Consider the following 138971-nt stretch of genomic DNA (forward strand, 5'->3'; position numbering starts at 1 on the left):
TGCTTGATCTCCCCAGAATACCTGCCCTGCCACTGCCAGCCCCCATGCAGCAGTTGGGAGTGATAAATTAAAGATGACCCTCTAATACTTAGATTCTATACATGGAAAATTGTAACAAATTTATAAATGTTCCATGTATACAGTTAAATTACTGGGGAGTAGTCTGAAATTCAGGTCATCTTAAATACTAGCAAATACAATAGGAGGCCTCATTGTATAGGAATTTCTGCATTGTCACTAGGGGCAGTTAAATTGTTTTGACTATACTGGTATAGGGTTGTGGGTGCTGAGTGTTAGGAGAAGGAGGAGCATGGCAAGATTGGGAAATGAGTGTAGCTCAATGCTAACAACTTTCCTGATGTTGCCCCCAGTCTTATGATACTGAGGATTTCCTTAAAGCTCCAGCTCCTGGAGTCCTTTGAGAATATTGGCTTTGATTTAAAGAAAAAAAGAAAAAAAAAAGTCTCTGGCCCAGGTTGTAGAGAAAAGCTTGACAATCTGACCCAAGTGATTGTAAAGGCTCAACAGGGAGAATTGATAAAGAAAACCAAGCCCTTTAAAAACCCCTTACGATTTTTTTTTCAAGGCTTGCCTTGTGTGCGCGATTGCTGATGGTGATACTGGTTGAATCTCTTACGGCCCTAAAATCACTGACATAATATTCCTTCCAGTTTTGCCTTTTGTTTCACTAGTTATATATTTTAATATAAAATCACAATTTTGTCCCTTTTCTTGCCAGTTATTGAACATTTATATATTCTTCCATTTTAGAAGGACGTTTCTTCCCTGAGTTTCTAACACCAAAATGAAATTTCCTTAGAGCCTGGGTATTTCCCCACCCTTTAGCTGCTGCTTCTTGTAACAGGCAAGTTACTCAGTTCTTGCTCCCAGAAGGGAGATGGGGTAAGACAGCCTCAACTTCAGTGAATGCTTTTCCTCTTGATGCATCATTGTTCCACACCAGTTAAAATGCAGACCTTTGCTGAGTAAAGTGATCAGCCCCATATTTAATAACATGAAAGCTGTTTCTAACACTGCTGTTTCTGCAAGCAACTGTGGTACGTGCTCTGTGACACACTGGACAAGGTTTGGCTGCTAAAGGCAAAGCTGTGTCCTTCACTGTGGCTACCCAGCCCCATATTTCCTTGTCCCAACTAATGCCCTCACCACAGACTAGCCCAACTCCTAACCACAACCCTTATGTGCCAATACCTTACCCTTCCTCCACTGCTGCCCCCTCCCCTCCAACTGTCATCGACTTAGGCAGTTCATAAAATCCTAAATAAAGTTTGTTAAATCATTGGACAAAATCTCAATATACATATACATTTCCCTTATTGTTGGAGGAAAACATGTTTTTTATGTAGCAAGTATTAAGCATGGAGGAGAAGACATCATCAAGAGCTTATGGACATTCACAAAAGACCAGCTGTCCTGCAAGGTAGGAGGACAAAGAATGAACTGGACAGGGCACATCAAGAAAAGCAACAGGAAAATGCAGATTTTGGAAGCTGAGGTGGAGGATATCAGACCTTGACATGGACCAAGGCAAGGATGGGAAGATAACATAAAAAATTATCTGGAAGGGATAGGCAAAGGGTGTACAAGGTGGAAGGAGATGGAAGGCTTTAGATAAGGCAGTTATAGGCCCTCAAGGACTGTGATACCAAAGAGAGACAGAGAGTACATTTTAAAATAAACCTATTAAACAACTGCTTGTTTAATTTTAAACTAACTGAATGAAAATAAACCCCCCCCACAAGGAATAACGAAGTATTGCAATGTATTTTTATATGTACATATAGATGTTTAAGCACATTTGGAGAGAGAAACCCACATGCATGCAAACTTATAAACACATTTAGTTTAAGATGGAAACTTTCTAATCTAGTTAGTACATACCTAACAAAAGAAATAACGTAGAAGTGTTAATACCTCATGCATTTGTATAGCAAAATAGTTGTATGCAGTTAGGACATTTCTAAATAAGGTTTATATATTTAGAGCACAAAGGCTGCAAAGTATTCTCAACAGAAGGGGAAAAAAAGCTGGGGACCCACTGCTTGGTTCAGGACAGACCTGTCCTTCAGCCGCCTCTGAGATATCCAAGGTTCCCCGGCATAAGACACTCTGCTGCGCTGTTACACGCACAAAGGACAGCACCCCAACTGCTGCAGAAGTCCACATCACTCCTCCCAAATTCCTACTATGCAGACATGACCCTTGAACCCCAGGCTGGAGGGAGCACAGCACAACCAAAAGACAATGCCCAAGGCCCCAAGGGGAGTCCCAGGAAGAGATGAAGCACAATGGGTACCAGCTCGTTTCATCAGGAAGACAGGCACTGCCCTGGAGAGGTGGCTCTGTGCTCTGGTGTCTACTCTTGCCTTGGCTGTTTTTTCTGCATGCTCAATAACTCGTGATTGAATTCCAGTGTGTACCCTCCTTACCATCTCGGTCTTTAGGGTTCATATAACCTCCTGAGTGCGACGAAGAATCTACCCCATCCCAAAGTTGTCTGAATTTGGCTTCCTCTCCCAGCCATGGGGTCTGGTCCTTTCTTTCATTAACAAGCCTTCTGCAAGCTGGGATGTCCCTGGTGATGCATTCCTAGACTGTGACCAAGTTCTTAGCGAGAGATTCTCAACTCTGAATTTACTCCCACCATCCTCCCCTGAGGACAGTTGCCAGCTATGAAGTGTTTCATAGTATCATAGTTGTTAGGAGTTGGAAGGGACCTTACAGACCATCAGGGTCAGCCTCCCCTGCAGTTGGGCGGGAAAGACGGCTGGGATCAGATGTCCCCAGCAAGATGGGCATCAAGACACTTTTTGAAGATTGCAAGGGTCGGTGACTGTGTCACCTCTGGGGGGAGTCTGTTCCAAACCCTTGATATTTGACTAGGAAAGAAGTTTTTCCTTATCAGTTCTCTCTTTAACCTATACTAGGCAGTCGTGATGTCAGGAAACAGCTACCCAGTTGCCTTCTGAGGGCAAACAGGTTTGTCCAAGAGTCAAACTTCAAGAAGAAATAAGAGACAAATACAGCTGCCTTTGTTTATTTCATTTATTTGAATACTGATGCATACAAATATAGCTAGAAACATGCCATAAAAGCTTTAGGTATCTCTGCTATAGATTCACTTCATACAAATTATTTAGAGCAACAACTACATGAATAATGCTCTGTGTAAAATGTGGAAACCTTGTCCTGCCTCTGATAATGATCATTTCAGCACATCTTCCTGTTGGGCACATTCCTCTTTTTGATGTGACAGTGCTGTCCAAGCAACTAGGATCTCCTGTCCTCATGGTTCCCTTTGGTAATAGATCATCTGCAGAGAGCTGGGGATCATGCTACAGAATGCCTCAGAAAGGTGACTAATGCTATTTGCTGTTAATATCTGAATATACTGTACTATCAATGGTTAATATAAGCACTGTATTAATACTGAACTGTGCAGCATAACTAATATACAATTGCTACCGGTTGCCTTACAGGATTATTAAGTATATAGTAGTTATTATCTTCTCTTCCTATTGCTCAAGCTCAAAGCAACCACCTCATAATTATACCAGTGCAGTGGGGGTGTGCCCTGGCACCGGCCACCTCATAATTATACCGGTCCAGTGGGGATGCACCCTGGCACCGCCCACCTCATAAATTATACCAGTGCAGTGGGGGTGTGCCCTGGCACCGGCCACCTCATAATTATACCGGTCCAGTTGGGATGCACCCTGGCACCAGCCACCTCATAATTATACTGGTGCAGTGGGGATGCACCCTGGCACCGCCCACCTCTTATCCATGCTAATACAATGGGGGACACTCCCTGGTGCCGCACCATAGGCCACTGCTGTGTTCACGAGACTATCCACCTGCAGTGCCTGGCTTCAAGTCATCCTCTGCTCTGGCTGTCCTGTGGGGCTTGGTACAGACCCAGTGGCGCAGTGTGGAGCACCCTGTAGAGCCAACAAAGTCGTGGCTCAGGTAGGCACAGTTCCCGTCTGCCTGCACTCTGAACCTGTAAAACAGATACCGCCATGAAAGTCGCTTTCAGCAGGCAGGGCAGCTGCTTCACACAGGCACCCAGACATGCTGCCCACAAGCGGTACTCCTGTCTCCAGACACCATCTCTGCCCCATGATGCTCTGTGATAGGAGGGGGTGGCTTGTGCCTCCTTTGTGGGACTAGGGAGGATTGTAGGGCACAGGAGAGAGCTAGAGAACCAGCTCTGCAGACCAGCCTTGCTTGCCATCCCTGACCCCCAGCCTTCAGGCACCTGTGAGAGGCTGAGACCAGTCACCATTGTGCCCAGTGGAGGGCTCCACAGACAAGTGACTGGGCCCAGTCCCCTCCCTCCCCCTGAAGGATCCTTATGGGGCAGTGAAAAGCCTACGCCCTTCTTACTACATCAAGATGAGGGATTCCTCCAAAGACCCCTGGGGGCAGTGACAAGGCTCAGCCCAGTCTATCCATCCCCACTGAGCCACCTGCCCTGTTACTGGAGGCAGGTGACAGGGTCTTTCATGCCAAGAACTCAGACCCTCAATGAGTCAGACAGGTCATGGCTGCAGGCAGCTGCACCAGCTATGGCACACAATATCTCCACATCCCACCCTGGAAGTGGTGGCGGGCAGCCAGGCTCCTTGCACAGAAATAGCAGGCTGCTACTCAGACACTGTTCCCAACTACAGTCCTCCTCCAACAGCACCTGTGCTCCCTGCACAGCACATCACAGGCAGGATCCTAACCCAGTTGTTCCTGAGGGGGGAGAGAGGCAGGAGCTGATGAAAACTGGCAGGGGGAACCTGTCTTGCTTCGCCTGATCAAAGAATCCCCCATGGGAGTGTAACCTCCACCAGCCAGTGTGCTAAGCCATGTATCTCAGGGATGTTGCCTTCCACTGGTCCAGCTCCAGGGCAAGGAGCTGCCTCTTTGGAGCTCGACTCCCAGCTGCAGAGCCACAGGGGCCACCTTCCCAGCACAGAAGGGAAAGGACTCACAACAGGCTGCTGAACTCTGTGCTGGTCACCCAGGTCCAGAGCTCGTCCTGCTCTCTCCTCAGGCCGATCCAGTACTCAGCCTGCCCCTTGTAGCGCATGATGAAATTCTTTATTGGAGAAGAGGGAAATATATATTAATTCCCACCCTTGGATCATGCATGTAGTTACATAGGCCACAGTAGATCTGGATTACATTCTGCCTTGGGTCAGCACTAGCAGTCATGCACTAATCTATCTATCTTTTTCATGGCAAGGGTCGGGTCATCTGATTTTGTCATCACTCATTGTGGAGGAAGGCCTGTGGCAGGTGTGACACCCCTTCAGTCTCCTAGTGGAAGAGGAATAAGTAGGTGGAACTGCAATGCTTTTACTCAGAGCTATTTGTCATGTTATACACAGGCCTGGGTGACATTTTCTTGGGTGAAAAAAATATCTATTCATCAGTAAATGCAGATTCATCTGGATATGCAAAAGCATTTCAGTCAGGGGAAAAAAAATCTAGAAATGCTGTGCTTCAACGTTTTTAAAATGAGTTGGTTCGATTTGTGGGTTTACAATACTCGGTTTCATTTTTTAAATGTATTTTGATGTTAATGAAAAGCTCACAGACTAAGGAAATGGGACATGCAACCTTTTATTTGACTGAAAACTTTTACTACTTGTTGGTTTACCATTTTTTGAAAATTTCGTCTTAGCTCGATTCCAAGTAATATTTTTTCCACCTTGGGGGAAAAAAAACCCTGCAGCACGCTTATAGGCTTGGCAGTGCTACACTTGCTAGCATCACGGCCTAAAGGGCCTTGGGGGTCATGACTGACCACAAGAAGAACATAAGCCACCAACGTGATGTCACAGCTGGTAAAGCGAGCAAAACTCTGGCTTGCATCCACTGATGCTTCTCAAGCAAATCCTGGGATGTCATCCTCCTGCTGTACTCAGCCTTGGTGAGGCCACAGCTGGAGTACTGCATCCAATTCTGGGCTCCACAATTTAAAAAGGATGTAGAAGAGCTTGGCAGAGTCCAGAGGAGAGCCACACGCATGATCAGAGGGCAGGAGAACAGGCCTTATGATGAGAGGCTGAGAGCCATGGGACTCTTCAGCCTGGAAAATCGCAGGCTCAGGGTGACCTGGTGGCCACCTATAAGTATATAATGGATGTTCACCAGGATCTCGGGGAACGCCTGTTCACCAGAGCACCCCAAAGGATGACAAGGTCAAATGGTCATGAACTCTTCCAAGACCATTTCAGGCTGGACGTAAGGAAAAATTTCTTTGCTGTACGAGCCCCCAAGGCCTGGAATAGACCACCTCCAGAGGTGGTGCAAGCACCTACTCTGGACTCTTTTAAGAAACATCTGAACACCTATCTTGCTGGGATCCTTTGACCTTAGCTGACTTCCTGCCCTGGGGCAGGGGGCTGGACTCAATGATCTTCCAAGGTCCCTTCCAGCCCTAATGTCTATGAAAATATTTTGGTGCTAAAAATGGACTGAAAAACTGGTTACTTCAACAGGTCTTGCTCTGTTGGTACTACTGCAATAACTGACAAAAGTGTTAGTATGTACTGGGGGGGAGGAGAATCGATCCTGCTGTTTTAGGGTCTCTTACTTTTGCTGATTTTCATAAGATCCCATTCCCCTTCTAACTGAAGAAAGGGGCCTTAGGGGTAAAGCCAATAAAGGACTGTGACACCTGGATGGAATCCAGTGTCCTGAGTTAGTCACCCAGGTTCTCTGTACAGGGCCTGGGGGAGTACTTGGCACCTCAAAGTGGGATCTAAACACACAGCATGCCATCCAGAGCACTGGGGCTGGGGTGCCCCTTGTGAAGCTGAGCAGGGCTCACTCTTTGAAAGCAAGGCAGGTTGTACCTGCTGTTGATATTACGGCATATGTCCAGGAGGTCTCTGACCAATGTTTGATTCCTTCTTCTGCCTGAGGGATCAACCCATATGTTCTACCTTCCAGGAGCTATGCTCTAACTGGAAGATCTTAAGGTATTCTGGGTGGGGGAGGGGACTCCTATTGAGCCCATGCCATTACATAGAATAAAAATTTAAGATTAATTGGGTGAGAGAGCAACTCAGAGTACAATTCTGTTGCCTATGGGGAAAGTATTCAGCTAGGAGTGGAAAGATCCATGCCCCAGTCCAGGATCCAAGGACTGTTTATGAATTTTATCCAGTGACTAATTAATATAAACAGTGGCTTGTTTTATACAGGCCCTGTCAGATTAGATGATCACAGCTGGCCCTTAAAATCTGTAAATTACAGTAGGTTTTATGCAAACACATGTGAAGGGCCTGTGCTTGCCCCAAAGAACTAACAATCTAATTAACTGTAATCCATTAAGTATTTACATCTCCTTGGCATTGTAATGGACAGGATCAAAGCTTATTTTTAACTTTTTATAATAAGGACAGAGTTTGTGTTCCAGCTTTGTTCCCTTGATCTATCAGAGACCACACCTTGCCTGAAAATTGCTGTGGCTGGCAGAGACATCTTTGGTTGAATTATATCCCAAGGGAGAGAGGGGATTCAATGCTAGAATTCACTTCTGTGGGGCCACTCCTCCCTTCTCACTGTGCAAGGCAAGCAGCAAGGACTTAGCTCCATACAGAACAAACACCAGTTATGACGGGCTTGGCAGATACTGCGAAGCTGAGTTTCTCTCTTACCATCTCCTTCTGGGTGTCAATCCTGGCCAGAGAGGCACCAAGTGAAGAGCAGGCGCTCTGACTGGAGTCCCAGCTCTTTTTATCATCTGAGAAATAATAGCATTTCCCTTGGTATTCAATCCAGTCATCTGAGCAAGGCATGACAAAGGAGTTGTATTTCTTTCCTGAAAGGGGAGAGCAGCACATGATAAGAGTAGCACACATCCTTAGAGGGCGCAAGGAAAAAGGGAGCAAAGCCAGGAAATGCTATTGTAAACCAGTGCTGTTCAGCTGGTGGCCTGCAGGTCACATGCAACCCCAGGGGGTTAATCTGCAGTCCCTGGGCTTCCAACCTGGGTGCTGTTCCCTGCATCACTCTCCTGCTACTTGCCGCACTCCTGCAGGTAAAACAGGGCAATGAAGCCCATGGAGCTCGCAATGAGCAGAATATGGGGACCTGAGAACACTATGCAGCTTATAGTGCGGCATCAGGACGGAGTGTGGGGTTGCTCATGCGGTGCAGCATGGGATGCCTGCCATGCAGCATAGCCTGCGGCTGGCATTTGGCTGGGGGCTCCTGTGCCCCTTTGCAACTCAGAAGTTGGACAGTTCTGTCGTAAATCAATGACCACTGCCTCTCACTAGCAGCCTCAGGGCTGCATTGCCACCTTGTACAGGGCTAAACAGTGAGCCCCTCCTGCAGTAGGGGGGAGAAGTTGGTTCCAAACACCTGTTTGGATCTGGCCATAACAACAAGGGTTAAGGGCACAGTTTTGATTAAAAACTTCTGCAATGAAAAAATGGTGTTTTCAATCAACCAAGAATGTTCATGAAAAGCATCTGTGGCCCACCCACACTGGGGATTTGTCAGAAAGCTCAAAAAATTGCTTCCTTCCCCCAGATTTTGGTTGAAAATTATTATTGTCATCAAGCTAATTTAAAAATATCCTGGTGGGGTTTTTGACAAAACAAAACGATTATTCACTGGGGAAAGAATCCCAAATGGCTCTATTAGGAAGATTACACTCACCAGAAAGAAGGCCAATTACAATTGTCAAGGCTACTATGACTCCCAGGAAGCCTATCCGTTCATAAACAAGTGGTAATTTGCATTTAGGCAAGGAAGCTGAGGAGAGAAAGAGGGTCATGATGAGGGTACCAGGGAACCAGTCAGAGAAGGATGACAGAATTTTATCTGTATTCTAATATAATAAAAGCCTTACCACTTCCATCTGTCTGTCCGCAACTGTCCGGGCCAAATGCGCATGCAGGGTACTGTGTGGGAAGCAGGCACGGGGAGGGTGCACGCGTGGGAAGTAGGCTGCCACAAGGGCAGCAGGCAGGGAGCTGCAGGCAGCACCCGCCAAATGCACCACACAGCCACAGGGCAGGGCACGTTCCCGGTGCATGCTCCCCGCGTGGAACCATGCAGCCACGGCTCCCACCCCTCCCTGTGTGCCATTCCCCCCTCCCCACCCCCGGGCGTGCAGGGGGTGTCGGGCACATGGCCACAGGGTGTTATGTAGGGAAGGGGCACATGGAGCACTAGCAGTGCCCGCCGCCTGTAGCATGCAGGGCAGGACATGCCGCTCACACCTGTTCCTTGCGCGGCACCCTAACCACCCCATGCAGGAAGCACTCACTGGCTGCAGGCCATGAAGGAGGTGTGGAATGGGGAGGCGGGGGGCCATGCAGCTGCAGGCAGCCCCGAGGGGGCGGGCAGAGGGGCCCAGGCAGTGCCCGCAGGCTGCAGCATGTGGCCACAGGGTGGGGCGAGCCCGCCACGCCCACTCCTGGTGTGGCTGCATGCTACACACCCCCACATACCCTCTGCCACCTCCCCATGTACTGATGTGCCACACCCCCCATGTGCCCTGTGTCACACCCTTGAGCTGCTCCCCATACCATGCCCCACCCTGCAGCTGCATGCCACCCCCACCCCCAAGAAGCTGCGTGCCATGCCCCTCACATGTGCCCTGCACCACACCCCAGGGCCACTCCCCATGCCACATAGCTGTTGAGCGCTCCCTGCACCATGGCTGCTCCCTGTGCCACACCCCATGGCTGCACGCTACCCCACCCCCATGCTCCTTTGGGCCATGCTCCCTCACGTGCAGAGCGGTGGGGAGCAGGATGGGAACCAGAGCAACAGTGGGAGGTGAGGAGCAGGGCAGGACCCACAGCAGCAGCACGGGGCTAGGGGAGCAGGGCAAGATCTGGAGTGGCAATGCGAGAGGGAGGGAGCGGGGCTGGACCCAGAGTGATGGTGGGAGGGCATGGGGCCTGACCCTGGTCTCCATCCCCAGCCCCCCACCCCCATCATTCATGATGGACATTTTGGTAGCATTAGCTATAACTCCCTGCAGAGCTGAGGAAGGGACTGTGATTCAGAGGAGATGGCAGCATCTTGTTGCTGAGGGGTTTTATCTACCACTGTATATACTAGTGGCTATTAGCACAGGTCTAAGTGAGTGCAATTTAGAAAGCACCAAGTTTCTCTCCATCACTAGCTGTTTTTACACAGGCTGCTAGCTACAGGGCTGTAGGCCACAGCCCTTTAGTGGTTTCTATGGCTTGGAAGATTAGACTAGACATAGGGTGCTTAACTCCTTGGCCATGGGTCAGATCCAGCCTGCGGAGGCCTATCATTAGCCCCGAGGGACTCCCCACTGCCAGATTTCCAAGCCCTGTGCAGCTGGACTGGCCCCAGCTGGGCTGTTCCCATGCAGCTGCATTGAACCCTGGCCCTGTTCAGCTTGATTGGGCCCCAGATCCATGCAGCTGGATTGGGCTTCAGATAGGCTGTTTCTATGTACCTGGATCAGGTTCTGGATGGGCCAGCAGTGTGCCATATCAGGCCCACAGACTGGATTTGGGCCATGGACTGACCTGACACCGCTCATCCAGCCTGTGAAGCGATAAGGTTGGGCACGACTGGACTAGATAATCCCACTGACCTGTTCTGGTCTGACCCACTCTGAACGTAACCCTCCACCCAGCCAGGCGGGGCCAGTGCTGGTTAGAACCCGGGCCCTATTATATTATTCCTGGCAGTGATAAATGAGAAGAGTGGAAAAAGTTCCAAAGATCATTTATGAAGAGCAGTTTCACTAGCTTCATTAAAAACAGATCTTAATTAAAATGTTGCAAACACTCAAGTGGATGCTCTTGGATCAGTTTGCAATGGATTTCTGCTCTTCAGTTTTATATCTCTGTTTCGTAGGGGCAAGCTAAATTTCTACCAGCCACTTCTAAACTCAAACCTGAGTCAACATGTACTGCTGCAAAGACCAAACATCTTTCCAGCTAATGGAAGAAGCAGAGCTCCTGCCTGTAAACAAGCCCTGGATTGGTTCTAAAACTGGTACCCAGCAAGGACTGTGGCACTGAGAAGATGAACCATGCTGGCTTGTAAATGTAGCTGCTTTGATCTGGAAAAGCAGAGACCCCATGAAGATGGGTAACTTGACAGTCACTCTTCAGGGAAGAGTACTAATCCCAGATAAATGGCAAGAGTAAATATAAAGCAAGAGGAGCACAGACATTTAACAGCATTTTAGGTATGAGGTCACACCAGTGTGCTACTGGTATGGAAAGGACCAGTTCAATGTGCAACTGCACAGCAGATCCCCCTGCAGTGACCAGGAAGAAGTTTCTCCCTCTCCATTCACACCCTTGGACACATGGCCCCATTTGTCTAGTTTGTGCCTGGGCAATACCTGGATTTTCTCCTTGCTCCACGTCTGTTGTGTCATTCTGCTGTGCGAACAGGGGTTCACTCCCAGATGGCTGCTCTCCATTCCCATCCCTGCTGCTCTCTGTGTTTCCATTCCAATGCTGGGAAGACTTTAAGAGGCATTTCTCCTTGGAGGGGGTCCCTTCTCCCCCCATCTCTACATACTCAAGCTGACACATGGGCACTCTAAAGGTGACACAGGGACCTAGGACAGGAAGGATGCACAGAACTCTCCTCTCCCTGGTCAGCTCTAGGGTGGTTGCAGCAGCCGTCCACAGATTTAGAGGGTCAAGGCAGACAGGACTCCTGTGGCCAAGGCTGTTGTGCAAGGCACGTGTTCAGCCAGCTGCCCCGATCACGTCCACGCTGCTCTCTGCTTCTAGCTGCAAGCCAAAAGTCAGCAGTCAAGTCAGGTAAAAAGATGACAACCCCTATTTCCCCCAGACATACGTACCTAAGCAGAGATGCTGTCACATATCCCCACTGCTGCAATGGCAGAATCCAAGGGTCTTGTACTCACCCTACACAAGTGGAAACAAGGGCAGAGCAGGGCAGAATCAGGCTCACTGTGCCACCTCCAAGTGGAAGGAGTGGCTCTCAGACCTGCCTTTTTTATGTCCAGGACCCCCACCCTGCCATGACAGTGCTCATCTCAATCACAGTGTAAAGTCTTCTAGCCCTATGCATCTTTCCCACTTGGCTGCTCTGGGCTTCCCCTTCAACAGGAAGGGGGGAGGGAGATTTTAAGCCTTGGACTAGTGTTTGGTGCACTTTGCTAAGGAGTGAGATGCAGGTTCAACCTCCATCTAGGTGAGGGGGAGTCTAGAACCTGTCTTCTGTTTCCTGAGCATGTGCTTTGGCCACTCAGCTGCAAAGCTGGGAAGGCTACCCCCTCCTCTGTCTCCCAGTTTTCCTCTGAGGTCATCTGGTGTTCAATGTGGTAGAAAAACCTACAAAGGACAAAGGGACAGGTGGGTACAGCCAGGGAATTTATGCCCTTACCTCCAACCAGCAGCATGATGGGAGGTGGGGGGCAGATACTGGTTGACAGAAGCAAAGGAAAGCGACTCAGATCCCAGGAGAGGATCCTCTAACTCCCTGGGAAACGTACCAAACCCAGCAGTCCCAGAAACTAGCACAACTAGAGCTGGGGCGGTGTGGCTGCCAGACTCCATTTTCCAGCAGCCCCAGCAATGGCAGCAGCTCCTTCCAGCTGCTGCTGGACCCAGCCCCGCTACCCGGGCACCCTGGCTTGTCTGCTCCGCACCCACTACCAGGGCTAGGACCCGCATGGGCAGGGTGTGTGTGGCTGGGATGGGGCTGCAGGAGTGGGAGGGGAAGGCGGCCCTGGGAATTGTGAAAGTGTGGGGCTAGGACCTGGGGCAAATTCCCTGCAACCTGGGGCGAATTCCCTGTTGCACAGGCACAGACGGTGGGGAGTGGATTGCAGCTCTGTCCCAACCCCAGATGTAGCCCTGGTCCTGTGCTGTCACTGCTCCACGATCCAGGCCCTGCCCGTCCAACCCACCCCTGGATGTGGCTCCCAGCCCACCCGTGGCCCCGTGCTGCCTGGCCGCGGGCCTTGCCTGCGCTGCTCCTGGCCAGTGTCCATGGATCTGGAGCCGGCCCCCCTGGAGACCCGGGGACCATGGGGTGGTGACAGCAGAGGGCCAGGCCCAGGGCAGAGCGCAACCTGCCCCCCCTGCAGAACCGGCACTCGGCGCAGGGGCCTGCGGGGAGCGGACTGCGGCTCTTGCCCGGCCTTGGGCTATCGCCGTCCTGCGATCCCAATCCCAGCCGCCGCACGCCCCATCCCCGCTGCCTGCGGGGCACTCCCGGAGTTTTAGTGAGCTGCAGCAGGCTGACTCAGCAACCTCCCCAAACTCCCAAAGTGACCCTCCAGCCAAAATAATGGCCCACGCGCGGTTAGGGTCACAAACTGACAGGCCACGGAGCAAGAACACCCGCGGCTCCACAGGCGCTAGCGGCGTCACGGGATCACTCGGGGGGGGGGCCGGAAACGGCCCGCGCCAGCAGAGCGGGGCTTCTCAGCCTCGTGCTTCCCCGGCCCCTCCGCCCCGCGGGCAGGGCAAGGCTGCAGGGAGCCCCGGGGCCCCACGCACCCGCGCACCCGCCCGCGGGGCTGCCTGCAAAAGGGAGGCTGTGGGGCAGGAGCGGGCCCGGCCCTGCCCCGGAGCACAGGTGTTTAGAAGCTTAAATTCTCTCCGCACCTGCAGGGGCGTCCCCAGCCCGGCCTGTCCCGCGCCGGCGCAGCTCTCCCGGCTGGAAGTCGCTCCCGCTGCCGGCTGCGTGCAAACGGGCGCCCCGGGGCTGTAGCGGGAGTCACGCCCGGGTGTCTCCTCTCGCGATGCTGCGCGCTCCCGCCGCAGCGAGACCCGCGCCCCCGGCGGTGGCGTGAGGCGGGCGGGCCGGGCCGCCTGTGCTGGGTGCTGTTGCTGGGTGAGCGGGTGCCGTTGTGTGCGAGCGCGCAGGAGCGGAGAGAACTGCGACTCCCGCCTCCGCCTCCCTCCCAGCGCGCGCGTGAGCCGTGCCGGGAGAGCGGGGGCGTGCTTGGCGGGGCGGGCGGCAGTGTCGCTGGGGTGGCCGAACAGAGAACCAGGGGCCAGACCAATCCCCCGTTTGGCGTCAGGAAGGAGTTTTATCCCGTGGTCAGATTTGTATGGACTGGGCAGCCGTCTTCCCCTGCAGCAAGACACGGCCCTCTGCCTGGGATCTCTTGGGTGTATCGGCCTTTCACAGGAGCAGCAGGTTGGCTGCTCTGGTCCCCCTGGTTTTCCTGTGCCACGTTAGGGTGTTGTGTCAGGGTGATGGTAGTTTTAGATGGTTAGCGAGGAGTTAGTTAGGGTACTTCTGGAGAGGCTGGACGTGTTCAAGTCCGCTGGTCCGGACGATCTTCACCCTAGGGTTCTACAGGAACTGGCCGAGGTCATTGCGGGACCCCTGGCGCGGCTCTATGAGCACTCGTGGAGCTCTGGTGAGGTGCCGGAGGACTGGAAGAGGGCCAGTGTGGTCCCTATCTTCAAAAAGGGAAAAAAAGAGGACCCGGGAAATTACAGGCCAGTTAGTCTTACCTCAATCCCGGGTAAGCTCTTTGAAAAAATTATCCTGGCACACATCCAGGAGGGCCTTGCGGGGGAATGCATGCTCAGGGGCAACCAACATGGGTTCATCAGGGGCAGGTCTTGTCAGACCAACCTGGTGGCCTTTTACGATCAGGTCACCAAATCATTAGACGCAGGAGTTGCTGTGGATGTAGTCTTTCTGGACTTCCGGAAGGCTTTCGACACTGTCTCTCACCCTGTCCTCATCAAAAAGCTGGGAGACTGGTGTCGATGCCCACACAGTCAAATGGGTCGCCAACTGGTTGGAGGGCCGCACCCAGAGGGTGGTAGTGGATGGGTTCTTCTCGACCTGGAAGGATGTGGGCAGTGGGGTTCCGCAGGGCTCGGTCCTCGGGCCCGCACTGTTCAACATCTTCATCAGTGACTTGGATGACGGGGTAGAAAGCACTCTGTTCAAGTTTGCTGATGACACTAAGATGTGGGGGGATGTGGGTGCACTAGAAGGGTGCAATAGGCTACAAGCTGACCTTGACAGGTTGCAACGGTGGGCGGATGAGAATAGGATGGGGTTTAACACTGATAAGTGCAAGGTGTTGCACATGGGGAGGAAGAACCGGCACCACACTTACAGGTTGGGGAACTCCCCTCTTGCCAGCACGGAGACGGAAAAGGATCTTGGAGTCGTCATTGACTCCACGATGAACATGGGCCGGCAGTGTGGGGAGACAGTCAAGAAGGCCAACCGTACCCTGTCATGCATCCACAGATGCATCTCGAGCAGGTCCAAGGAGGTGATCCTCCCCCTCTATGCGGCACTGGTCAGGCCGCAGCTGGAGTACTGCGTCCACTTCTGGGCGCCGCACTTCAAGAGGGACGTGGACGATATGGAAAGAGTCCAGAGGAGGGCCACTCGTATGATCAGGGGTCAGCAGGGCAGGCCTTATGAGGAGAGGCTACGGGCCCTGAACCTGTTTAGCCTCCACAAGAGAAGGTTAAGGGGGGACCTTGTGGCCTGCTACAAACTGGTCAGGGGGGATCAGCAGGTATTGGGGGAGTCCCTGTTCCCCCGTGCGCTGCCAGGAGTGACCAGGAATAACGGTCACAAGCTGGCGGAGGGTAGGTTTAGATTAGATATTAGGAGGTGCTACTTCACAGTCAGGGCGGCTAGGGCCTGGAACCGGCTTCCAGGGGAAGTGGTGCAGGCTCCTAGCCTAGGGATTTTTAAAAGGAAGTTAGATGAGCACCTTGCCGGGGTCATCTGACCCCGGTGCTCTTTCCTGCCAAGGCAGGGGGTCGGACTAGATGATCTTCCTAGGTCCCTTCCGACTCTAGCTACTATGAAACTATGAAACCTCTTGGCGAAACTGGCCAATTGTGGCCTTGGGTCCACCATGATCTGCTGGCTGGGAAATTGGCTCCGTGGCCAGACCCAGAGGGTGGTAATCGATGGAAGTCAATCGTCATGGTGCCCTGTAACCAGTGGGGTCCCCTACGGCTCTGTCCTTGGGCCCATATTGTTCAACATCTTCATTAATGATGTGGACATTGGAGTCAGAAGCAGACTGGCCAAGTTTGCCAATGACACCAAACTTTGGGGCAAAGCATCCACACCAGAAGACAGGAGGGCGATTCAGGCTGACCTGGACAGGCTCAGCAAATGGGCGGACGAGAACCTGATGGTTTTTAACACTGAAAAATGCAAGGTTTTCTACCTTGGGTGGAAAAACCTGCAGCATCCTTATAGGCTCGGCAGTACTACGTTGGATAGCACTATGGAAGAAAGAGACTTGGGGGTTATAATTGACCACAAAATGAACATGAGCCTGCTTGCAGCTAGTACAGCGACCAAAATGCTGGCTTGCATCCATAGATGCTTTTCAAGCAAATCCCGGGACGTCATTCTCCCCTTGTACTCGGCCTTGGTGAGGCCACAGCTGGAGTACTGCGTCCAGTTTTGGGCTCCACAATTCAAAAAGGATGTGGAGAAGCTTGAGAGAGTCCAGAGGAGAGTCACGCGCATGATCAGAGGTCAGGAAAACAGATCTTATGATGACAGGCTGAGAGCCATGGAGCTCCTTAGCCTGGAAAAGCGCAGGCTCAGGGGTGATTTGATGGCCACCTATAAGTTTATCAGGGGTGACCAGCAGTATCTGGGGAAACGTTTGTTCACCAGGGCGCCCCAAGAGATGATGAGGTTGAATGGTTATAAACTACAAGATCATTTCAGGCTGGACATAAGGAAAAATTTATTTCCTGTCCGAGCCCCCCGAGGTCTGGAACAGCCTGCCATCGGAGGTGGTTCAAGCACCTAGATTGAACACCTTCAAGAGCAAATTGGATGCTTATCTTGCTGGGATCCTATGACCCTAACTGACTTCCTGCCCTAATGTCTATGAAATCTATGAAACTCTCAATTTTATTCTGACTTCCTTTCTGGAAACACTTACATGGTTTCATTATTTGGGTTTTATTTTCTGACAACAAAAAGAGAAGGGGCCTTGAGATCTATGCCTCAGCAGCTAGGGTTTGGCAGAGCTCCACTACATTACTTGAAAGCTGAGCCTGCCAGAGAAAGCAGACTGCCTTCCACAGAGTGAACAGTCTGAGCTCACGTATTTTCCTGTCTTGCTGCAGTCCTGATGGCTGGCAATTAATTTTTAGGAAAACAAAAGCTGAGGCTCCCCCAGCATCACAGCTTGAGGACTAGGGCTTTAAGGCAAACACTGTGCATGTTCCAATATAATGGTGAGAATGTGTATGTTGCATCCAAGTTTGATCAATGTTGTTGTTTTTTAACCAATCAGATTTTTTTTATTTTCGGGATTTTTTTTTTTATTTCAATTAAAATATTTGTTTCCCATTAAGAACAGATTTGTTTAAAATGAAATCTGAATGTAGTCATATGTTAGGGCCCCAGCTTACATGGTTAAATCCTCTTTCACTCTACATGCCAAAATGTGCATCTGCAGTTCTTGTTATGGAGTGTGTTTATGCATCACCCACCCTAAGCTATGAAGCCAGTCGTGAATTTTAGCTGGACAAAACCCATGACTAGAGCATATTAGAAGAGCCCACTATGCCGGCAGTCGGCAACCTTTTCGAGGTGCAGGGATTGATTGGCTTGCCCAAAGTGGGCCAGTGCTACTACTGCTTATCCCACAGCTGCAATGCAGTGCAGGCGAAGCTCTCTGTGGCTGGAAGGACACTTGAGCCCCCCTGGTCCGTGGGCTGTCAGTTGCCAACACTTGTGTTATGTTATTAGATAGTGTGAGAGGCTCCCATCATGCTATGAGGTTAAAAAGTGGAGGGCCTTTTGTTTTCCTCCTCTTCCTCAATTTTTCTTCTGCCAGAGACACGAACAGGGTGATTCTGTTTTGTCAGAGGAGGGGAACAGAATCCCAAAGTGAACAAAAAGGACTCAAAGAGCAGGGGGTGGAGGTTGTGGGGGTTTTTTAAGGGCATTTTTTCATGTCCCAAGCCAAATCAATTCCAAATCCATGAGTCATTCAAGAACCACATGTGGCCCAGCTAATGGCAAGCATCCTACACCTCTGCCTGGGGCTTCAGATGCTTCCAAATCCTTTGGCGGGCATCCTACGTGCAGGCCCAAGCCCGGAGGCTTGAGGTTCATATGGCCTTAATTTCGCTTGTCCTTAGCTGTATGGCTGCAGGAGCAAGTTAGGGAGTCTCCCATTTCCATAAAGTCGGTGTATAGCCAAGATCTTCCTACTGGAAGTGAAAGTGGGAGGCTAACTATTCATTACCTGGGGCAGGGTACTACTCCCTGCTAAGACAGTGGTTTTCCCCTGCCAGTAGGAAACCCACCTGTTACCTGTCAGCTCCATGTTCTTGGGGGAACCCTGATACAGGACACAGACTGTCTGACTCACAAAGACTCGTCCCCCCCCCCCCAACCTAAACAGAAAACCTGAAGCAGGGACTTCAGTAAATTCTGGGATCAACGAAGCAGGGGAGTACTGCATGATAAGGAAGCTATGTTCCCAATGCTAATCGACCCTTACACCCAGCTCAGCATTTATCAGACCAGTTCTAATCTGGATTTACAAAGGACTCTCCCCTTCCCCCCCCCCAAGCAAAAGTAAGTTTATTGGGCATCTCAGACCGTTCATTCCCCGGTCCCACTATGGGAAGCCTATGTAAACTTAATTGGCTAAAACTCGGTTGCCGTGTTAGGGAAATGCTGAGGCAATAGACCGAGTCAGAGAGGGTATGGGCAACATTTGAACAATGGCACAGGGTTCATCACAACGTCCAGCCCGTTGAAGCCCTGACCACAAGTATTGTCATACTTTTCCCGAGACGACTGGTGGAAGTCCTCTCCACAACAGGTTATGAACACTCCAATGATTGCCTTAAGTCTGTCAAAAAACTATAGTAAGATCTAAAAAGTCATGCTAAGCTGAGGCTTGTTCACAGCAAGCAAAAATACAAAAACCCCTTGTCAATTAAAAGGGTGTTTCTAAAAACACCAAGAGAGATATCTGCTATCCATAAAAATGTCAAGCTGGCTCCAAGCAGGTGTTTTACTGAGTATAAATCAAGTTCCTGGGATGTTCCACTCAGATAACCCCTTGTCAATGGAGAGGTTGTTTCTGAAAACACCAAGAAAGATATCTGCTATACATAAAAATGTCAAAACAATTTGATTTACAATATTGACAATGCTTGAAAGAAACTAAACTGAGGGTATAAAATCTGTAAAAAGAAGCAGCAGTGGGGTGCTGACACCACTCACTTTCTTCTGGAGAGGCTGCAGGAGGCAGATCATTTCCCTTCAAGGATCGTGCTGAAAACTTTAGCCTGTCAGCTTTGCAACCTGAGTGCCTTGGACTGGTGAGATCCCAGCTCTCTCTCTCTTTTCTCTTTTCTCTCTCTAAGCATAGATTTCTAAACTTGAACTGTATTAGTTAAGCTTGAGCTAAGTTTCCCCAAATACTTAGTGAAACCAGGGTATACTGTGACTGTTTGTGTTTGTTTTTTCTTTGCATGTATATCACTACTAGTGTCAATATATATATTTCATCTACTTAGCAATAAATAACTTTTATAGTCAAACTGGTGGTAACTGGGTATATTTCACCTTCTTTACTTCTCTTTTCCCCACTTGCTCTGTAGCAATGCCCCTCTTACCTAAGCTAAAGATCCCTGTGAAGCCCAGAAATACTGTGGGGTCTGCTCATCAAAAAAACTAAAAGATTGGGATGTGCTGAGTTTGAAATGCATAAGGGGATCAGCTTGTTCAGGCTGATTGACCCAGTTTGGCTCAGACGTGCCCTAATGAACTGAATGCTGGCCCATGAGGGTGTCATCTGGACACCCGGCCGCATTCAGAGGTATTCTGTTTAACTGTGTGCTTGTGTCTGACTGCAGTTTATTGTTGCTCTGATGAACTGATTGGGTGTCAGCCTGTCCATGCTGATCAACCCAGCCAGGTCAGGCGTGTCACATTAGTGTGTGTGTGTGTGTGTGTGTGTGTGTGTGTGAGAGAGATTTGGGGACTGGAGAAACCCAGCTGCACTGAACTGAGTCCTGCAAGATAGCTCCAGTGGGGGTGAGGGCTTGCAGAAGGGAGAGATACAGCTCCGTATAGAAACACAACTAACAAAAGCAGCACATTGATAGAATTACCAAGACCCTAGCCCTAATAAATGAGCACACCCCAAAGTAGCGGGCAAATCTGGTAACACACCTCAGTCGTAATGGTATGTCCCCTGCCAGGTAAATATGTTAATCCAAAGCCCAAGCCATGCATGATCCCCTCTCTCCAACCAGGAGAGTGCAAAGCCCCTCACTCCACTGCCCTCCCATCCCTGGCTTTGCAGGTACCCTCAGCACCTCTGGCCCTCCCTTTCCACCTGGGAGGAGTTTTGTGATGGCAGCAGCTCCAGAGCAGCCCTGTCCAGCCTCCCCAAATCACCCTAGGGATTGACCCAACCACTGCTCCAGCCCCCGCTCCCTGACTACCTCTGCACCTCCTGCAGGTCACGACTAGAGGCTCTTCTCCAGGAAGGCCAGTCTCCACCAGCCATGTGACAGCACTCAGCCTAGGCTACACTTGGCATTTCAGTGCAAACCTGGTTGGTACAAGACATTTGCTGGGACGAGCAGACAGCCAGGTCTGACTGCTCGCATAGGTTCCTGGCTGTATTACAGGACCTTCACCTTATCCAGGAGGTGCACAGCCCCACTAGGGGTAATGCCTTGCTGGACCTGGTCCTGGCCGGGGGGATGACCTGGTGAGGGGACTGCAGGTCCTTGACCACCTGGGTAATAGCGATCATCACCTGCTGGATTTCACTATCCAACACAGGGTGTCAAAGGCTTACACCAAGGTTAATGCCCTTGACTTCAGAAGGGCCAACTTCAGTGAGCTTAGGAGACTAGTGGGGGAGGCACTGAGGGTCCAGAAGGCAGAAGAGATGGGAGTCCATGAGGGATGGTCATACTTTCAGGGTGCGATCCTCCAGGCCCAAAGGGTAACAGTCCCTGAGAGAAGCAAGGGGGGTAAGAGTGCTCAGAAACTCCCTTGGCTCAGCAAGGGCATTCAGCAATGCCTGAGGACTAAAAGGGGAGCGTACGACCAGTGGAAGGGAGGAGCCCGGGAAGGTAAGAGGGCTATTAGGAAGGCCAAGGCAGACATGGAGCTCAGGCTAGCGTCCAGGATTAAGGACAACAAAAAGTCCTTTTTCAAGTACGTTGGGAGCAAGAAGAGGGCACCAGGCAATGTAGTGCCCCTGCAAGACACAAACAGTAATCTTGTGGCTACGCCAGACAAGAAAGCTGATATTTTTAACAGTTTCTTTGCCTCTGTTTTCTTGAACAGGGACGAGGACATCCCATCTACCAGAGGTAGGGACAATCTTGGGGATAGCTCTGTCAGGCCTTCAGTCAGCGCAGATGTAGTTAGGGATCTTCTGGAAGGGCTAGACATTTTTAAATCTGCAGGTCCAGATGCCCTCCACCCAAGGGTGTTGAGGGAGCTGCCAGGGGTCATCGCGAAGCCCTTGGCCCAGCTATATGATCATTCATGGTCATCTGGCCAGGTGCTGGGATTGGAAACTGGCTAATGTCCCAATTTTCAGGAAAGGGAGGAAGGAGGACGCAGGTAACTATTGGCCCATAAGCCTCACCTTGGTGCTCGGGAAGTTCCTGGAGAGAATCATCAAGGAGCACATCTGTGGGGGGTCAGCAGGGGAGATCGTGCTCAGGGGCAGTCAGCACGGGTTCATCAAAGACAGGTCCTGCCTGACCAACCTGGTTGCCTTTTATGACCAGGTGACTAAATCCTTGGATGATGGTGTCACCATGGACATAGTTTTTCTAGACTTTAAGAAGGCCTTTGACACTGTCTCTCACCCCATCCTCATCAATAAATTAGATGACTGTGGCATTGTTGCCTGCGCAGTTGGATGGGTAAAAAATTGGCTGACAGGGCACACCCAGAGAGTAGTGGTGGACGGGCTGTACTCAACCTGGCGAGATGTGAGCAGTGGGGTAACCCAGGGCTCGGTCCTCGGGCCTGCACTGTTTAACACCTCCATCAGTGACTTGGACAAGGGGGTGGAAAGCACACTGTCCAAGTTTGCTGATGACGCTAAGATGTGGGGCGAGGTGGACACACTTGAAGGGAGAGAGAGGCTGCAAATAGATTTAGACAGACTACAAAAGTGGGCAGATGAGAATAGGATGGGGTTCAACATAGATAAAAGCAGGGTGCTGCACCTTGGGAGAAGGAATCCACAGCATACATACAGGCTGGGGAGTTCCCCTCTTGAAAGCACAGAGGCAGAACAGGATCTTGGAGTCATTATTGGCTCCAAGATGAACATGAGCCGCCACTGCCAGACCGCGGCCAGCAAGGCCAGCCATACCTTGTCATGCATGCAAAGATGCATCTCAAACCAGCCCAGAGAGGTGATACTCCCCCTCTACACCAGTGGTCCCCAAAGTGGGGGGCGCGCAAGACGATCCGTTGGGGTGCAGGAAGAAAATATTAGAACTTCTATTTTTATAAATATACATATATTGGGGGTGCGTGCTCAAAATTTTTTTACTGATGGGGTGCCCAAATATAAATATACATATATTGGGGGTGCGTGCCCAAAAATGTTTTACTGATAGGGGTGTGCAATCAAAAAAGTTTGGAGACCACTGCTCTACATGACATTGGTCAGGCCGCAGCTGGAGTACTGCGTCCAGTACTAGGCACCACACTTCAAGAGGGATGTGGCCAGCCTGGAGAGGGTCCAGAGGAGGCCACTGGCATGATCAGGGGGCAGCAGGACAGGCCCTGTGAGGAGAGGCTATGGGACCTGAACCTGTTCAGCCTCAGCGAGAGGAAGCTGAGGGGGGACATGGTGGCTGCCTACAAACTCATCGGAGATCAACAGCAAATAGGTAGAGCCCTTTTCTCCCCAGCACCACCTGGGGTGATGAGGAACAATGGTAATAAGCTGATGGAGAATAGGTTTAGGTTAGAAATCAGAAGGCAATATTTTACAGTTTGGGTGGCCAAAATCTGGAACCAGCTTCCCAGGGAAGTGGTCCTCACGCCTACCTTGGGCAAATTCAAGAGGAGGCTGGATGATCACCTGTCTGGGGTCTTGTGAACCCAGCATTCATTCCTGCCTGTGGCAGGGAGTCAGGGTAGATGATCTGTTCAGGTCCTTCCTGCCCCTAGCTACTATGAAACTATGAGCCAACTTTTATTTTTGCCAGGGGGTTGCTAAGATGATGGACATATGTAAAGTTTTACGTATTTCAGATAACAGCCCTCTTCCAGAGAGGGGGCAGGGTCCTCAGGCTCCCACATACTTGGTTCCTCTGACATGAGGACTCCTTGCAGCAAGCACAGCACTGTCCCCTCCGTATGTCAGGCAGGATCCAGTCTGCAGCTGGGAGCAGAGTGGCCCTGCAGCCCTCTCAATAAGTCTTGTGACATGTACTAGCACTTGATGCTTTCCAATCCTTTTTGTGCACAACGGGAAGTGCCCGGAAGGGCTCCTCAGGAGACCCAGAGTGAGGGCGGTTTGTGCCAGGGTGAGAGGTCTGCACTGCCACGATTGGTTTTCTTTGCAGATCTAGTTGCATGAAACCATTTCCTTCTGAATTTAGCTCACAGCCCCTCCCTACCCAAGATGATTTCCTGATGTTCTCCCTTCTCTGGTGGCGGCAGAGCCAGCTGTTCAGAGAAACTGATAAACAGCCAAGAAAAATGCCAGCTTTGTTCTCCAGCAAAGATCTTAGGGGGCATCACTTCAGCAGGGATGGAGCAGGGGCATGGATGGATGAGTATGGGGATGATGCAGAGGGAAAGGAGGCTTCAGGGAGTGACAGCATCACAGGCTTGCTGACCTCCTGGGTTTCCTGCCTTTGTGTGCAGCTGTCACTGACCCTAGCTCCTTCCCCCCCTCACCCTGAGCCACTTAGCCCAGAAACCAGCAGGAGGTTGGGCTGCCTGACTGTGGGACTGAGTGCAGCAGCCCTGTTTCACGCACAGAGCTCTGTGAACTAAGAAGGGGACTCTGGATTGCAAGTGCTCAGATCTTAATTAGCAGAGCCATGTGCTCGGTGCTGCTGCTTGCAGCTGTGGGGTGCAGCATGTGCTCAGAGATAATGCAAAATTTTCCAAGGACATGGAGCTTGCTGGTGTCACCCTTCAAATCATCCCCTCTACAACTTGTCTTCCAGCCTTCAGGCACCTGCAGGCTGTGTCGCCTGTATCAGAGGCCCCAGGCATGGTGGCGTTTCTGAAGGTCCAAGCCAGTTTGCTACATTGCCATATCATACCATATAGTAATGGAGCATGTTGCTATGTCGCCATAGGGTGATATGTAGACGCGCCTGCTGGAAGGCAGAGAAAGAAATGAACCCACGTGCCCACCTCAGGCACTGACCCAAGCTGAAGTTCACTGGCAGCAGAGGAAAAATCCCCTCTTCTCCGGACCTCAGTGCAACTGGATGGGTCTCTATGCAGCTTGCTTTCAGGGGATCACGGTTTCTTCCAGCATGTGAATCCTTTATGTGATGCTGATGGAGTCTGCTTTTCCAGGGATCTCTGCTTCCATGCAGGGGTTCCCAGGCGGCTGCTGTGGTACAGACTGAGAGGTGCATTTTTTGGCTGCCGCTTGAGAGACAAGGCTGTGAATTCTTCCATACATGATCATCACTATAGTGGGCCACAAAGGTTTTGAGGAGCACTGGAGACAGTTTCAGTAAAAAGTCTTTAAAGAAGAGGAAGTCGTGTGAGCAGAACACACAGAGAATCAAGAAAGCAGACAAGAAACAAGCCCTCTCTGATCATCACACAGAACTATTAGCAACAAAAACTAATCCAAATTCAAATGTATCCTGTAAATCTCAAGATGTGAAACTTCTTAGCATAGGTGGATGGCATCTGGTTAACGTGATAATTTTCACAGTTTACCATGTGCTCACACATGGGACTAAATATCTTTCAAAGGAAAAGCAAGGCTACATTTGTGCGTAGTCATCTGAATGGAGTTGCTGAAATCTACTACCTGCTGTAAGTGGGGTTGGCTTATTAAACAAAGATAATTTGATTAAAGTTGCTTATTCAGGGGTTCTCTTAGAGCAGCCTAGTTGAATTTATGAATAAAAGTTGTAGGCCCCAATTCTGTAAAGACCAATGCAATAGCTTAAGTTTGTGCCCTAACAGCTGTTCTTCTATAGAAAATAGAGGACTTTGCAAGATCAAGGCTTCCTACATAATATTACTCTCAGTAAACCCCAAAGATCTGCTCCATTGGGATCTTCTTGGAGTAACTGGGGGCACTGTATAGTAACTCTTACACCCTCCTTATTCTTTGTAAGTCTTCAACATAGGGAGAGACTGATCTAATGCTTCATATGGGTTTTCCTACACTTGCTGGGTTTGATGATTCTGAAAGTTCTCCTCTAAATCCTATGTTTTTACAAAGTTTAGGGAACAGCTATGGGGGGAACACCCCCTCCAACCCAATGGGCTGCTTTGTGCTCCTCAGGTTTCTGGTCCGTGTCAGTCCACGTCCAGTAGATGGTGCCAGCACATCATCTTCCATCTGGGAGGACTGGCGTTCTCCTTTGTTTCAGCCAATGTTTTTGGAATTAACTACATCAGGAACAAAAATCCTCCAGTTCTCTGAACAGGCTTCGGAAGAGTGGGTGTGCTTGGCCCACTCTCAACCCCACCCCGAGAAATGTGTAGCCTTCAAACAATTCAGACACCCCAGCAAGTAGTTGTTTCAGTGGCTGATAATACTTCACTTTGCAAGGCCCAGCATTCCCAGCATAGGGCTTCCATGTCTCCCATGGGCTGTCTTCAGCTAAGTTCACATGACAGGCTCCTGCAAAGTCTTAGAGGGGCTTTTGGCAATATCCTATTTCACTTTATGCACCCAAATGGCAGGTTTCCAGCCATGGAACGGCCATTTGTGGCACTTTAAGTCCATTTTGTGGGCCTATTCCACACGCATTGTGAACACACAAGCATTCACAAAAGCTGCTGAGCGTGTACAGCAGGTTGTGTGCTGGACTGGCAGGCATGTGACTTTGTATGGGTGCAAGTCACAAAATACTGCCTAGCAAGAGCCCAGCCAGGATGAAGTCTATTTGGCTACTGCATATTAGTTGAAAGAAGAGGAATTTCAATGTTGTTGCTGGAGAGCCAAGTGGTTAGCACCCTTGCTGACAGCAGTGATTCTCAACCAGGTGCTGTGGCACCCTAGGGTGCCTCGAGATCCTTTCAAGGATGCTGTGGAGTGCCATGCAATGTTAGAACTGCTAGGTGGCAAACATCATTCACCAGATAGACCCAGAGATTTCAAATAGGAATCCAGCATAGTGTTAAAAGCATTTTGACCTGTTGTGGGCTTGCTGAATGCTTTGTAACAGAAGAATTGCTCTACTATCTACATACATGCATCCAAAGGGGCAAAAACCTTCTTAGTTCTCTCTGTTGTACAGTATCTTGTGAATATTAAATGCACAGTTCAGTGGTTCAGCTCCAAGGGCAGAGCTGGAGGGAGTCTGGAGTAAGGCCTAGTGTCTGGGGCCGGGTGGTTAGAGCACTGTGCTAAGAAGAGAAGTTCAGGTTCACATCCACGCTGCCATCCACACTGCATAAAGGAGGCTAGGTCTTCTTCTTCCTGAATGACCTGAATAGTGGACTTTGCTAAAACACAGGAGACTCCCTCTCATTTTTGCTGGGACTCCCATTCAGGTGCACACATGCAGAGCTTTGTACCTGCCCAACTAGAGGGTAGACTATTGCACAAGGTCTTTGTCCATAGTGCCAAAATAGCAGTTGTGCTGTTGGAAAACTGCCATTGGGGGCCATAAAGTGACATGGGATTATGCCCTCTGTGTCCCTAAGCAGATTTTCCAATGTCTGTTAGGGCTTGTGCTGTGGCGGTGACTTTCCACGTAGTCCTGAAGGCAGGCACTGGGTTTCTGTCCCATGAGGTGTTTCTGATGCATGACAAGGCTGGCAGAAGCTGGGCCATCACTCCACGGTTCCCTGTCGTATGCAGGGTCTCTCCTGCCCTGTGGGCCCAGAGGGGATATTAGCATCAATCTTTCATCTTGGGAAAACATCTGCATGTGACAAGGCTGAAGCTTGTCCCCAGTTCCTTCCTTGTGGTGCTGCTGCCTTTGTCAAAGGCCATTATTTTAAATTCATCAGACTGCTGCCTTGGCAGTGCGTATGACCTGTCTGGATGTGTCTGCTCATTACTATGTATTTATCAGTATATTTATCAGTGAAGTGGAAGGACTTAAAGTAACAAGAAACAATGGCATAGACCAGGGGTGCTGAACCTCTGGCCTGTGGGCCAGATCTGGCCCTTGGAGCTGTATCTTCTGGTCCGCTGAGCTCCTCACAGTCCCAAAACTTTGGCATCATGGGATCAGTGGCAGCATTAATTGCTACTCCCCTACTGCCAAATTTCCAGACCAGTGGGGATCTCCATAGGCTAGATAGCATATTCCTGCCATGCCACATAGGGCATGCGGTAGGCATGAGCCCTGATCTGAGCATGTGGGGTTGGGAGGTGGCACAGGGCCTGATGCAGGCATGTGGGGACAAACCCCATGTGCCAGTCCCATGACTGGTCAGTCCACAGGCTGGTCTTGTTCCATTCATCTAGCCCAGGAGGTCAAAAGGTTGAATACCACTGGCATAGATAAAACAGCAGGGTGGGTAAAAATCACTCCGGAAGAGAGACAGTAAAAAGGTCCACAGAAGGAGAGTCTGCTATAGGACCCCAGGATCAGACTTGAACATGCGTAAATATTATGGGACCGGTGTACGATTTGATGTGTTAGGTATCGCATAGAAAGCAGATCCTACCAGTGGTGGCCAGGCACAGCTATTCTTGGACATGATGGCTGACAAATTCTGCCATCATCCAGTCACTGAATCAGTCTGAGTCAATGCTCATTTTGGATCTGTTTTGAGAAAATAGAAAGGATTTCAGAGAACAGCTGGTTATTGGAAATCAGGGCCTGTACCAGTTCATTTTAAACTGATTGACAAAAAATAGGTCTATACCCGAGGGCCTGGGCTTCAGCAGGACAAACCTGGAAAAATTAAGGGAATTAATGAGGTTAACTGGATTTAAAATCTCAAGGATTTGAGTGGAAGAAAAGACATGTAATTACTTGATATCAAAAGTGCAAATATTATCTGGAACTTCTGTACCAAGCACGAAGGAGGAAAACTGATAGGAAAATGTCTACCTGGATAAATAAGCAATTCAAAGAGGCTATTCAAAGTACGCAGACAACCTCCAAGAAATGAAGAAGGGAGTGAGCAGTGAAGAAGGCCATGTCTCAAAGCTCAGGCACTGCAGAAAATCAAGTGAAAATGGCTAAAAGCCTGGCTTAGTTCGACCTTGTAGAGAAAATGATAATGAAGAGCAGAAGATTCTTCAGACACATAAAGAGAATAAAGAGGGAAGAAGTGGGGCAGAGATCAAGAAGTAGCTTGGGATGGCCCTTGGAATGGTTTTGACCTGTGGGCATTGTCTGTACTACCCTGGGGTTCTTGAAGTGACTTGCATGTCTAGTGTAGATTACAGGGAGTTCAAGAATTTGGTTGTGCAAATCAGGAAAGTAAGGCCCAGAGTTTATGATGCCCCTTTATGGATTAGGTTGTCCTCCTTTGCTCGCCATTCATTTGAGCTCTGAATAAGATTAAAGTATTGGTTACGTTGTATTTGTATTGTATTTAATTATATATTGTATTTAATTAAGGATTTAATTTGATTGCATTTAATCCTTTAATACTGTGCTTCAGGGCTTCCACTGGTTGCCTTCAGGAGCCAGGAAGATTTTTTTTTTACATTGAATTCATAAATTGATTTTTCAGCTTTTTTGCTACTCTCCTTCTCCCTCTCCCAAAACAGTAGAGAGTGGCCAAGACGAGAGAGGGAGAAACTAACAAAGGGAAGACTTGAGGGGAGGCTCAGAGGAAGTGTCTTGTCAGGGACAGCTGTGGGCTGTGGATCTGTTTCTCTGGGGGAGAGGGCTGGGACCTCTCTTTCTTCCCCAACACACACCAAAATGCCCCTTGTGAACCCTATTCATCAAATAACATGCAATCTCCAGCTAACTCATCTCCCAGCTTGGATCATTATGAGCCAGTACGGGTGCCAAGTAGGTGGAGCCTTAGGGCCCTGGCCTCTCTCGGGAAGAGGGCTGTCACCTGAAATGCGTAAAACTTTCCACATGTCCATCATCTTAGGACCCCCCACCATGCCAACAAAAATAAAAGTCAGCGCTTATATGAGCCAGGACCCCAGGTGCCGTAAATTGGTGGAGTCTCATTGACGCCAGTGCAGCACTGCTGATTTCCGCCACTGGAACATCTGGCCCTATGTTCCTCCCTCCACACACCCGTAAACATTATTCATTGAATGCCACCTGCAATCCCCAGCTGCTCTGGTGGGTCTGGTGAAATCAGTGCTACAGCTGCTTATCAGAAAAGCACACGCAAGTTTAAGGAAAGCAACTTTTATTATTGTGAAACAGGCAATGACCAGACAGAGCATGAAGCCTGGAAACCAGTCACCACAGGACCATGTCTGCAGGGGAGAGGGTTTGGGGGCTCTGGACTCCCCTGGGCGCTCTGGGCTTGGAGCAGTGGCGATAGGAAGCGGGGGTCATCGGTCCAGGGAGCTGGACCCGCGAGCAGGTTGCTTCTCCTTCCCTCATGCTAGACAAGTGGAAGCAGAGGGGCTCGGCAGCAGCAAGGGAGACCTGGTCCCCGGAGGGTCGCCACCAATCCGGCATCTGTCCCTTCTCCTGCAAGGCAGCCAGGGGCTGGTGCTGCAGGATGGGTCAGCGACGTGGCCGGGGGCTGTCACAGGGACTTGCCGTGCTGGAGCCGCCAGTGTGTGATGACATTGGAGCTCTGGGTGAAGCTCTTGCCGCAGTCGGGGCAGACGTAGGGGCGCTCACCTGTGTGGATCCTCTTGTGCTTGGTCAGGGCAGAGCTGGTGGTGAAGGTCTTGCTGCAGTTGGGGCAGATGTAAGGCCTCTCCCCCGTGTGCACGCGCTGGTGGGTGGTGAGGTGGGCGAACTGGCTGTAGCCCCGCCCGCAGTCGGGGCACTGGTAGGGCTTCTCGGGCAGGTGGGTGCGCTGGTGCCGCAGGAGGTAGGAGCTGGTGGAGAAGCTCTTCCCGCAGTCGGGGCAGTCGTAGCACTTCTCAGTGCAGTGCGTGCGCTGGTGCTTGATGAGGAGGGAGTTGTCGGTGAAGCCCTTGCCACAGTCCGCGCACACGTAGGGGCGCTCGCCCGTGTGCAGGCGCTGGTGGATGGTCAGGGACGAGCAGTCGCGGAAGCTCTCCCCGCAGGCCTCGCAGCGGTAGGGGCGCTCGCCCGTGTGCAGGCGCTGGTGCCGCGTCAGGTTGGAGCTGCTGCTGAAGCGCCGCCCGCACTCAGGGCAGGGGTAGGGCCGCTCCCCGGTGTGGGTGCGCTGGTGCTTGATGAGGTCGGAGTTGACGTTGAAGCTGCGCCCGCAGTCCCGGCAGCGGTAGGGCCGCTCGCCTGTGTGCAGCCGCTGGTGCGTGATCAGGTGCGAGCTCTGGCTGAAGCAGCGCCCGCACTCGGGGCACTGGTAGGGCCGGTCTCCCAGGTGGATGCGCTGGTGGGTCAGCAGGTTCGACCGCAGACTGAAGCTCTTCCCGCACGCCTCACACGTGTTGGGCCTCCCCCTGGTGCTTGCCCCCTTGGGGGTTGTGGGGGCCTTGTGTTTCCCCAAACCTCCTTGCAGGGCACTGGGGTCATCCTGTTTCTTCTCTGGATGGCTTCCTTGCTCCTCCTCACAGCCTTCACCTTGCTCTGGGCAAACATCCCCTTCAGCTTCTTCCAATCCTGGTCCATCCAGTTCCTCATGCTCAGGGCCTTTCTGTGGTGGGTTCTCCTCCTCGTTGTCACTCACTGTCCCCTCACCTGCTGGGGCAGAGGGAGAATCCAGACAGGAGTCACTGCCTGTGCTGGGAGGAAGGGAACCTCCGGGGGACAGGGGGAAAGGAGGAGAACAAGCTGAAAATGATGTGAAGAGGCTGGAAAGCCAGGAGCTAAATTCCAGAGGGCAAAGGGAAGGGGCCAGTTCTGCCTCCACTTCCCATCCAAACATTTGGCGGAAGGGAGCTTCTGCCAGGGGTCAGCAGGATGTGGCAGGGAGCCTCAAGTGATATCTGGGATGAGGGGGAGAGGAGGCAATATGCGGGGAGCTCATAAGCCCCTTGAGGGACTCTCAGAGATTTCCTCAGCCCCTATGTCCCCCCAAGATGGTGTAAGTGATTCCTCACCACACGGGATCTCCTGGCATCTCCATGTCCTCAGAGCTGTGGGGCTCCACCTCCCTTACCCCCTCCCTTTGTTCTTGCTAGGAGTCCCTGTTGTTTTTGAGCACCAGAAATCCTTCTCCAGGAAGGCAAGAAATGGGCTCTGGGTCAGATGTGCACTTGTGGGCTGTTTGCCCCAAAGAATATTCCCAGATTCCACCCCCAGCCCCCTCCAAAGCAGTAAAACCCCTGTCCCTGTAGTCTGAGTCTCAAGAGACTGCTAATGGGGAATGGAGCTGTGTGCACCACTGCCAGGAGCACACACAGCCAGACACTCCTCATCCAACAAGCTACCAAAATACATCCAAAGCAAGTGTCTCTTCCACAGGGATGAGACCCAACCAAAGAAACTGATGTCCTGGATCTGAGGGAGCTGAGCCCAGTGAAGGTGAGAGAACCAGGGGTTAACCTGGTACTGGTGTGTACCAGCCAGCAGGTGCAGCTTAGTGGAGAATGGGAGAGTTTTGTCAGCCAGTGCAGCAAGATTAGATTTTGAAAACTGCATTTTGGAGATTGACTGTGTCTGGTGAATCAGGACCAACCAGTCATAGAAAGAAGGACTCCAGGGACAGCACTGGACATGCCATGTATCTTATTTTTAGAAATGGACTCAGTTCCAGGCTGACAGGATCCCTGGACAGTCCTCAGAGACGATCTAGAGGTTCCAGAGCTGGTTCAGCCAATCTCTCACCTGTCCAGGGGTCTCCTCTTTCCTCCACCCCCTGAAGATATGCGACTTTTGGCTCCTTCTCTTGTGCCATTTGGAGATCTTGGGAATCAGAAAGGTCTGTTAAGGAGAAAAAAAACCCCAGGTGATTCCAGGTGAATTATCTCTCCATGGTGCCTTTGCTTCTTGAAGGACTGGCAGGACTCAGAAGAGGACTTGTCTTTGTTACAGACAACAAGAACATTCACAGCTACGGACGATGGAATAGAAAATGTACAATAGATATGAAACCTCATGTGTCATGGCAGAAGACAACCAGCAACTGGTTCACAGCTTCCCCTCTGGACTCCTTCTTCTACTGGATGCTGGACTGGTTGTCCCACTGGCCTGACCCAGTATAGCTAAGGTTCAATTCCACTTCAGTAACATGGCAGGATATGATGCTCACAAATCCATAGATAAAGCCCACATCTATATTTCCTCCTGACCCACCCCAACTGGGCACTTCATTTCATGAGGAAAAATTGGTAATTTTGAGGCCTGTTTCTCTTTCCCACAAAGTTAAGATAACTGGCGTATCTTCAAGAAATTGAAGGAATTCAAAAGTATTATTTCCTCTGGGTTTGGATTCAGGCCCTTGTGCTATGGCATGCATTAGGCTGGGCCTTTTCACCACTATACAAACAAAAAAACAGAATTCGGATTGCTCCTTAGAAAGCAGGGGAATATTTTATATGGCAGGGAAAACATTAAAGTCACGGTGAAGCCAAAGGCCTTGCACAGAATGACAGAAACCATGTCTAGAAACTGATAAGCCTTACTCTTCCTTACCATTTGTGATCACTGAGGGGCTTTTTATCCACCATTACTATAGGGTGCAGAGATTTGCAAAATGGTTGGACTAAACACAATTATTTTTTTACCAACTTTTTGTTCATCAGCTTTGTGGCCAAAATATAGATCCTTCTGAGGAATTGTCCTTTACAGCGAGATGTCCTGAAGTGCCATAGGGACAGAGGAGCACAAGTCCTGGCAAAAATCAAGAAGCCCCACTGGGAACTGATAGGTATCAAGCTCCTACACGATTTTAGTGCTTTTGAAAATCTTGGCCTTACTTATTTTAGTAATTTTAGGTCCTTAGTGACTTCATCTGCACTTCCTATAGCTGAGAGAATGCTTGATGGAGGAGGACTTGTTTTGCATTGTTGTCATAGATAAGGTGCAGAGTCTAGAAACTCCTGCTTAAGTGCTTAACTTGGAACCCATTACTGGTCCTAATGGTGACTTCATGTGTGCAGAAGCTAGACCTGTGCTGGTTTCAGTGCTGGCAACTCTTGCTGTTTTCATTGTCACTCACGTGACATTTGGGAACTTTTTTTAAAGCTCTGTCTCCTGGAGTCAAAGGATTAACTGAGAATTTCTGTTCCTAGAGGTCTTGAAAGCAGAAGACAAAGGAAAAAGAAGCCAGTATATATTATAACGCCTCCCCCCACAAACAACAAACTCATGTTTTATTAGCTTAGCTCACGATTTTCTGAAGTCCTGACACACAATTTTTGATTCCTTAGCGTTGGCAAGGGGCTGGCTTTTCCAGGCCTTTTTCTTTAGTAATGCCCCTGACCTTCCACTGCCCCTTACGTTTACTACCAGTCATTGGATAAAATGGATTGAGAACAGTGTGGTGGGGATGCTTCTGTCCTAGTAGGAAGAACAGTTGAAGCTAGACCCCAGGACCTGTGGCTTTCCAAGCCAGCATCCACCTCGGGCTTGCCCTTCTCCTCTTGGCTCTTGCTTGGCTTCCCAGGAGCTAGTTTTAAAAGAAGCACTGGAGAAAAGCATCAGTAATGCAAAATCTATAGTGTGGTGGTTAGGGTGCTATACTGGAAAGTTTGAGATGTGCAGGGTCAAATTCCTTGTAGGTAAGGGACCAAGAAGCCCATGTTTCTGGGTAAGCTCACTAAGCACTCTCCTGTTCTTAGAGCTAAAACAGTAGTGTTAGATCTCCTGAGCACATCTACATGTGTGCTCTAATGCACATTAGCCTATTATAATGCACATTAAAGTGTCACAAAAAACCTTGCACTTTCACTAATTCACATTAAAATAGGCCAACATGCCTTTTTTTAGTACTTCATCACAATGGAGGTACTAAATTTAATGTCCATTAGCAAAAGCGTATTAATGAAAGTGTGGACGCGCCCTCTGAATCTAACACTCACAAATCATGGCTCTCTGGCTGGCTACATTTCCATGATTTAGATCCAAGCATGCATCCAGAAAGAGCAAAGGTACATAGCTGCATATATGCTCAGCCAGCACGTAACCTACTGCAGTGACTCATTCTATGTGCACACATGTACGCATCCATGCAAGAGGGGTAAAAGAATAACTACATATGTGGAAGTGCCAAAAAAGCCACTTTTACAGCTATTCCCTGCAATGCATGCCTTGTGCTGAAACAGAAGCAATAGTTACAAAAAGCAAGTACAAAGCCATCTTGGTTAGCATGGAGCCTGGCATAAATTCCACAAGCAAACACAAACCATTTGAGATGAACAGCAGTTTCCTTTGAGCTCCTTCTGTTTGCTATATGGAAGAATAATTTTGGAAGTGGAGACTCAAGCCAAATCCCCACAAGACAGTAGTCACTGCATTTTATCTTGATAACAGGAATGCTAAGTAGGTAACTTTCTTACCTTGGAGTGAGGCTGGACTGCATGCTAACCTTCATGACCACCTGAAGAAGGTGGCTGCCAAGATGAAGGTAAGGGTCAATTCAGTCCAGAAATTGGCAAGCACAAGCTGGGGGGCATCAGCATCAGTATTACGGACATCAACGCTGGTCCTTGCATACTCTGTAGCCAAGTATTGTGCACTGGTATGGACCAGGAGCAGTCACACTTGACTTATTGACATCTAAATGAACTCTGCAATGCGGTGCATCCCTGGAACCCTCAAGTTGGCCCCAACACCTTGGCTGCCTGTGCTGTCACACATTGCTCCTCTACCATTCATCACAAGGCAAAAACTCTACAGTACGTCTGCAGAATTAAGGAAAACAAATGTTTCCCCATCCACCAGGACCTCAATTAATGCCCCTCACTGTTGCCTACAGTCACACAAGCCTTTCTGGATCCACGTGCTTAACCTTCAACAACATGACTTTAATCCTGATGAAGCTTGGAAAATCCAGTGGAGTTCACAGGAAGTCCCAAGTAAACTTCTTGCATAGATTCAGTGCAGAAGGTCCCTGGCTTTGATCTCCCATAATGGTCACAGGCAACTCTAAACTGTACCTGGACAAGCCACAGGTGATGCAGAGTCTTGATGCACAAATGGAAAATTTAAAAAACCTCTCCAGTGTGTGACCATGGTCACCCAAAACAGACCGTGGAACATATGACTCAATGCCCGATCCACAAATATGAAGGAGGTATCACAGTGATACACCCTGCTGCTCTTGACACAGTCGTCTGGCTCAGTCACCTAAATGTAAAATGACAGTTGCTGTTCTGTATCTACATCAGCCATACAAAAGAAGCAGCTCCTTCTCCCATGAGTTTTGCTTCTGATTCTGCTCTTTATAAAGCCAGGGGGGCTTGGTAAAAGGTGGGTGTAAAAAGGTGAATGGATCTCCCTCCACTGTCCAAATGCCTCCCTGCTCTGGGCTCTCCTGCAGGCTTGAGAGGGAATCGCTTCTATGGGAGCCAGGTGGTTTGGAAGGGAAGGAGTCACGAAGGGATGCTTAACTCCAGACTCAGCTGCTGTGCTCCGGAAGGGGCTGTTACAGTCACAGCAAGAAGTAGCTCCCACTAGATGCTTCTCAGCTGGGCCCCTGAAAGCACACAGGACCAGGCAGAGAAGCATCCCAGACCAGAGGAATTCAGTGCTAAGTCCCATCCAGCACTGCCCTCTGAGCCAGGACAGTAAATACTCATTTGCCCGTGGGAGGATGTCCCTGTACATTGATCCTCCCATGCAGTACGTCTGGCCTCTCCAGCCTCCCTCCCAACTTATGTCTCGTGTCCTCCCTTCTCCTTTGCTTGGGATACTTAGGGCAGTCATGCTCCCACTCCTGCCAGTGCTAAGAGCAGCTCTGGGAGCAGAGATGTGTGCAGAAGGGCAGTGTGTGCAGAATCACTGTCCTGCCCATCCCCGGCACTTTCCCCAAGCTCTCTCCATTACCTGGAGTCTCCGGCTCAGCAGTTGGTGTTGGCAGAGCCCAGGGCTGCCTTTAGGGTGGGGGCAAATAACCAGCCAGAGAAAGTCCCTGTCCCAGGCAGTGTTGCAGGTCGAGTTGGTATTGCGAGACACAGGAAGGGGTTGGAGCAGCTGAGAGCAGCTGTAGCTGGTGCTGGGAGGAGGGAAACAGGAAGGGGGGATAATAGAGATTAGCCTGCGTGGCTGCTGCACTGGTGGTGGTAGCAGAAAAGCCTAATACAAGATGCTGCTGCTGCCTCCCTGGCCGTGCTGGCTGAGCTGCTGCTGCCCCAGCACAACCCTAGGCAGGAGCCAGGCCCTGCTGACACTAACCCCAAGCTGGAGCCTGGATGCACCCACAGACACAGACCCCCTCTGTACTGCATGGGGAGAGTGAGGTGCTTCAGGAGGAGAGGCAGAGGGTGTTTGGGGATATCGGACCAACTGTCCAGCAGTCTAGTCTGCTGTTGAGGAGTGCCAATAATGCCTTCCAGCATAGCAGCCCAGCACCCAACAGAATACGTTGCAGATCTAAAGAGAGCTCTTGGATCAGGGGCCTAAATGATCCCCTGCACCATGAACTAGGAGATCCTAACACTATCACTGCGGCACGCAGCTGGGCTGGAAGAAGATGTTCAAGTTCACCCATGAGGGTTTCTCAGGCTGCTTTTCTGTGCAGAGGCTGAAGTGGCTGTGGAGGACGGTTCAGACTGGATGGATCTGCTCAGTCAGTGACTTGTGTGGTGGCTTTGGGGTTGTTGCAGCTTTTATCTGTAGCCAGCGGGCTCCTGGTGAGGTTGGGGAGGTCGTGCTCACTCACAGCGGTGCTGTCAGGGCCAAGGTGTTTTGCAGGTCTTGCTACACAGTGTAAGAAAAGAGAGCAAAGATTAGATCCATGCATTGTGATGTGATACAAGGCTGTGATTTGAGGAAGTGGGGACTGAGAGCTTTCCTAGGACACAAAGGCATGAATATATGAATGAGGGAGAACAAAATAGACTGTGCTTAGCCTCCTGCATGGAAGACACTGAAAATCTTTAGGCATCACTGCCCAGCCACGTTCAAGATGAGGTAGATGCTCTGAATGGACAACGCTAGTGCCAAAAAGCCATGGCTGAGAGAGCTACAACCAAGGGAAAGCAGGTTTCCAACTGTGTGAGCCACAGCAGCATTTACTAAGAGGCAGAGGGTCTTGCTGGTCCTGGGGTTGCTCAGCCACTTGGGAGAGTCCCGGGGCTCCTTCATGAAGGATGGCAGTACCCCGCAAGTCCATCCAAGCTGCCTGGGGCAGCAGGGCACGAGGAAAGGGGAAGCAGGGCACGAGGAAAGGCTCCTGCCAGTGAGAGGAGGAGAAAGGAAAGGCCTGCGGAGGACGGACTTTAGGACAAGACTTTCTAGGGCAGAGGAGAGAATTGCCCACACATGGCAGGGAGCAGGTTTGTGTTAGTGCCAAGAGCGTCCCCCTCCCTTCCCACTGATCCCAGCTCCCCAGGGGCAGAGGGGACAGGACAGTACCTGCAGGAGCAAGTGTGGGTGGCTGGAGAGAGGCGAGGGCGCCGGAGGTGACCAGCAGGCTGTGCCTTTGCAGATCTTCAGATAGCTGTTTCAGGCAGGTGATGATGAATAGCTTATTCAGGACCCTGATGGGGATTTCTTTCTCCGGCAAGGGCACAAGAGCCAGTTAGAGCCTCTGCTGCCCCAGGGAAGGACAGCAGATGTGGGAGCAGTCATGGGGCACGGATCGGTCTGAAACCAAGGGGTTTTGGTAACAGCCCAGGGAAATGGGGACAGGTTCCCAGAGCGACCTTTTTCTGAGAGTCGTGGTGAAGACGGGGTGGCGGCCCGGGGCAATGGGGCAGATGGGCAGTGCTGAGTTGCTGAATCCTTTATTCTCCCTAGACCAGGCACAGGCTCAGGGGCAGCAGGAGAAATGTAGCCATGTGGGGCCCTGGGCAGCGTCTAAGGACTCCTGACTGGCAGGCTGGGAAAGGGAAGCTTGTCCTGATGGGGACTGTGGCGAAATGCCGGGCTAGCGGCTCCGGCACCGCTTAGGGAAGCCGCGGGCTTTGCGGAGCTGTGCGAGCGCACGGCTTGTGGGGTGGGATTGAGGTAGCTCTTAGCTGCCCTCGAGGTTCGCCGAGTTGGCACAAGTAGACGACTTAGAGTAAGTAGTTAGTGTCTCTTAATCTATAGGGTGTCCGTTGGTTCACGAGGTTCCAGAGCCAGCCCTTGCGTTCCAACAGTGGAGCTAGTCCAAAGCTAGGTGCAGTTGCCGACTCCTTAAGTCCCAGAACTGGTCAACGGCTCATTGATATGGAATGTTAGTAATAAAAGTTATTACGGAGCAGATATAGAGTAAAATAAAAAGATTTATTCACTCACCTGGCCTCACCCTCTTACAAGTAAGAGGGGAGGCCGGTTGGAACGAAGTTGCAGTAAATACAAGTATAGCGAGCGTAGGTATGCTGTCTAAGCTACGATGAGAGGCAGTCGAGAAGCGGAGTCTCCGATGTTTCTTCAGTTACAGTATGCTGGATACTAAAGGGGTCTGTTGGTTCACGGGGTTCCAGAGCCAGCAGCTGCCGACTCCGTAGTCCCAGAACTGGTCAACAGCTCATGAACGGGATATTCTATAGGGTGTCCGTTGGTTCACGAGGTTCCAGAGCCAGCCCTTGCGTTCCAACAGTGGAACTAGTCCAAAGCTAGGTGCGGCTGCCGACTCCTTAAGTCCCAGAACTGGTCAACGGCTCATAAATGGGAAACACAAAGCAATACTGTAACACGGTGAATTGTTGTCAGTTGTCAGATTTCTGAGGCCTTTGTCTTCGCCGGGGTACGCCCAGACGGGGAGGCTGAGAACCGGTCTGTGGGGTGATCGGGCCCACAGAGTTTTCCAGTTGTCGTCTCTGCTGCTTCCTGCTTTTTTGCCTCTTTTATAAATGTTTGTTGGACTGCTTCTATGACACTAACTATAGTATACAGATAGGATAATTTTCTTTTACATAATTATTGCTAGGCAGATTTTCTACATAAGTTTCATTTCTGCAGAAATGACACTTCTAGATAAGAAATGAAATTTACAGAATGCGCATGTGTAGCTTAATGCCAGTGGAGAAAACTACAAAGCGTTCATTTTGATTAACAGTCCACTTCAAGGTTACATAAATGTGAGAGTGCCGCGCGGCAGTTACACAAAAAAGAGAAAATAATATAAAGTCTTTGCTAAAAACTATAAGATAGTTACAGGGACATGCTCTGTATCTTTGGACCTGGCCAGAGATCTTGGCCCTGAGGGACATGACTTGTGCAAAGGACAGGCTGGTGCCATCCTGCCCAGCAGATGAATTCATTCCTTTCTCCAAGGCACTTGGCAGGACTCCCGTTCTCCTCAAGGCCAGTTTCCTCTGAAGGCAGGATAATTTGCACCTTACAGGCAGGACCAGGCTTCACCCTCTGACAAAGTGACCCAGGGTCATGATATTTGGACTATATAAATATATATAGAGGTCACTGATTGAGTTAGTCTATGCGGTTTCAAATGGAGCTCTGAGCTCACTGTCCTCCCCCTGCTTAATCCCCAATGTTGCTGCTGACCTTGTGCCCCATCAAGCAGCTGGCTTCCCCCAGGATGGCATACAGGAAGACCAGCCCAGCCTGGCTGATATGCATCTGTCCACTGTGAAGGGCATGAAGGGCCCTCTGCAGGAAAGATCTCCTTTGCTCCTCCAGCAAGATCTTTCTTAGCACCTGCAACAAAAACATGCAAGTCTTGGCACTTCCCACAGACAGGCTCCTTCTCTGGGCCCTGCCACCACATCCCCCCGGACACTTGCAAGGCTCTAACCAACCGCAGCAAGCTGAAGCCAAGCAGCAGGCCTTTCTCTGCACTCCTTCATCACACCACCCACACCTCTCCCACTCTCACCAGGCCCCTGTAGATCTGGACCTGGCTCTGCTCCATCTGACGCTTGCACTGCAGTTCCTCTGCCCCTTGTGTGTCTTGGCCTAGAAGAAGTGGAGACACTTGGCTCTGAGCTGCCATCCTAGCTTTGGTGCTCAGTGTCCACCCAGTGGGGGTCTTGCTGCCCTTACGGCACCATGAAGGGCAGGGCCCCAGCAGGGAGGGCATCGTTCGGTAGGAGTCAATCGGGACCAGGCGTCCTGGGACCAGTCTGGGCTAAGGGCTTTGGGATGGGCTCCCTGGTGCCCCCATGGGACATCCAGGACTGGTGCATTAGCACAGGCCGCAGGGCCACTTCTGGGCACTGAGGTGGAAAGGCCAAGGTCACTAACACTGACACCCTGAGTTGTTCTCAGGTCCGGAACGGACAGAGGGGGACAGCGTCTGGCCCAGCACCTGGGATCAGGCTTTTGGAGGGACACCATTGGCATTGGAGCCTTGTACTCCAGCTGGGTCTCCTTACCCCTCTGGTGAAGTATGATTTGAGTGAGGCAAAACATGCCTGCCCTGGCCTTGCAGCTGATGTTCCCCTCCGGGTCACTGATCATCAGAGCCAGGTGGGCTGCCATGTCCCCCACCTCCGGTATGTCAGGGGAGCCCTAAGCAGTGGAAAAGAAGCAGGGAGTCCATGCATGTCCCACCTTCCCTCCCCAGTACATTCCCTACGCCCAGTTGTCTCTCTCCACCTCCCCCACTTACCCAGCAGGAGGGCATGGAGGCAGCGACCACAGTGCCAGGGCATGACACCCCTCTCTTCCCATGGGAACGTGGAGCCAGGGTCCTGCTCAGGGCCCCAGGATGATTCGCCATGCCTCATGCTGCAGGGCTAGTAAGGCCCCATGTCCAGGGCTGACCATGCCCAGAGCAGGCCATGGAAAAGAGACCCGTAAAGAGCCAGAGGCACCACTGAGGCCCTGGAGTGAAGCTCCTTGTCCAGCTCTGAGCACGCTCTCCCAGCAGGGCCCTGGCAATGGCAGGGGACCAGGATGCTGGGGTTGGGGCTCACTGACCTCAAATTGTGGGAGGAGACGCACAGCAAAGGCAATGACGCCAGTGATGATCTTCATGCCCGGTGCATGGTGCTGGGTATCCAATGCCTCAATCATGATGTAAAGTGCTGTGGGAGGAAGATGTTAAGAAGAAGGGGCATGTGCCCTGCTGAACCCAGCAGCCTTGGCATCCCCCTCCTCAGGGCCTGGGTTTTGAGCTTAGACTTCTCCATCGGCCTTACGCTTTGAGAGGGGCTTGCTGCAGTGCACAGGGCAGGAGCTGTCCCGGCCCGAGCCCAGCCCATCTGCGTGGTGCTCACTTCCCAGACGGAGCAGAGCTTGCGCAGGCTGGGGGCGCTGGAGAAGACGCAGCACGGCAGGTCCTCCAGGTACTCCTTGTACAGCCGCCGCATGACCTGGAAGGGGAGGCAGATCCAAGGGTCAGCGCCACGGAGCCTGGGGCTTCTCCTGCCATGGGGTGGCTTGTGGGACATGGCAGTGGCAGGGGGACCTACCTGGTTGTGATGGGTCTCACGCCCTATGGCCAGGAAGCTCTTCTCCACGGCGGCCCGCAGGAGGCGCAACTCCAGCGCTGGCTCCAGCTGAGCTTCAGGTTGCTGTGAGGAGAGAGTAGCCTGCATCAGATTGAGCTTTGCGGGGCAGGGGTAGCACTGGGGTGGGCAGGAAACAGCCTGGAAATCTGGGCTTGAGCAGTGGTATTCCCCTGACAGTTGGGCAGAGGTCCCGGTACCTGAGGCAGCAGATGGCGTCGATGCTGTACGCCAGGATGTGTTTTCGGTCGGCCATCCCTGAGATGTTCTCCATCAGGTCCTGTGAGACCCAAAGGGGAGGGGGAGGTTAGGAACAGCCACATCCCCCACGGGAGACCACCCAGTGCTGCAGGCGCAGGCAGCAGGATCCCAACCGCCCCCTCCCACCCACCGAGCTGGGCTGGCCCTCTCCCTCCCACGGCCTTGCAAGCATGGCACTCAAACCTCTCCCGATCCCACCCTCCCCTGCCCTCCACATGCAGGACTGCCCAACACCCAGGCCCAGGCGCGCCTGCCCTTCTCTCTCTCATCCCTCTCCACCTCTCCCCTCCTTCCTGGCCTCATGAAACCGTATTTCCATCCCTTCCCTCTCCCCACACCATCCCATGCTACTCACCATGATCCTCTCCAGCACGGCCACTTTCAGGCCCTCCAGCTCCATGGCCACCTCTCTGCTGTGGTCCACAGCGACGGTCAGACTAATGATGGCCAGCAGGAAGCGCTGCCTGTCCTTCCCGTCCAGCATCTAGCAGGAGCGAGACCAGGCCTAAAGCAGGCTCTTAGCCAGGGGCCTCCTGCTCCTCCCCAAACTCCCTCCTGGACTCCGGCCTCCTCTGACCCCGTGGTGCTGAGATGCATCTCCTTGGGGCAGGCGTTGTAAAGAGCAGGGCAGTGTCCGTGGAGGGAGGGCCCCAGCTGGGCCTTCACAAACACCCACGTCGAGCAGTGCCCCTGGGCTGAGTGTGTCCCCTTGCGCGTCCTATCCCAGGGGTGACCTCCTGCCACGGGCCGCACGGGGGAGCGCAGGACTGACTGGGTGCCGGCTCCACTGGGGAGTTTCATACCTCTCCTGGGTCCTGCAGGTGTTTCTTCACAAGGAGGAGGGCAACTTCTTCCAGGGACCTTCCACCTTCCCCCTCCTCATCATCATCATCCTCCTCTTCGTCCAGCTCCTTGCCGGCCAGGCTGGGAATCACTGCACAGGGAGGAAAGGGCTTTTTTTTTTTTTTTTTCTGTTTTTTTGCACCGGTCCTGGAAGCACTGCAATACCAGGTCAATGCATGGAGTGGATGGAGCACGCTCCGGTTCCACCAACCAATACCAAAAAGAAACTGCTCAATATAGACCTCCTATGGAGGACATATCAGAGACAATTACCACGGGGAGCTCGTCTATGTGGTCACGCTGCTTTCCCTGCCAGGGAGGAAAGGGCAGAGGATTACTCGTGTGCCCCTGAGGGGAAGGGAAGTGGGTGTCAGGGGAAGAGCTGGTGCCGTGCTCCCCTCACCAGCACCAGGGTCCCCGGTGTGCCCCAGGACGTGCCAGGTGTGCGGCTCAGCCCCCTGCCCTTGGCCAGGATCCCCCTGCCCAGCCCCAGGGAGGGGCAGCTGGCCTCACTTAGTGAAAGGTGCTGAGACCTCCGGCCCCAGCGGCTCCCCTCACCTGTGCGGGTGGCACCGGGGCCGGGCTGGTCCTGGGCTCCAGGCAGCTGCTGGAGACCTCCGAGGAGGGGCTGCTGGTCTACCTGGTGGTGTTGGACTCCTCCGAGCTATCGGTGTCCTCCGAGGAGGAGCTGCTGCTCGTGCTGGTGCTTTGGGCCTCCGGGGGGTTTTCAGGGTCCTCATCTGAGGAGAAGCTGGTGCTGGGGCTGGTGCTCCCGGACGCCTGGGATGTGTGCCCGTCATCCCAGGAGGAGCCGCGGCTCAGGCAGGGGCTGCTGTGGGCCTGGCTCAGCTCCTGCCCCAGGGCGGCTGGGCCCTCGTCCCCGGCTCGGCGGGGCGCTGCCTCCTGCTGCGGGGCTGCAGGGCCGGGCTCCAGGCTGCCCGATGCCCCAGGAGGGGAGCTGCACGGTCTTTGGGTGCCTGGTGCTGTGATGGTGCTGGTTCCCGCCTGCCTGGGCGCACCCACGGCCACCTTCATTTCGACTTGGAGGTGGCTGATTTCTTTCCCTCCATTCCCCTGCTACTGGGAGCAACTCATGTTTATCAGCAGCAGATGGGGCACAGCCACCTCCTTGCCCTGATGGGCCCCTCCTCGTCATGGCAGGGGGGGCCCCGATCCTCCTGCCCAGGCTCCCTGCTGCTCTCTTCCATGGAGAGCACCTTGGCCGACCTCCTCCTCAGCACCCACCGCAGCCTGTCCATCTTGGCACCGAACAGGGGTGGTCATCAACTGGGGTTCAAAGCATCCCCTTCACACTTATCTACCCCCTCCTCCGCTCATCCAAGACACAGACAGGTGAACCCTGGGTTCGAGCCGTGCCCACAACCTGCCTGGCACTAGGGTTGGCAGATGGAGAAAGCCCTGGGCTCAGGGTCCAAGACCTGCAGCTGGTTTAGACACACAGCTCCCTGCTCCTACACTCCCCTCTCACCCCCTGGGACTGGCCATGTACTGAGGACCCTGGTTGATGGGAACACCAAGGAGAGGGAGACAGGGGTCTCTGGCAGCGCTGCCCAAGGACTGATCCTGCCTGCTCACTCCGGGGTGAGAGATCGCAGAGCAAAATTCTCCATGAAACTGGTTCTCCTGTCGCTCTCCAAACGGCGCTTGATGATTACTAACAGAAACAAGATGGGACATTAAAATCACGTGAACACGGAGGAAGTAATTACTCACCCCCTGGACTGTGATTAAGGATGAAATGAATTGATCCGGGTTTGTGCTTCAATTCTGCCCTTTGTAAAAAAGGAGGAGAAACCCCACCTCCAGGCGTCTGCGGTGGGACAGCTCACCCTGGCTCGGCTCCGGTTTCTCCCTCCGGGCGTTACGCAGGAACAAACCCCCCCCAAAGGAAAGGCACAGACCTGGCACCCACTCTTGGCTGAACACAACCTGCAGGATGGGGCACCGCTGCCCTTCCCGGTCCCATCGCCGGTGGGGCTGGTGCACCTCTCGCCCCGTCAGGCTGCGGCCCCCCCTAGGCTTGCTTTGCGCTCCCTTCTCTGAACAGATGAAGGGGACCCAGCACAGGGCCGTGCACCAACCCTGCCCCCAAAGCCTTGCTCAGGCTGCTCCAGCAACCCCAGGAAGAAGAGCTTGGGATGCCTCATGACAGAGCCTATCCTAGGAAACCCACAGATGACAATCGTTGATATATCTCCAGTTGCCAAAACAGCCCAGGAGCCAAAGGCCCTTGTCACTTGAATGCCCACCCCAATGCTGGCAGCTCTCCCCGTCCATGCCCCACTGTGGGGCCCTAGGGTCCAGCTTGTTCTTGTACGTGTGGACTGCCCTCTCCCACCATGCCCTAAATACATCTCCGCGAGTCTGACTAACTCCAAGCAGGAAGACACCTCTATCCCTTTCCTGTTCCTCACCCTGACCCCAACCCTGACCCAGCTGCTCCCACATGAGACCCTGTGCAGCCTGGCTACAGCGACTGGCATAGAGGTCCCAGAACCTCATCGCTGGTCCTGCTGCAGATTTCCTTGCTGCCAAAATACCTCCCAGATCCAACTCCACGTGGGGCCTCCAGGCTCCATCCAGCTTCTTAACAGCGTGGAGGAGGTGACGCACTTCTGTCTGCAATCCAGCACTAATAGGGGGTCCTACTCATCCCGAGCAGGCAGACAGACAGCTCCAGACCTGCCTGTTCTCAGTCACTAACCAAAACCCAGCCCCAGCCTCAGTTCAGGCTGCTCCAGCAGCCTCAGGCAGGAGCCCTGAGCAAGCTGACTACAGGGACTGGCTGGGAAAGCCCCACAAGCTCCTTGCAGAGTCCAGTGCTGCTGCCCTTCCCAACTGCAGCCTACATAGGAGGCACAGGGTCCACCCCATTTCCAGGCAGCAGGGAGTGGCCAAACTACTAGTATCCAACAAACAGCACGGGGAGCCCTGCCAGTGCCGCTCGAAACCCTTCCCATTCCCTGACCCCCCGAGCTTGGGCTGCCCCAGCAGCCCCCAGACACACAGCCAGATCATCGTCACTGCACAAAGCCAAGGCAAAGCCCTGAACCTCACCACTGAGCCCAGCTGGGAGACCCCTCGCTGGCAATGTGCACCCTGAGACAGGCAAGCCTGACCCCACCACTGGGAACCCTCCCAGCCCCAACCATACGTGGTGGACAAGGTCAGACCTGGCTAGATTCGTAGGAAGGAGGCTACCTGCACACATCCTGAATAGACCTGCAGGAGTCCCCCCCGCCATTGAAACACAAAGGCAGCTCTGACCCTGACTATAGGAACTAGCTTGCAAAGACCCCAGACCCCATGGCACAGCCCAGCCAGGAGGGCTCGGGATTCCCAAACAGCCCTGGAGCAAGAGCAGCCTCCCACGCCCAAGACTCACAACACCGCTATGAACCCTCCCAAACCCGACCTAGGTGCGGGCCCCAGGAACCCTCCCTCTTTTATTAGCCAACACAAGCCCCTACCTGCCTGTGTCCTCCATATTACTCCAGGAGGCCGACCTATCCCAAGCACACACAGAGCTCTCAGCTTTTCCCATTCTCTGACCCTAACCTTAAACATTGCTTCTGCAGCGCCAGCAGCCGCTGGCATGAGTGAGAAACCTGACCCAAGAAAGTCTTCTGCACTGCCAGGCCCCAGTCCAAAGCCCAGCGATCCCAGGCCACCCAGACTGCTCTGCAGTGCAAAGCGCAGGGGTCTTTTCAATCCTGGGCTGAGTCTGTGGCAGGGGCCAGACCTGGTCACCGTGTTGCTCTCTGGAGACAGCTCGTAGAGTTGGAGGGAGCTGCCCTCATGACCCCAGTGTCACTCCTCTGCCCATCTCCTTCAGGGAGATCAAGGCCGAGACACTAGCCTGGCCCCCAGGTCTGAGCCTTTCGAGCACCATCACCATCCTGGCAATGTCATGACGGAGGCCCTTGCAAACTTTCTCCAGTGTTACTGGGGCTGGGGCAGGTAGCAGAGCACCATTGGGAGAGGTTCAAACCAGCGCACAGACAATGTGTTTGAGGGGAAAAAACATTTGTTTCCTAAACAATCCAAACATTTGGATGATCATGGCCATGTCCTTGAAACGAAGACAGACATTTGCTGCGGGGGTTGCAGGAGGGGTGGCCAATGAATCTGGAGAAGGGGAAAGGAGCATGAGCATGGTCTGCACATGCCCTTACCCATCACAGGCAGGATCGCTGCATCCAAGGGGAAGGGTGTTAGGGGCTGGGTTGGGGCAGGATCCTGCTGTATTGCGCACAGAGTTTAAAGGGCTGCAGCCCCACACCATGGTGCCTTCCCTGGATGAATGCTGGCCTGGCCCCTGGGAGGTTGAGGGAGGTTGTTTCTGCCCCAGCATCCCCAAGTCTTTCCATCAGGACCGTGCTTCCGTGCACAGAGCAGAAAGCTGGGATCCACTTGTGATATGGCTGAGAAGGCACGGGGAAAATCTGGGTGTGAAAACGAGGGGCCTGGGACTGGAAGCCCTATATAGATCCAGGGGTGGGGAGACCGCTCTGGGGCATGAAGACATGTTACTGGAGGGCAGCCTATTTGGGCCTAGGGTTGGAAGGCCGAGCCCGGGCACAGGTAAACCTGAGATTGATCCTGGGGTAAGTCATCCTGGGTCTGGGCCTGGGCCTGGGGAGGGGAGAAGGTATGGGCATGGGAACTAAAACAAGCACCTCTTTAGGATGGTCAGCGCTATTGGGTAAGGCTTGGTATGAGACCGCTATGTTTCCCTCTCCAGCAGCATCTCCACAGCCTGCCTCGCCATGCCAGCAGCCTCTGTGCTTCCCAAGTGCATGGCACATGTCTGCAAGCCTGGCCATTGCTGCACCCTCCTGACCAGTTCAGTGCAGCAGTTTGGATTACACACCGTCCAGGCCTGCCAGTCCTCTGCACCCACCACTCTCCTTTCCTGGTCTTTCTTATCGGCTGCAGCCTGGCCCCTTGCTCAGCTCCCATCTCATGCAACGCACCAGCAGCAGTAGAAACCTTGCCCCTGACAGCTCTTGACCTTTGCAAAGCAAAGAAAGAAACAAGGCGTCTGCTAATCTTATCCAACTTGCTGATAAGCTCTGAACTCTCCGTCTTCTTTTACATCTGGTCTCACACTCCTCTTTGCATTTGGTTCAGGCTCCCAAATCTGCCCCGAGGCTCTGGCCCTGGGATCCCTTTCTCTTTATGACTGCCACGCTCCCCTTAGTGGTGCCAATGAAAATAAATCCTGGCCAGATCCTGGCTCCACCCATGACAGGGGCACAGTCCCTTTGTCCATGTGAAGGCAGAGGGGACGGGAACAGACTTCTTCTGTTTGGGGTCAGACCCAAGAGACCAGGATCATATTCCCAGCTCTTCCAAGGCCTGGCTCTAGCTGAGACCAAATCACCACCTCCCTTTTCTGTCCTTTTGTGCATCTCTAAAAATGGGAGGGTACATCCTCACTTTATTTGGGACATGAGAAAAAAAACCCTTTTTATTCTGAGAAGACGGCCATAGAGGCCCCGGCAAAATATCCTGTAAGGGGGAGCAGCTTCCAGTGGGGGGTAAGATGCTTCCCAACAGCCCCAAGTGCACTGGGCCAATGAGTCCCAGAGACTCACTCCTGAGTCCGCCCCAGCTCACTCGCCCTGTGGACAGTCGCAGCCGACTGCCCAGCAAGCAGAGATCATGGCCCCCCAAATCCTTCCATTCACTAAGCACTGAGCAAAGCCTGCAAAGCAGCGTTCACCGGAGACAGTGTGAGACACGAGGGATTCGTGCACAGCATCACAGGATTGTGGTTTGACTGCTACAGGAAGCATGAGGGATACAGGATGACCCAGGATCCCAGCTGACTGTCACACACAGCTGCTGCTTCTTTCCTGATCATGCAGCCCTTTTCTAACCTACACTTTTTGCTTCATACCCTGGGGTGATCTGTGCAAAACCAGACCTTGGGGAGCTTGCAAGGTTGTATCGACCTGGGGGATTCAGGGCTGCATGCACTGCGACAGCCTGGAGACTGACCAGCAAGCAGCAGCTCTGCAGAAAAGCACCTGAGCATCAGGGCGGGATTAACATTTTATTGGGCCCCAGGCAAACAAACTCGTGGGACCCTTCTTTTTTCACTCAATAATTATAACTTGTAAAATAAGTACAACTGGGCCCCTTCCTCACTTGGGCACTAGGCATGTGCCTAGCTTGTCTGTGCATTAGTTTGGCCCTGCTGGGGGTTACAGTGGACTATAAAATGGATATGAGCCAGCAGTGTGCCCTTGTTGCGAAGAAAGCTAACAGCATACTGGACTGCATTGGTAGGTGTGTTGTCAGTAGGTGTAGGGAAGTAATTATTCCCCTCTATTCTGCACAGGTTTTCATTTTATAGATTTCATAGACATTCAGACTTGACTTCCCCCTCTTTGTTACACATTTAAGATCCTCTGATAGGATGGGCTCAGGATGAGGGGAGGCTGAATCGAGAGTCCCCCAGACTGCAGAGAGAGAGCAGATCCGAATTTCAAAAACTCTGGTCTTACTGGACCCAGGTCTGCACTGCTGGATGCTGCCAGCATGGCTAGGGGGCTAGATGCCTAAAGAGAGTCATAAATAGAGAATCAATGCAGAATTATTGGAAGAGAGGAAAAGAATGGAAACAGGGGGGAATGGAAGAACAGGAAAGAAATTAATGGTACAGAGACAAAATAAAGATAAAAAGAGCTGAGTGACTACAGAGTGGGGAGGTTGTACCCTATGCATCCCTCCACCATCAATTCAATTCAATTCTTCAAGTTTAGGAGGTAGAACAGGCCTGTGAGGAAGCTTTCACTTAAAGCTGAACAAAGTTTAGTCCTTCAATTAGCCACATGTGATGAAGTGTCAACCACAACACACTGTGTGGCAAGCTGGGCCATCAAAACCATGGAGCATATTCCATGCACCACGAAAAACATGCATGCATCTTGGGAGTTTTCATGGGAGTCTATTTGATTAAAGGGAGGGGTCAGAGAACTTGCAGGGAATGTGGGAATTAACATAGATAGAATATCACCTGTTTAGTTGCCTGCATGTCTTTGAGCTTTTCTCCAGCCTGAAACAGATCATGAACGTATAGATTCAAAGAATCAAAAAAGAAATTAAGGGACTTTTAAAAAATAATTAACAGGAAAAAATGGAACTTACTAAGTTCTGCAAAGAGTTTTTCTAGAAAGAACAGACACACATAAATATCAAATTAGATTGAACTTCTATTTTAGTGAATTATAAGGAGTCTCTAGCACAGTGTTTCCCAAAACACTGTGATACCTGGGTGCACTTTTTTTCCTGGATTAAAATTGGCAGCACATTTTGCTTTGACACCCAAAATAGGGAGAGGGGCTGTGGGGGTGTGTACTGGGCTGCGATAGTAGGTGTGTTGTCAGCAGATTAAGATAAGTGATTATTCCTCTCTCTTGGGCATTGATGAGGCCACATCTGGAGTACTGTGTTCAGTTTTGGGACCTCGCTACAGAAGGGATGTGGACAAATTGGAGAGAGTTCAGCAGAGGGCAAAGAAAACGGTTAGGGAGCTGAGGAACATGACCTATCAGAAGAGGTTGAGGGAATTGGTTTTATTTAATCTGTAGAAGAGAAGACTGAGGGGGGATTTAAGAACTGCCTTAAACTACTTGCAGGATGGCTCCAAAGGGATGGAGCTGGACTGTTCTCGGTGGCAGATGACAGAACAAGGAGCAATGGTCTCGAGTTGCAGTAAGGGAGGCTTAGGTCAGATATTAATAAAAACTTTCTCACTAGGACGGTGGTGAAACACTGGGACAAGTTATGCAGAGAGGTTGTGGGATGTCCATCCTTGGAGGTTTTTAAGACCTGGGTAGACAAAGCCTTTACTGGGCTGATGGAGATAGGGATGGTCCTGCTGAACTAAATGACCTCCTGAGGTCCTTTCCAGCACCATACCTAACCTCCTGGTGGCCCCGGGTGAACTTTTAGTATCAGGCTCCCCTTCACCAGAGATAATGGTGATAATAATTGGACAACGGGAAAAAAAATTACCATTTTTGGGCCCCCTTTCCATCTGGGCCCCAGGTGGCCACCCGGTTTGCCCATGCCTGTTTCTGGGTCTGGTCCTTTCCAACCCTAATTTGCTATATTTCTATAATTCTAGGAGAGGGAGATCTCAGGAAGGGTTGAACAGGTCTTCCTCTGAGCAAACAACCTCCACTTATGGGATGGAGCAGGCTCTTAGTGGTGTTGTAACTTTTTCACTAGGAGGGGCAGCCCATGCAATTCTGGGAGGAGGGCTTGGGCAAGTGGGCAACAGCTGTCAGGGTTGCTATAAGATAGAAATGGGGCCTTACCCCAGGATACCACAGTGAGGTTTTCTATTTGGACACTTCACAGTAATGTGTCCTTCCTGGGTACACTAATAGGAGGGAAAAAAACAGTCTTTTTTCCCTCTTCCTCTCGACTGCATCTTCCCAGCTCCTGCAGCTTGTGGCTGTCCGTAACTTTAGTAATAAACCATTGAAATGCTATGACTTACATTATAATCCTGTCGGGTTGATCACCAGTCAACACTGGCCATCCATGCCCTGGCTCAAGTAGAAGCAGCACGAGGTAAAGACGCTTGGGCTGGGCCACTGTTGTCCACTGATTCCCTTTGTGTCAGGTCTCTGCAGCAGTTTCTCCAACCCTAGTCTGTGGGCAGAGAGTATGCCCCGTTCACAGTGGAGGTGATGTGACATTTATTGTCATCCCCAGCACTCATCACGCGGCCAAGCGGTTCCCAGTGCTTCTCAGCCATCTTGTCCCCTGACCCTGGGTCTGCCAGTTCTCGGGGGGGTACCACATGCCACGGCTACTCTCTTTCTGTTTCCACCCCTTTAGCCCCACATAGCTGCAGCCTCCACATTACTGCCCGATCCCTTTTTGGAGAGGAACACTAGGGCTTATCCCCCACCAAACTACTCAGCTTGGGCCCATCACTCGCACTGCCCTGCAACTTGGATCTCAGTCCCTTCCTTTGACCTGTTCCTGTATCCCTACCACAGCTTTCTCCCATGCCTTATTCCCTCCTTGCATTATGCTGAAACCAACTGCCTGATATGGTACCGTCTGCAGGGCAGAGAAGACCATACAGGTTAGGGACAGAAATTACACATAAACTGGTATAAGTGATCGGACACTGGTTCAAATCTGTAACAAAACAGAAGATCAGTGGACTTAAACTGCTTTCAAAATGGACAAAAAAGGTTTAAGATACACCTCGATGGATGTAGTATCAGACATAACTGATTCAGGTTAAATCAGTTTATTGAACTTCTGTCCCAGATCCACTCCAGATTCAAGTTAACTCAAAGTCCCCCAGCACCCCAGGATGCTTGACACCTCCCCTGCAACACCCACCACAGCGTGCGCAGGCTAGCCTGGTCCCAAGCTGTCTGCTCCCACCCAGCAGAGACGTGCTGTAGCGCCCCCCACCTCCTGGCCTGAGCCACTGCAAGCATGTGGCTGCATTTCTGAAATCAGAAGCGAATGTCTGTTCGCTTGCTTATCAGTTCAATCTCCGCAGCTTAGACTAACCCGTGAATATTGAATCAATCCAGCCTCGGGCTTTTTGACTGTCTGCACTTAGCCACAGTGCTGTCACTCCTGCCCTCTGCCCTCAGAAAAACCACAACACATCTAATTAGCTAATTAGACCCATGCTAATTATTACGAGCCTGTGTCACCTGTGTTCAGTGTCCTCATGCTTCAAACTGGCGGCGGGGGCACTTTAACTAAATTCACCACCAGTTTGAAGGCCAGGATGCTAAATACATGAGGTGTGGGTGCTTTAATTAGAATGGCTCCCGAGAGCCGTTTTAATTAAAGTGACTCCCCCCACCCCCAACTACCACGCCAGAGCACATGTAAAGGTGCCCAGTGTTTTGACACTATAGGGCTCAGAAAGACCGCGGCAGGTCAGACTGGTTTTGATGCAGTGGATTCTTGTTTGATCTCTGAGTGTATCTTGTGAATAATGTTTGCATACTTAACTGTGCAGACATTGTGTGGCACCCCATGCACCCTTGAAAGGAGCTCAAGGCATCCCAGGCTATGGAGGTGCTCTGGACAAGAATCATGGGTTTACTACATGTATCACCCTCAGGCTTTATTTGGGAAAGAGCAGATGACTAAAGGAGCCTTATTTTCACCCTTTTTATTGAGAGAAGGACTGAAATAAGCCAGCAATGGTCCAGGAAAGACGTCAGTGAAAGTGAAGAGATGGGGCTTGTCGGTCATGTTGTAAAATGAAACCTCGCCCACCTCATAGTCCAGGAAAACCCCCACCCTCCTGGGTCTCTCAGTCACTAGGAGTGGTGTCAGGGGAGCAGTGCAGGCAGAGTACTTATTTTCGTTCCTTAAGCTCACTGCCCAGTATCCATTCCCAGGGGACGGTGTGACCTCCCCCTTCCTACTCACAGACTCCTTGCACACCCCAAGTCCCAGCCTGGCTTGTTTCCCACCTCTGCCTCCCAGTAGCACCTTCCATGTGTGACTCTCACCGAGCCCAAGATGCTGACACAAAGATCAAATCTCTCAGGGTTGTCAGGCAGATCCTGACGTTTGGCTCCATGCTCCACACTTTTCAGATCCTCAGACAGGATGAGTCTGGGATGAGCTGTGTCTGGATCCAAAGTGATGTCCACTGGGAAAAGAGAGTCAGACATTCAGTGCCAGGGCTGGGGTCAGTTACTGAAATCAAAGAAAATTTACCCTGAATCCCCAGCAATTGCTACTGAGTCCCTGCTTATAATCTCCAGGATGGGAACTAGGGATGATCATCTGAAAACAATTCCCTGAGGACAGAAAGAGAATTTCCCCTTGGTTTGTGGGCTAAAGAGAGGAAAAGAAGCAGATGGTATGTCTACACTGCGATATAGTCCCATTATAGTGCTGCCCTTTAGCTCAACTCCTCCACCCACTTCCTGCAACCGATATTATTTGCATTTAAAAACCCCTTAGCTCGTTCCTTGGCCAAAATCCAGCCCACATCCAGACTCTCTCCTTAGCGCTGGAGACTGAGTTGGAGTTTATCTCTGCCGTGTTTTCAGAACTCATTCAGGGCTGTAGGTTGCAACCTTGGGAAATCCAGTAGTAGCAGCAATCCCACAGCCCTTACTATTGACTTTTAGCTTGCCTGTACCCCAGGTCCTGTCTCTACTGCTTGTAATTACAGCCAGATGCAGAAGGGGAGACAAGCAGTGGTGTGACTGATTCCTAGGATAATTTTGCTTGTGACCTTTCATAGATGTTAGGGTCAGAAGGGACCCTAGTAGGTCATCGAGTCCGACCCCCTGCCCTGCACAGGAAAGAGCGTTGGGGTCCAATGACCCAGCCAGGTGCTTGTCCATCTCCTCTTGAAGACCCCCAAGGTAGGGGAGAGCACCACCTCCCTTGGACGCCTGTTCCAGATTCTGGCAACCCTTGCCGTAATGAGGTTCTTTCTAATGTCCAGCCTAAATCTGCTGTCACTTTATGGCCATTGTTCCTAGTTACTCCAGGGGGTGCCTTAGTAAACAGAGCATCTCCTATTCCCTGCTGCCCTCCCCTGATGAATTTATAGGCAGCCACAAGATCACCTATCAGCCTTCTCTTGTGAAGGCTAAAGAGATCTTGGTCTCTCAGTCTCCCCTCGTATGACCACCGCTTGTTTCTTCTGTATTTTGGTGAGCCCCAGTAGCAAGGTAATGTGGATATGGAGGAGGTAGCTCACATAGTTTGGATCACTGTAAGGTAACTCTTTGGAGCTGACCCAAAGAGTAGAAGAGACATACTGAAAGGGAACAGAATGGATGAGGGGAAGGGTGAATACCTGGGTGAAAGTGGTGTGGGTAGAAGAGCTCAGAGCCTAGGGAATCTCTTGCTTAAAGCCATGTGTAGCTGGTTTGTTACTTAGAGCGGTTGATGCCATCTCCCAAAACACAAACTGGAGAGCCCTGGGATTCTGCATGCTGTCCAGCTCCATAGGCCCCACCTGCTAGCCTGGCAAACCCTACAAGTCTTCCCTTAGCCTGGACCCTCCTGCTATTCCAGGGCACAGGGTGCGTCTTGGCTGGGGCCACCTGGAGGGAGGTTAGTGAGAGACGTGCAGTTAGGAATAGTGGGGGATGTAACTACACATGGAGGATAACAGACCATTACCTATGAGGGCAGGGATGTGGGAAAGGAAGGGGGCATTTCCTTTCTTATTAACCTCTCCGTCTGGGATCAGCCATGTCAGGTGTAAGTCCCAGTTCACATCTGAGCACATCCACACTAGGGGCTTAGACCAGAGCAGCTACATCAATGTGCAGAGTCCCCACGGACACATGACCTGGATTCTGTTGTGATGGGGTCTTTACCCTTCACATTCAGGTTATTGCACAGCTACATCATGGCCCGGGCCCTTCCAGCCACTGGTACTAGAAGTTAATTGAGAGGCCTTCTAGGAAACTTCTAAGAAGCTGTGAAATGGAAAGCTGAACTTGCAGGCATCAGCAGGTCACCCAGCCCCAGAAACCCAGAACTGGGGATGGTCCAAGCACCCCTAGCACCTGGCCATTTTCCAAGGTCAGCCTGGCACACCACAGAGCACACAGTCCATTGCTGGTAATAGGGATTAACTGAGCAGCCTGCTGCTAAATTTCTATGAAAGCCACAAGCAGAAGGCTGAAAACAAGGGCAGCTGCAGGTCACACGGCACAGGGTCCCAGCTGGCAGGGGCTCTGTGGAGCCGGGTCAGCTCCCCCCTCCCTGCTGGTGCAGCCCAGCCCAGCTCCACAGACCCCTGCCAGCCTGCGCCCTGCTCTGGGCCCCACCAGTGCTGGTCCTGGGACATTGGTCCCAGGACATTGGGACATTGGGACATTGATCCCAAGATGGTGACTAGGGGGTGGGCACCTGTCAAGGGGCGGGGCTGCCCATGCAGCCCTCAACAGCTTGCCACAACTTGGTAAGCAGCCCTCCGCCCAAAATAATCGCCTGCCCTGGTCTAGCCCCTACTCCCGAGTGCCAGGACCTCACACTCCAGCAGCCTCGGCCTAGGACTGGGACTGACTCCTCAAACTCTGCTCCCCAAGGCATAAGCACAGCCTGTCCCCACAGCCCAAGGGGTGGGGAACACTGTTCGCCTTTAGAGGTATATGATGGAGAGCCTCGCTCCAGCATCCACGTGGTCAGGCAGGGAGACACTGCCAGTACCGATGCCTAGGACGGGGCCAGGGAAGCTGTGGGACTCCATGCTAATTCTTGTTGTCTTTCACTTTACAGTTACATACAGGACAATTGGAGGTAAATGCTTCCTTACTGGCTTTACTAGCAGGTAGTAAGTTTTAAACTAACAAAAGGATTTGTTTTTTCATACAGTGTATAATGACATTGTGGAACTCATTGCCACAAGATCTTGTAGAAGCTGATAGTTTAGCCAGATGCAAAAAGGGATTGGACAAATTCTTAGAGGAATGGGACATCAGTAGCTATTGAGCATGGGAGCAAGGGGCACAGCCTCTGAATCTGTCCCCTACCCACAGCTTCCAGGCCATAACATCACTTCTTCAACCCTGCCTCCCTATGTCTGTCCCCAAGTCCCTGCTGTGCCTCTGGTGACCTGTTTGTCCCCTTCCAGCATGTTGACCTCTCTGCACCTTTCTGGTGCATTATCACTAAGGGTCCAGTTCTTCTCTCCTTATATTCATGAATATAAGGAAAGCATTACAGGATGCCATGAAGGCATCACAGGATCAGGTGCTGCAGAACAGGGTCTCTGGCCAAGGCTTGGATTGTATTTAGCATGGGGCAGCTTTGCCAATACTGACCATAGCTATAGACTGATCCATGCTTTTATTTTCTTTTTCCTCCCACTCATCCTCTGCCCTGATTCTTCCTGAGTCGCTCCATCTGTGCATTTCAGACATGGCCTCAATGGAGTGTCTAGGAGCTATACCTCCCCTTTTACTCTGAGGATTTTGAAGTGCTTCACTATCATGGTCGGATTTAGCCTCCCAGCACCTCTGTGAGGCTGGTGCTGCTCAACCCTTTATTTTACAAGTGGGCAGTTGAGACAGAAAAGTCTGAGGATTGCTCCAAGGTCAGAGAGAAAACCTTGTAGCCCGCTTTTGGACAGCAGTGAGAAAGCATTTTGTACCTTGGGACTTTCCTCTAGTGCATGTTTGTCAATCTTTTTTTTGGACTCAAGGCACCCCTCACTGGACTCGAGGCATCCTCCATAACCATTATGAATTGAATGGCGCCCAATTTCAAAAACTAATTTACGTATTATAGCGCTTACCTCCTTCCAGAGGGGCTGGACGGATTATCCAGGCAGGGACAAGTCTGAGTCTGGCTTACTTTTTTAGCTTATCTTCTTATCTCCTTATGCCTGGAGGCACCCTTCCAAGGATCTGGTGCTCCCCTGATTGAGAATCACTGCTCTGGTGAGTAGAAGAGGCTGGGTGATTTTTCTTGGAGACAGCCTGAGCCTGCTCCTTTCCCTGGGGCAGATGAAGATCAAGGAAAGCATGCCGGTTGCATGCCTCCTGTGCTGGGTCCAGGAAAGAAGCTGCTTTTCTTCCTGAGTGCTTTTTCTCTGTCAATTCCTTGAGTCCCCTTCAGAGCAGAGTGCCCATGTACTGAGGTGCCCCATGCTACAGCATCCTGACTCATGGCACCTGGAGAAGAGGGAGGCTGTTCAGTCCTTGGCTATTTCCATTCTTCCAACACCTGTATCCAGCCCTGACAGACCTGTCCTGACGCATTTCAGGAGTCATGTACAAAGCATGACTTGGAGGATTAGTGCAGTTATTGGGCAGGGATTGCCTGGAGAAGAACATTCCTGACATTCGATTTGGCAATCAACTCACTGCCTACTTTAAATCACATGATAAAATGCAAAAATGCATTCCCACTCAAAACGCTGGTTCATGCCCACATAAAACTGACAAGACTGAGCACAGCTTAACATCAGCTGTAAACAGGGGCCAAATTCCACAGCAGTAATTTGGGGATTTGCTCATGAAGAGCTCCCTGTGGCTCATTCCTGGAAAGGAAAGGCATTGTTGTTAGGGTCATTTTTTTTTTCAGTTAAACATAAATGCCAACCTCCCCCTCTCCTCTGAGTTGCTCTCTCTTCGTCTGACCCAGTCTTGATCCTCCACTCAGGGTCAGACTGATCGTCATATTTGGGATCAGGAAGGAATTTTACCCCAGACATTTTACCCCAGGGTTTTTTTGCCTTCCTCTGCAGTGGGGGGGTGTGGAGCTCTACCTGAGATTTCTTGAGCATATATTAACAACCTTTTATGGATGCAGGACATTGGCTGCTTGTAGTTCCCCTGCATTACCTGGCAGGTTCGAGTGTTATGTCTTGTGTCAGGGTTGATGGGAGTTTTATGAAGAGTTTAGATTGTGGATTGTGGGAAATGGTTTGGATAGGGATGATCCTGCTTCAGGCAGGGGTTTGGACTAGATGACCTCTGGAGGTCCCTTCCAGCTCTACTTTTCTATGATTTATATGATATTTTCCTAATCTGCACCAAGAGGGTTTAGTTCAATGCACTTCACGCCATCTCTTATCTCTTCCCCTTACACCTTATATTCAAGCACTTTCCTTCCTGACAACACTGTGCCGGGCCATGCAAATAGGAGCTCCCATCATCCATGGTCCCTGTCCAGACCATCTGTAATTTTCCTCTCACTCTCCTACCTGAACCAAGCTGCTCTGGCTCCAGGGCACAACCTGACAGAGGTGAAGGCAGCATCTTCTTTGCTTTTAACCCACTTCCAGTTCCTCTTAAGGGTGCACTATAACTACAAGGGCCTGGACTGCCAGGAGCTGCCAAAGCGGGGGGTCAGAGAATCATAGAAAATAGGGGTCCCAGACTTGTATGTGCAGAGTCCCTGTCCTGCCTGTCCCAGCACGTTCTGGCAGTCTTTCTCCATTACCTGGAGTCTCTGGCTCAGGAGTTGGTGCTCGCAAAAACTACAGCTGCCTTGGGGGCTGGTTCCAGTCACTGGAGAAAGTCCCCCCTGGGCTGGACACAGGCTTAAATGAAGATCTTTTCCAGGCAGCACAGGCCTAGGGTGACCACCTTTTCAAACTAGAAAGGCGGGGCACATGCCCTCCTCTCCTGTGTCACCCCCCACCACCTCCCCTCCAGTCCCAGTGGCACAGCAGGCTGCCCGCAGCAGTCTTGGGGCTCCACACCCTGCTGTCCTCCTGCTTAGGGCTCCTCATCAGCCATGCCGCCATGGCGAAGCATCTCCTGCCTGCCCGGCAGCAGCAGGGGACACAACTCCATGCTGCTGCTGCTGGGCGGGCAGGGGGCCCCTCACCATGGTGTCGCGCCTGGCACAGATCCCGTGGTGGGAGGGCAGCAGGGTGGCACATAACGCTGCCGGTTGTAGTCCAGGCCATGTGTACGTGTGTGCACGCACACATGCACCTGGTGCCTCCTGCCTCCCACTCCCTGCAGCCCCAAGCAGCCGCACCAGGGCTGGAACTCTGCCAGCTGCAAGGGGAAATCCTCCATTTCCTGCATTTTTCTGCGAATCCAGGAAAAATGCTGTCCCAGAGTCATTCAGCTTCAGATCGGGACTTGATGTTCGCATTTCGGGACTGTCGCCCTATGCAGGCCCCACAGGGGAAGCAGCTCCTGAATTGCAATGGAAGAGGCAGCACATGCATGTACCAAACTGTTGCTGACTCAGAACTGGGGGCTGTGTGGCTTCTTATTGCTTTCTTTATTATGTCCCTTTACAGTCTCCTTCACCAGGGCTAGACACATCCCTGCTCAGCTGCTCTAGCCCCTTCCCAGGTCCCTCAGCTTCATCCCAGGCTGCAACTCTTTCCAGGACAGCGACATTTCCAGGCTGGAACCAGCCTGCTTGGGCAGCCCCAGACCCTGCAGATATTGTCTGCAGAGAGCGCTGGCTTTAATCCTTTGCTGGATCTGGCTCCTTCTCTTCTGGGCCTTCAGGCTACTAAACTGGGGACGGCTCAAGTTCTGAGAATAGAAGAAAGGGAAACGCCCCAACCACTGCCTGAGGCTAAACCAGCTCCTAAATTGAAGTGAAACTAATTTGTGAAAAGAAAACTAATCTGCAGCTGCTGTTCTCAACTTGTAGAAGAGCCATGGCTGCCCCGGACCTGACAAGTAGCTTCCAGGACGAAGTGACCTGCTCCTTGTGTCTGGACTATTTTAAGGATCCAGTGACTATTGACTGTGGGCACAACTTTTGCCAGGCCTGCATCAGCCAGTGCTGGAGGAAGTCAGAGCTGAACTTCTCCTGCCCCCAGTGCCGGGAAACAGCCCAGCAAAGAAAGCTGCGGCCCAACAGGCTGCTGGGGAACGTGGTCGAGCTGGTGAAACAACTAAGGCAGCAGGCGGGGAAAGCACCCAAGGGGCAGCGTGTATGTGAGAAGCACCGGGAGGCTCTGAAGCTCTTCTGCCAGGAGGATGAAGCCCCCATCTGCGTGGTGTGTGAGAGATCCTGGGCGCACCGAGGTCACACTGTGGTTCCCCTGGAGGAGGCTGCTCAGGTCTACAAGGTAGGGAAAAGCCTGGGAATTACAGCTCCAGCTTATCTGCAGTCAGACAGCCCCATGTATGTCCGATTAACCCTGGGTAAAGCCTGCCTAATAATGGCTTCCAGGCGTGATCCTGGACATGGTGGTCCTAGGGAGGGACGGGGAGGAGGAGAGACTCTGTTTGGAATGGGGGTCGCTGCCTTCATGGGTCAGATAGGGGAAGCGTTCATGCTGCCTTGCTCTGATCCATGCGGCTCTTACTGCTAAACACAGACTGATGGCCCCAAATCAGGCACTAGAGCCATTCCCTGTATTTGCAGGAGAAAATCCTGAGGTGCCTGCAGCGCCTGAGAGGGCAGAGAGAAGAGCTGCAAGGCCTGAAGACCGAGTGGCAGCAGGAGAGTGAATGGCTGCTGGTAGGTGCCTGGCACTGTCAGCGGTGGCAGCAGGCCTGGGGTTTCTGTCTTCTTCTCGCCTGTGTAATTGGGAAGGAAGGAAAGATTTTCAGAATTGAGTCAGTGAAAGAATTTGGGGACTGATAAATGCTAGAGGGCAGGCTCTGCTCTGGTATAAATCAGGAGTGACAGCACTAAGATCAGGGGGCTTCTGTGGGTTTACATGGGGGTAGCAAGAGCCGTATCTGGTCTTGCCCTTGTAGCGATCACAGATTTTTATAAATACAGGCATACACCACCAATGAAAACTTTCATTGTGGAGCAGTAAGCAATCTTTGCAGACCCTTGGTCTGTCTCTCTCTCAGACTAGCTTAACGAGGGACTATCTCCCAAGTCTCAACCTCTGTAGTCTAAGTAAGGGAGCATCTCCAAATGACAACTTCTATCACTACACTATGCTACCCCTGCAGGGAAGAATGGGGAGGATCAATTTAAGTGCGGCACACCCACTGGTCTGGGTGGGGCAGGGGAGGTTTCTGCTGGTCCCAGTCAGGCCTAGTAGAGGCTTTTGGGATCTCAGTGGATTGAGCAAGATCCCTGGCTGAGAGAAGGCTCCTCAGTCACAAATGAGTGCGGGCAGCACTACACTATCAGGGCCCTGCCTTGTAATCCTTTGGGTTGTGGGCAACACACTGCAGCCAGAGCTCCAGCATCTGGGAGCGGGGGGAAACTTTCTTCTCAGGTGGGGTTGGGGAGCATCCCCCAGAAACGCCCCTTGTGGGGCTTTGTGGGGTTGGAACAAGGTGCTCTCTGCAGCCTGGAAAATGCTCAGTGCCATCGCCCCTCACTCCCATGTCCCCCGTGTCTCTGCCCTCCCCTCCCCCTGCATCTCTCTGCCCACCTCAGAGGCAGACAGAGATGGAGAGGCAGCTGGGGGTGTCCGAGTGCAAGGAGCTGCGCCAGCTCCTGGTTAAACATGAGAACCTCCTGCTGGCCCTGCTGAAGGATCTGGACACCGAGATTGTAAAGAAGAGGGAAAATAACACTGACCACCTGTGCAAGGAGACTGCCCTCCTGAGCACCCTGATCACCGAGCTGGAGGAGAAGTGTCAACAGCCAGCGCATGAGCTCCTGCAGGTGAGACTGCATCGGGCACAGCCTGTGGCAGGGAGGGAACAGCCCCCCCAGTCCCTGGGAGCTGACAGGATGACACAGGGCAGAGGGCACAGCCTGAGGTGTCTTCAAGGTCCCAGGGCCATGCGAGGCTGTTCCCTCCCTAGATCCAAACCCAAGGTTTTCCTTGAAGAGAAGCCAGTGTGAGAGAGGCTCTGCTCCCCCTGGTGCAAGGAAAGCTGGGGCTGGGGCTGGGCCATGGCACTGACTCTGTTCTGTCTCTCCCCCTCCAGGGTGTCAGAAGCATGGTGAGCAGGTATGTCTGGGCTCCATCTCACCTCTCGTGCCCCCTTGACCAATGCCAGATGGCAAACGTGCCTCCATGCACCCCAGCCGTGGGAAAGTCTCCCCTCAGGATCTAGCACCCTCCAACCCCACAGCTCTGGGGCTGCTGCTGCTGTCACCCTGTGACACAGCTGGGGCAGGGATTGCCCCACAGTCCTGGGCTGAATAAATTCCTCCCTGGAGGCTCATCTAATTCATGGGATTATTAAGGGGACTCAGTCTCCCCCTTATGCATCCCTCCAGGTCTAGCTGGGACCTGGCTTTTCAAATGGCTGAAAGTCTGCCTTGTCTGAGGGGCGCGGGGAGGCATGGGGAGAACACTGAGTATCTCAGCCCAGGCCTGAGTGTCCAAGGCCAGAAGCTCCCTCTTATGGGGAATGAGGAAGCCCTTACAAGATTGAGGAGGGGCTGAGGAGCAGGTGGGTCTGAAGAAACGGCCTATCTCAGGCCTGGGGGCAGCCCCTCGCTGTTCTCGTGGAGCATGTAATTCAGGTCATGTGTAAGTGGGGCTCATGCTGCCACTTTCTGGGTTGCATTTTCTCTGAGGATGGACCAAAGCCGTGGCCTGTTATAAATGGGACTATCTCAAACAATTGCACAGTCCAGTTCTGTGGGCAAAAACCCTGGCATTGACATGGTTACACCAAGAAACTAGTTCTTTTTCCCAGTACAGCTTTTTCAGTCTGGCATTGAAATGAGCCACACTGGGAACAACACTCCTTGCCTGGTGTGAGCTGTTTCTCTATAAGGAGGATTTGCTGGTTTAGACCTGCTGGAATGGCTTTACCGGGCAAAACTTTCCAGTAAGAGCATCACCCACCTGTCCCCTGGGCTGGGTATCTCCAGACTGTGCAGCCACCAGCTGGCCTGTGAGCCAGAGTCTCTCTCCTGTGTCCTTAGCTCCCACCTGTTCCTCTTTCTGGCCTTGGATGTGGGAACTTCTGGCCAAGGAGCGAGAGGAATAATTTCATGCGTGTCTCTGCAGGGCTGAGAAGGTAACTCCTCTGCAACCAGCTCCCAAGTTCCCTGAGCTGGAGAAGAGGATCCGGGATTTTCCTAAGGAGAACAAGCTCCAAGAATGCCTGACTGGGTTTCTGGGTAAGGGACACTCCCTCTGTCCTGGGGGAAGGCAGGGAGAGGGGAACGAGGAGAGGGTCCTCCAGGGAGAGCTCCGGAGTGGGATGCTGTCAGCTGCGGTTGCTGGCCACAATTGGGTTTTTGTGCACTCTGGGGTTTGCTGATCCATGCTCAGGTCTGGCATTGTGGCACTGGAGGCCCCAGTTTGAATGGGCTCACACAGAGGGAGTTGGGAGTTCACATCCCGCATGGTTTTGTGCAAGAAAATCAATCCCTGTCCCAGAGCATCCCCAGAAGTAGAGCCCCTGTCCCTTGGGCTTTGGCATCTCATGCATTAGTCCCTGTCATCACTGCTTTCTAAAGGAACTGCAGCCTCTAGAAGAAACCCGGGGCTCTTAAATCAAGACCCTCACAGGGACTAATTTCCTGCTTATTCTCTTTCCTTCCAGAGCAGCTGGTTGCAGAGAGAGGTGAGGCCTGAGGGGAGATAGCAGCAGTTGATGGGTGCATGTTCCCCTGTATGGACCAGCCCTGGGCTGGGCAATGTGAAGTGATCTCCAGAGGAGAGAGACCAGCAGGGGAATGTGCAACAAGGGCGTGGGTGAGAACAGCCAAGGGGGACTGCAGGGCTTTTCCACCTGGGTGGGGACGGCAGGGCTTGCCCCAGCATCTCTGCACTGGGTCCCACTGCGGCGACTCTGCGGGTGAGTGCTCACCTCTCTCTCTCCCTGCTGGTTGGTTCCAGGTTTCAGAAGAGCCCGAGGGCATGCAGGTGAGTGACCCTGACCCTGTGTCGGTGACCCCAGAGCCTCCCCCAGGAGGGCCTCACTCCCTGTAGCTGCTCCTGCCACTGTCCCAGTGCCCCAAATGTGGGTTTTGTCTTTGTGGCCACCCAGGGTCACTGCATCCCTGCTGCCTTCTCCCCTTGCTACCCCTGGCCCAGCACACTCTGTCGCCTTTGTCAGACCCCATGCCCATGAGTGTGTTTGGATCCTGGATCCCTTCTCCTCAGCCACACACAGCTGGCTCATTTGGCCACCAGGGCATCGCCCAGGAGGCAGGGAGAGTGGTTCATCCTTCCACCCCGAGTACCTGTCACCTTCATTTTCTTCCTCCTCCAGAGCCTGGTTCCTCTTCACCCCCCACCCCTTCCCAACAGTGCCTGTAACATCTCATGCCCCTCCACCTCCCAGGGACTGACCTGCCCCTACACCCTCCAGGCCAGCACCTGCCTCTCTCCCCTCCCCATCATGGATTTATCATTCACCCCATTTTGTGCCTACTCGGCCCCAGGGAATGCACAGACAGGGTGAAAATATCCCACTCTGCCACAGGCCATTTCATGTTTCACCCATTTCTCCTCTGGGCAATAGTAATTTCACAGGCAGGAACTGAACAATGATTCCTGGGGACATGGGCAAATTTCCCTTTGATCTCAGGGATCGATGCCCTCCCAGCCTTGATCCTATGACTCTCTTTCCTTAGTGGACGTGACTTTAGACCCAGACACAGCTCATCCCGAACTCATCCTGTCTGAGGATTGTAAAAGCGTGAGACACGGAAACAACCAACAGACCCTGCCCAACAACCCTGAGAGATTTGACATTAGTCGCTGTGTTTTGGGCTCCAAGAGGTTCACGGGTGGGAGGCATTACTGGGAGGTAGAGGTGGGAGACAAGACACGCTGGACTCTGGGCGTGTGCAGGGAGTCAGTGTGCAGGAAAGGGGCAGTTTCATTGTTGCCTGAGGCTGGGTACTGGACAGCATGGCTCAGGAATGGGAAGTATACAGCCCTCACTTTCCCCACAACCCCTTTACATGTGCACATAAGGCCCAGGCGGGTGGGAGTTTTCCTGGACTACGAGGGGGGCAAGATCTCATTTTACAATGTTACTGACAGGTCCCATCTCTTCACCATCACTCAATTCTCCACTGGGACCCTGCGCCCTTATTTCAGCCCTGGTCTCCAGGAGAGGGGCACAAATGCAGATCCTCTGATTATCTGCCCGGTCCCAGCCCAGCCCTGAGGAAGTTCTTGTCGCTGTCCCTGACACATGTAGCACAGACTGTCCCTGCCTAGTGCTGACCCGACTACCAACCCCTCTGGTGCCCCCAGTGCCGGGATGGGGAGTCAGGGCAGGACTAGGACTTTTGTCTCCTGGTGCCAATCCCATTGTCTCTGTCTCATGGCTGGGGCAGCCCAGCCATTACTGGGCTTGGGCCCCATATGGGCAGTGCTGTCAGCTAGCACCACAGGCCAGTCAGTTATTATAACCCAAGACAAACACCCTTTTACACCCTCTGTCCTGGGCCAGAGAGCCCCTGCCTGTGCAGCCCTACTGCACCTGCCTGTTGCTGCAAGGTTCATGGCAGCTGCTGGTGGGCAGGGGCAGCCACTGCCCCAGAGACCAAAGGGGAGAAATAAATAGCTCCACTTCCCCATCCTCGTGACTCGCAGTGACTAGTGCAACATGGACTTCTATCTGCTTTGGTAGGGCTATGTTCATAGTGATGGTCTCTGTGGGGCTGTATTTTCCTGCCTGTCCTAAAAATTTTCCTCTCCAGGGATCCCTCAGCCCCTTCTCTTCTGTGACTGGGAACATTTACACCTGCAGGGACCGTGTGCAGGGACCATCTGTGATGTGCCTGGTGCTGACAGGCTGCTGGGATATTCATGAATAACACAGATAGCCCCCAAGCAGCAAAAAGGGTTAAATAAAAATCTGGGAAGCAAAGAGAAGTGCCAGGCACAGAGCAGAGCTAATGAGACAAGGGGGGTCATGGGCTATGTCAGCTCTTATTTCTTTTTCTCAGGTGAGAATTGCTCATCAGTTGATCACAGTTTTGTTGGATTTGTTCATTACTGGGAATACTCAATAAACAGTTTCTACCTGTTATTTGAGCTGTGGTGGTTTGTTGTCACTGGGCACAGGGGTCACTTGGTGTTTTCTGTGGTGTCCTATTGCATGTGAGCACTGGTTACGAACAGGGCTTGGGCCCACGTATCTGTGAGCACAGGGCTGAAATTCCCCTTCAGTGAGTATTTTTTCCTGATGGGTCACTGGGAGCAGGAACATCCCTCTGGGATGCAGTATCTTTGGGGCTGGCCTGGACTGGAGAGGAACATGAGTGAATTTTATGTCACATAAATGAATGACAATGAATGTGTGCCAACTTTGCAGCCCCAGAAACTAGCACAAGAAGCAAAAGGGAGTTCCCACTTTTGTATAGAAAATCATAGAATCATAGAATCAATGAGTCGGAAGGGACCTAGACAGATCATCTAGTCCGACCATCATCTTGCCCCTCTGATTGTTATATTTTTTTTAAAATGAAAGCCAGAAATAAGTCATATAAAAGCACAGAATCATAGAAGTCGGGTCGGAGGGACCTTGTAGATCTTCAAGCCCGACCCCCCGCCTGGGCGGGAGAAAAAGACTGGACTCAAATGAGTCCAGCCAGGTAGTCATCAAGCCTCTTCTTAAAGATCCCCAGGGTAGGAGCCAGCACCACTTCCCTAGGAAGTTGGTTCCAGCTCCTAGCCGCCCCAACTGTGAAGTAGTTCTTGCAGATGTCTAATCTAAATCTACTCTCTAATAATTTGTGTCCCTTGTTCCTTGTCATGCCAGGGGGCGCTGGGGAAACAGCGTCTCCCCCAAACCCTTCTGGTCTCCCCTAGTGAGTTTATAGACAGTCACCAGGTCCCCCCTCAGCCTTCTCTTGTGAAGGCTGAACAGGTTCAGGTCCCGCAGTCTTTCATTGCAGGGTCTGCCCTGTAGTCCCTGGATCATGCGGGTGGCCCTCCGCTGGACCCTTTCAATGTTGTCCACATCCCCCCTGAAATGGGGCGCACAGAACTGGACGCAGTACTCCAGCTGTGGCCTGACCAGCGTCGCATAGAGAGGGAGGATCACCTCCCTGGCTCTACTTGGGATGCACCTGTGGATGCACGACAAGGTCCGGTTAGCCCTGCCAGCCGTGACCTTGCATTGTCGGCCCATGTTCATCTTGGAGTCAATAATGACTCCAAGATCCCTTTCTGTCTCCGTGCTCTCAAGAAGGGAGTTTCCCAGTCTATAAGTGTGCTGCTGGTTTCTACTGCCTAAGTGCAGCACCCTGCACTTGTCAGTATTGAAACACATCTTGTTTATGTCAGCCCACTCCTGTAACCTATCCAGGTCTTGTTGCAGTCTTTCCCTCCCTACTAGCATGCTCACCTCACCCCAAATTTTGGTATCATCAGCGAGTTTAAACAGGTTGCATTTCACCCCGTCATCCAAATCACTGATGAAGAAATTGAACAGCGCAGGCCCCAGGACCAAGCCCTGGGGGACTCTGCTGCCCACTTCCCCCCAGGTCAAATATGACCCGTCCACCAGCACCCTCTGAGCACGACCCTTGAGCCAATCTGCAATCCATCTGACTGTGTAGGCATCAATGCCACAGCCGCCTAGTTTTTTAATGAGGATGGGGTGGGAGACAGTGTCAAAGGCCTTGCTCAAGTCTAGAGAGACTATGTCCATGGCAACACCTGCATCCATTGCCTTTGTGACCAGATCATAAAAGGCAATCCGGTTGGTCTGACAAGACCTGCCCCTAATGAAACCGTGCTGGTTGCCCTTGAGCATCAAGGAATAAATCAAGGAGCATCAAGGAATATAACTACATTCCATTAAAAAAATCAGTTCATACACATTCTATACCACCAAACCTAGGATGATCTAAACCTCTAGCAGAAGGCTTTTGTGATAAGCACTGCAACAAATAAAAAGCAGTTACACTCACCTGCCTTTGTACCCTGGGAGAGGCAGTATGTAGGAGCGAGAAGAGGAGTTAGGGTCACAAGCCAATGGGTCAAAGGGAGGGAACAGGTAAAAGGTAAAGAAATATCAGCACTGTGGTAACCTACACTCATCACCTTAACTTTCCCTACATACACACTTCCAGAGGTGTCCCCCAGAGTGCTCAAACAGCAGCTTGCACCTGCCCCCAAGTCTGAGCCCAGCTCTTTCAATTCACAGTCCTTGCTGACCGAACCAGTAAGATCTGCAGCTCCACTGTGAGCTCCCGTGTAGGGTGACCAGGTTCCAGGTGCATGCTGCTCTCTCTTTTCCTTACTCCAGTCCCTAGCTTCCTCTTCCTTTTTTCCCTTGCCCCTGCCCTTGGGGTTTCTGGGAGGTGCAGGCCAGATTAATAGAGGTCACAGCTTTGCAAACTGCCCCCTGGTTCCACCTGCTGTTGCACACATTACATTTGCATTACAAATTTGCAGAGGTGCTTTGTGGTGTGGTCCTCCTCGCAGGTGATGGTGGCAGTGGAAAGGGCTAAGTGCCATTACTGAGGGTTTACCACATTGCCAGCTGACACCACCTCGGGCCCCCACCCAGACCCTGGCCATCTGGCATAGGTCTGCCTGACTCAGTGCAATGCCCTTCAGAGGCACCCCAGCAATGTGCCAACTCCAGGCCTGGAGCAGCCTGGCCACATTAGCACTGTGCTGGCCTGGGAGCCTTGGTCGTTTCAAGAGCAGAATTGATGGCTCTGGCACACTAGTGTGGCTGCATCACTCTCAGGGCTGAGCTCCCTGCTTTGTTAGTGCTTCAGGCCACCCCACTAAAATGGTTCCAGGTTTGAAGAAAAACCAATTTTTCCTGGCCAAACTATTCTGTACTGATTTCCCGTTTTAACATTGCCAAGGGCTCATTGCTCAATATGCAGAACTCCACAGAGACGTGGAAATGTGGATGTGGCAAGGTTATGTGAAATGCCTTGTTCTCACAGGCTTTTCCAGCCACTGTCCCTTCCCTGCTATCCTCCCACTCTTCTGCCTTTTCTTTCACCTTCCCACCCGATAAAGCTGGCAAAACTGGATCTATAGATGGGCTGCAGGCAGGTTCTCTTGCCTGTGCCCGTTGTAATCAGATGGACACACAAGCAGCATCCCTTACTCGGCATCCCTAACCTCACCATGTTAAAATTTTGACGGGATATTTCTTGTTCCAGGTATGACCGGTCTGAAAAGATCTGGACTATGTGTTTGAGCACTTCCACACCAGCTCCTTTCTTGTAAATACCATGGAATCCCCTGAAAATGGCCCTCGTTTTGACACGCTGAAAGGATCAGGTCACTTGGAGTCTTGGCTAATCTCAGTAAAATATTTATTACTTGCCAACAGCTCTGGTCCTACAGAGAAGGAGGTTCTCAATACTTAGGTGCTCCAGGGATTGTGTTGCAGTGATGGCTGGGTTTCCTTTTCTCCTTTAATAATACATATCTACATAAAACTGCAAGTTTTCAGAAAAGCTTCAAATCTTCATTGCAAAGCTCTGTTAGATTAAATTCAAAACGGGACTGAGTGGATTCTCTATCACGAGAAGTGTTTAAAACAGGAGTGGAGTTTTTTGTGTAAGAGTTATTCTGGTTCAATGGGATGTTATAGAGTCAATGCAGAAGTCACTGGGACAGACTCTCTAACCTGTGTTAACCTAAGGTCCTACAGGACCATGGGACCTACAGGATCATAGTGGTCTCTGATGCCTTAACATCTGTGTTGCTGAAATTTCCTCTGTTAGATGAGTGCTTTCCCCTTTCTCCCACAGCACTGTATTTCATCAGGATCGTTACCTAATAGCGTTCTGTTGAGTTTAGCGCTGAATCAAACATCCGTTTTTGGACACGTCAGCTTTTAGTCTAATCCTGTCAGGGATGAGTTTTAATATTTATACTGGGAAGTGAATTTATACATCCAGGGCTTCTGAAAGTAATCTGGAAGAAATATTACAATTGGTTTTAACCATTTTGGACTCTTGATGTTGGAAAAAGGTTAGGTCTGAGGCATATTTTGTGTATTAAATACAAATCGTTTTATTCAGTATCCAGATTTTTCCTAAAAGTCTCATTAGTGACTGGAGGCCTTAGAGATGACAAGAAACCTCAGCAGAGGAAACCTTTCTATTGCTGAATTTAAACTCCTTTTATTTTTTACCAGTCACCATGCTATTAACATGATACAGTGGAGAGAGAAAGGGTTTTTTTTAATTTATAATCATTTTAAATAGTTATAACATTTCTGAAACACTTTTGAGTCTGAAACAGCTGGAGGAAAAGATCTGCTTCTTCAAAAGTCACCATTTGTATCTTCCCAGGCAATAAGACCCCCCCCCCCCCCCGCATTTACCTTACAATCATCCAGGCAGTCTCCCTGCCTCACCTTTCACCCCACAAGCACAGAGAGATAAGACTGAATAACCCCAATGATTCTAGAGCTGAGAAAAAAAGGAATGGGGGGAAAACAGCTAGGAATAATCTTCCTCCAAAGATAGTCTCTGCTGATTTAAAGGCAGGGGATGCAGTCAGACCCTCAAAGATGATGAGGATCTAGTGGACATTCCCTGAAGCCTCCTGGTCCTGGACGAGGTGTGACACGGCCTGACGGGGTGGCATTTGCACCAGCCCCACTGGCAATGGGACCGGGAAGGGCAGCGGGACCCGATCCTGCAGGTTGTGTTCAGCCAAGAGCGGGCACCAGGTCTGTGTCTTCCCCTCGGGGTTGGTTTCCTCCTGTGGGAGAAACTGGAGCCGAGCCTGGCCAAGCTGCCCCACCGCAGACGCCTGGAGATGTGGTTTCTCCTCCTTTTTTACGAAGGGCAGAATTGAAGCACAAACCCGGATCAATTCATTTCATCTTTAATCACAGTCCGGGGGGGTGAGTAATTATTTCCTCCGTGTCCACGTGATTTTAATGTCCTGTCTTGTTTCTGTTAGTAATCATCAGGCGCTCTTTGGAGAGTGACAGGAGAATCAGTTTGGGGAGGATTTTGCTCTGCGATCTCTCACCCTGGAGTGAGCAGGCAGGATCGGTCCTTGGGCAGCGCTGCCGGAGGCGCCGGCAGGGGCAGAGCTGGGCGGGGAGCGAGGGGCTCTTGTGCTTTCAGGCCTGTGGCCGTGTCCGGAGAAAACGTGAAGCATCAAGACGAAGGCGACAGGACCCTGCCCTTGGCGTGAGGGGCCAAGTAACGCTCCCTGAAGTCATGTGTGTAGGGCGCAGGAGCTGGGCGCGCTCTGGATGCCACCCCCTGCCGAGGCCGTGATGAGAAATGTTTCTCTTTTAACCCTCTGTGTGTTTTATCTCCAGTTCAAAACATCTTTGCTGGCACTGGTGTTACACGTCTTCCCAGTGCTTCCTGGGACAGGGCTCCCTTCCCCGCCAGGATAGCTGGAGCGTGGTGCACTACCAGTGTGGACTGGACCCTGGTTACAATCCACTTAGAGCCACCTGTCCTGATGCCGCAGAGCAGGACAATTGGTCTTTCCTGGGTACCAAAACGCATGGAGTAAAGCTGCAGGCACAAGCCAGTAGCACCTGTGAGGTGGAAAAAGCCCAGCGCAGGGTGGCAGGAGTTACCCTTGGATGGCAGGAAAGGGCCAGGAAAGGAAGATCAGAGGGATGTGGACAACATGGAGAGGGTCCAGAGGAGGCCACTCGTATGATCAGGGGACAGCAGGGCAGGCCCTATGAGGAGAGGCGATGGGACCTAAACCTGTTCAGCCTCCACAAGAGAAGGCTGAGGGGGGATCTTGTGGCCTGTTATAAACTAGTCAGGGGAGATCAGCAGGCATTGGGGGAGTCCCTGTTCCCCCGAGCACTGCCAGGAGTGACCAGGAATAACGGTCACAAGCTGGCAGAGGATAGGTTTAGGTTAGATACCAGGAGGCGCGACTTCACGGTCAGGGCGGCTAGGGTCTGGAACCAGCTTCCAAGAGAAGTGGTGCTGGCTCCTACCCTGGGGGTGTTTAAGAGGAGGTTAGATGTACACCTTGCTGGGGTCATTTGACCCTGGTACTCTTTCCTGCCATGGCAGGGGGTCAGACTTGATGATCTACTCAGGTCCCTTCCAACCCTAGAAACTATGAAACTATAGGGAAGAAGAGGGGTCCTGGCATGTGGGCAAGCAGAGAGGGGAAGGGGCGGGAGGGAGGAGAGGTGTAGATTTGTTTTGGGGGAAGAGGCCGTGCACAAGGATGGCTTCCAACAGGATGGCATAGTCCCTTTCAGGGGTAGGCGTCCCCCCATCGATGGCAGTGACTGCACCTTGAGGCGGCGAGGGACATCCATCAGAAGAGAGGCAGGAGACCTAAGGACTGGAGCCAGAGGGAGGAGTGCGGCGTCCCCAGGGCCTGTGAGCACCCGCCCAGCAGCGCTCCATCCCCCAGGGCAGGTGAGGGGCCTGCCGCACCGTGGGGGCTTCTCATCTCTGTGCAGGAAATGCAGAAACGGGCAGGAAATCCACCCCTGCAATGTGGGCACTCAGCCCCTGGGGCTCCCTCACACCACTTCCAGGGTTGGAGACATCTCCAGGTGCTGAAACTCCCCACGCCTCCCAGCTCAGCCAGTGCTGCCCAGACTGAGCGTGCAGGGAGCACATAGCCGTGGCGCTGCTGGGTCCTGCAGGTCCCAGGGAAGGGGCCCCGTCCTCCCCTCCCTCCTTGGCATTCCCGACTCCCAGGGGCCTCAGCCCATGGCCAAACATGAGCTGAGGGAAGGAGCAGGGAGCTGTGTCCAAACCAGCTGCAGGTCTTGGACCCTGAGGCCACAGCTGTCCCCACTTGCCAACCCTAGTGCCAGGCAGGTTGTGGGCATGGCTCGAACCCAGGGTTCACCTGTCTGTGTCTTGGATGAGCGGAGGAGGGGGTAGATAAGTGTGAAGGGGATGCTTTGAACCCCAGTTGATGACTGCCCCGTTTGGTGCCAGGATGGACAGGCTGCAGTGGATGCTGAGGAGGAGGTCGGCCAAGGTGCTCTCCACGGGAGAAGAGAGCAGCAGGGAGCCTGGGCAGGAGGATCGGTGCCCCACCTGCCATGATGAGGAGGGGCCCATCAGGGCAAGGAGGTGGCTGTGCCCCATCTGCTGTCAAAAATCACCGGGAGCTCCCAGCATCAGGGGAAAGGAGGGAAAGAAATCAGCCACCTCCAAGTCAAAATGGAGATGGCCATGGGTGCGCCTGGGCAAGCGGGAGCCAGCACCATCACAGTGCCAGGCAGCCGAAGAGCCGTGCCCCAAGGAGATGCATCTCAGCACTGCGGGGGTCAGAGGAGGCCGGAGTCCAGGAGGGAGTTTGGGGAGGAGCAGGAGGCCCCTGGCTAAGAGCCTGCTTTAGGCCTGGTCTCGCTCCTGCTAGATGCTGGAGGGGAAGGACAGTCAGCGCTTCCTGCTGGCCATCGTTAGCCTGACCATCGCCGTGGACCAGAGCAGAGAGGTGGCCGTGGAGCAGGAGGGCCTGAAAGCAGCCGTGCTGGAGAGGATCGTGGTGAGTAGCACAGGATGGTGTTGGGAGAGGGAAAGGATGCTAATACAGTCTCATGAGGCCAGGAAGGAGGGGAGAGGTGGAGAGGGATGAGAGGGAGAAGGACAGGCACGCCTGGGCCTGGGCGTTGGGCAGTCCTGCATGTGGAGGGCAGGGGAGGGTGGGATCAGGAGAGGTTTGAGTGCCATGCTTGCAAGGCCGTGGGAGGGAGAGGGCCAGCCCCGCTGGGTGGGTGGGAGGGGGCTGGTTGGGATCCTGCTGCCTGCGCCTGCAGCACTGGGTGGTCTCCTGTAGGGGATGTGGCTGTTCCTTATCTCCCCCTCCCCTTTGGGTCTCACAGGACCTGATGGGGAACATCTCAGTGGTGGCCGACCGAAAACACATCCTGGCATACGGCATAGATGCTATCCGTTATCTCAGGTACGGGGACCTCTGCCTGACTGTCCTCGCTCTGCCATGGGCCAGGGGGATCCCGCTGCTCAAGCCCAGATTTCCAGGCTGTCTCCTGCCCCCGCAGTGCCACCCCCATCCTGCAAAGCTCAGTCTGATGCAGGCTCCTCTCTCCTCACAGCGACCTGAATGAAGCTCAGCCTGGAGCCAGCGCTGGAGTCGCGCCTCCTGCAGGCCGCCGTGGAGGAGAGCTTCCTGCCCACACGGTGTGAGCCCCGTCGCAACCAGGTAGGTCCCCCTGCCACTGCCATGTCCCACAAGCCACCCCCTGGAAGGAGTGGCCCCAGGCTCTGTGGCGCTGACCCTCGGGTCTGCCTCCCCTTCCAGGTCATGCAGCAGCTGTACGAGGACTACCTAGAGGACCTGCTGTGCTGCGTCTTGTCCAGCGCCCCCAGCCTGGGCAAGCTCTGCTCCATCTGGGAGGTGAGCAGCATGCAGAGGGGCTGGGCTCGGGCCGGGACAGCTCCTGCCCTGTGCACTGCAGCAAGCCTCTCTCAAAGAATAAGGCAGACGGACAAGGCCGAGCTGAAAACATGGGCCCTGAGGAGGGTGTTGCCAAGGCTGCTGGCTTTGGCAGGGCACGTGCCCATTGAACTTAACATCTTCCTCTCATAGCACTTTACATTGTGGACTGAGGCACCGGATGCCCAGCGCTGTGCACTGGGGATGAAGATCATCACCAGCTGCATTGCCTTTGCTGTGCATCTCCTCCCACAATTTGAGGTCATTGCCAGGGCCCTGCTGGGAAAGCAGGGTCAGAGCTGGACAAGGAGCTTCACTCCAGGCTCTCTGCTGCTGCCTCAGTGGTGCCCCTGGCTCTTTACGGGTCTCTTTTCCATGGCCTCCTCTGGGCATGGTCACCCCTGGACATGGGGCCTTCCTAGCCCTGGAGCATGAGGCACGGGGAGTGATCCTGGGGCCCGGAGCAAGTCCCTGTGCTCCAGGTTCCCATGGGAAGAGAGGGGTGTCATGCTCTGACACTGGTCTCTGACTCCCCTCCCTCTGGCTGGGTAATGGGGGAAGGTGGAGAGAAACAGCCAGGCTTGGGGATGTATTGGGGAGGGATGTTGGGAAATGCATGAACTCCCCTCTCTTTTCCCCCTGCTTAGGGCTCCCCTGACATACCAGAGGTGGGGGACATTGCAGTCTGCCTGGGTCTGGACATCAGCCACCCAGAGGAGACCATCAGCTGGAAGGTCAGGGCGGGCGTGTATTTGCTTGCTTAAATCCTCCTTCACCTGAGGGGTAAGGTGACCCAGCTGCAGTACAAGGCTCTGATGCCAATGATTCCCCTCCAAACACCTGGACCCAGGTGCTGGGTCAGACGCTGTCCCCCTCTGCCCATTCCTGACCTGGGAACAACTCAAGGTGTCAGTGTTAATGATTTGGGCCTCTTCTGGGTGTCCCATGGGGGCACCAGGGAGCCCATCCCAAGGCCCCCAACCCAGACTGGTCCCAGAACACCTGGCCCCAGTTGGCTCCCACAGAACGATGCCCTCCCTGCTGGGGCCCTGCCCTTCACGGTGCCAGAAGGGCAGCCAGAGCCCCACTGGGCAGACATTGAGCACCAAAGCTAGGATGGCAGCTCAGAGCCACGTGTCTGCGCTTCTCCTAGGCCAAGACACACAAGGGGCAGAGGAGATGCGGTGCAAGCACCAGATGGAGCAGAGCCAGGTCCAGATCTACAGGGACCTGGTGAGAGTGGGAGAGGTGAGGATGCTGTGATGAAGGGGTGCGGAGAAAGGCCTGATGCATGTCTCCAGCTCACATGGGTCTTCCTGCGGTGCGTGACAACCTTGCAAGTGTCCAGGAAAGGACACTGTATAGAAATAGGCACTTAATAACAGGCTTATCTGAGTAGCAGGGCAAAAAAACCCCTCCCAACCCGCATAACCTCCATCCGTGGGATTCTTCCAGACTAATAGTTCAATGTCACCTGAGTCAAGATCTCTCCTTCTTGGGATCTAGGGGCTGGGTGGGGGGGAGGTTGTGCTGTGTTTCTTTTGCATGGGATGAGAAAACCCAGCTCTGTATCCCTGCTGCAGCACAGGTATCTACAGAGTCTTTTACACTGGAAAAACAGGGCCCTTGAGAATAAACCCACTTAGCCTCCCCCTGGCACTCGGGGCTAGATCTGGCTTGCAGGGATCCACCCAGTTGGGATCCAGACTCCCACTCGCAGTTGTGGGAGCAGTGGCACCCACAGTTGGAGCAGATCAGTGTCAGCTCAGGGAGCCTCAGGGATTCGCGCAGCTGTCAGTCACTCCCCAGCGCTGGAGCGCACGTCCACAGCGGCTCCACACCCTGCAATTCAGTGACGGTTGCTCACCTGCTTGTCCCACCCCAAATCCCTGGCCCCTCCAGGAGCCCTGCAGACCAGAGGATGTGGCTCTGGGGACTCAGCTCACACGCTGTGCTGTTGGCATCCTGCTGGGAGCTGTTCCCACAAAGCTTTGACGCGCTGCTGTGCTTATTGGCACCTCTCTCCTCTTCCCCCCTTGTCCCACATGCGATCCCCAGACCTGGTTATGGCTCCTGACACTGCTCTCACCGACACTGTACAAAAGACAACATCACCGCCCAACTCTGTTGTTTTACATTGTCTGACATCACTGAGACGTTTCCTCACAGCGTCGCACTGGGAGCTCCTGGCTGGTTGTTTGCCTCCCTGACCTCAAACACTCATTTACAGTCACTGCCCTTATGTGACATGTGAGGAGCAGGGTTTCAATGCCCACCCAGCCCCGTTCAGACCCAAGACACCCAAAAGAAGGGAAGGGAAGGGAAGGGAAGAGCTTGTGGTTGGTTTCCAGGCCAGTGCAAAATCTCTGGTATGCTGCTATGTTTTCCCAGCACATTTGCACTGGTCCAGACAGGCGGTGAATGAGTACAGGGAACAGTCCTCTGAGTCCAAGCCACTGCAGCAAATACAGGGCACACCGCGCACCGGCCTCCCGCACTGGAGACTGCAAACACTTTCTCATCTCCTCACCGCAGCAGCCTTGCCCTGGGCTCCCCAGCACTGCGGGTGTGAGCGGTGTTTGTGGGGGAGGAGGAGGCTGTCGCTGAGGTCCTGCAATGTCCTGACATGAGAATTATATCTCTGGGTGCACATTCACCCCAGCCCCATGGAGGGGCTCTGCCTGCCCCAGGGATGTGGTAGTGCCCAGCCTGACACCTCGGGGCCACAAGGGATGTCCAACCAGCCCAGCTCAGCAGGGGCTGACGGCAGCTCTCAGCCCGGCTAACAGAGGCTGGGCTCGCTGGACGTGACGTGTGCATCCTGGGGTCTCAGTCCCGGCCCTCCCAGCACGGGGCACTCCCTGGCGCTGCACTGAATGGCCGTGTGTGCCAGCGTGACACCGGCATCTGAACCTCTCATAAAAGGCTATGCTGAGGGGATGTGGAAGGGGAGACTGGAGCCTGAGACTCTTTTCCTCAGAGAAGCAAACAAAAAGGGCCCTGACAAAAGCCTGATGCACATGGGGTGGCAGCTATGTGGCCCAGCGCTGCCCTGGGGGCAGCGGTGCTGCTGGGCTTGGCCTCGCCCCGCACTGGGTGGCACTGGCTGCACGGGTTCCTGATTGAATCCCTGAAAAGGGGATTTCTATGGAGGAGCTGAGCCCCAGGGGCTGGATGTTACAAACAGCCAGCATTTGGCTGAAACGGGGCATCCAACGTCATACAACCCTCTACGACAGGCTTGTCCAACATACAGCCCGCAGGCCGCCATGCGGCCTGCCAAGGCACTTTCTGAGGCCCGCGGATCTGCGACGGACTGGCAGTGCTGAGGCCATCGGGCCGTGTGCGGGGGCAGCCGGGCACCGCGGTGAGCAGGGCCAGGCGGGCGGGCGGGGGAGGGGCTGTGGTGCAGTGGCGGCCTCGCTCCGGCCCCCTCAGGCAGCGCTGGCTGGTGGGGCTGCGCTGCTCGGGGGTGGGGATGTGGAGCTATTTATTTCTCCCCTTCAGTCTCTGGGGCAGTGGCTGCCTGGATGCAGAATGGGTCCCTCCTGCCCCTCCCACCAGCAGCTCCCACGAACCTTGCAGCAACAGGCAGGTGCCGTAAGGCTGCACAGGCAGGGGCTCTCTGGCCCAGGACAGAGGGTGTTTGAATATGGCTTGCCGGCGCACTGTGTGACAAAAAGTTCATGATCCAGCCCCACATTCAAACAGGTTGGACACCCCTGCTCTACAAGAAGCTGTATGGGGGTGGTCAAACACTGGAACCAGCTACCTAGAGAAATGGTGGGATCTCCATCAGCGAAGGCTGAGGGGGGACCTGGAGACCGTCTATAAACTCACTAGGGGGGACCAGAAGGGCTTGGGAAAGACCTTGTTTCCCCGAGCGTCACCTGGCATAACAAGGAAGAAAGGCCACAAGTTGTTGGAGAGGAGGTTTAGATTAGACATCCATGAGTGCTACTTCACGGTCAGGGCAGCTAGGATCGGGAACCAACTTCCAAGGGAAGTGGTGCTGGCTCCTACCCTCGGGGTCTTTGATGCTAACCTAGCTGGGATCATCTGAGCCCAGTTTTTTCTCCTGCCCAGGCGGGGGGTCGGACATGAAGATCTACAAGGTCCCTCTGACCCGACTTCTATGAATCTATGATCCTTGGAAAATTCCCAGAGCAGGTTAGACAGACACTTGGCTGGGATGGTTTAGTTAGGGGTGCTTCTGCCTTGAGCAAGGGGCTGCACTAGATGAGCTCGTGAAGTCCCTTCCAGTCCTGCTGTCCTATGATCCTAACGGACTCGCCTGTGACCAGTGCTGAGCCCACTCTCCACCTCACCCTTTCAGAGGGAGACCTTCTGAACAGAGAGAAGATGGGAAGGGGCTCTCATGGACAGCTTCCCTATGGTGAGAGTAAGTAGAGCCCTGCGGCTGGGCACAGATCTGACCTGAGTAACAAGCTGCTCCTTTGACGATGTGCTGGGAGAAGTGTCTGTACCTGCCCACACACGGCCCACGGCCCTGCAGAGCTGGGAGTGGAGGAACGGGGCTGTCGCCCAGGGAGTGCTGCCCGCCCGGTTTGCTTGATGGAAAGTTGTGGTGTAAGAGGGGAGGGGGGTTTTCCTCTTGGATCCATGCATTCACCGTCAGAGAGCAGGTCCATTGGCTATTACCCAGGGTCTGATGGGCTGGGGGTAACAACAAGCCTCCTAAGGAAGCAATGCAGGAGTTTGCTGTCTTCTGCCTCATGTTCTGCCTGCCTCTCGGCACCACACACAGCCCAGCACCACCCGCTACCCCCGAGATATTGGGAAACAGGTGAAGGGCAGACGGGATCTCCTGCTGCTTCACAGTGTTGCCTGACTCATGCTGACTGTGAATCCAGGGCCACATGCCTCCCAGGGTCTGGTGTGGGATATAGCAATGTTTTCTTGGAACAAGATGAGGCTGAAGTTGGTTGCTTATTCCCGGTTCCTTATTTCCAGTTCCCTATTCCCTACTCCCAATACCCTATTCCTTATTCCCAGTGCCCAGTCCCTTCTTCAGAACTAATCTAGACCTAATAAAGGCTTGTTCTTAATGAATTAAACATCTGAAACAGAGAGAATGTTATTAACTATGCATATTTTCTAATTAATATGTAAAAAATTATTTTGCATCAAGTACAGAGCCCTAAATGAAGGTCACATTAAAATGGGATTCTGGGGCAAAATACTTCTTGGGACACCCCAAACTTCCTGTTGACACCACTGAGGGACTGCCCTCGACATCTGTGACCAGCGACTTGCTTGGCTGAAAACATGGTTTGGCTGTGCCCGCTGCCCACTGACAGCAGGCAAGCCACTATACTAAGTATATGGACCCGAATAAGGAATTGGATTTTGGACTGGGATTATAGCTAGATATCCTGTTTTGGGCAACCTCTTCCCCTGGGGAACTCTCCTGGACATCTCTGACCAGAGACTTGCTTGGCCCAGACATGGTTCAGCTGTGGTAGGCTGCCAATTTACAGCCCCACCCCTCTCACTCCCCTCCGTTAAAATGGGATTATTTGGCTGCACGAGTTTCTCCATGTGGGTAAACTGAGACCATGGTTCTCAGCAAGGGGCCACTGCCCCGCGGTGCTGGGAGCTCCTTCTGTGTGGACGCACCATGTGACCACTGCTAGGTTTGCAAACACCTACGTGAGTCCAGGTAAATCCAGAGATTTTTACTAGGAGTCCACCGTGTTCAAAACATTTGACTGTTTGGAGTCTTCCTGAGTTCTTTGCAACTCAAGAATTGCTCCCTTGTTTTATTCTAGTCCAACAGTGAGTGAAAGCTGAGAGCTGGCGTTTCCCAAGGCAGGCCCTTGAGTCTACTGGTATTGGGAACCACTGGCTTCCCCCCATCACGAGAAACAAAGAAGATACAGTACTCCTAATTTTTTTTTTTTTGGTACCTATGATACAAAACATAGTTTAATTTCTTGGTAAGATCGTTTTGTGAGAGGGGTAATCAAAAACTAGAATCCAAAGCTAGAGGTCTAGTGAAGTACTCGCCAGACTGCTGCTGGGTACCATGGAAACATTGCCAAACCCAGGCATTCAGAGATTTGAGTCTAGTCCCTAAAATCAGAAGAGATTTTAACAGAAATAAAATAAATATTGAGTGTAAAATATTTTTGCTTTTGTCTTGAACCAGTAGGGTTCTGTGTATAGACAGAACGATGCTATCTGTAACTGTGTTCTGCTTCTCAGATAGGCAGGATCTCATGTTAAGAAAGCTGCTTATGTAAAGTTTTGCAAAAAGTAAAGGATTTTATGATAAGGGATGGTCTGATTCTGATCCCACCTTACCCATGTTTTTATAGTACACTTTGTATAAGACTGGCAAGTATCAAATCAAGCCCTAAAGACCACAGAAGGCTCCTTAGCAGAATAGACTTTTCTTTTTTTTAATGTAGGTCAAATTTGTAACTATAGTGTTTCACTATTTTTAAAGTGGTCGGAGGCTTTCCATTGTTCTGACTTGGAAAGCATGTTGTGGAAAAAAGGATATACATGAGAACATACATAAGAAGACCTAGGCCATGGTGGGGTGGGGACTTGACCCGGCCCTGCGCAGGGAAGGGAGAAGGGGGCTTGAGCCAACCTCAATCCCATTGATCCTGGAGGTGGGAAGAGGGGACGTGACCTGACCCCAACCTGCTGCTCAGGGCTCAGGGTTTGGGAATTTGGTAGTGGGGGGGAGGGCTGTCCCAGCCCAGTTAATGTTTGTAGAGGTAAGTGTCTCAGGGTCTCACTAGAAAATTACAGTCACCTGAGACCGATTGTTCAGTGTATAGATAACAGAAGCCGGGTTAGGCATTTGCACTGGGCCCTGAAACAAAGTCTGAGAAGGTAATTTGGGTTGCTGTACACTGCTTTAAAAAATGAGACTGTCACAGCAGATGCCCAGATAACCCTGGATGTTCAGTCCCAGCTCCCTACATCCTCCTCTGTTCCCCAGAGCCGCTCACCGCTCATGACAAACCAAACATTCATCCACCCCCACCTCCTTGGCTGGTCCCACCAGCTCATCCTGCTTCACTTCAGACGTGCACAGACCTGTTATTCCACAGCGAGAGCTCCCTCAGCCTCCGCACCGGTGTGGACTTTGTGGTGGGACATGAGGGAGACCTTTGTCCTCTAGCTTTGCCAGCACATGGAGCACCAGCAGGGCATCTCAGTCGTGGGGAGCTCTGGTGTCCAGCAAGATCTGAGCTCGGCCAAAGCTCTTCCCACACACGGAGCAGCTTCAGGGACACTCCCCGGGGTGGGTCTCTAGTATTCAATAAGGTGGGATCTATGGCTGAAGTTTTTACCACCGTCAGGGTAGTGATAAGGTCTGTCGTACGAGTGGCTTCTCTAATGCTTGCTCAGATCTGAGTTCCACTTGAACCTCTTCCCGCACTTAAAAGTCTTTTCAAGTGCTGGGACAGTCTTGGTTTTTCAAGCACAGAAAGAAAACACAAAGCTGAGACAGCACAATACTGGGCCAGTTTTGCTAAAAGCAGTCGGCAGGGCTATGAAACAGAAGAGAGTGGCTAACAAGCAGCAACATTGGAAGAAAGGACAGTTTGAATCGTGGATCTTCAAGACCATTAAAAAGAGAGAGTGTTGTTTGCATACCTGTGGAGGGGAGAAAGATTAACAGGAATTAGGAAGATGATTAGGGCTGTGAAGTAGGTTGAATCTCTCTGGCCATCTACACATTCATTAATGCACCTTAGATACTGCACATTTAGTTTAGTACTTAACTAAGGTAACAGCATAGTAACACTGGCACATGATTATTTTGTGATGCTTACTGCACATTAGCCTAATAACAAGGCACTCTAGGCTATTAGCACAGTTTTTAACTGCCACGCTACTGTGCAGTGTTTGTCTGTTTTTTAATAATATATTTTGTGTTCCAGGTTAAATGAGCTAAATCAATTCCAGATCCTACAGATTGCACAGGACTCAGTTGTTCCAAAACCCATATTGATTGAGCAGGCAGAACTCAATCATTTGAAATGCCATGTATAGCCCTACAGCTGGTGAGCATCCTCTATCCCAGACTCTCACCCTGGGACTTCAGGTGTTCCCAGATCCATTGGCAGGCATCCAACATGCAAGCCCACACCTGGAGGTCTTGGGATTCATATGCCCCCTACACTTAATCTGTGCCAAAAGGCCAAAAAGCCTTGGATAACACTCTGCATTGTTTGGGGGGGTTGTTGATTTTTTTTGTTTTGTTTTTATGGAAAAATTGTCATGTCACAAGTCAAATGAGCCAAATCAATTCCAAATCCATGTGAACCATTCAAGATCCATATGTGGCTCTGCTACTGGCAAGCGTCCTCCACCCCCACCTATGGCTTCAGACACTTCTAAATCCTTTGGAGGACCTCCTACATGCAGGCCTTATGGGCAGTAAGCATCTTGTGTAGATGCACCCTCTGAATAGAAACACTGCCTCTCCCAAGCAGCTGGTTTTAAAGTTTGGGTGGAGCAGGAATCAAAAGCAGGTACCACTGCACCCCACTGGATGCGTCCCTGCCATGCAAGGGCAGCAGCTCTGGGATGCGCAGCCCTGCGGGGACCAGCGATGGGGCTGCCCATCCCCAGGTCTCTCCCCATGACCTGGACTCTCCGGCTCAGGAGCTGGTGCCGGGCTGCCCGGGGCACTGGTCCCAGCACTGCAGAAAGTCCCCCCCCGGGCTGGGCACCGGGGGCTGCAGTGCAGGCGTTTCCCAGCACAGCCCCTGCAACACCTGCCAGAGCACAACCCTGGACTGTGAACACCAGGGGATTTCCCAGGCCCAATGAAACTATCAGCCCCCATAGTACTGGCAGCCACGCGTGACGTAATACTCATGACTTGGGACAAATAATAATGAAAACAGACAGGATGGGACAGAAGTGGAGATGAAAGGTTCATAACAAGGCTGCCAACACAGTGCAGGAAGCAGCTGCAGCCGCAGCCAGAGGACGCTCAAACCCAGTCTCCCGAGCAGAGGCAAAGCAAGAGCAGCCTTGTCTCCTTCAGAGGCAGCCAGAGCCCCCTGGTGACAGCTGTGAGCAGCCGGACCCAGCGCTGTCCCTGGTGCACAGGACACGCTGCAGGCCTGGGCTTTGCCGCAGGAAGGGGAAGCTGCTTTTCCTTCCGCTTGGCCTGAGATTTCCTGCAGCTGCTTGTCTTGTGATCTGGGATCCAGGCAGAGCTGGAGACTCCAGGTAATGGAGAGAGATGCCTGAGCCAGCTTCCTCCTTTTCTTGGCAGCCTTCACCATAACCTGTGCCCTTTCCTTGCAGATTGTGCCTTGGCCCAGCTGGCGTGGGGGGTGATGGCTGCAGCAAGGCTGGCTCAGGTAAGCTGCTGGGCAGGAGTGATGGGGGGCAGGGGGAGGATCAATACATAACGGAGGAGAAGAGAAGGGGAAATGCAAGCCCCTCTATTTGCTAAGTGTTCTGGTATCTAGAGGGTGAATTACACTTTGACTCTTGAGGGGGGTCTGCCAAAAAAAATTAAACTAGTCATTGATTATGAAATCCACCTAAGTGAAGAAGCAATCCGATCAGAGGACCCCTCCCCCCATTACGATTTTCAAATCTTACAAGGGGGCTCTTGTCTCTTATAGGGGGATCAGACCCACCCCCACCAAGCTCCCCCATAGTTCACATCCTGCTGGTATCCAGTGGCAATGGTTTCAAAATGGCAATAAATATTGCCCAGTTTGATTTATCTTTGGATCCGAATGAGGGAAGCGGTTTGGTGTCTGTCTGAACTAGTGCATGTGAAAAAAATGCAGCCTTCCCTCGGCTGCTGAAAAGAGAGGTTTGTGGTCATGTACTGAGTGAGGAATACGGTGTTGTTTCAGAGCGCAATCCTCTTTGAAGAGGTAGCTATATATTTCTCCAAGGGGCAATGGGATATGCTGGATCCTGGCCAGAAAGCCCTCTACAAAGATGTGATGTTGGAGAATTACAAGACCCTAAATTCAGTGGGTAAGAATTTGTGTCCCCTTGGTAATAGAAGCATCAACTTTCCTATTATCTCCCCTGGGGTATCACTGAAGTCCTCAGGCTGGCTTCTACTTAGGGTTCTTCCCTGATCCCCAGATTTCAGGGGAATTAATGCTATACTCCACAGCTACACCCACTCCCATGGCAAGAAAGATGTGGCAACATAATGGAACTATTACAACTTCCCTGTCTCTAAGGCTTCCAAGCAAGGGGATGGCTGTGTGACCCCCTCTAGTTTTAAACAAGAGAACCTACTTTTTTTACAGATTTCACATCTCCTCCATTCCCGTGATAGGCTGCATGATTGGAAAGGGATCATGTCTCAGCCAGGTTAGAAACAGGACGGAGAACATCCCATGTTACATCATCCCCCCCAAAATGTGGAGAATCTTTGGATTTCCATCAGAAGCAGACCTTGCAGAAATGATCAGACCTCTCCAGAAGAACTCCCTGGAAGTTTCCCCATCTGTTCAGTTTGTACCAGGGCCCTTAGCCGTGCAGAAAATCACTGTTTCAATAATTGCAAAGTTCTGGTCTCATCTATTTATTTTTTCTGGATTAGGACTCCATATTACCAAACCTCAAGTGATCTCCCAGCTGGAACAAGGGGAAGACCCATGGATCCCAGATCTCCAGGACTTGGAGGAAAGGGGGATCTTGCAAAACATTAACACAGGTGAAGAATTGTTTGAATGGACACTGACCATCTGTCATTGACATAAGTACCTGGGATTTCCCCAAAGACCCCCTAAGTTTCCCATTTCCGACTCATCTCACCCCAATCAGGAATGTCACCAACAGGTATTGTATCTCCAGGGTAGAGCTCACTTATGTCTTCCCACCTCTTGTGACTGACACCTGATACTTGTTTTCTTCCCCCTAGGTGTTCATGTGAGATATAAAGACAGAACTTATCCCCTCCTCCTATCTCCCTCCTCTGGGGAAGGTGTTTTGGGGGTGGGTATTTTTCTCCTGCTTTTTCAACCCACCAGTTGTTGTGGGTTTCTGAGCTGCCTCTTTGCTGTTTTCCTTTCTGAGGGCCCTTTTCTTCCCACCATGATGAATTACTCCTGCCTGGGCTTCCTCTCTGCCCCCACAGGTGATGGGATGGTGAGTGGGAGCAAGGAGGAGAGTCCTGGCCAGAAACATCTTGAGGAGCGGCAACCACACAGCTCTAAAGGAGATACCTCCCCCAGCCCTGGCCAGGGAGAAGGTCCTGAAATTCAGCATGGAGTAAAGGAGCAGGAGGCATGCCTGAGATGTGATAAAGCTGCTTGCCCTGCAGCGAGCGTGCAAGACGTGGAGGAAATCCCCGGCCCGCCTAGAACCTGTGCAAAGGAGAAACTGCATGAATGTGCTGAGTGTGGCAGACACTTCAGTCGGAGACCAAACCTGATTAGACACCAGCGCATCCACACAGGCGAGAGGCCATACAGCTGCACCGAATGTGGGGAGAGTTTCAGTGTGAGTTCAAACCTGACCCGGCATCAGAGAACCCACAAGGGAGAGAGGCTCTACACATGCCCCGAGTGTCCAAAAAGCTTCAAGCAAAGCGCAGACCTGGTCTCCCACCAGAGGATCCACACGGCAGAGAGGCCTTACAAGTGCTCCAGGTGTGGTAGAAGGTTTAAACGGAGCTCTGACCTCACGTCTCACCAAAGACTGCACACGGGGGAGAGGCCCTATCGCTGCCCAGACTGTGGGAAGAGCTTTGGGCAGAGCTCAGACCTCCTCTCCCATCGCACCGTCCATACCAGGGAGAGGCCCTACAGCTGTCTCGAGTGTGGGAAATGCTTTGCTTATTTCTCATCCCTGATTTCCCACCAAAGGCTGCACACAGGGGAGAGGCCTTATTGCTGCCTCCACTGCGGAAAGAGCTTCCGCCAGAGCTCGCACCTGACGGCCCATCAGAGACGCCATACAGGGGAGAAACCGTTCTGCTGCCCCGAGTGCGGGAAGAGCTGCCAGCGCAGTGCAGACCTGGTTGTGCACCAGAGGATCCACACAGGTGAGATGCCCTACTGCTGCCCCGACTGCGGGAAGAACTTCAAGAGGAACTCAGAGCTAATTTCCCACCGGCGAATTCACACAGGGGAGAAGCCATACGGGTGCCCTGAGTGTGGGAAGAGCTTCAGCCAGAGGTCCCACCTTGTTGTTCATCAGAGGATCCATGCAGGGGAGAAACCCTACAAGTGTCTGGACTGTGGGAAGAGCTTCAAGGGAAGCTCGGAGCTAATTCTACACCGGAGAGTCCACACGGGGGAGAAACCATATCAGTGCCCTGAGTGCCAAAAGAGCTTCAGTCAGAAATCCCACCTCATCAGACACCAGAGACGCCACACGGGGGAAAGGCCCTACAAGTGCTCTGTGTGTGGGATAAGTTACAAGGCAAAGGTCTCGCTGTTATCCCATGAGAAACTCCACGTGGGACAGAAGGCAGGGGGACCTCTGACTGTGATGTGATGGGTCTGTGCTTGTCTGAAGCAGCATATCCATTTGCTGCTTGTCATTTTGCAAACTCGTGGAAGTTGGGTGAAGACCCAGAAAGCTGGAAAGGAGCAATTATAGTTCCCATCTTTAACAAAAGGGGGATAGGAAGATTTGGGCAACTATAGATCAGTGCAGCCAACCTTGAGAGCTGGAACGTTACTGATGCCTATCATCAAGCAATCTGTTTGCTGTCCCCTTGGTGCTTCCAAAGTGATAAGCAGGTGCCACATGGATGGTTCATGAACAAATCACACCTGATCAACCTGATTTCCTTTTCTGTGATGTAGTGTCTTCACTGATGCAGGGAGGGGGTTGATGAGGGGAAAATGCAGCAGTTGATGCAATGTACCTTGGCTTTAGTAAGGCTTTTGACCAAGCTTGCCATGACTTCTTCATAAGCTGAGATATGGTCTTGATCCAGGGTGGCCAACCTGCAGCACATGTGGCATGGGCAGACTTTGGGTGTAGCGCACAGCAGATCAGAGAGGGGGCAGGCAGCGGGGAGCAGAAAGCAGAGCAGACTGGGCATGGAGCAGAAAGCAGATTAGGCAGGGGGAGGTGATCAGAGTGGTATTCTGGGAGGGCATGGGGCTTAATTAGTGGCATGCCTGCCAAAAAGATTTAACCCCACTGATCTAGAGGAAACTGCTAGTGCGCGGGTGTATAAATTGTTGGAGAAGCATGCTCAAAGTGTAGTTATGAGCTAGTCAAAGGGAGATATCAAGTGGGCACTTTAGAGGAAAGAATTAATCAAAACAGATTAGGATTCCTGCTGCCTTTTCCCCTCCCCCACTCCCCTGGAAAAAAGCAAAAGCTTAATGGAAGCCGTTAATGCTCTCCTTGAAGCCTTTCTATATTCTTTTTCACTCTTTTCCCCATCTGAACTATCCCTACTCTCCTCCAGGGCACCGGTACCAGAGTAAGGGTTCATTATTACTGCCATTTTATTTATTCCTTTATGTGCATTTAGTAATAAAAGAGTGGTTTCCAAAACGCTGCAAGATCCTAGACTTCAGGAATCATTTGTGCAATAAAGGTAGCTGCTCTCACAGATACCTAGAGAGAAGAGATGGGATAAGAAAGCTTTGTGTGCAGTCTCATTGCCTTCCTGTCCTCCAGACTTTCCCCAAAGTCTGTCTCCAATACCTGGAGTCTCTGGCTCATTCTGGGATCCCAGTTCAGAACAGAAGCAGCATAATAAAGCTTCATTCCTAACTCCATGCCAAGCAGAGAGAACAGACTTAGTCTTCCTGAAGCAACACTTAGGACCCTCCAGGGCCTACGGCTATATTCCTTTGAAGCTGTTACACCTGAGATTTCTGGTGGGCTATATTTGTGCTTAGCCATTATCACTAGAGGTCTTCTGGGCAAAAATTCAGTCCAGGTCCCCAGGGCAGGGATAGGGAATGGACATAGTGCTGGTCGTCACATGCCATTTTTGATAGGCATGCGACAAACTAGCCCTGTACCCTCCCCAAGTGCATGCTGATCCTTTTCCCCTGCCTAATCTTATCTGATTTCTGCTTCCTGCCTTGTGCTCCCTGGCTGATCTGATGCTCTGTATTTATTATTGCTTGTTGGTGTTCACTGTGGCTTTTGGCAGCACCTAGTAAGCGGGTGGGGGATACACAGCAGGGAAAGGACTGGAGAAGCAGGTGGTTGGCTCACCCCAGCAGCTCCCTGGTAATTCCTTACCTGATCTGGTTCTATTGTAGCCATTTCCCATCCACATCCCAGAGATGATGCAGTGAACCTAAGTGAAGTGAGGATGTTGTTCTGCAGTCTGTCTGGGCAAGAGGGGCAATGGGTAAGGATGCAGAAAGGGTTTCAGTCCATCTCACATACTTATTCCCTGGAAAAAAATGTATGGGTTCCCTTGGCTCCCATCCATTGGAATTTGGCACATCCAAACATCCCATGCAGGTAGACAGTTGCACAGTGAGCAAACACACATGCATATCTGTCCTCTCTATGCATGGTTTTTAGTTTACAAACAATAGAAGGTAAATTACTGCCTAAATTTACTACCTGAATGAAGTGGTGCACTATACTATGTTCAAAGATATTTCTGTGCATCTGCACCACAATCATTTCTGAATGTTGCACTAGATCAATTCCAAAATTTCACCCGGTTTTGTGGACAGCTGTGAGAAAAGCCCTATTGATTTTAGGGGGGAGGAATGGAAACCTGGAAAAGCCTGATTTAGAGGAACATAGAGGCCAAGCAAAGCCCATTTCAGACTTCATGAGCAGGAATTACCTTTGGGGTTCCCTCTTGAATTTGATTCATTTGTATTTATACTTAAAGTCATTTAACATGTTTACCTATAAAGAAACAATTAAATCACATAATACCATGCAAAGTTCTGCTCAGAAGTGAAGATGACTCTCTAGGATGGCATGTACTTCTCTCTTCATCAGAAGGTGCCTGTGGGGATGAGTCACTAGGATTCCTGCAGCCAAAATGGTTCCAATTCCTTATCAATGCAGTACGTTCACTTGGGACGTAGGGAGATGGGAACAAAGCAATATACTGCTCAAAAGCAACCTTTTGGGAGATTGGGTGCCACATCCCAGCTACATCAGGACAGAGGGACACAAAGTCACAGTATTTGTCATCAGTGAAGTGTTGCCAGTACTATGGTGTGAGATATTTTATTAGCAAGAAAACTGGGAGCTACTTCAAAGGATGTTGCTATAACAGCAGAGTCAATTTGCCAGGTATATGTATACCAGTTCTCTTGAGAAACCAATCACCTGAGCCCAGTTTTGGGCTCCATAATTCAAAAAGGATGTAAAGAAGCTTGAGAGAGTCCAGAGGAGAGCCACACGCATGATCAGAGGTCAGGAAAACAGACCTTACGCCGACAGGCTGAGAGCCATGAGACTCTTCAGCCTGGAAAAGCGCAGGCTCAGAGGTAATCTGATGGCCACCTATAAATTTATCAGGGGTGACCACCAGGATCTGGGGGACATTTGTTCACCAGAGCGCCCCAAGGGATGACGAGGTCGAACGGTTATAAACTCCTACAAGACCGTTTCAGGCCGGACATAAGAAAGAACTTCTTTACTGTCCGAGCCCCCAAGGTCTGGAATTGCCTGCTGCTGGAGGTGGCTCAAGCACCTACTTTGAACTCCTTTGAGAAACATTTGGATGTTTATCTTGCTGGGGTCCTACGACCCCTGCTGACTTCCTGCCCCTGGGGCAAGGGGCTGGACTCGATGATCTCCCAAGGCCCCTTCCAGCCCTAATGTCTATGAAAAACCTCAGGTAATGAGCTCACAAACCAGTACCATGACAAGATCAAAGCTGCAACAGTGCAATTTGGTGGTCACATCATTTGGAGCAAACCTACATACACCAAGAAATCCAGGGCCATACTGCTTCAAGCGTCATGGAGCTGTGTATCACAGTATTGGCATGCTAAATCTGCAAGACAATGAAAGGCTGAGCTATGGTCAACTTCTTGCAGCGGATGCTGAAGAACGCTCAGTGAAAGGATATCAAGACCTGGAAATCAGGACCCAAAGCTGCAGGGTTTGAAGGAAATGCTTGAAAGCTGTAATCTGTGCATTACATCTTATGGAAAACCTCAAGGTAAACAGGAAGAAAATGCCAGAGTAGCTGCTAAAAACAGAGAACCAACAAGTATTTCTCAGTTTTGTTTCTGAGGATGGTGGTCCACTGGCTAGCATGCATCTAGTTGTTTATCCAAAAACCCTGCAAATCCTTCTGCTCCTACTCAAACTATACAGTACTTTGATCCATTAGCACATCATTAAAAGGAAAAACTGGCACAGTAGAAGGAAAAAGAGGAAAAGTGGTGAGAAGAAATTAAATGAGCTTGAGCTGAAGCTCAAGCTCAGCAGTGTAATGTATTCAATATTGTGTTACAACCTAAAGCATTCTTTAGTGTTAATCATTTAGAGAGCTCACGGTTGGAAAGAAAATGGGTGTAGAGTGTTATTTTAGAAAGAATGTATGCATAAAGCAAATATGCAACCATAATGAATGTTTTTAGCAAAAATTTGCTGGATACACATTTGTGATAATACCAAATGAGTGGAAAACATCTGCTTTGAAATCTACATTTCCAGAAATATAGAGACTTTCTCCTACCACCCACAAGAAGGGGAACATACTTGTAGGCTGCTTATTTCAGGTCATACCCTCCTGCGGGGCTATGAGAGTTGAATTCCTTTGTACAAAGAACGTCAAGGGAACACAGCTAAAACCTTGCCTTTTTGCTAAGAAAAATCTTGCCCCTGCCAGAGAAAGTCAGGAAGAAATGACAGATGTCACCCTATTTTATTACTAATATTTTAGTTGTCATTATGATTATTAATAATAAAATTTACCTCCCCCTAAGACTTTGCCACCCCCCTCAGCCACAACTGAGATGTCCTTCTAAGATATGCATCTCTTTTACCCTTACTGATTGGCATGAGGCCACACAAGCCAATCCCAAGAGAATTGATTAATACATCTAAGAGTTCCCCATCCCATTTTAACCCCCTAAACTCACTTCCCTCTCCAAGCCAGAAAACGAAACCAGGAATACAGGGGATAGGGCAGCACTGGGCATGCTCAAGCAGCAGGCCTCTTGGGTTTGTGTTCCTCCAAACCCTGGTTGACAGCACTAAACATGCATTTTCACTCACACCACTGGGCTTTGTAGAAGATAAGATGAAGCAGAGCAGTCCAAGCAAGTTCAAAACCACTTTAGAGGGTTTCTGTCTGTTCCAGCTCCACCAGGCCTGCTGAAGAACTGAGCCTTGCAAACAAAAGGGAGGTGGGCCTGGAAGATGCAGGGGTTCCTGGGAGCCTATGCTACCAGAATGAGAAAAGGATTTAAAAGTGCTCAAACTGAACAAAGAGAGACTCCCACTCTCCTCTGCTCTTATTTTTCCCAATAGGAGCCCACCCTGCCACCCCAGGCACCATGGGCAGTGCAAGGCCTATTGCTTCACAGGTGGGGCAGCCTGCTCCATCCCCACAGTGCATTAACAGCTACATGGTCCCAGGGACCACTTGTGCAAGAAAAGGCAGCAGCCCTGAAACTCACAGATCCCAGGGGAGCAGAGAGGAGAGGAGGTCCAATGTGTTCAGAGTCCCTGTCCTGCCCAACCCCAGCGCTTTCCCTGAAGGCTCTCTCCATTACCTGAGTCTTTGGACCCCAGATCACAACACAGAAGCAGCAGCCACAAAGATGAGCAGTCTGTTCCCAGGCTGGAGGGAGACAGAAAGCAGCCTCTGCCTCCCTGTAGCAGTACTCAAAGCCCTCTGATCCCCACAGCAGTGCTCCAGTGCAAGTGTTGCATTCATCTGCTTAGTTTCTATCACCACAGGGCTAGAGCTGTTACTAACACAGAGGAGGCTGCTCTTGCTCCTTCTGTTATCAGGATATGGAGGGGGCTTGCAGCTGCTACCCCACCAGCTGGGTCTGTGCCAAAGTGAGAGATCATTACAGCCCTGGGCTGCCCAGCCCAGGGGAGGTCTTTCTCCTTTCTCCCCTGGCTGCAACCAGCCCCCAGGGCAGACCTGCTGACAATTCCCAAGCCAGAGACTCCAGGTAATGGGGAGACCTGGAGAAAGCCCTGGGCCAGGCAGGACAGGGGCTCTGCACACACGGCCCCTCTGCACCCATCTCTGCTCTTTGGGGTCTGCAAGTCCCAGAGCTGCTGTTTTTACTGACACACAAAGGCTTTCGCTCCCATTAGAAGGGTGAATATCTTCAGAAATGGCTACAGGCCCTGAGGGTGGGAAGGCCTTTATTCAAAGGTTTAACCTCACCCTGCGCCAGCGTATCCACGTGGGAGACAGACCCTATACGTACCCTGACTGTGGCAAAGGCTTCAGCCGGACCTCGAACCTCCGCAAACACCAGAGTGTGCACACGGGGGAGAGACCCCACTGCTGCTAGGACTGTGGGATGGATTTTGCTCCCTTCTTGTCCCTTGTTTTGCACCGGAGAGTCCACACCGGGGAGAGGCCCTACAAATGCCCCAACTGTGGGAAAGGTTTCAAGCATTGCTCGGACCTTATTCGCCACCAAAGAATCCACATGAGGGAGAAGCCCTACAAGTGCCCCGAGTGTGCAAAGGGCTTCACCCAGAGCGTGCACCACAGTTCACACCGGGGAGAGGCCCTACAAATGCCCTGACTGCGGGAGGGGCTTCAAAGAGTCCTCAGACCTAATTTCCCACCAGATAGTCCTCGTAGGGGAGAGGCCTTACAAATGTCCTGACTGTGGCATGGGCTTTACACAGAGGTGGAACCTCAGTTCACACCCAAGAGTCCACACTGAGGACAGGCCCTACAAATGCCCTGACTGTGAGAAGGGCTTCAGACAGGGATCAAACCTGAATGACCATCAGAAAAACCACACGGGAAAGAAACTCTACAGCTGCCCGGAGTGTGGAAAGAGCTTCGGACGAAGCTTAGACATGATTTCCCACCGGCGAATCCACATGGGAGATAAACTGTACATGTGCCCTGTGTGTAAGAGGAGCTTCAGCCACAGATCCTGCCTCATTCGACACCAGAGAATCCATGAGAGGCCTTACAAATGCCCTGAGTGTGAGAAAAGCCTCAGTAACTGTTGTATATAGGAGAAAACACACGGGAGAGAGGCCCTACAAGTGCACTGTCTGGACAAAGCTATAGGGCTCCCTAACGTCCCATTATAAACTCCACACAGGATAGACGGCAGCAGAAGCTCTCTCCATGGAGCAACGAGTCTGTTGCCTCCAGAACTAAGAATAAAAGTGATCTTAAATAGGAGAACTTCGGGTCCACTGGTTATGGTTGGGGTGGAGGGAAACGTGGATACTGAGTAGATGACTCATTGCAGAGTCTGGTGAGAGACTTTCTGTGGCTGCCACACGTTCTCCAGTTTAAGGTAGAGATAAAAAATCCTCCTTGCATTTTTATCTCTGAGTGGCCCCTGCTCCACACCTGAGCTTAATTAAAGATGACACATTTGCTGTGTAAATGCCATGCCCCCAAAGCCCCTCAGAGTGGGTGGCTGTTAGATATTCTTCAAAGCAGCAAAGAACCCGTAGTGCTGGAGTTGTCTGGCAGTGCAAGCTGCTGCTAGCACCAAAGCTGCTGCCATTGCCCAATACAGTGCAACCCCCATGAACGATGACTTTTTTGTCCCTGGCGGCAGGGGGTGGCGGGAGTGTGGCAGCGCCAAGCAGGACAATGTTGGCAGTGTCTTTTCATAGGGGTTGCACTGCCATGCTCAGGGGGTTCACATGCATCCGCATGCACCCCCTACATGTTGCCAATGCCTCTCCCTGAGGCAGGATCCTTCCTATCCATCCTATACAAAGCAGTTGTCTAACCTCTTAGCCAAGCTACACAGTCAGCCCTGGCACAATACAAGACATTACATGCTAACCTGCCTCAGGTAAAGCAGGGGGGATCACAGTGCCCAATGTCTTTCTTCTGTAGAGGTTGTTAGATGCACTCAGTGTCTACTGTAGCTTTTATCTGAAAGGTTGCTGCTTCTCCAACACCTGGAGATCCTACAGGACTGTGTAGAGAAGCTCAAGAGATCCTAGGAAAAGGATCACAACCCATGCTACAGAGGAAGACAAACCTCCACAGTCCATACTGATCTGCCTGTGAGTAAAATTCCTTCCTGACCCCAAATACGGCGATCAATCTGACCCTGAGTAGAAGAGCAAGACCCTCTAGCTAGGAAACTTCAGGTTTAAGAGCCAGAAGGAGCATTGGCACACCTCAGTCAAAATTGCCAGTCTTGGCTACGACCAACACCCAATGCTGAGGAAGGCTTAAAAAAAAACCCTGACATGTAGCAGTGGGAACAGAGGAGAGGGAATTCCTAGCTCGATTTGAATTTTTAAAAGAAAACAAGGAACATGGGAATTTTTGTTTGATTTATTTTATTTAGTGAATGCAAATCTGCAAAGCCAAGCAATAGCCTTTTTTGTTTGGTAACTCGAGAGAAAGAGAAGAGAATGGTAATCAAGCTTCAGTAATTACAAAGTGACAAGGAAATATAAAGATTTTTTTTTGTGGCAGCTTCTAACTGTAATGACCCACTGAACTACCAAAGGAATCTAGCTGCAGTAAAACATATTACACACCTACCATCCTAAGTGTTTTAACACTCTCAGGCACATTTAGATGCACTGCATGTGCCTGTTTTAAACCTCCACTTCAACACTGAACCTCAGTGCTATTACACAGACCTTAACACTTGACCTAAAGCCAAGCTGCATTGCCACCATACAATAGATGACAGATATTTTGTATGGGGACAGTCCACTTCATTGTTAATTAGCTGCTGGTTCCCAAATTCAGGGTAGAGCCACCCATTGCATACACCTACATGTACAATTAGGGCAATGCAATAAACTACAGCACAATCTGCACTGAAGTCAACTGCTCCTGGGTGCAGCATCTGCACGTGCGCCTGGAACTGCACCACTCTGAACTGGGGGTAGGGAAGCTGGGGGTAAGCTCCAGGCTCCACATGGCAGTGTTAGGTGGCAAAGGGGCTGGCTGGGGCACAGGGGTGCTAAGATGTGGGGTTAGGTGGCAGGCAGCCCCTGCACTTAAGCACCCTTATGTCCCAGCCAGCCCCTGCCACTGTCTATGCATGAGTTTCAGTGCAGGTAAGTACTCCAGCATAAGACAGTACTATCCCTGACAGTACTATTTTACAGTGGAGTTAATTTACTGCACCCTAATACTGGTGCACATATAGATGGTGACGCTTTACTGCAGAGCTAATTAGCCTACTCTGCAGTAAAGTGCACATGTAGATGCACCCGGTGTCTACTGTAGCTTTTATCTGAAAAGTCGCTGCTTCTCCAACACCTGGAGATCCTACAGGACTGTGTAGAGAAGCAGCAGGCTGTCAAATAAAAACCAAAGCCAACAGCTGGAGCATTTCAACAGTCCCCTGCAGCTGTTGGCAGGGGCTATATGGTCCCAGTGCTGGCTCCCCACAGAGCTCAGGAACCCCAAGGAGAATCCCAGTTCCACTGCCTTAGTTTCTACCATCATAGGCAACGTGTAGGGGGGGCACATGCCCCCTTGACAGAGCTGTCTCTGTTAGATACATTTGAGACAGTGGCAGATGTTCGCCAGCTCTGGCCCCACCACTGATGCCACCAGTGGTGTCTGCAGGAGCACGCCAGCTCTGCCCCCGCCACTGTGGGTGCACCCCAAATTCAGGAGGCACCAGTCGCCCATGCCTACCATTGTGCGCAAGGCCCTTTATGTCAATGGACTTGGAGGGCTGGGAAAGGAAAGGAGCCCACTACACCCTGAACTGCAGCCATCCCCGGTGGTCATCCCAGGTCTGCACCAGTCCTGTCCCACTACTCTGGGATGGCTTACCAGGCCCAAGCATGGCAGTTCATGCAGGGGAACTGCTGAGACCTGCTTGGTCTCGTCCTCCAGCTGCAATCATGGATGTGTCAAATGTTATGTCTGCCAACATGCAATAACCCTTTTTTTTTTTAAGTAAAATGTTTTATGTCCGGAGTCAAATCAGCCCAATCAATTCCAAACCCGTGAGTCATTCAAGAACCACATGTGGCCCTGCTACCGGCAAGCATCCTCCACCCCCACCTGGGGCTTCAGGTGCTTCCAAATCCTTTGGCAGGCATCCTATGTGCAGGCCCAAACCCCCGAGGCTTGGGGCCTGGATGCCCCCGAGTTTCTCCTGCCCTCAGCCATGTGGCTGTAGGAGCAAACTAATAAGTCTCCCGTTTCCATAAGGTCGGTGTGTAGCTGAGCTCTTCCCAGTGGAAATGAAGGTGGGTTAACTATGCATTACCTCGGTCTGGGTACAATTCGTTTCTCAAATGCGATGGAGAAACTTGGGTATTAAGGCATGTAATTCCACCCCCCCCCCCCGGGGAAAACCACCTTGGAGGTCATGGTGTTCCCCCTGTCAGGTAAGTATCTGGGTTTTTGTTGTCGTTTTGCCTTTTTGAAAGGACATTTTCATAGACATTTCATAGACATTAGGGCTGGAAGGGACCTCGGGAGATCATCGAGTCCAGCCCCTGTTCCGAGTCACATCAGCCAAAGCAGTTCATTCAGTCCCACTGCCCGCCCCGCCACTGGGCCGGGGGCCGGGCTCCCTCCCCAGGAGGAGCCTCTCCGAGGTGCCGCGCGGCCCCGCAGACCCGCCCAGGGGCCGAGGGGCCTCCGCCAGCAACGCGCGAAGCCCGCGTATATCTCCCACGGGCTCGGGCCCGCGGCCCTGCCCCGCTCTGTCCCCGTGTCACGCACCACGCGGGCCGCCCTCCGACCTCGACCCCGACCCTCGGGCGCGGCGGCGCAGCAGGAAGGGCCGGGGCGGCGGCGGCGGAGGAAGCGGAAGGAGCGGCGCTGCCGGGCGGGGGAGGCCTTGCCGGGCCGGGGCTGCTGCTGCGGGAGGGTCGTGCGGCCCGGGCCGGGCCATGCAGGCGGGACGCGTGCGCAGCGGGGAGGCCCCGGGGGAGACGGAGCCAAGCCCCTTCCCTGCCTGACAGGCGCGGGGGCCGGGCCGGGCGGGATCGTCGCCGGCGGGAGGCAGCGGAGATGTCTCGGGAGGACCCGGCCCGGGTAAGGCGGCGCAGCTCACGAGGTGAAGTCGGAGAAAGCCGAGCGGTCGGCACGGAGCTGAGGAGAGGCGGTTGTGGAGGCGGGCGGGTAAGGGTGCGGGGCAGGAGGGAGGGCAGCAGCGGGACTGCGCAGCTGTGAGGAGCCCCCGCAATGGGGGAGGGAGCAGGGCAGGAGCTGGGGTGAATGGGGCGGGGGCAAGTCGTCCTGAGGCGGGGGAGGGCACGGCTCCCCGCAGCTGCACGCACATGTGCCCCCGCGGGGGCTCGGGGCTCTGCCTGCCTGCACAGGGGGCAGCGATGGCATCGTGCGGCCGAGCTCCCAGGGGAAAGGCAGCAGGGTGCGGAGCCCCGTGCCCTGCCTCTGCCCCACGGGGGCACCTGCCTCCCCCAGAGATGCACGCTAGGGTGGGGAGTCATGCCCCCCCACGACGAGCTGCCCACTGCACAGCCTGCCCCAGCCCTAGAGCCCCATTTGCCCCTGCCCCACTCCCCCCCTGTGGGGGCTTTGATCTTTCCCCTTCCCTTCCCCCACAGCCCCTTCCCCTCTGCAGACTTACCAGCTGGGTGCTTTCTACATGCACTTGAAGGAAAATACTGAGATTTGAGGACTGTAACCTGAGATCATGAGTTTGGGTTGATTTGATTTGCAAATTGGGAGTCTGGTGACTGTTTCGTGAGAGTTGGCATTACTGCAGATGTTAAGTGCAGTTATAAGGCCTTGCCACACGCAGACACAGCTGCTTACAGTGGTACTGGCAGCTTCTGTAACACAAACACAGCACTACTGGAGGCCTCACTAACTGTTTGAGGACACTTTGGATAGCTCCTGGACACTACATATGCCTCCTTCCTTAACAGAGGATAACAATCCCAATCCCCAAAGCCACCCTTATTTTTATACAGCTCTGAGTCACTGTCACGTAACAAACAACCTGTTGAGGAGTGGCAGTGGCTCACTATACAGTCTGAAACATGGATTAAAGCAGGGCTGTCCAACATGGAAGTGCCGTGGAAACCCTCCACTGCTGCACCACATTCCTACACTGCCCCAGCAACCCACACTGTGTCACACCACTCCCTTGACAGTGGCAAGAAATGAAGGCCAGAAAAGGGAGGACAAGCCCAGCCCAGCCTGGAGATGCCACATGCTGTTGCAGCTGGAACAATTTGGGGAGCAGAGGCTGGCCAAGATCCCGGGAGCTGAAACAACCCCTGTACAGCCTGCGTGTCACCAGTTTGACAGCCCTGTGTTGAAGCTTTGCACTAGACACACACTCTGGTCTGCTCCCAGTCATTCCAGCTGTCGCTGGGTAGCTGGGCATTTATGCTAGAGAGCCAAAGCTGGCTAGACATGAGGATGATAGACACAGGGCTCCCTACTGTATCATTGGCTACAAAAGCAGTTTACCTTCACCACATTGTCTCTTCTAGACTTGGGCTAACCTTTTGGAGGAAGTTTATGCCTGGTGAGGTAGTGGATTCCTGAATGCACTGGTAAAAAGAGCTGTTATTAGCCCATGAGGTTTTTTGGGTAAATGTACTTTCTTTTATTAGACCAACTAAATAATTGTCAAAATTGTTCTTTGAAAGCTTTTGGGCACAAACACCCTTCTTATTAGCCCACAGTACTCAGAGACCACAAGTCCATCTGAAGAGACAGGACATGGCCTTAAACATTACAGGTTGGTTGTTTGTCTGTTTGTTTCAATAAAATAGCGACATGATTTTGAAATGAGCCCTTTCAGGAAGAGCAGCTGCCTGGCTCCAGTACTGAGAGTGAACATATCTTTGTGCATCACTTGAACTAGGATTTTCTCGACTTCCCTATGATGACCATGGTGGGATTGTGGATAGGCCAGTTTGTACTTGAATGGAGGACTCTTTTTTTTTTCCCCCCCCAGATGCCAGTGATTTTCGAGGAGGTGGCTGTGTATTTCACCAAGGAGCAATGGGCTCTGCTGGACCCCAGTCAGAGAGTCCTCTACAGGGACGTCATGCTGGAGAACTATGAGACTGTGACCTCGTTCAGTAAGGATTCTTGTCAGCTGGGTTATTAGAAGCAGTGAGATCTCTGTGGTGCAAGATTCCCAAGGATCAGTATCACAAGTTAGAGAACCCATGTATTAATGACAGTTTCCTCCACAGTCCCTTCAGAGACAGTGGATGGGCTGATCCATGCCCCATTCAGGGCCTCCAGGCTGTGCTGTATGTCCCTGCCTGTGCACCTGTGTATAAAAATGCACCTCAACCAAGATTTTGCATCTTCCTCCCTTCCCATGACTGGTTCCCTTCTCAGAAACTGGTAACACTTGGAATACCTGTACTGTGCCAGATTACTGACACTCCCCCCACCCCCGCCATGGTTTGAGGCAATCACAACAGTAAAGTTCTGATCTGACCTGCTTTCTTCTATTGCAGCAGGATTCCCAGTTTCCAAACCCAACTTGATTTCCCAGCTGGAACAGGGAGACGAGCCGTGGGTCCCAGACCTCCAGGACTCAAAGGAATGGCAAATCCCAAGAAACATCCCCACAGGTGAGGAACTGGTTAAACAGATGTTGAATACATCCATTGCTGGCTTCAACAGCTGCAGATCTCAACAGGGCCTTCTGGCTTCCCCCAGTTCTGCCTCACTTCACCTGGGTTAGGATTTTCCTGGCCTGTGTCAGATCCTTATGTGAGAAGCAAAGGGGCGGGGGGAATATCTTTTCCTGAACCCACTGTGTATTTGGGAGTGATGTAAGACAATCAGGCAAAAATACCTTTCTCGGGGTGTCTGAAAGCTTATCTAACTTCTCTCCCAACTATACAGTTTGTCTAATAGAAGGTATCACCATAAAAAAACCCAAACTCTTGCTTCTTGCTTGTACTCTGGACCATCATGGCTACAACAGCATTCCAGCTCTCCTTACATCATGGTGGCAGATGTCACTCATAAATTCCTTCCCAACCTGACTTGAGACCAGGCAGCACTCCCATCTCTCAGTACTAAAAGCAGATGTGAAGACAGAAATTGCCTCTTCCTTCTGTTACACAAAAAGACCGGAGAGGAGCCCTTGGCTTCTGATTCTTGCCCACCCTAGCAATTATTGGTAGGGGGGGGCATTATTATTATTATTATTGTTGTTGTTGTTATTAGGGCCTGTGCCCCTTTCTGAAGCTTCCTTTATCTGTGGCACAGGGAACAACGACTACCTGGACTGCTCCCCTATCCAAGCAGGGGATGGGGTGGGGAGCAACAGCATGGAAGAGGGTCCTCAGAAGGGAGGCCTGCAGCCAGGGCAACTCCACAGCATACTATTGGAGAAACTGCAAGGGGACACAGCCCTACACTCCAAGAAGGAAGAAGCATTTGCAAGGTTATGTGGGGCAGAGAAGCAGCTGGGAAACTCCCCAAGGACCACACTGCCCAACAACACTCACCCAGGGGAGGATAAGGAGCACCTGAATGAAACCACAGTCAAGCCGGGAACCTACCTCATCATCCACCAGCACATCCAGACAGGGGACAACCTCTACCCCTGCCCCATCTGTGGGAGGACTTTCAAGCAGAAGTCAGACCTCACACTCCACCAGCGCATTCATGTAGGAGATAGACCCTATAAGTGTCCTGACTGTGGCAAGGGCTTCAGCCAGAACTCAAACCTCCGCAAACACCAGAGGGTCCACACAGGGGAGAGGCCCTACCGCTGCCTGGAGTGTGGGAAGGATTTTGCTAGGTCCTGGTCTCTTGTTTTGCACCGAAGAGTCCACACAGGTGAGAGGCCCTACAAATGCCCTGATTGTGGGAAAGATTTTGCTAGGTTCTCATCCCTTATTCTGCATTGGAGAGTCCACACAGGGGACAAGCCCTACAGTTGCCCTGAGTGTGGAATGGGCTTCACGCAGAGCTCACATCTCATTTCACACCGGAGAGTTCACACTGGGGAGAGGCCTTACAAGTGCCCTGACTGCGGGAAGGGCTTCAACCATCGCTCAGACCTGATTCGCCACCGCAGAGTCCACACGGGGGAAAAGCCCTACAAGTGCCCTGATTGCGGGATGGGCTTCACACAGAGTGTGCACCTGAGTTCACACCGGAGAGTCCACACGGGGGAGAGGCCCTACAAATGCCCTGACTGCGGGAAGGGCTTCAACCATAACTCAGATTTGATTTGCCACCAGCGAGTCCACACAGGGGAAAAGCCGTACCAATGCTCCGACTGTGGGATGAGCTTCACCCAGAGGTCGACCCTTAGTTCACATCAGAGAGTCCACACAGGGGAGAGGCCTTACTGCTGTCCTGATTGCAGGAAGAGCTTCAAGAAGCGTTCACAGCTGATTTCCCACCGAAGAGTCCACACGGGGGAGAGGCCCTACTGCTGCCCTGACTGTGGCAAGGTCTTCAAGCAGCGCTCAGTCCTCATTTCCCACCAGAGAGTCCACACGGGGGAGAGGCCTTACAAATGCCCCGATTGCGGCATGGGCTTCACACAGAGGACGAACCTGAGTTCACACAGGAGAGTCCACACTGGGGAGAAGCCCTACAAGTGCCCTGACTGTGGGAAGGGCTTCAGGCAGATATCAAACCTGAATGACCATCAGAAAAACCACACCGGGGAGAAACCCTACAGATGTCCTGAGTGTGGTAAGAGCTTCAAATGGAGCTCGGGGCTGATTTCCCACCGGAAAATTCACATAGGAGATAAACCATACGCGTGCCCTGTATGTGGGAGGAGCTTCATTGAGAGATCCTACCTTATTAGACACCAGAGGATCCATACAGAAGATAAACCGTTTGTATGCAGTGTGTGTAGGAGGAGCTTCAGCCAAAAATCCTACCTTATTAGACACCAGAGAATCCATGAGAGACCCTACAAGTGCCCTGAATGTGGGAAAAGCTTCAGTAAACGCCCAGCCCTCATTGTACATGAGAGAAAACACACGGGAGAGAGGCCCTACAAGTGCACTGTCTGTGGGAAAAGCTACAGGGCAAAGGGCTCCCTAACGTCCCACCAGAAGCTTCACACAGGGTAGAAGGCAGCAGGCGCTCTCTCTGTGGAGCAATGAGTCTGTGCCCTCTTACATCTAAAAATAAAAGTGACCTGAGTAGGAACAGCGGGAGATAAGTAGAGGTGGGTTGTGGCCAAGGGAGGAGGGAGGAGTGGGTACTGAGTGGGGAGAGACGCTTTTTTCCATGCCACAAACAATTTGCAGTTTAGGGTAAAGATAAAAATGCCGTCTTGCAGTTTGTCTCTGAGTGGTCCCTGCAGTCCCTAAAGCCCCTCAATGCAGGTGGCCGTTGAATGTTCATCAGGAGTGCAGCCAAGGATGAGCAGGGCCATAGTAGTTTGGCAGTGAAATGCCAGAGGATATCCAAGACAGTGATGCTGCACACATGGCCCCTCATTACCCCTCTGTACTCTCCCAGGGTCTGCGAATCCCAGAGCTGCTTCCTTGCCTGCAGTAACTGTCCCTGGAACCTCAAATCTCACAACCTTGTGGACCCTGCTCACTTACTGAGTGTACTGAAGGGAGGAACAGAGCTACCCCACCCGTGATGCTTAGCACAGTGTTCAGTGTACCAGGCATCCAGGAAATCCACGGGGAGGCACTGAGGTTGATTATTGAAGAAAACTGGGTAGAAATTCTGCAGAAAAGTGGGGGTCTTATATCCTCTGAATGCACGTGAACAGCATCCTCATGTTACCTGCTTTTCTGTTCTTCCTGTTGGCACAATGTGATTTGTCTTGCATTGGACAATTCCTTTGTTTTCATAACACTCAGCAACAGCTTGCCTGTTTTGCTGACTTCTGCAGCAGCCTGTTAGCATTCATTTTCTATGGGATGGTGGACATCCAACTAGCAGGCTTTGCTTTTGATTTCCTGTTTCAATATTTTACATGCACAAAGAAGGAATAATATAGGATGTTTTTTTAAAATATCAATACGTAGTAATTTGAGGAGTTCCTTTATAGTTTAGAAATTAGAATGTAGTCACTTAAGGAGTTATGTATGGCTTAAATTATTAAAAAGCAAAACAAAAAGACAAAACAAATGCCAAGTAATTATGTTTAAAGGCATGCGCACAGTTTGTGGTGATAGTGTGTCAGGTGAAAATCAGAGATTTGCTTCGCATGAAGTATCACTGAACTGAAGCCTAGCACCATCTGCCAGCTTACTTAAGAGTTTGTGGGTGGCAGGTGCGCATGACATGTTGCCTAATACTTTTTCTGTGGCTGCTTTTTAAATTCGTTTCTCATGTTTTTCCAGAGCTTTTCCCAGTTTTTGAATTTGTGCAAATCTATACCCTATAAACTTTAAAATGATACAGAGTGTGTGGGTATATAGTAAACACAAATACCTTAACACCTTCTGAGACTATCTACTCCTTAGTTTATTAGGGTATAGATTTTTTTTTACCTGTTTATCCCAGTATGTTCCTAATAAAATGGCAGTTGTGAAACTGCTGTCTGGGCAGTATCCTAATATCTTCTATGTTCTTGAGTTCTCATATTGATGAGTGAGGAACCTTACATTGGGTCCATTTTCACTTTCATGCACTCCCCTCCAAACCCATCTACAGTTCTGAGTCTACTCGCTGAATCAGCGCAGGGGACCAACAACCTCAGAAACAAAACACAGGACAGAACCCAGACTGGGTGTAAGTGTTACGGGTCACTCACAGGTAGAGTGGTTGGTTCTTGGGGGAGCTGATACAGGGACAATGCCAAGTATTACAGAGTGTGTACACATGAACTACGTAGACTTAAAATAAGGTGACTGAACTAAGAGGCTGAGACTGAGAGGGCTGATGCTGGGCAGACAGACTTATCTAGAGAAAGGTCTGAGAGGCATGGGCATGATTGTAGGGGAGGCTGGAGGCCACGATTAGGACCCTTAAGGCACAGTTAGGGCTAAGAGGGTCACAATTAGTGCTGCAAGGCAGTAAGGCTTGGAGAGCCAGGATCAGTGTCTAGAGGGCAATTTTGATACCCACAAAACATAAATAGTGCAAGGCAGCCAGTAAAAGAAACTTGTCAGCAAATGGAGGGTCTGGTGGCAAAGAGGACTCAGGATCCAGTAAAGGAAGGGAAGGGAACCGACAGACAGCATCACCAGGATCAGTCCAGGGCTCTGGGGCAGGCTCCCTATATGATAAAATGTGGCAGGCAAGACAGCAAAAGGGAGTACACCAAAGAGCTGGAGTGAGGGGGAGGATTAGTTTGGCCATTAGGGCTTGCCACAGCCTGGCCAGTCCTATCCCAAGCATTCACTTCCCATCATTCTAGTTTCCTGGCGGCTTCTGTGGTACCCTGTCTTTTGGCCATGATAACTAGATCCCTGCTTGGGTGATGAATCTTCTTTTCCCAATATTCTGTTATCCTTTTCTCTCCCTGACTGGCCCTGTAGATGGCATCATCAAAACCCCATCCCCTGCCCTGGACCCATTCTAGGAGGGAATGACACAGCACAGCTGTTGCCCTGAGGGGTCAGGCCAACACGCAGGATCTCAGTATTGCACTTAGACAGGAGGGGGTGGTCTACAATTGCACATGCACACATAAAAATCAATGAAGCACACACTCACTAGGTGCATACACCCCTATTAGGCATACACACACTACCACCTCAGGCACATACACTATACACCCCAAATTTAGACAGAATCAGTTACCAGTTACCAACACCTACCCATATGTGGATTACTAATTCATATACCACACACAATATCTATATGTGTGTGTGTGTGTATTGACTAATTTACACACATACCACCCACTTCCACATAAAAGTGAGTTCCTAAATTGGGTATTGTGATATGTATGTACGTACGTATGTATGTATGTGCTTAGTGTACTTGGGATACCTGGAGAAAGGTTAAGGTAAGAAAGTAGAAGTGTAGGAGGGAGTTAAAGATACCAGGACTGGGATTACGGTAGACTAAAGGGGCCTGGGCTGAAGAACTGAGGCATGGGGGTAACTTTAGTTTAATTGATCTTAACAGATTAAAAGACAATGCCCAAAGCCTGCAGAACAGGGAAGCATGCTGGCACAGAGTCTGGGACTGGAGCCAGAGCTACAGAGGAGCTGAAAAGGTAGAGGGGGAGAGGAGGGAAAAATGGGACTAAAGGAAAGTGTGGGTGTTAAAGAGGGGCTCTGGGTGTGGGGAGCCGGAGGATGGCTTCAGGGCAGCTAGAGAAGTTGCAGAGAGCAGCAGTAGGTGCTGGAAGCTGGAGAGAACTGCAGGACAGCTAATAGGAGCTGGGAAGCACAGGCCAAAACCATACAATATCCATATGAAACAATAACAATCGATACAAAAATGATAATAATACAATGTACAACAGTAAAAATCAATACAAACCTAATAATACAATATAAAACAGTGGATATCCAAAACCAAAAACTTGCTACCAAACTAAAAATATTTAAAACTTTTCCTAAGTTTGAGCTCACTTATACTTATCTATAGGGAATAGAGAAGGAGAGAAAAAGTCAGAAACAGTTGGGGAAGGGGAGCTAATGCAAAAAAAAATAAAAATGAAAAAACGGGGTTTTGCTACATATTCCCCTGCTTGACATCAACCTTACACAAGAGGGATGTCACTATACTGTTTGAACACCATTGTTCAGCTATATAGAAAGGAGGTATGTCATTTTCAGCTGGTTTGAAGTTAAAACAAAACTTAGGCAGTTAAAAGATATTGAAAGAAAAAAACCTTGTGGGGTGGAAGAGAAAGAGAACAACATAATGAGGTTGATTTGAACAGTTACAATGGTATAGTTGTCTCTTTGCTTATTAAAATATGACTTTGAATGCAGTTTTTTACACACATCTTGTTATACTGTTATTCTAAGTAGCATTTGAATCCTTAAGAGAAGTACAGAAAGAGAAAAAAACACCGAAAAAACAAAAGACCAAAAACAAAATATTTTAAGATCAGATAGTTTAGAGAAGGGGGTGAACAAAGACAACCCCCCCCCAAAAAAAAACAAAGTACACCTAACCTTTAATAAATATCATTTTGCTAACCAAGTGGAATCTAAAACTTTTTGAGAATCGCTGCCCTTGTAGGTTTCCAGTCCAACTGGATGGAAGTGTTCTGCTCTGGCATCCACAGACAGATTCAACTTTTAGAGGGGTTACTACCAAGGACTTTTATTATATTTTTATGATATTGATATGTATTTGAACTATGACAACTTAAACATAAAACATTTAATAAGACAACACAAACAGACAGGACAATTGTTTTGTAATTTTGCCATGGCTGTGATGAGGAAGATGCTGCTGCTGATAGTGAGGCCTCATGGTTTATCGGTCACCTTCGATTACACTGTGGTTTTTGCAGAAGAAAGCAAACACACACAAACCTGCCAAGGAAACCTCCTTGCAGTGGCTGATTATTCATATTTACAAAGTACAATGCTGACACATGCAGTGGCAGTGCACGCATCATTTTCCATTCTTGGGGTGCTTTTCTTTTATACCGAAAAAGTGGAGCAGTTACCTACAGGAGGGTGGCCATCCTACATTGAGGATTTTTCTGGTCTTTTCCTGCCTCAATGTTGAAGACAGGCACAATTTAGCCTGCTCGATGTGTATTTACCACGACTGAAGCCATCCTTCTCGCTATTCAAGAAGGGTGGGCGACAGAGAGGAGAAAACTGTCTTACCCAGTCCCCCGGCTGTTTCTCCTCTGTCAGTGAATCCTGAGAGTGAACAAATCCACTTCCCACAGCCTGGGGTGCTGAGCCAGGTGGCTGTGGCTGTCCATTTGCAGCCGGGCTTGTTGAATATCTTCACTAACTTGTATTTCCTGCTGTTTGAGTCTGTGGGGAAGTTCCTTCACCCAGTCAATAATATCAGCAGGCTGTGGGGAGCTGGGGCTGTCTGAGTATGGGACCAGTGCAGTGGGGAGCAGAGCCATGCATCTACCAAATAAGATTTGGGAAGGCTGCAGACTTGTTCCCAGACGGTTCCCACGTCTTAAAGCTGCTAGTATTAATGGTAGCCTCAGATCCCAGTCAGTACCCATTTCATTAACTACCTTTCTTAATGATTCCTTAATAGTTCGGATCATGCGTTCCTCTTGTCCTGATGACTGAGGGTGGAGAGGGATATGCAGTTGTTGCTTTATTCCTAAGGCCTGTAATCATTGTTTTATCACTGATCCTGTGAAATGCGGACCTCGGTCAGAGTCAATGATTTGAGGGACCCCAAATCTGCAAATAACCTCTGCCCATAGTTTCTTTGAAGTTGCTTCAGCAATGCAAGTCTTCATGGGGAACGCTTCAACCCATCCACTGAAGGATACTATAATTACCAGTAAATACTGGTTTCCCCTGGCAGTACATGGCAGTTTCTCAGTATAGCCCATCTGTATTCTCTGCCATGGACCAACTATCTTTTGGTGTAGGAGGGGTCCTGGGTCTCTGAGCTTTGCCCCTTCTGCACTGCGCAAACATCCCTGCACCCATTTCCTTACATCCTTAGATATCCCTGGCCAATAGGCTATCTCTATTACTCTAGCAGCACTGGCCTCTGGGTTTTCATGCTGCAGGTTATGGCAGGCACTGATAATTTCCTCCCTAAGTTCAGGGGGTGGGACCCATCTAACTTCCCCAGTTTTTTGACTGATCACATAGTCCTGCTGTATTTTCCGCTCTGGGTGGCTTAAGGACCTAGTTTGTGCTGCGGATAGGTTTTCTTTAGCTTTTTCCTTTGCAGTGGTATCTGCCAATTGGTGCATTTGGGCTTCTAAGGTGTTGTTGTGTTGGTGTCCTTTTATACGCCAAATATGTAATGAGGAGAGATATTTTTGAATCCACTCCCATATCGCTTGCCAATCTTCCTTTTGGGCAATATCTTTACCATCTGCAGTATGCCAATTTGTTTTATTCCAGTTGAGGATCCAATGCATTAGGGCTTTGGCACAGCAATCTGAGTCAGTGTACACCCATAACTCTCCTCCAAGGGGGTACTGCTGCTCAAGTAATTCCTTGATAGCCCTTACCTCTGTGGATTGAGCTGAATAACCCGCAGACAGGGGGCCCCTATTTGATGTTCATTTAGATTTACCGCTCCATACGCTGTGTATCCCTTCCCCTTTTCAAAACTGGAGCTCCCATCTGTGAACCAGACACGGTCAAGCTGAGCTCTCACTGCTGGATTTTCATCCAGTGGCAGAGCTTCAGTTACCCCAGTGAAAGGTTAAGGTAAGAAAGTAGAAGTGTAAAAAGCTTGATCAGGAAAAAGCAAGCCAGGAGGCCTTGCGAAACCTGATAAAAATCATGGTAAAAGAACAATCTGACAAGCCAAAACCAATCATGGGCCCTGTGAGGAAACTATCACCCACAAACTGAAGCACAGAGTCATCTGTCCATTATTATATTGATTTAAATCGCATCTCTTCCCAAGAAGTGTAGGAGGTGGTTAAAGATACCAAGACTGGGATTAGAACTGGTAGACTACAGGGGCCTGGGCTGAAGAACTGAGGCTGGGGGTAACTTTAGGTTAATTGATCTTAATTGATTAAAAGACAAGGGGGGAAGCTTGTAGAACAGGGAAGCATGCTGGCACAGAGTCTGGGACTGGAGCCAGAGCTACAGGGGAGCTGAAAAGGTAGAGGGGGAGAGGAGGGAAAAATGGGACTAAAGGAAAGTGTGGGTGTTAAAGAGGAACTCTGGGTGTGGGGAGCCGGAGGATGGCTCCAGGGCAGCTAGAGAAGTTGCAGAGAGCAGCAGTAGGTGCTGGAAGCTGGAGAGAACTGCAGGATACCTAATAGGAGCTGGGAAGCTGCAGGACGGGGGCAGGGGAGCCTGAAAACAGAGACAGCAGCAGAAAATCACAGAAAAAGCAGCAGGGAAACCAAGGAGAGGCTGAGAGGTGGCAGAAAGGGGGAGATGGAATTGGGAGGAGATGGGGAAACTAGCAGAGAGGATGGGAACTGGAGCTAAGAGCGTGAGAGAGAATGAGGCTGGAATTTAAGATAGGGAAGGGACTGGGATTCAGTAAAACACGACCCAACTCAGGGTTGCAAATGACAGTGGTTTTATTGAACAGGGGAGATGGTGACACAATGCCAAATTGGTTCCCTTGCACCCACACTCTCACACACACCCACACACACAATGGCAGCAGGGGTTAAAGAGGCTTGGTGCAGGGGCTGACGTCCACTGAAGTCCAGGAGGAGAGAGAGAGTCCAAATTGTAGGAGGAGGTGTGCAGGTAATATTTACCTATCCAGGCTGGAGAGGGGTCCTTGTCCAGTAGGTGTTGTCCAGAGGGGGTTGCTGGCAGGGCCTCTGGATGGATAGGTGACGTGAAGCTGGTCTGGTCTGGATGGAAATGGCGTTCCCACTGGGTCTGTCTTCACTGCCCCTCTATAGGGGGGAAACTGTGTGTGACCCTAGTGACAAGAGGCATGCCCAGGCAAGGGTCAGCCCCTGGTGTACTGAGCATGTGTGCTCCATGCAGGGATGTGCAGTGTCAGGTGTCTGTAATCGTGGGGTACAATGGGAGAGTTGCTGGTTGTGCAGGGTCTTTTGTTTTTCAAATGCTGGTCTTGTCTCTGTTCCTGGGTGAGGTCCATGGTTCCTGGATGAATCAATTCGAGGTGATGGCCCAGTCCTTACAGGCCATTCAGTAGAGGCCTGCTACCATTGTATTTCAATCATGCCCGATCACTCTCATTCATCCGGGAACCAATTTACATGGGAGGAGTACAATGAATCTTCTTGTTGCAACATGGGATGCCCAGGAAGAGGACAGAAGATGGAGGCTTGACATATAAAATGGAAACTTGGCATGACTTTGGTTCACTTACAAACACAGGCCGAAACCATACAACATCCATATGAAACAATAAATATTAATACAAAAATGATAATAATACAATATACAACAGTAAAAATCAATACAAACCTAATAATAATACAATATAAAACAGTGGATATCCAAAGCCAAAAACTTGCTACCAAACTAAAAATATTTAAAACTTTTCCTAAGTTTGAGCTCACTTATACTTATCTATAGGGAATAGAGAGGGAGAGAAAAAGTCAGACATGGTTGGGGAAGGGGAGCTAACGCAATAAAAAAAAAAGAAAGAAAAAACTGGGGGTTTTGCTACATATTTCCCTGCTTGACATCGACCTTACACAAGAGGGATGTCACTATACTGTTTGAACACCACTGTTCAGCTATATAGAAAGGAGGTGTGTCATCTTCAGCTGGTTTGAAGTTAAAACAAAACTTAGGCAGTTAAAAGATACTGAAAGAGAAAAACCTTGCGGGGTGGAGGAGAAAGAGAACAACATAATGAGGTTGATTTGAACAGTTACAATGGTATAGTTGTCTCTTTGCTTATTAAAATATGACTTTGAATGCAGTTTTTTTACACACATCTTGTTATACTGATATTCTAAATAGCATTTGAATCCTTAAGAGAAGTACAGAAAAAGAAAAAACCCCCCAAAAAACAAGAAACCAAACCAAAAACAAAATATTTTGACATCAGATAGTGTAGAGAAGGGCGGGGGTGGGGAACAACCCCCCCCCGAAAACAAAGTACACCTAACCTTTAATAAATATCATTTTGCTAACCAAGTGGAGTCTAAAACTTTTTGAGAATCTGCCCTTGTTTCAGATATCAGGACAACTTTCTAGTCCAACCAGAAGGACGTGTTCTGCTCTGGGATCCACAGACAGATTCAACTTTTAGAGGGGGATTACCAAGGACTCTTATTATATTTTTATGATATTCATATGTATTTGAACTATGACAACTTAAAACAAACCAGACAAACATAAAACATATAACAAGACAACACAAGCAGACAAGACAGTTGTTTTGTAATTTTGCTGTGGCTGCAACGAGGAAGATGCTGCTGCTGGTAGTGAGGCCTCATGGTTTCTCGGTCACTTTTGATTTCACTGTGGTTTTTGCAAAAGAAAGCAAACGCACACAATCCCACCAAGGAAAACCCTGGGGTGTATAGGTGACATGAAGCTGGTCTGGTCTGGATGGAAATGTCTTTCCCACTGGGTCTGTCTTCACAGCCTGTCTTCAACACCCACCCTTTCCTTTAGTCCCTTTTTTCCCTCCTCTCTCCATCTACCTTTTCAGCTCCCCCATAGCTCTGGCTCCAGTCCCAGACTCTGCTGGCATACTTCCCTGTTCTGCAGGCTTTGGACATTGTCTTTTAATCAATTAAGATATATTAACCTAAAGTAATGCGCCCCCCCGCCTCAGTTCTTCAGCCCAGGCCCCTGTAGTCTACTGGTTTTAATCCTGGTCCTGGTAACTGTAACACCCCCCCCCACACACACACATGCACACTTCTGCTTTCTTACCTTAACCTTTCCTCAGGTATCCCAAGTACACCAAGCACATACATACATACCACAATACCCAATTTAGGAACTCACTTGTGTGTATGTGTAGGTGGGTGTTATGTGGGTAAATTAGTCAATACACACATATAGATATAGATATTGTGTATGTGTGTGTGGTATATGAATTTAGTATTCCACATATGTGTACTGAATGTGCAGGTATTGGTAACTGGTAACTGATTCTGTCTAAATTTGGGGTGTATAGTGTATGTGCCTGAGCTGGTAGTGTGAGTGTATATGCCTAATAGGGGTGTATGCACCTAGTGAGTGTGTGCTTAATTGATTTTTATGTGTGCATGTGCAATTGTACACCACCCCCACCTGTCTAACAGTGCAATATTGAGATTGTGAGCGTTGGCCTGACCCCTCAGGACAACACAGCCACCAGATAAAGGTCAATATATGTTTGTTCCACTGTGGAACAACCAAGACATTTCAGTGTCAATATATAAGAGTTCTGGGGTATTGTCTTGGACGAGGCCTGCTCCTGGCTCTGGGACTCCAGAGGAAGCCTCATGATTGTAGATGATGGGACATGTATAATGCCTGTGAAAACAAAGTAATAAGCTAAAGGAGTCACCCAGTGTGAGCGAGACAGCGATTTGGGGAGAGGCAATGGTAAAATTAACAAAACAGAGGTAAGGGAGGTGAGGCATTGAGTGGGAAAGGAACCATGGACAGCAGGAGCTACTGAGAGAGAGGATGTGAATCTGGATCTACTTGAAAAGCCAGTAATAAAGGCTTGTGTTGTTCTGCCACACTTTTTTATGCAAGCAAGTGTAAGTTATAGCCCTGGGTGGACAAGGTTCTTTGGGTGAATCTGATCTCCTTTATTAGACAAATGCAAATGGTTGGAAAAATTCTTCTTAGCAATCTTCCTTGCTGATCTCTTCCCATGTTGACTAGTGAATGCAAGTTGTAATGGGTAGGCTTTAGTAGGAGTCTGGCCAAGGTGTAGCCCATATCCTGGTGGTTAGAGCACTCTTAGCTTGCACACTTAAGCCCCCTCTCTGGGTACAGAGCTAAAACCTAGGTCTCCTGACTCCTCACCAAATGCCCTAACCACTAGGTTAAGGGGCTGAAACACGTGGGAGCCGCCATGATCCCATCCCCTCTCCATTTTAACACCGGGAGAGAGGGGGTGGTTCAGCAGTTCTGCCATAGTTACTCAAATCCAAGACAATTGTTTCTTTTCTCTTCATTCAGCACACTTCACCCATTGTATGGTGAGGCTATCAAGGGCTGTATCATCTGAGGGGATTGAGTATAAATAAAATAAAACTAATTAAAATGTGCTGCAGGGGTAGAATACTAGTAAGAAAGCCACCCTCCATCAAGAGAAGTGCACTATCTGGAAGGCTGGCTAAGGAACAAACACCTCAGAGGTCACAACTTCAGCTGATACTGGAAAATGCCTCTCTCCAGTTATAACAGATGCCCATATTTCTTGGCGGTGTGAGTATGATAAAGTATTGCAAATGTAACTGCTCTTCACAGCTTTAATTCATTTTTCATTGAAATAATTCAATGTCTCTTTAACCTATGGTACTGAGTGGAATCCACAGTGACAAAACCATGCTCCCCCGTTGGGTCTTTGTGAGTTCTTTGCAATAGAAGAATTGGCTCTATTGTTTTCACTGTAGTCAAGAAATGAATGAAAGTTAAGAGGTGACATTTTCAGGGGGTACCTTGAGTCTAACGGGCTGCCTCGAATAGTGACTCTGAAACGCATGCTAAACTGTGGCCTACCCACAAAAGTTAAATACAAAATACTGATGCTAACTACACATAGTGCAAAAGGATGTGAATTCATGGCTAGGCCATCTGGGAAGAAATAATGAGGTATCAGTTCCAGCTTGTATTGCTATACTCACGATTATTTTAAGGAGGCTCCTAGTTGTCTGGTATGTAACCTTGTGAAATGTCTATCCTGGATTAATTAGTGTGGTAAATATTTCTTTTGCAATGAACTCGTGTTATGTGCAGGAAGAGTCATTCTCTATATGTGATAAATGTCTCCTCCTGATTTACTTTTGTTTTGCTGTTTCCTCCTTATTTACCTTGTTTTGCCTAGCAGTTTCCTTGGTTTTCCAAGGACACTCCCCAAAACTTGTGTTTTTCCTGGTTGTTAATCAGTTTCTTGATACTTTTCAAACATAGTAGAAATGGATAACCTCTTGTCACTGAGGAACAAAGTTCAAATTGGAACTTGCTGATAACCAGTAATGAGCAGTTTGATTAACAGAGTTTTCCCGTTGATTACTGCTTGGGACTCTCTCTTGATTTACACAACTGCAAGAATGCTTTGAAGATGCTGGATTAAGGTATAAGAAAGACGTGGAAGAGCTAACAGGGCAGGCTTCGAGTGAGAAATCTCTGACACCAACTACTGCTGCACCCAGCTTACCCGAGAAGTTGAAGAGAAATAGACGGCCTTTTTGTTGCCAGTTTGGTGAGAAATCATCACCTTATAGCTAATTACTGGACTTTGGTTTGGGCTCATTTAAGCTTGGATACTTGTAGTAAATAAAGCCTTTCTGTCATTTATCCAACAAGCGTTTGTGTCAGTCCTCTGACACTAGTCCAGGACCCCATGTTTTCATTTGCTAACATTGAGTTTGAAAATGTAGATCCTTTACTAATTTTTAATGGCCTGTTTCAAGTTCCTAGTCATTGGTGAATGTCTGTTGTCCTTCCCTACTAATTTTTAATACCTTATTTGGGAATTGCATGGAAAATGAACTAATTTGGGCAAATTCAGGATGGATTTTACATCAGTATATGATGCGTAGAAGGGGGGAAAGCATCTTTTCAAACGTTTCACAACTGAACGACCGCCCGGCCCAGCTCTCCACGCCCGGGGCCGCCCTCGGCGGAGACGGGCAAAACCCCGGCCGCCGTCGCGCGGCAGGAAGGTGCCAGGCGGTGCCTGCGGCGGAAGCGGAAGAACCGGTGCGGCTGGGTGGGCGGGACCTGGCGGGTGTCCGGGCAGTGACGGCGGGGGGGGGGGGTCGTGCGGGCTAGGAGGGGCTATGCAGGTAGGATGCGTGCGCAGCGGGGAGGCCGTGGGGGAGACGGAGCCAAACCGCTTCCCTGCCTGACGGCGCGGGCGGGTCGGCTCGTCCCGTCCCGTCCCGTCCCGTCCCGGCCGCGGTGGGAAAGCAGCGGAGATGTCTCGGGAGGACTCGTTTCAGGTCAGTCAGCGCCGCCGAGTCCCGAAAAAGGGCCTTCCCCGGCGGCCCACAACGTCTTATTGGGGCCAGTGCGATCTCCCGTAAGTCGCCGGGACGGCCGTGCTTTGGGGCACAAGGATGCAGGGCCTCGGCGCGCAGAGGAGTTTGCTTGCAGTGGTTGCGGCAGCTCGCAGAGCCGCTCCCGCGTTATGACAGGGGTCTGGCGCAGCTCCTGGGCACCGCGCCTTCCTCTCTCTTTAACACGGTCACAAACCCGCGCCCCCGCGGCCGGTGGGTTAAAGCAGGGAGGTCAGACTCCCCGGGGCCCAGCTTCAGTGGGGCTGCGTGCTCACAGGACGCACCAGAATGAGCCCCCTCGGGCTGCATGTCCTTTGATGCCCCCTCCTGCTGCTGTATGGTATGAGACCTGCCACACGCTGCTGCGCCACGTGCAGGCACTGCCCCTGGTTCAGCCCCAGCTCCCCACACCTTGCTGCGCTGCCCACTCGAGCAGTGGCTGGAAGGGGGGGCCCAGCCCTGGAGACTGGATGTTGCAGCCAGAGCAGTGTTGGGGAGCAGGAGCCCAGGGGCTGCAGCCTAACCCCCCATGGGCCACATGCAGCCGGTGAAGCACCTGGACAGCCCTGGTTCAAGCTTTGCTATAGATTCGTGCTGTGGTCCAGTCCCAGTCAAACCAGCTGGTCCTGTGTATCTGCTGATTCAGGCTGAGTCAAAGATAGGCAGTCATTATGATGATGGACACATCCCAACTTCTCTGGGTTGACTTCAAAGATAGATAGATGTGAAGTCAGCCTGGAGAAGATGGGCATCAGGTATTGCATAGGCACTTAGATGTGTCCATCATCCAAAAGCAGGAGCCTGTAGTGATGGCAGGATGCCTGACATCAAATTTTCCTCAGTGAATAGTAAAAAATTTTTTTTATATTTTTACTATAATAACAAATGCACTAGTAACATTGGAAAAGGGCAGTGGTAGAGATGACTGAGAGTGAAGCACTGGAAGCACTGTCAAGATGCTCAGGACGGGTAGATTTTGTTTTATGAATCTGAATGAGAGATGTACATTTAACTACAGGACTAATGCCATAATATCTTTTTGACTGTTTTGACTGTATTTTGCTTAGTTGTGCTTTTCTAAACATTACATATCATATAGAAATCAGTACATATTCCAATAGTCATATATGTATTTGCTTTGTTATTAGACTGAGTAATATAGTACTAGCCCCTACCACATTAGTATCTCATTTCCCTTTAACTGAAGAAAAATGTATGTTGTCTTCTATGTGATGATGTGCTACACTATCTGCACCCTGCCCCACCCTCCCTTCCCTAAAATCTTAGACCTGGCCATTAATATATCTGTGTGCATCACCTGAACCAGTGCTCACGAGCAAATGTGGTTTGTCTGATGCTTGCCCCCAGGGAGACTCAGCTCGGACTTCCTCCTGCTGGAAGGGGGTTGCTACTCTTCTGTTCCTATTCAACCCTTCCTGTATATGTATGACCTCTTCTGTCAAACAGTCTCTTCTTCCAACCTTCCTGTAGGTTCGTCTTTTGTTCCTCTTACAGTTTCTGAGCTCATGCATCTGTTGCCCCAAAAGGCTTTGGACTCCTTATTTTCCTCTACCTGTTGGCCTCTTCCTAAATGTCAGACATCTCCCATTGCCTTTTCAGTTCTGTGTAGCTCCACTGTTAGCCCACAGTTTCTTATAATATCTCTGAACTGCAGAGCCGCAGCTTTATTCCCTTAGGAGAGCTTACCTTCAGTCTCCTAAAAAATAATGGTGGTTAGTGGCCCTCTTTAGTAAGGACAGCCTCCCTTCCACATGCCAGAATGGTGGTCCTATTGAAAAAGGGCAGTTTCTTTACAAGAAAGTGAGATGCCAGTGATGCCAAAATAGAGTTCTGTGCTAGTCCTTGTGAGATGGGTGAGTTCTACAAACACCAAGTCAAGTCCCAGAATCAACATATTTTGACATCAAAATTTCACCATAGAACAAGTTTGTTGTTAAAGGAAAGCTTTCAAAAATGCTGCAGCTCCCCAGGAGTTCCTGGTCTCTGCAAAGAGAAGGATATTGCCAATTTCCCTGTGACTGTGGTGGTGGGATTGTGGATGGGACAGCAGCCACTGAGTGGAGAAACTCTGTTTTTATCCCCAGATGTGTATCTCCTTTGAGGAGGTGGCTGTGTATTTCACCAAGGAGCAATGGGCTCTGCTGGACCCCAGTCAGAGAGCCCTCTACAGGGATGTCATGCTGGAGAACTATGAGGCTGTGACTTCATTGGGTAAGGATTCTTGCCAGCTGGGGTACTAGAAGTGGTGGGATCTCTGTGGTGCAGCATTTCAGAGGGATCAGCCCCGTGAGCTGAAGGTTGCATGTGATAAATCTGTTCCTACCACATTCTGTTCAGACACAGTGGATGGGCTGATCCGGGCCCCATTCAGAGCCTCCAGACTGTGCTGTATGTCCCTGCCTGTACACCGGTGTATGAAAATGCACTTCAGGCAAGGTGTTACATCTTCTGTCCCACAACTGGCTCTAGGGCTAGAAAGTTGGCATATCTGTGCTGTCTCCGTCTGAGGAGATCACAGCAGTAAAGTCCTGGTCTGACCTGCTTTCTTTCACTGCAGCAGGATTCCCAGTTCCCAATACCAACTTGATCTCCTGGCTGGAACAGGGGGAAGAGCTGTGGGTCACAGATCTCCAGGACTCAAAGGAATGGGAAATTCCAAGAAACACCTGCACAGGTGAGGAACCAGTTAAACAGATGGCTAACGTCCATTATTGGCTTAAAGAACTACTTTTCCTTCCATGAGTTGTGCCTCATCTCACCTGGCTTAAGATTTTTCTCTGGTCTGTGCCAGATCTTTTTGTGAGAAGCAAGGCGGGTTTTGATGATATCTTTTTCTTGAAAACCCATTATATAGTTGGGAGAGATGTTAGACAAACTTTGAAGTACAGAGTGCCTTTCTTTAGGTGCCTGAAACTTATCTAGCATTTCTCCCAGTCATAAAGTTGATCCAAAGAAGACAGCAGACAAAATCCCCTTGCTTCTCGCATGTTTTCTGGACCATCACAGCTACAACAGCACTCCAGCCTGCTGCAGGTGGCAGATGTCACTCATGCTTTCCCTTCTGCCCTGACTGGGACAAAGCAGAAGTGCCTTCTCCCTCAGTGCTGTGAGCAGGTATAGGGGCAAAAATTGCCTCCTATTCTCTGGGATGCAGAAAGGCTGTTTAGACACCTTCACAGTTATTGTCAAGTGTCTTTTATTATTATTTTCCCCCGTGCTCCTTTTTAAAGTTTCCTGTCTCCCTGGCACAGGCATCCATCTGGATTCCTTTCCTGTCTCAGTAGCGGATGGGATGGTGAATGAGAGCATGGGAGACCTGCAGCCAAGGGAACCCTACACCATGCTCTGGGAAGAATTCAGAGGGGACACATCTCCATACACCAAGCAGAAAAAAGAATGTGAGAGGTTATGTGGGGCAGACAGTCTGCTGGAAAGCTCCCCAAGGATAACACTGGCTGATGACACTCACCCAAGGGAGAATCAGGAGCACCTGAATGAAACCCCAGTCCAGCAGGGGAGCTACCTCATCATCCACCCATTCATCCACACGGGAGGCAACCTGTGCCCTGGCCTCAACTGTGAGAGGAACTTAAAGAAGAAGTCAGGCCTTAGCATCCGCCAGCGCATTCAGGCAGGAGAGAGACCCTATAAGTGCCCTGACTGTGGCAAGGGCTTCAGCCGGACTTCAAATCTCCGCAAACACCAGAGGGTCCATACAGGGGAGAGGCCCTACCGCTGCCTGGAGTGTGGAACGAGCTTCATGGGTAGCTCGTCCCTCATTACACACCAGAAAGTCCACACTGGGGAGAGGCCCTACAACTGTCCTGACTGCGGGAAAGGCTTCAAGCATCGCTGGGACCTGATTCGCCACCGGAGAGTCCACACAGGTGAAAAGCCCTACAGTTGCCCTGACTGTGGAATGGGCTTCACGCAGAGCGTGCATCTCAATTCACACAGGAGAGTCCACACAGGGGAGAGGCCCTACAAATGCTCCGACTGTGGGAAGGGCTTCAATAACAACTCAATCCTGGTTTGCCACCAGAGAATCCACACGGGGGAGAAACCCTACAAATGCCCTGACTGTGGGATAGGCTTCAAGCAGTACTCGAGCCTCAGTTCACACCGGAGAGTCCACACGGGGGAGAGGCCCCACAAATGCCCTGACTGCGGGAAGAGCTTCAAGGAGCGCGTGCAGCTTAGTGTTCACCGGAGAGTCCACACAGGAGAGAGGCCCTACAAATGTCCTGATTGTGGGAAGGACTTCAAGCAGCGCTCTGCCCTGGTTTCCCACCAGAGAGTCCACACAGGCTTGTGGCCCTACAGATGTCCTGACTGTGGGAGGGGTTTCAGCCATAGGTGGAATTTGAATTACCATCAGAAAAGCCACACAGGGGAGAAACCCTATAGCTGTCCTGACTGTGGGAAGAGCTTCAAGCGGAGCTCAGGGCTGGTTTCCCATCAGAAAATTCACACGGGAGATAAACCATACACATGCCCAGAGTGTGGGAAGAGCTTCAGCGAGAGACCCTACCTTGTTATACATCAGAGAACCCATACAGATGAGAAACCATACACATGTTCAGCCTGTGGGAAGAGCTTCAGCCAGCGATCCTACCTCATCAGACACCAGGGGGTCCATGAGAGACCCCACAAATGCCCCGAGTGTGGGAAAAGCTTCAGTAAACGCTCAGCCCTCGTTTTACATGAGAGCATCCACACAGGAGACGGGCCCTACAAGTGCACTGTCTGTGGGAAGATGTACAAGGCAAAGGGCTCCCTAATATCCCACCAGAAGCTCCACGCAGGGTAGAAGGCAGCAGGCGCTCTCTCTGTGGAGCAATGAGTGTGTGCCCTCCTACAGCACAGTAACATGAGTAGGAGTAAGGAGGTGGACAGTTGTGGCTAAGGGAGGAGGAGGGAAGAGTGGATACTGAGTAGATGGAGGGTTTCAAATAGAGATAAAAATACTACCTTGCATTTGGTCTCTGAGTGGTCCCTTAGCCCCCAAAGCCTCTCAAAGCGTGTGGCCATTGAATGTTCTTCAGGGAAGTAGCAAAGGACCCAGAGGCTCTTAATTGGCAATGAAAGCAGCTGTTCTGAAATGACAGAGGATGTCCAAGACAGTGACTCTGTACATGTGGCCCTTCCTTACCCCTTTCTGCTCCTTCCCCCTGCCCTCCCCTGCCCCCAGGGTATGTGAATCCAAGAGTTCATAGTCACAGAAACATGGTCATAGGGAAGTAGGGCTGGAAGGAAACTCCATAGGCCACCTAGTCCAAGCACCTGCGTGAGGCAGGCTTCATCCTGTCCAAACCATCCTGTACAATCATCCTATAAACTCTGCAGCAGACTACCCTCAACCCTGACACAACATAGACCTAACACCCTAACCTGCCACAGGTAAAGCAGGGGAACCACAGCAGCCCGTGTCCTGCTTCTATAAAATGTCAGTAAATGCTCGAGAGGTCCCTGGTAGAACACCATGCCCTCCACCACAGAAGAGGGCAAAAACTCCCACAATCCATACCAAACTCACCATGGGGTGAAATCCCTTCCTGACCCCAGATACAATGATCAGTCTGAACCTGAGCAGAGGGGCAAGACCCTCTACCCAGGAACCCCTGGCTTTGCTCACAGCAGGAGAATTGGCACAACCCAGATGAAGTCTTCAGCCTTAGCTGTCGCCAACAGCCAAAGTCTCTGGGGAGGCTTAAAATCACTCTCACACATTTAATAGGAAGTGGGGCATGGGGGGATCAAAGGACCCAGCAAAGCCCAGAATCATGGGAAATACCCATGGTAGAAAATAGGCATAGCTACACCTATATTATCCCAAAGCAGTGACTGTCGAACCTCTTCTTGATCATCTTCAGTGATGGACAGTCCACAACTTGCTAGGCAGTCTGTTTCTCTGCCTCACTGCTCTAACAGTGAAGAAGGTTTTTTGGCTATCCGATCTAAGTTTACTTTGCTGCAACGTCAAGCCACTGGTCCATGTCCTCCTTACTAGCAAGGGAGAAAAGGTTCTTTCCCTCTTTATGGCAGTCCTTTAAGTATTTTAAGACTGCTATCATGTCCCCTCTTAAGCGTTGTTTCCATAAGCTGAATGCGCCTAGCTCCTTCAGCCTCTCCTTTTGATTTGCCTTCCAAGTTCTTGATCATGTTTGTTGCCTGCCTCTGGACCCTGTCTAACTTCTCCATATCTTTTTTTAAAATGTGGAGCCCAGAACTGCACATGGTACTCCAGCTGAGGCCTAACCAGTGCTGAGTAGAGGCACTATCACTTCTTGTGTCTTGCACCTAATGCTTCTAATGATGCAGCCAAAAACCGCATTAGTATTTTGTGTGACTATATTACCCTGCAGACTCATGTTGAGTCTGTGGTCTACCAAGACTCCCAAGTCCTTTTCCATAGAGCTGCCATCCAGCTAGGTATACCCCATTTTGTGTTGGTCTTTTTGATTATTCCTACTGAGGTGCAGCACGTTACATTTTTCTGCATTGAACTTAATCCTGTTAGCTCTAGCCCAACTTTCCAGTCCTGCCAAGATCCTTCTGAATTGCACTCACATCCTCCAACATGTTCACAATCCTTCCCAGTTTTGTCATCCACAAACTTGCTCAAGATGATTTCTATGCCAGCATCCAAAATATTAATAAACACATTGAATAGCACTGGACCCAAGGTAGACTCCTGTAGGACTCTACTCGAAACCTCCTGCCATTCTGACGTGGACCCATTAATAATTACCCTTTGTTAATGGCTACTGATCCAGATATCTATCCACCTTATAGTTTTATCCAGCCCATGTTTCTCCCATTCGTGAGGTCCTGCCAGACTTTGTCAAAAGCCTTGATGAATTCCAGATGCACTGTATCTGCAGCATTCCCTTCACCCACCAGTTACTATGTTAAAGAAGATCAGGTTTGTCTGACACAACTTGCTTTTTATAAATCTGTGCTGGCTTCTTGTGATCAGCCTTTCCTCCTCCAGATGCTTGCAAATTGCGTTAGGATACGCTCCAGTAATTTCTCAGGTATTGAGGTGAGCTAACTGGTTTGTAGTTCCCCAGGTCCTCCTCCTTGCCTTTTTTAAAGGAGGCCACTAATTGGCCCTTTCCAGTCCTCTGGTACCTGCCCCATCTCCCACAACTTCATGGAGATCATTGCCAAGAGCTCCGAGATCTCTGCCAGTTCCTTCAGGACTCCGGGATGATGCTCATCTGGCCATGCTGACTTGAATTCATTCAGACCCAACAAAAGATCTCTGCCCGTCTTTTTTATCTTAAGGGAGATGAGGTCAATGTCATTTACCTGGACTTTAGGAAGGCTCTTGACTTGGTGTCCTATGAGGCTCTCAAGGTAAAACTAGGGGACTATGGGCTCAACAATTCAATGGTCAGATGAGTGAGAAACAAGCTGTGGGGTTGGTCCCAGAGAGTACTAATAGCTGGATCTGTGTCGACCTGGTGGAAGGTAGCCAGCGCGTTCCCCCAGGGTTCACCATCTACATCAGTGATCTGGATGTGGGGATGAAAAGCGCACGCAAAATTTGCCAGTCCAGGCAGATCTAGATGGGTATACCAGAACCAGATGCTGTTCAACACTGAGAAGTGTAAAGTACTCCATCTGGGGAGGAAAAATCCACAACAAACTTACAGGCTCAGTGATGCTACACTAGCTAGCACCACGTCCAAAAGGGACCGGGGGTCATAATTGACCATAAAATGAATACGAGCCACTAGTGTGATGTTACAATTAGTGGAGCAAACAATACGCTGGCATGCATCAACTGATGAATCTCAAGCAAAACTAGGAAGTTGTTCTCCCGCTGTACTCGGCGCTGATGAGGCTGCAGCTGGAGTACTGCGTCCGGTTCTGGGTGCCACACTTCAAGAAGGATGTGGAGAAGCTTGACAGTCCAGAGAGGAGACACTCATGTGGTTAGAGACCTGAAGAACAAACCATACAAGCAAAGGCTGACAGATATGGGACTGTTCAGCCTAGAAAAGAGAAGACTTTGGGGGGATTTGATAGCAGCTTACAAATATATCAGGGGGGAGAATCAGGGGCTAGGCAAACAACTGTTCACTAAAGTGCCCCAGGGGAATGCCAGGAGCAACGGTCATAAGCTCCTAAAAGAAGGTTTCAGACTGGATATAAGGAAAAACTTCTTTATGGTTCTTCTTTATGGTTTGTGTGGCCAGACTGGAATAGACTCCTAGTGGGGGTGGTGCGGGCACCTACCCCGGAGATCTTCAAAAGGAGACTGGATGCACGCCTTGCTGGGATTATTTGACCCCAGCAGTCTCTCCTGCCCAGAATGGGGGTGCTGGACCCGATGATCTCATGAGGTCCCTTCCAGCCCTAAACCGCTCCCTCAGTTTTCCCTTCCTTATCCAGATTATCCCTATTTGGTGTCTGGCAGCTTATTTTTTTTTGTGAAGACTGAGGCAAAGTAGCTGTTGAGTAGGTCTGTCTTCTCCGTATCTTCAGTTAGGAATTCCCCCTGGTTTACTTGACAGCTTAGCAGAGGACCTGCAGCTTCCTTGGTCCTTCTTTTCTGACCAGCATTACTTCTAGAACCTCTTCTTCTGGTCCTTAATCTCCTTTGTCAGGTGCAGCACATTCATTATCTTTGCTTTCTTGATTTTGTCCCTGCAGGTTTTTGCTATTTCCTGGTACGTGTCCTTGCACACCCAGAATGCTAAGCACAACGCTCAGTTTATCAGACATCAGTGGAGGTCTGGGGAGGCTTAAGAGTCAGTTATTGATACAGGGTCAAAATTCTGCAGAAAAGTAGAGGTGTTAGTCAGCTTGCACTGTTCTGACAAGGCTGCTTGGTTGAATTGTTGGAGCAGATGGGTGGGGGATGCAGGATACCTGGGTCCTGCTGTCAACCCTGGGGGACTAGAGCAGAGAAGACTGGGAGTGTAGACTTCTGGCTTCACTGTCTGCAGTTTGAGCACTTCTGAATCTTTTCTGTTTTTCTACTTTCTGATGGCATAGCCTCCTAGGCAGCCTCTCCCTTTTCCAGCCCCACCTCAGGGCTCAGTTGCTCAGCAGGCCCAGTGGAGCTGGAAGACAGAGAGAAGTGGTTTAAAATGGTTTTGGACTTGGTCAGACTGCTCTGCTTCATCTTCTCTTTTATAAAGCCTAGTGGTGTGAGTGAAAATGCCGATTTAGCACTGGTAATAAGGGTATTTTCAGCTAAAAACATATCACTGATGTCAACTACAGTGACACTCAATGCAGGCTGAAGCATAGATCTCAGACTTGCATAATTTTATGCATAAAATTTAAATTGCATAAATTTAACTTTATGCATGCTAAATTTTAAATTTAAATTTTAAATTTAACTTGTATAAATTTCTGGCTATAATTTTATTGTGCAATAGTTATATCATCTAAACATCAGTGAAGAGCATCCTTACATGATACCAGTTCTATTCACAGGACACGATTCATCTTGCCATTTCTTCATTTTCATAATATTCAGCAACAGCTTTCTGTATTGATGACTTCTGCGGTGACCTGTTAGCATTTGCTATCTGTGGGATGGTAGACATCCTGCCAGCAGACTTCCTGACTTTGATTTCTTGGTTTAATGTTTTAGCCATACACAGCAGGAATAATATAATGTTTAAAAATGTTAAATATGGAGCAAATTGAGTCCCTTGTAGCCTAGAAACAAAAATGAAGTATCTTAAGCAGTTACTTACAGCTGAAATTGCTAAAAAGTAAAACAAAAAAGACAAAAAAGAAAAGGAATTGCAATTAAATAGGCTTAAAGGCATGCACACAAAACTTGGTGGCGTTATTGTGTCAGATGAAAATCAGACAGAGATCTGCTTCCCTTGAAGTCTCACAGAGACTGAAGCCCAGCACTGCCTGCCAGCTTGCTTAAGAGTCTGTAGGTAGCAGGTGTGCTTGCCCTGTGTTTCCTAATGCTTTTTCTGTGTCTGCTTTTTAAATCCATATCTCACATTTTTCTAGACTTTTTCATAACTTCTGAATCTTGTACAAATCAACACTTCAAGCTTTAAAATGATAGATGATGTGTGGGTATATAGTAAGTACAAATACCTTAAAACTTTCTCAGACCATCTACTTAGTATATTAGCTTATAGATTATCTGTTTACCTTGAATGGTTTCTGTATTTCCTAGTAAATTCCTAATAAAAGGGTGGTTGTGAAACTCTTGTCTCAGCAGCATCCTATTATTTACTAAATTCTTGAGTTCTGGAAATGATAAGGGAAGAACCTTGATTCGGAGACTATTTAGTGAAGTACAGAGTACTACACTTGGGAAGAAACAATCAGATGTACAAGTACCAAATGGAGCACTTGGGTAAGAAAAAGATCTGAGGGTGATAGTGAATCATGAGTTGAATAGGAGTCAACAGTATAATATGGTTCCAGAGAAAGTAATCTCTGGTAGCCTGCTGAGATGCAGGGGTTTGGACTAGTTGGCTATTTAAAGTTCCTTCCAGCCTTATTTTATCATTTTTCTGAGTAGCTGGGGAGTTTGAATATCAATAGAATAAAACTAAAATGTGCTGATTTCCTCTTTGCCTAACATTCATAGATGCTAGGGTTGGAAGGGACCTCAACATCGCTGAGTCTGATTCCCTGCCCTGGGCAGGAATGAGTGCTGGGGTCAGATGACCCCAGCCAGAAATAAAAGTACTATGTGCACAATGTGGGGCTCAAACCCATAACCTTGAGATTAAGAGTCTTATGCACTACTGACTGAGCTAGTTAGTGTAGTGAGTGGTACATCATCAAACCAGGGCCTTGCTGATGTCAAAACCATGAGTAGATTTGCTGCCAACATTTGGGAATTAGACAGGGAAACGAGACATATTTGATAACTCAAGCAAAAGGGCAATACCTGAAGAGAATTTTAATCAAGCTTCATTAATTACAGAGAGACAAGGAATATGATGCTTGGTAGCAAGGGGATGAGTAGTTCATATATGGACCAAGAGACTGCTTTTGTGATTAGCTAAATTTTTTATTTTGTACCTAAAGAACCTATGGTGATACATGGCAAAATATTGTATCTTGAGCAAATTGTTCATAGTAAGGATTAAAACAAGATTGTGCAAAGATACTATTCAGGAAATGACAAAGGGTGTCATTTCAACCTTTCAATCTCAGCCTCAAAGACCTGATGGTCAGAAATCCTTGGGCAGGTAATGAATGATGCAACCACATCAACAACAGGGGCCAAATTGAATGGATGACACCAAATTATGGGGCAACGTAAACACACTGGTGGGCAGGGAATGGATTCAGGTGGATTTGGACAGGTTGGAAAAGTGGACAGAACAGAATAGGATGCAATTTAACAAAGATAAGTGCAAAGTACTGCACCCAGGGAGAGAAAATCCCCAACACACTTATAGACTGGGAGATGATCTAAGCAGCACTGCAGCAGAAACGGATCTCGGAGTCGTAGTTGACTCAAAGATGAACATGAGTCATCAATGTGACAAAGTGATCAATAGAGCTAACCGCATGCTATCATGCATTAACAGGTGCATCACAAACAGGTCTAAGGACGTGATGCTTCCCCTCTATGTGGCATTGGTAAGGCCACAGATGGTACTGCATCCAGTTTTGGGTGCCTCACTTGAAGAGGGATGTGGATAACCTTGAAAGGGTCTAGAAGAGGGCTACTTGGATGGTTAGGGGCCTGCAGGTAAGGTCCTACAAGGAGAGATTGCAGGACCTGGATCTCTTCAGCCTCTGCAAGAGATGGCTGGGGGAGGATCTAGTGGCCGTCTACAAATTCATTGGGGGAAGGGTGCAGTAAGGAATAGGGATTAGTGGTCTGTTCCTCTGGAAATCGAAAACATTTTCCATGAAGTTCAGTGGTATTCAGCACCATATCAAATTAGCTGATTTCCCTTGTATAATTATCCCTTTATCTTCTGCCATAAACCTGTGGATATTTATTTGAGTCTTGCTCACTAATGTGGTTATAATTCTACGTCAACTCAGAAAAGTAAAATTATGCAGCTATATCCACAATGGAATTCAGAGATATGTGTATAAATGCTATATAAATATCGTGCTCATAATCAAATACTTTCCATATTTTAACATTCAGCTCAGGTTTCTTATATGACCCCCATCTCCCATAGTATCCAATGACCTCAACTTTTTAATGGAGTTAGGAGTGTTGTTGTAGCTATGACAATCCAGAAAATGTTGAGAAGAAAGACTTTCTTGTGATACCCTTTACTGGACCAACTGCATAGGCAAGACTTGAGAAAGGGCACCTGATGCTCAAAAGTTTGTCTAACACTTCTCCCAACTGTGCAGTTGGTACAGGAAAAGATATCACAAAAAAGCCTTTCTTCTCAGATTTTTAATGCATTTATGTTCACCAAACACCACTCAGATCCACAGTCCTACTAAGTACTCAGGAGCCTGGACAAAGCATATTTACACTGGGGAAGTTTGTATCAGATTTGTATACAGATGCCAGTGTCCAAATTCATCATAGTCACTTGTAGGTGTTACTGGGCATGTCTACACATTGCCATATGGCAATGTTGCTACGGCGCCGTGTTTTCATACTTCCTTTCAGGAGTACTATAGCACAGTGCGGTACAAGCCGGTACTGTGCCATATGGGCAGTGCACACTTTGATTTCCCCACTACATTAATGTAGTGGCATGGTATAAGTGGGGAGTGCGCCACCATGGTGATGTAGCAGGCAATCATATGTAGACCTGTGTAATCTTTATGTTGTTACAGTGCGCTGTACAGTGATGTAGCGCATCACTATGTTGCTGCAAGACAACATGCAGTAGATACACTCACTGTGGCGTCATGCCACTAGGTGGGAAGATAGCAGGTAACGATCTACTTGCCTAGATCAAATATTACTTTGGGATAGCTTGGACACATGGCACAGGTAGTTTTAGGCCTGCTTTTAATGGGGGTAAATCTATACCCAATTCAAGTAAATGACTGCTGTGTATGGCTGTACATTGTATGCTTATTTTTGCTTAAAGCAGTGTAAAGTCTGCTCACATTAAGGTATAGACGTCTTGTGCCCAAGCTCTCAGTTCTAGAGATTTGACAGGTGTCATATTTTATTGGATCTTGTTGCCAGCCACAGCCAGTTTCAAGGGGCCTAGGGCCAAAATGCAGAAGTGTGGCTAAGACCCCAAAGCATGTTTCTGAGCGACCATAGAGTAAACTTTTGAAGATGTGAGAACTAGCTCAGTCAGCAAAGTAAAGGAAGCCATCAACATATTTAAACCAGTAATGGGATACAATTAGAAAGAGCACAAGCCCTGAAAAGATGCATTATAAAGGTATACCACACACTAAATCATCCAGGTATACTATATCATAGTTTTAGCATAAAGTAATTGATGTAATCAAATGTATTAGATGGTGTTTTGCTTTAATAGATATAGTTTCATAGTTTCATAGTTTCATAGTAGCTAGAGTCGGAAGGGACCTAGGTAGATCATCTAGTCCGACCCCCTGCCTTAGCAGGAAAGAGCACCGGGGTCAGATGACCCCGGCAAGGTGCTCATCTAACTTCCTTTTAAAAATCCCCAGGCTAGGAGCCTGCACCACTTCCCCTGGAAGCTGGTTCCAGGCCCTAGCCGCCCTGACTATGAAGTAGCGCCTCCTAATATCTAATCTAAACTTACCCTCCGCCAGTTTGTGACCGTTATTCCTGGTCACTCCTGGCAGCGCACGGGGGAACAGGGACTCCCCCAATACCTGCTGATCCCCCCTGACCAGTTTGTAGCAGGCCACAAGGTCCCCCCTTAACCTTCTCTTGTGGAGGCTAAACAGGTTCAGGTCCCGTAGCCTCTCCTCATAAGGCCTGCCCTGCTGACCCCTGATCATACGAGTGGCCCTCCTCTGAACTCTTTCCATATTGTCCACGTCCCTCTTGAAGTGTGGCGCCCAGAACTGGACGCAGTACTCCAGCTGCGGCCTGACCAGTGCCGCATAGAGGGGGAGGATCACCTCCCTGGACCTGCTCGAGATGCATCTGTGGATGCATGACAGGGTACGATTGGCCTTCTTGACTGCCTCCCCACACTGCCGGCCCATGTTCATCATGGAGTCAATGACGACTCCAAGATCCTTTTCTGTCTCCGTGCTGGCAAGAGGGGAGTTCCCCAACCTGTAAGTGTGGTGCCTGTTCTTCCTCCCCATGTGCAACACCTTGCACTTATCAGTGTTAAACCCCATCCTATTCTCATCCGCCCACCGTTGCAACCTGTCAAGGTCAGCTTGTAGCCTATTGCACCCTTCTAGTGCGCCCACATCCCCCCACATCTTAGTGTCATCAGCAAACTTGAACAGGGTGCTTTCTACCCCCTCATCCAAGTCACTGATGAAGATGTTGAACAGTGCGGGCCCGAGGACCGAGCCCTGCGGAACCCCACTGCCCACGTCCTTCCAGGTCGAGAAGAACCCATCCACTACCACCCTCTGGGTGCGGCCCTCCAACCAGTTGGCGACCCATTTGACTGTGTGGGCATCGACATATTTTTGTTACGTTTCTAAATCATAGAATCATATAAAATGAGGGTTGGAAGGGATCTCAGGAGGTCATCTAGGCCAACCTCCTGCTCAAATCAGGACCATCCCCAACTAGATCGTTTCAGCCAGGGCTTTGTTGAGCCGAGCCTTAAAAACCTCCAAGGATGAAAAGTCCACCACCTCTCCAGGTAACTTGTTCCAGTGGTTCGCCACTGTTACAGATAAGCTGTTAAAAAACAAGGCAGCTTTGTTTTATTGGAAGACCATACATTTTGGGGATGGGTGAAATGGGATGAGGGCAAGCAGTAATGGTGAAGAAAGGGGATAAGAATCCTTCCCTCCAGAAGTGTAATCTTCACAGAAACATAAATCCCAACTAATTGACACCTTTCACATCCACAGAAAACCTGGTTGAGTCCAGTTCCACAAGTTTCAATGAAACACATTCAGACAAAATGGATCAACGGGCATTTATTAGAATGTTAAAACCAGTCACCTCTAAAGACGGGGCATAGGCTGAAGGAAAATGTGGAGAACTAAGCAAATTCAAGAAGATGTTCTCCCAATCTTGAGTCTTCCAAGCTGGTATTGATGAAAATCTATGTTGTGCTATCACAGGCAGCCATACAGGCTTTGCTTTTCTACTTTGAAGTGCAGACAAATAAAAGGCTGGGCTATAGACGTCTTTTATCAGTAGCCAACCTGCAAGGTTACCTGTAATCTGGGTAACCGGCTGCAACTATATAATAGTGCTACAGCAAAGTGAGAAACACGAGAAGGTAATGACTATTTTAGATTACATTTTGTGCATACTAATGAGTTCAAATTTTAACCTCTTGTCCACATCATCTGAGAAAGACTCACAGCTCACAGGCAAGATGTGCCCAAAAGACTCTCCAACATTGCTTGTGGCCACAGGAAATTCTGCTTTTCACAGAGACATAATTCATCATGTTAACAAGTAGAGTGACGTCTGATGTTAACCACAGTGTGTGAACTGGCCAGTGTTGTCACCCAGCAGGCGATGGGACAGTAGCTGAAGACCAATAGCCTAACCCTTTGTCTAGAAGAAGAGGAAGCGAAGGGCTCCTCTTCCAACACAGAGGTCACTGCTGACTGGACAGTCCTTCTACCTATGTGCTCTGGATATGCAGCCACCAACTGTGGAAAATGTATATGGCCTGTTGCTCAAACGTAAGCAGACCAATTGAAATAGCATTTCAGAAAAAAAAAAGACAACTGCAAATACCTGGATTTCCAAAAACACAAGACTTCTCCCCAGGTTTACCCTCTCCCCACTGAAATCTCTTTTATATCTTGTGGGGGGTGGAGTATGTGTCAATGTGGAGCAAAACAAGAATGAGGGGTGCCAGCTAAAATGCTTCCCTTTGGCTCAACAAAACCCTCCTGCTGACAGAGCTGGGATGGGGCAAGAGGATGTCAGATATTATGATTATGATTATTACTGCTGTTACTACTAAATTCCCCTTCCCTTGGTTCCTTCATCTTCTTGAGCCACTTAAAACCCAATACTTAATCATGCCTCATGGCTTCAAGCAGAGATGGGTGGCTATGGCTATTATGATCGCCGTTGTAATGTTGGGGAGGAACAGAGAGCAAGGGAAGTGCCTGGCACATGGTCACACAAAAAGACACTAGCAGACTTGGTTAGAGAACCCAGGAGTCCTCCTTGCCAGTCACCCCACTCCCTTCCTTAGACATGGCTCTCAAAACTTGGCACTGAAACGAAGAGTCCTGAATCCCAGGATCCCCTGTTCTCACTATTACAACATGCTGCCCTCATAGGAACAGCACCCTCCTTGGTGGAAAAAATCTCTTCCTACCTAAGGGAGTGTTTCTGTTTCCCACCTGCCCTCAATTCAACTTGGTAAGATGCCCAGCACATTGAGCATCACTCTGAAATCCTGGCATTTCAGGCCAGCAGCTTTTCTTGTCATATAGTCACAGCCTATAGGACCTCCTGCCCCAAACCTGAGAAGCCCTGGGAGCTCTCAGACTGGGACAGGCCGTCTTTAATTGTAAAGTGCATGTGGAACATACCAACCTGCCACTGATTTTCTCGCCAGTTCCTGCCAGCCATCATACACTGAATCCCAAACTGCTCGCCCGACTTGATGCTCCTACCCAGCCCATCAAGCGAAGTACGTTTGCACTTTGCTTCAGGAGGGTCTAGACCCATCACCCCACAGGGGGAGCTCCCACCCCCTTCTACCCTGCATGGAGTTTCTGGTGGGAAGTGAGAGAGACCTTTGCCTTGTAGCTTTTCCCACAGATGGGGCACTTGTAGGGCGTTTCCCCCGTGTGGGTCCGTCGATGGGTAATGAGGACTGAGTTGTCACGGAAGCTCTTCCCGCAGTCAGGGCATTTATAGGGTCTCTCCCCGGTATGGATCCGCTGGTGTCGGATCAGGTGTGAGCTGTCGCTGAAGCTCTTTCTGCAGTCGGGGCATTTGTAAGGTCGCTCCCCCAGGTGGGTTCTCCGGTGTATAATGAGGTTGGACCTTACATTGAAGCTTCTCCCACAGCTGGAGCATCGGTAGGGTCTCTCCCCTGTGTGGATGGTCTGGTGTTTGATCAGGGCCGAGCTGTAGCTGAAACTCTTCCCGCAGTTGGGGCACTGGTAGGGCCTCTCCCCCGTGTGGATTGTCTGATGCTTAATCAGGGCTGAGCCATCGCTGAAGCACCGCCCGCACTCGGGGCATGCATAGGGCTTCTCCCCAGTGTGGGTCCTCTGGTGCTTGATGAGGTCAGAGCTGTCGCGGAAGCTCTTCCCGCAGCGGAGGCAGTGATATGGGCGCTCACCCGTGTGGGTCCTCTCGTGCCGGACGAGGTGAGCCCTACGGCCAAAGCGCTTCCCGCAGTCAGGGCAGGGATAGGGCTTCTCCCCAGTGTGGACCCGCTGGTGCACAACGAGGTTGGATTTCTGATGGAAAGTTTTCCCACAGTCGGCGCACTCATACGACATCCTTCTCGCACTGCTCTTTGGTGGGATTGTGGCTTTCTCCTCACCCCTCACATTGCACATGGGTTTCTCCTGGCCCTTCACAGGAAGGTCCCATGGGTGCTCCTTTGGCTGGTGCTGGTTCTTACAGGGCTTTCCCTGCTTTGAGCACTGCAAGGCTCTTTGCATTGATGTCTCCCATGGTTGCATGTGCTCAGGACTCTTTGGAAGGGGATTCTCCACCTCAGTCTCACTCACCATCCCCTCACCTGCAGGGACAGAGGGAGAGTCCAGACAGGAGTCACTAGTTGTGCCAGGGAGGACTCAGAGAAGGGTATAGGACAGGGGAAAGCAAACCAAACTAATGCATGGGGAGATGAAGAAGTTGGGTGTCTACTTCCACAAATCTCTGCCCAGAAGAGACTGAAGAGCAGGACCTGAGCATTCCTGAGGAAGGGGGCTATGGCCGGGTGTCAGCCAGGCTGTTTGGGGAGCCACGGATGATGTCTGCATGAGGGCACAGCACCTCCTGGGGACAATCCTGATCTGGGTGGGACAAGGCAGAACTGATAGAGTTCCTGGGGCCATTGTGGGAATCCCGCGTGTTCACACTAGTGGATGATTATATCCACGTCTGTTCATTTCCTCACCTGCGTGGCTGCCTCTTGTGGTCTCATTTTTTTCTGAAGCCTGCAGATCCATGGCAAATGCCTCTGCCTGGAGATCCAGGGTGAATGCCTCTGCCTGCAGATCGAGGGCAAATGCGTCTGCCTGGAGCTCAGTCTGGTGTTGGCATTCACAATTCTACCCCATGGAAAGAAAGCGAGACCAGGGAAGTCCTCTTACTCTGATAGAGCTGTTTCAAAATATGCTGGATAGATGGTACTACACTACAAGATAAACCAAACAGGTGAAAGATGCTCTTGGGGCACCACTGGGTAGGCTAGATGGTTCCTAGGGCAAGTACAGTTCCCCCCACAAAACATTCAGGCGCAGTCCATGTGTGCAACCTCCTACCCAGCTCAGCTCCAGAGCCTGTGCTGGGAAAGGAAGGACATTCAATGTACTTCTGTGTCTAAGTTTGAGCCTGTGTTTACAAGTACAGCGTGAGGCACATACAATCCATCCTTTCCCTGGGATGCTCCAGGGGTGCCAATCCATTAACACCTCATCTCTCCCACTGATTATTCTTTCCCATGGGAGAAGCTGTGGAGGGGACAGCTTCCCTCACATGGCTTCTGGGGACCATGGGGATAGTTCCCCTGCAATCAGACCATGGAAGAACCTGAGCAAAAGCCGAGCCAGGTATTTCAGAGACCCCAGAGCTCCTGATATATGAGAATAAAAGAAATCCTTACCTAGGGAGACCATCGTCTTATAATTCTCCCCATGCCCTCCCTGCAGAGTTCAGCAGAGTCCATGGGAGATCACCAGCTCCTGAAACAGCAAGAGTTTGTCTTTCTGCACCAGTTATCCCATCCACAATCCCATAAAGTCAGATACAAGGAAGGATGCAAAATCCCTCTCACTGTAGAAGAATAAGACATTTCCTTTGGGGGAGGAAACTTCTAAAAGCTTTTGTGAAAAACAAAAAGGGGAAGATGGCATATGTCAGCTCCAGCTCAAGGACTACAGCACATCCCTGCCCCTCCACTCTACCTCAGACCAGCTCCTTTTCTCTAGAGCAGTGGTTCTCAACTTTTTTAGACTCAGTAGACTTGAAACTCCCCTTCAAAAATGCCAGCTCTTAGTTTCACTCTTTTTCTAACTAGAGGAAAACATTAAAGCAATTCTGTTGAAAAAACTCAGAAAGTCCACAACAAGTCAGAATGCTTTTGAGACTGTGGATTTCTATGTGAAATCTCTGGGATTATCATATGAATGACTTTTGCATGCCTCATGGTGCTAACATTGTATGACACCCTTGAAAGGATTTCAAAGCACCCCTTGAGAACCACTGGTCCACAGTCATAATTTGAGGACCAGTCAGGTAGTTTTGCACAGGCAGATGTTCTAGAGGCTTTTATTCTGAGACAATCTGCTTTCCTTTGACTACAGCAGGGATGTAGCCCACTCCCCCAGGAGCAGACTCACCAAATCCACCAAACTACTTTTACATCCTCCCAGTAAGAGTCAATGATCAGAGCAGAGAAGAATCCAAAGGACTGATCCGGGACCAGGCAGGGGCAGGGACTGGCTTCTTCTCTCCCTGCTTCTCACCTTGGTCACGGGACAGTGACTGTGCTCAGGGCAGCTGCACGGACGGGGCCTGGGCAGGGCTGGAGATGGTCACCTCCCTCCCCAGTGAGTGCTCCTGCTTGCCCTTCCAGCCTCCCTCTCTCTGCCTCTCCTTTTCCCCTGCCTTCAGCCCCCTCCTCACTGCCCACAGCTGAGACACTTCACTGTCCCCTTTCTAGGGCATTCGCCCTCTAGCAGATGGATCAGCTGCTCTCAGCACCAGGAGCAAGACTGTGTGTGTGTCAGCGAGGGCAGCATCTCTGGGACTCACGGATCCCGGGGAGCAGAGATGGGCGCAGAGGGGCCGTGTGTGCAGCGTCCCTGTGCTGCCCATCCCTAGCACTTTCCCCCAGGTCTCTCCCCATTACCTGGAGTCTGGTTTAAGAGTCGGTATCAGCAGAGCCCGGGGCTGCCCCAGGGGGCTGGTTCCAGCCCCCAGATAAAGTCCCCCCTGGGCTGGGCACTGAGACGCTGCAATGCCGGTCTCTCCCCAGCACAGACCCCCTCCCCCACCAGCCAAGCAGCCGCTGCTGACCCCAGACTCCTGGATCACAATGGAGACAGCAGCATTGTCTGACCCAGGAAGCCCAACCCTCAACATCCTGAGCAGAGAAAAAGCAAGAGCAGCTTCCTTTCCCTTAGCAACAACTGGAGCGCCCTGGAAGCAGTGACTGCCCAGATAAATCCTTGCTCTGAAGAGGCCCCAGCTGTGTAACACCTGCATGTGTGCAAGTGAGGGCTTATCTTTATTGTAAGGGCTTCTGTTGTGATCGGACATTGGGGTGAGATGCCAGGTTTTGGAGAGACCTCAGGAAGGCCCTGGAGATGGGCAGGCTGGGGACTCTGCACTGGGAGCCTCAGATTCTGCAGTCCCTGGGAATCTGCTCCTGTTTACTGCATTTTCAGAGCTGCCTTCACAGCAGCCGCTGCCTCCTCCTGCCCTGCTTAGCACCTGCGGGGATTTGGTGCATGCCCATTGTGGGAATACAAGAGAAGGAGGCTCAGGAAGGCTCTGTGGGGTTTGCCCATTGTGCCCTGGCAGAGGAACTGTTGAAAACCGAGAGATGGAAGGACAGGGGTGGGGATGGCCACCTTGCAGTGTGGTCACTCACACCTCTCACCTGGGGAAACAGCAGGGAGTGCTGGCAACACGGCTGTGGAGAGAGCAGGGGGCTGCTCTTAATAACCTACCCCATTACCCAAGACAACCCCCTCAGGGTTGCCTCAAATGCCACAGTGGTGGATGAATCTCTCCAGCACTGAGAGGTACAAAGTTTCCCCATCACACACCAAGTCTGAAAGGATGAGTGAGGCAGAGTCCCATGTTCACAAGCAGTGGAGCATACAAGCCTGTCTAGAGATGGGATCCTAATTTACACTAGCAAGCAGGAAGAGGTAACACTTCCTGCATGATGTTCCTTTTAGTGTGTTTGTGTGTGTGCATGCATGCGTGTGCACACGTTTGGCCATGCAACCTTGATAATGTTTTGTGGGTGTGTGTTGCTGGGGGGCGGGGGGGAGGTTGTAATAATTCAAATCCTCTCTGCTATTAATGTGCTTCTTTGTAATTATCAGGGAGAAACAACCCTCTCGTCTTGCCCCATTTTTTTTCAGTGCTCAAGTACTGCTGTAGCAGCCATCAGACTGTCCCCATGCTCTCCTTCTGGCTTTATAGGCTCTCCATACCTTTCTGAACACATCAAATGTGGACCAATAAAAAGTGATGCCTGCACCACATCCCTGGCCTGTCCATGGAGGAATGCTCCCAAGCATTCTCTGTGGACTTGCTCCCACTTGCATGCACCAAATCTGAAATGCAGTAGTGAAGGCACCCTGGGGCATCCATGGCAGCCATTCTGAATGCTGGAGGCAGCATTTCAACTCCAATCTGGCCTAACACTGCTTATGACTCCATAGGGGCCAGCAGAGCCACATTTTAACTGGTCAAAAAGGGCAGGAAGCAAGGCAGATTAATAGTACTGCCCATGAGTCCCCTCAGGCCTTCATCCCCTTGGAGAGGGACCAGGTGTGTGGAAGAAGTGGGATGAATTCCCCAGCAAGATGCAGGTGATGATCCTTGCCTTAGTATGGGGCCTGGTGTAGTCACTGTTGTGTGAAGAGAAAACTGGTTTCAAATTAAAAGAACCCCTGTGCTCTCAGGTTTCAGTGCCGGAGAAAGGGGTTGGTGCTGGCTTCAGGGTTTGGCCCTGTGGGAGCTCTGGAATGACACCCCACCAAATTCATTCTTGCCATGTCCCGGTGGTGACAGGATTTAGTGGCATTCGACAGCTGCAGCTTACTAGACTGGCACTATCTCATACTTTGGACTCAACTCGTGGCACACTTGCCAAAAAGGTTGGCCATCACTGGCATAGTCAATTCGTTTTACATAGTTGCTTGCCTGTTTAGATACAGAGGAAGGGAGTTGAGTTAAGACTTTGGAAAAGGCCAGGCACACACACACACACACAAAATGAACCAACATCACACATAACAGGAGACCAATGCAATGCTGGATCCCTCCCTCCCAGTCAAGTCTTAGTAACTTGCATCGCTGCATGGCACTGTCGTCCCTACAAGGTCATGTATATATGATGGGACATTGGCAAATAAAAATCTTAGTGTTAAGCATTGGTAGATGCTTTTTACTTCACCATCTACCCACTGCCTCTCTACTAGTGATAACAACTGCAGTTCATGGGCAAGGGGTGGCCAGCTAAGCCAGCCAGCACCTAATCTCCCTCATGTCTTGGTGTTGGAAGTTGGCTTGGCTTCAGGGATGGCAGGCCTGTTGACTTCCTAGTAGGGAAAACATTTTTGCCCAAAAAAGTCACGGCATCCCTTTCGCTAATAGTTTGCGAGAAGAGACTGGAGGGGTGTGTGTAGGAATAGCATATCCTGAATCTACACAAGGAGCTGGACCAGATGGCCTGTGAGGTCCCTTGCAAATTTATGGGTTTATGATTTCCTATCTTGTTGTCAGTGTAGTGAGTTTACTGTTCTCAGCCTTGGCTGTCTGGGCCTCTGGAGAAAACCCTGCAGATTCCCAGCATCGTATTTCCCACCTTCTGCACCCTCCCCTTCCTCCTTTCCGAGTCAGGGCTCACCCAGTTGCCCTCCTTGTTCATGGTCTCTGGAAGTGTCAGACTCTGTCTCTCCATCATCCATTAGTATTTGCACTAACATTTATAGCGATCACCATTCAAACAGTGAAATCTTCCAGTACAGGGTCAGAAAAAGGCAAAAATAAGAGTGTGAAATAACTGTTCTGACCAATGACTGTCTAAATCTCAGATACATCCCACCAGTTAAAACTATCAGGGGCCCTGACAGGGCTTGACTCAGGGAGTGGTATGGGAGAGATGTGGGGGGAAAGGAGAGAAGTCCCTTTGAGTAGGTGGAGGCTTAATGCCACGAGATCGAGGGTAGGCAACACTGGTGGGTGATGTCCTCTAGCTGGGCTAAGGGTTGTTGGGTTTTTAGAAAACGTGGCCTTTCTCTTTCTGGTCCTCCTACCGCTCCAGAGATGCGGGAGGGCTGTGAAAGGAACCCATCAGCAAACTGAACAGGGTCTACCAAATATCTGATAGTGCTAGGAGCAGGTGAGTCCAAAACAGAGCAAAGGGGCTTGACAGCTGGGCCAGAAGCAGGGACCATGAGAGGCCCTGCTTAGAAAAGGTGAGCACAGAAACTGAGAGGGCCAGGGAGCAGAGGGAGGAGATGAAATAGGATGCATGTCTGTCCCACTGCCAGGGGAGAGAGTGGATACTGCATCTATTCCTACTGCCCAACGACATAGGTATGAGGAAACGATGAGCAAGTCCAGGCTGGGTACAGGTAGACACCAAGGGCACATCCAGACGAGTGCAGTTGTGCAGTATGTGGTGCCGCAAACACATTTGTTGTGCCACATATTGCAGAGTCCCGTGTTGTCTGTGCTGCAAGGGTGCACTGCCGAGTGTAC

The 138971-nt window shown here is 50.6% G+C and overlaps 7 protein-coding genes and 1 pseudogene across 23 annotated transcripts; 5 read left to right on the forward strand and 3 right to left on the reverse strand.

The window, feature by feature from the left end:
- Positions 1 to 3051: 3051 nt before the first annotated feature.
- On the reverse strand, positions 3052 to 13928 carry LOC149852560 (early activation antigen CD69-like). 2 transcript variants are annotated; one of them, XM_090030138.1, is made up of 7 exons: positions 13632 to 13928; positions 11855 to 11921; positions 11384 to 11783; positions 8695 to 8790; positions 7686 to 7849; positions 5007 to 5113; positions 3052 to 4024 (listed from the first exon to the last, which is right to left on the reverse strand). In XM_090030138.1, the coding sequence occupies exons 3-7, from the start codon at positions 11577 to 11579 to the stop codon at positions 3871 to 3873; spliced, it is 717 nt and encodes a 238-aa protein (XP_089886264.1). In that variant the 5' UTR covers positions 11580 to 11783; positions 11855 to 11921; positions 13632 to 13928; the 3' UTR covers positions 3052 to 3870. The 2 variants fall into 2 exon arrangements, with proteins under 2 accessions (XP_089886264.1, XP_089886265.1); XM_090030139.1 differs by lacking the exon at positions 11855 to 11921.
- A 15586-nt stretch (positions 13929 to 29514) lies between these two features.
- LOC149852561 (uncharacterized) lies at positions 29515 to 36342 on the reverse strand. Of its 3 annotated transcripts, none has more exons than XM_090030086.1 (3): positions 36207 to 36342; positions 32046 to 32141; positions 29515 to 30956 (listed from the first exon to the last, which is right to left on the reverse strand). In XM_090030086.1, exons 2-3 carry the CDS (start codon positions 32113 to 32115, stop codon positions 29866 to 29868), a joined length of 1161 nt encoding a protein of 386 aa, XP_089886212.1. In that variant the 5' UTR covers positions 32116 to 32141; positions 36207 to 36342; the 3' UTR covers positions 29515 to 29865. The 3 variants fall into 3 exon arrangements, with proteins under 3 accessions (XP_089886212.1, XP_089886211.1, XP_089886213.1); XM_090030085.1 differs by having other exon boundaries at positions 29515 to 30959; XM_090030087.1 differs by lacking the exon at positions 36207 to 36342 and adding an exon at positions 34718 to 36196.
- A 23370-nt stretch (positions 36343 to 59712) lies between these two features.
- On the forward strand, positions 59713 to 66198 carry LOC149852562 (zinc finger protein RFP-like). Its single transcript, XM_090030063.1, has 8 exons — positions 59713 to 60392; positions 60692 to 60787; positions 61673 to 61903; positions 62173 to 62195; positions 63210 to 63322; positions 63751 to 63771; positions 64047 to 64073; positions 64787 to 66198. Exons 1-8 carry the CDS (start codon positions 59976 to 59978, stop codon positions 65326 to 65328), a joined length of 1470 nt encoding a protein of 489 aa, XP_089886189.1. The 5' UTR covers positions 59713 to 59975; the 3' UTR covers positions 65329 to 66198.
- A 17407-nt stretch (positions 66199 to 83605) lies between these two features.
- Positions 83606 to 91271, forward strand: LOC149852563 (uncharacterized). Of its 4 annotated transcripts, none has more exons than XM_090030022.1 (5): positions 83606 to 83750; positions 83829 to 83884; positions 84395 to 84521; positions 85102 to 85215; positions 85639 to 91270. In XM_090030022.1, exons 2-5 carry the CDS (start codon positions 83861 to 83863, stop codon positions 87000 to 87002), a joined length of 1629 nt encoding a protein of 542 aa, XP_089886148.1. In that variant the 5' UTR covers positions 83606 to 83750; positions 83829 to 83860; the 3' UTR covers positions 87003 to 91270. The 4 variants fall into 4 exon arrangements, with proteins under 4 accessions (XP_089886148.1, XP_089886147.1, XP_089886149.1 ...); XM_090030021.1 differs by having other exon boundaries at positions 83689 to 83750; positions 84806 to 85215; positions 85639 to 91271; XM_090030023.1 differs by having other exon boundaries at positions 83689 to 83750; positions 84395 to 84517.
- Positions 91272 to 92582: 1311 nt separating this feature from the next.
- On the forward strand, positions 92583 to 93877 carry LOC149852564 (uncharacterized; annotated as a pseudogene).
- Positions 93878 to 95013: 1136 nt separating this feature from the next.
- LOC149852565 (uncharacterized) lies at positions 95014 to 106439 on the forward strand. 9 transcript variants are annotated; one of them, XM_090030004.1, is made up of 5 exons: positions 95014 to 97626; positions 99216 to 99307; positions 99527 to 99653; positions 100044 to 100160; positions 100807 to 106439. In XM_090030004.1, the coding sequence occupies exons 3-5, from the start codon at positions 99527 to 99529 to the stop codon at positions 102639 to 102641; spliced, it is 2079 nt and encodes a 692-aa protein (XP_089886130.1). In that variant the 5' UTR covers positions 95014 to 97626; positions 99216 to 99307; the 3' UTR covers positions 102642 to 106439. The 9 variants fall into 9 exon arrangements, with proteins under 9 accessions (XP_089886130.1, XP_089886134.1, XP_089886131.1 ...); XM_090030008.1 differs by having other exon boundaries at positions 99245 to 99307; XM_090030007.1 differs by lacking the exon at positions 95014 to 97626 and adding an exon at positions 97734 to 99156 and having other exon boundaries at positions 99245 to 99307.
- An 8598-nt stretch (positions 106440 to 115037) lies between these two features.
- LOC149852566 (uncharacterized) lies at positions 115038 to 125474 on the forward strand. 2 transcript variants are annotated; one of them, XM_090030029.1, is made up of 4 exons: positions 115038 to 115198; positions 117361 to 117487; positions 117834 to 117950; positions 118528 to 125474. In XM_090030029.1, the coding sequence occupies exons 1-4, from the start codon at positions 115175 to 115177 to the stop codon at positions 120084 to 120086; spliced, it is 1827 nt and encodes a 608-aa protein (XP_089886155.1). In that variant the 5' UTR covers positions 115038 to 115174; the 3' UTR covers positions 120087 to 125474. The 2 variants fall into 2 exon arrangements, with proteins under 2 accessions (XP_089886155.1, XP_089886156.1); XM_090030030.1 differs by having other exon boundaries at positions 115040 to 115278.
- Positions 125475 to 129973: 4499 nt separating this feature from the next.
- LOC149852567 (uncharacterized) lies at positions 129974 to 135541 on the reverse strand. Of its 2 annotated transcripts, none has more exons than XM_090030091.1 (4): positions 135376 to 135541; positions 134128 to 134206; positions 133420 to 133573; positions 129974 to 133038 (listed from the first exon to the last, which is right to left on the reverse strand). In XM_090030091.1, exons 3-4 carry the CDS (start codon positions 133469 to 133471, stop codon positions 132038 to 132040), a joined length of 1053 nt encoding a protein of 350 aa, XP_089886217.1. In that variant the 5' UTR covers positions 133472 to 133573; positions 134128 to 134206; positions 135376 to 135541; the 3' UTR covers positions 129974 to 132037. The 2 variants fall into 2 exon arrangements, with proteins under 2 accessions (XP_089886217.1, XP_089886216.1); XM_090030090.1 differs by having other exon boundaries at positions 133420 to 133659.
- Between the last annotated feature and the right edge of the window lie 3430 nt (positions 135542 to 138971).

This window comes from Crocodylus siamensis, chromosome 15 (genome assembly GCF_052110815.1).
Source record: "Crocodylus siamensis isolate JL-2025a chromosome 15, ASM5211081v1, whole genome shotgun sequence".
Classification (NCBI taxonomy): Eukaryota; Metazoa; Chordata; order Crocodylia; family Crocodylidae; genus Crocodylus; species Crocodylus siamensis.

What these genes read in the sequence shown, in the direction of transcription:
- LOC149852562 (XM_090030063.1), top strand. Translation starts at nt 59,976, where the DNA reads ATGGCTGCCCCGGACCTGACAAGTAGCTTCCAGGACGAAGTGACCTGC. An exon ending in CAGCGCATGAGCTCCTGCAG is followed by an intron (nt 61,904 to 62,172) that starts GTGAGACTGCAT and finishes CTCCCCCTCCAG; the next exon opens with GGTGTCAGAAGCATGGTGAG. An exon ending in ATGCCTGACTGGGTTTCTGG is followed by an intron (nt 63,323 to 63,750) that starts GTAAGGGACACT and finishes CTTTCCTTCCAG; the next exon opens with AGCAGCTGGTTGCAGAGAGA.
- LOC149852561 (XM_090030085.1), bottom strand. Translation starts at nt 32,115, where the DNA reads ATGGCACAAGAGAAGGAGCCAAAAGTCGCATATCTTCAGGGGGTGGAG. An exon ending in AAGAGGAGACCCCTGGACAG is followed by an intron (nt 30,960 to 32,045) that starts GTGAGAGATTGG and finishes CCTCTGCCCCAG; the next exon opens with CAGGTGAGGGGACAGTGAGT.
- LOC149852565 (XM_090030000.1), top strand. Translation starts at nt 99,452, where the DNA reads ATGATGACCATGGTGGGATTGTGGATAGGCCAGTTTGTACTTGAATGG. An exon ending in TGAGACTGTGACCTCGTTCA is followed by an intron (nt 99,654 to 100,043) that starts GTAAGGATTCTT and finishes CTTCTATTGCAG; the next exon opens with CAGGATTCCCAGTTTCCAAA. An exon ending in CCCAAGAAACATCCCCACAG is followed by an intron (nt 100,161 to 100,806) that starts GTGAGGAACTGG and finishes TCTGTGGCACAG; the next exon opens with GGAACAACGACTACCTGGAC.
- LOC149852563 (XM_090030021.1), top strand. Translation starts at nt 84,442, where the DNA reads ATGGGATATGCTGGATCCTGGCCAGAAAGCCCTCTACAAAGATGTGAT. An exon ending in CAAGACCCTAAATTCAGTGG is followed by an intron (nt 84,522 to 84,805) that starts GTAAGAATTTGT and finishes CTTTTTTTACAG; the next exon opens with ATTTCACATCTCCTCCATTC. An exon ending in CTTGCAAAACATTAACACAG is followed by an intron (nt 85,216 to 85,638) that starts GTGAAGAATTGT and finishes CTGCCCCCACAG; the next exon opens with GTGATGGGATGGTGAGTGGG.
- LOC149852566 (XM_090030030.1), top strand. Translation starts at nt 115,048, where the DNA reads ATGCGTGCGCAGCGGGGAGGCCGTGGGGGAGACGGAGCCAAACCGCTT. An exon ending in TGGGGCCAGTGCGATCTCCC is followed by an intron (nt 115,279 to 117,360) that starts GTAAGTCGCCGG and finishes TTTTATCCCCAG; the next exon opens with ATGTGTATCTCCTTTGAGGA. An exon ending in TCCAAGAAACACCTGCACAG is followed by an intron (nt 117,951 to 118,527) that starts GTGAGGAACCAG and finishes TCCCTGGCACAG; the next exon opens with GCATCCATCTGGATTCCTTT.
- LOC149852567 (XM_090030091.1), bottom strand. Translation starts at nt 133,471, where the DNA reads ATGGATCTGCAGGCTTCAGAAAAAAATGAGACCACAAGAGGCAGCCAC. An exon ending in CACAAGAGGCAGCCACGCAG is followed by an intron (nt 133,039 to 133,419) that starts GTGAGGAAATGA and finishes CTGTCCCTGCAG; the next exon opens with GTGAGGGGATGGTGAGTGAG.
- LOC149852560 (XM_090030139.1), bottom strand. Translation starts at nt 11,579, where the DNA reads ATGTGTCAGCTTGAGTATGTAGAGATGGGGGGAGAAGGGACCCCCTCC. An exon ending in GGAGCAAGGAGAAAATCCAG is followed by an intron (nt 8,791 to 11,383) that starts GTATTGCCCAGG and finishes TTCTCTCCTCAG; the next exon opens with CTTCCTTGCCTAAATGCAAA. An exon ending in TTGACACCCAGAAGGAGATG is followed by an intron (nt 5,114 to 7,685) that starts GTAAGAGAGAAA and finishes TCTCCAATAAAG; the next exon opens with AATTTCATCATGCGCTACAA.